The following is a 144,179-nucleotide window of genomic DNA, read 5'->3' as shown; positions in this document are numbered from 1 at the left end:
TCGCCCGCAGCCTACGGTCCATGCGGACAGCCTGGATCATAGCGTCATCCAAAGAATCCGGTGGAGGATGAAGGGCCAGGGCATCTTTAAAACGTTCGGACAGGCCTCTACAGAACAAACACTGGAGGGCAGCTTCATCCCAGGAGACCTCCGCTGCCCAGCATCTGAACTCAGAGCAGAACCACTCGGCCGAGTGTTTCCCCTGGCACACACTCCTCACCATATCCTCGGCTAGCCTCACACGATCAGGTTCATCATAGATGTACCAGAGTGCCTCGAAGAATGCATTCACTGGCATTCTCTCAGGGGAGGTAGGGGGAAGGGAAAAAGCCCAAGCCTGACGGGAGCCCCTTAACAAAGACATAATGACCCCAACCCTCTGACGCTCATCCCTAGAGGAGCATGGCCTTAACGAAAAGAAGAGTTTGCACCCCTCCTTAAAAACCTTAAATGTTTTTTTATCCCCAGAGAAAAAGTCAGGCAATTTAACAGGTGATTCAGGGGAAATTAAGGAAACATCTGTGGTACCCTCACCCCGGGCCCCAGAAGAAAAAGAACCATGCATGGCATCAGAAACCTCCCTCTGAATGTGTTGCTGCGACTGAGCAAGGGTTCGCTGCTCCACAGACAGGTTTTGCATCATTTGAGTGAGGCTATTCATTTGCTCAGAGAGAGCATGCAGCGGATCCATGATTCAAGGAAAAAAAAGTGCAAACCTCATTTAAATATTTTGGGTCAGGAACACCGCACTGCATTTGCTCACTGAGCCAGTGCGCATGTCCTGAGTACAAAACTGTGCACAAAGATACCTGTGGAGTGGGGCAGCAGTGGTGACAATGCATGCTCCAGGCTCACAGGACCTGAAGCATGTGACTGCTGAGGGCGTGGTCTAAACTCCAGAGAGCTTGGAGCTGAGGAAAACTCTTAGAAGGGGAACTACAGGACAATGTTACCAAGAGGCATAAACAGAGACAGAAACCAGATCAAGCCAGGGTCAAAGCACAAGATAGCACGACAGTACCAAAGGGTTTGACAGAATGGATAGTCAGGACGTAGCAGTAGATCAGAAAACCAGAGCGGGCAATAGACGGTACAATAGGGACAAACTGTAGTGGAGTAACGATAGCCAAGCCAGGAGGTCAGAACCGGAAAAGACAATAACACCAAAACGAGAGACGGAGTGCAGAGTGAGGGGAAAGACCAGGTCATACACGGGAAGCAAGCAAGCTATGCAGTATACAAACACACCAGGGGTCAGACACACAGCCAGAACAACAGTATAGCTGACAGAGAACCCTGGTAAAGAGTGAGTATAAATACCCCTCCCATATCCAGAAAGAGGCCACGTACACTTAACCCTGTGAGTGCAGGGCAAGAACACTGTCCAAACCATGACACCGCCTTTTTAAGTGGACTAATGTGGATAGCAGAAGGCAGGCTCTGATCCCCAAAAGAGTGGGGAAAATGGCATGGTGCGTGCTTTGTAGAAAGCAGTAAGAAATGTTTGGACAACTGCTTAGCATAGGGCACTTTTCCCTTTTTAAATGGACTAATGTGGCCAGTAGAAGCCAGTCACTGACCCCATAAAAAGCGGGGAAAATGACCTGGTGCGTGCTGGCCTGGTGCGTGCTTGGTAGCAGGCAGTAGGAAAAATTTGGACTACTTCTTTGCATAAGGCACTGACTATCTTTTTAAGTGGACTAATGTGTACAGCAGAAGGCAGCTTCTGAACCCAAAAAACAGCGGGGAAATTAGCTTGGTGCATGCTTGGTAGCAGACAGTAGGAAATGTTTAAATTACTGCTTTGCATAGGGCACTTAATGCCTTTTCAAGTGGACTAATGTGGAACAGCAGAATCCAGGCTCTGATGCCAAAAACAGTGGGGAAAATGGCTTGGTGTGTGCTGGCCTGGTGCGTGCTTGGTTGCATGCAGTGGGTAATGTTTTGACTATTGCTTTGCATAGCATTCTAACTGACTTTCTAAGTGGACTAATGTGAACAGCAGAAGGCAGGCTCTGACCCCAAAAACAGCGTGGAAAATGGCCGGGGGTCTGCTTGGTAGCTGACTGTAGGAAATGTTTGGACTACTGCTTTGCATGCGGCACTTAATGCCTGTTTAAGTGGACTAAAGTGGATAGCAGAAGGCAGTCTCTGACCCCAAAAACCACAGGGAAAATGGTATGGTGTGTGTTTGGTAGCAGGCAGTAGGAAATGTTTGGATTACTGCTTTGGGTAGGACACGTAACTCCTTTTCAAGTGGACTACTGTGGACAGCAGAAGCCAGGCTCTGATCCCAAAAAACAGCGGGGAAAATGGCCTGGTGCATGCTTGGTAGCCGCAGTAAGAAATGTTTGGATTACTGCTTTGCATAGGGCACTTAACCCCTTTTAAGTGGACTAATGTGGACAGCAGAAGCCAGGCTCTGACCCCAAAAACAGCAGGGAAAATAGACCGGTGCTTTTAGAAAAATGGCAGCACTAAATACTAGTACTGTGTGTGCTGGAAAAATATTGCTTTGCCTCTAGCAAGAGCTGATTTAAGATGGACATCTAATACACAATCTCTCCCTCCATGTACTCTGATTTTGTGGTGTGACTTCAGCTATGAGAAGAGCTATTTTTTGGTGGTATTATGGAGCTATTGACCTGCTCCTTTAAACTGTCCCTGCTCGAGTATCTCTCTCTCCCTACTCTACACTGACCTAGTATACACTGCAGGTAGCCCTGAAAAGGGCATTTTTGTTATCAAGAGGCCTAAAGACTCTCCCTAGGCTTGTAGAATGCAGGCTCTGGATGCAATGTGCGCAAAATAGCGGCAGGGCTTCAATAGACCCTATGACTCTGGGCATCCAGCCAATCACAGTAATGCCACAACCAAGATGTCTGCGGCATAACTGTGATTGGTTAAGAAGCCCAGCATGTTTAGTGGCTGCAAAGGAGGGGCCAAAATTGCTGTGCGGAACATCCAAATATAGCGAGGTGAGTGCACAAATACTCGCAATACTTGCAATGTAATGAATAACCCGTACTAGCCGTGCGAATAGCGAATAGTATCGAATACACTCGTTTATCACTAGCAATAGGTTTTCGAACATATTCACTCATTTCCAGTCTTGAGGACTGGAATTAAGAAACACTGCTTTGTACGGTTATGTTGATGGGAAAATAAATAAGTTTTGGCTCTTACAAGAAGGTAAATAAAGTACAAAAGTGGAAAATCATTATGTAAGCAAGGGGTTAAAAACTGGCCTATGAGACCCCTTTTTCAATAGAACTGGGAATAGTCTACTTGCTATGGGTTTCTTATTACAGAAGGAAGCAATAAGGAAACTGTATCTAGCCATATATTACCACTACAAACAAGTCAAGATCTTTTTTTGCTTCCCTTACCCATAGTGGGGGAACAAAGATGTTCTTCTGCTGTCCCAGAGGAGCATAAAATATTGTTGTTACTAAGGATATCAGAATATATTTGATAATTTCTTATTCCTATATTTTTCTTATAATTTTTCTCTAGAAAAATGATGTAGCTGTAATTTAGATAGACCGTGTAATATCTGACCCAACCATTGGTATCTTTTATGGGAATTTTTATAATCAGCATTTTGGAAATGCAGTGTTTTGCTGTTTGTACTAATTTATCTTGAACTCAATACCTTTTTTCTTCTCTTTTACATTCTTAGCTGTTTCACTTTTTGATTGAAACATAGTTGATATATCTTTCTTTGTGGATTCTGAAGACTTTGAACTTGACTTAGATTCTTTATTATTCTTTTCTGGTAAAAAAAAAAATATTGATTAGAATATACTAATATGATTTCAACGTTATTTTGGAGGACAATTTTTTCCTTTCCCTGGTGCAACTAAAATCTGAACTAAAAAACAATATAAGTAGTCTAGATTGAAATATACATTTATATTTTGTTGCTCATATAAATTTTTGCAATAAAAATAAAACCCGGACACAGAAGTACAGATATTTTTCAAGAAAAAAATAAACATATTGTTTGTGTAATCTAGCAACATTTTTGACTTCCAAGGTAAATTCATAAGGCTAACGTGCAAACCAGGAAGACGAATACCTAAACCTGACAGGTCCCTGCTCAGGCTAGGAAAAAGCCTTTCTCTGACCTTGGCCCGGCCCTGGCTGATTGAGGAGGTTGGCCTGCTAAGTTAACGCAATGGCACTCCCACTCAACGGCGGCTTACCCTGAATGTTCTTAGCAGCTCCTAGAATTGCTAGAATAGCAGTTCCCTAAGGCCGGCGTCACGCTAGAGAGGAATACGGACGAGTGAGAGGCGTTAAAAAAATGCATTGCACACGGACCAATGATTCTCTATGGGGTAGCTCCCATCAGCCGTATTTTTGTTTCGTATTTTATACGGTCCGTGCTGCGATTGTTAGTGTACTACGACCATAGTAAACCAATGCAAGTCTATGGGTGCGCAAAATTTATGCATTACACACAGACCACATGTGTGACTTGCGAGAAATACGCATGACTTTGGCAGGTGACAGGAAATGTTCCAAGCAATTATCAGGAAGCTTAGACATGCTAATTAGCTCAAAAAGTGCTCCAGACATCCAGGAAGTACGCCTCCACGGAGTACAGCATCATGGCACCCTATGAATATGAATGTGGAGATGCTAATTGTTCTTGTGCAGGATCGCCCGGAATTATGGGACCAACGGGATGCACATTATGCCAACCGGGCAAGAAAGGAGGCTGCATAGAGGCGCATATGTCACCAAATGTTCCCTGATTTTGGTGATCGGCCACATGAGGAGCAGCAGAACATAAGTAAGTGCCCCTAAATTATGTATGTCAAATTACCTGCCATCAAAAAATTATTTTACAAGTAGGCCCTCCACATCCTGTGCTTCTGATATTGGTCTCTTGTGGCTTGTATATTATTTTTGGACCCACTGATTGACCCTGAGAGAATTTTACCCTGTCCCCAAGCTCCTCATAATGCCTAGCAAAACAGTTTAAAGCGTTGCTACTTGCCACATGAGCTACTGTGACCCTGTGCATCTGGCCTGGTTGCACCAATGCTTTATGCCACTCTGGGTAGAACTCACACCCTAGTAGGCTACATGACTTTGATGCTAGTTCAAAAACTTGTTTTAGGCAAATTGTAATTTTTCATTCTTTTATGTCACATTGCAGTCGAAGATGTGATGAGATGCTGGCGCAGCATCCATGACCAGTATCGCCATGAGCACCAGCAGCGGGCAAGAGGTGGTTCTGCGGCCCCCACAAAGCGGAAATATAATTATTTCGACCGCCTCTCGTTCCTCGCTCCAATTATGGATCTCAGACTGTAAGTATACCAAAAACACCACATGACACAAATGCTTTATAGGGCCTGATCCAAATGTTCCTTTTTCTACATTTTATATTTAATCACAGAACTCAGTCTAACCTCACTGAAAGGGATACAGGGTCTGATTCAGAGGCCATCCTCGATCCTGTAGGTGGAGGGGTTGAGGTGTCTGGCCCATCTTGTGACCTTCCAAGGAGCCAGGCCCAAGTGACTTCTCCTGCTCGACCTGATCCTGCCCTAGAACCTGGCCCGCCACCAGAAACACCACCACCAGGAACAGAGCCACTACAAGGACCATCAGCTGCAGCCCCACCCGACATCCAGGATGAACAGGGCAACAGCAGCAGCCCAACTGTTCGGCTAGAGGGCTCCCCCCAGCCTGCTGTGCCAAACCGGCGAGGTAGACAAAGGTGCCATATCCCTGCCACTGATACCAGGACCAATGTGGATACAGGGGACCAAAATTATCTTACCAGAGTTGCCACTGATGATGGGGAGGAGCAGTACTCATGCAGCCTTGCCTATTATCTTCGTTCCCTTCCCCGTGAGGTGCAGCTACGTGTGCGAGGATCCATTCAGATCCTAATTGACGCAAGCACACCCCCCAATACCCCTTATGAGGTGTTTGAGTTTCTGGAGAGGTGGCAGCTTTCACCCAGGAATCTCATGCGTCTTAACCCACTCCCCCAAGTGCTTGCTCAATCTGGGTCTGAGGATCCTCTTACAGGTGGGCCTACACCTCACCCCCTTCCCCCCCTACCCAACATTGGCAATATCATTCCCAAATGTCAGGGTATAACCCAGCACACCAATATGGCCACTTGTTCACAGCCAATGTTGGAGGCCAGTCCCAATCTGGTTGGGGATGACATGGCCATTTTGGTGGTTTAGACTCACGGCCCTACCAGCTCCAACAGGAGAGTCGTCTACAATATCATAGTTCCCAGTATCCACCTCAAGCCCATGAGCCGGCCCACTACCTCCATCATGGGCAAGAGTATGCCCCCACACAGTCCGAGGGACAAGTTGGCTAAACTAGCCATCAGGCAACACAGGCTGGGCTGCCGCCTTATCCCCCTACATACTACAATTTATAAGTTTGTGTGTTTTTTTGTGGTTAATGCTGTATTGTAACATTTTATCTTTTTTTTGTTCTAAGGCCAATCATGGCCATTTTGCTAAATAACATATGGCTCGAATATGGTTTCACAAGGCCTTTAAAAAAAGGATACAGAAAAAGTTTCAACTTTCAATTTTTGTTGTCTTTATCAATGATGCACTTACATCATGACATGCTGCAATATGCTTACACAGTGATTTAGAAACAGAGAAAAGATATAAGGGGTTGTAATATATATAGTTTCCCAAAGGCCAAAAAGAAAAATTTACAACATAGACACAGCATGCTCTTGCCAAGAAGTTTCCCCCTCAGGTGACGTAAAGTAATTTGTGAAAATATCACGCACTTTGAGCCCAGAGAGCGGTCTACGTTGAGGGTTGATAGGTGGCTTCCCCCTACGTACATTGTCTGACCCATGCACAACACCAGCAGAGGAGGAGCAATCATGTATCCTGGTGAATTTATGAAGAACGCCACATGCTTTAATTACTTCATTTACATTTTGTTCACTCAGCTGAATGGCAGACTGTAGGACCCGCCATTTCGACCAAAGAATGTCAAAGGAACACTCCACCAGTCGCGAGCACGTGATAGGCGCAAGTTAAAAATTATTCGCCGGTGGTCCAGGTTGCGCCGGGGAAATGGCCTCATGACATTGTGCATTAACTGAAACGCCTCATCTACCACAAGAACATAAGGCACTGATTCTTGAGTGGAGCCTGATAGCTGGCGTGGTGGTGGTAGATCCAACTGGTTGGTGCATAGCCACCGACCCATAATGGAAGTATTGAAGACTAGTGTTGAGCGATACCACCCGATACTGAAAAATATCATATCGGAATGGATCGGCCGATCTAAAAAAAGTATCAGGTATCGCCGATTCCAATCCCGGAAGTCCCATTCAAGTCAATGGGACAGAAATATTGGAATTGAAAAAACCCCTCTCTTGCCTTGTACAGCCTGTTCGGGAGGGGGGAAGAGTGTGGGCGGTGCGTGGGCGGACACTGTGCGTGTCTGTGTGTGCGGGCGGGGTCTGTATGGGCCTCTCAGGGGCCTGTGCTGGCCTGTCGGGGGCCTGTGCGGCTGTCTGTACGGGCCTCTCGGGGGCCTGTGCCGCCTGCCGGGGGCCTGTGCCGGCTGCTGGTGGTCTGTGTGGACCACTTGGGGGCCTGTGCCGGCCTGTCGGGGGCCTGTGCGGCTGTCGGTGGTCTGTATGGGCCTCTCGGGGGCCTGTGCCGGCCTGCCGGGGGCATGTGCCAGCTGCCGGTGGTCTGTATGGGCCTCTCGGGGGCCTGTGCCGGCTGCCAGTGGTCTGTATGGGCCTCTCGGGGGCCTGTGCCGGCCTGCCGGGGGCCTGAGCCGGCTGCCGGTGGTTTGTATGGGCCTCTAGGGGGCCTGTGCCGGCTGTCGGTGGTCTGTAGGGGCCTGCCGGGGGTCTTGTGTGTGTGCAGGCATCGTCCGATGGGACTACAAGTCCCATCGGGCGATGCCTGCTACACTGACAGTGATTGACACATTAGCCAATGATGGGACAGTAGTAGTCCCATCATCCTGCTAATGTGTTGAATGTAAAAAAAAAAACATACTACATACATACTACATACATGCTACATATATACATACTACATACATACTGCATATATACATACTACATATATACATACTATATACATACTACATACATACTACATACATACTACATATATACTACATTCATACAACATACATATATACTACATACATACAACATACATACTACATATATACATACTACATACATGCTACATACATACTACATATATTCAACATTCATACAACATACATACATGCTACATATATACTACATTCATACAACATACATATATACTACATACTACATATATACTACATACATACATGCTACATACATGCTTCATATATACTACATTCATACAACATACATATATACTACATACATGCTACATATATACTACATTCATACAACATACATACATACTACATACATGCTTCATATATACTACATTCATACAACATACATACTACATACAACATACATACATACTACATTCATACAACATACATACTACATACATACTACATATATACTACATTCATACAACATACATATATACTACATACATACATACATACAACATGCTACAGACATACAACATACATACTACATACATACTACATACAATACATTCATACAATACATACATAGACATACAGTACATATAACATAGAGTACATACTCACCATCACTTGTCACTTTGATCCCCGAAGCCAGTGTCATCTAAGGAAAACTATGAAAATAACAAACCACAAAATACTCCCTGATCCGCAGAAATCCACGAGTGAGTGTCCCACGCCGATCTTCTGTGGAGAGCAGCAGCATCAGCTGATGCGACCGCTCTCTACGGGGCTCAAGAATCCAGTGTCGGGAGGTAGGTATCCTTCCACACTGTATTCCTCCGCCACTGTAAAAAAATAGTCCCTGGTCTCACTTTATGGCAAATGCTGGGTGGGAACTTTTTCACACAGCAATGCCAAAAGTGAGACTAGGGACTATTTTTTTACAGTGGCGGAGGAATACAGTGCGGAAGGATACCTACCTCCCGACACTGGATTCCTTGAGCCCCTAGAGAGCGGTCGCATCAGCTGATGCTGCTGCTCTCCACGGGAGATCGGCGTGGGACACGCGTGGATTTCTGCGGATCAGGGAGTATATGGCTTGTTTGTTATTTTCATATTTTTCCTTAGATGACACTGGCTTCGGGTAGCAATGTGACAAGAATTGGTGAGTATGTACTCTGTTATATGTACTGTATGTCTATGTATGTATTGTATGAATGTATTGTATGTAGTATGTATGTATTGTATGAATGTATGTATGCAGTATGTAGTATGTATGTATGTTGTATGTCTGTAGCATGTTGTATGTAGTATGTATGTAGCATGTATGTAGTATATATGTATGTTGTATGAATGTAGTATATGTGTAGCATGTATGTAGTATGTATGTATGTAGCATGTATGTAGTATGTATGTAGTATGTATATATGTAGCATGTATGTAGTATGTATATATGTAGTATGTATGTAGTGTATATATGTAGTATGTGTGTAGCATGTATGTAGTATGTATATATGTAGTATGTATGTATGTAGTATGTAGCATGTATGTAGTATGTATATATGTATATATGTAGCATGTATGTAGCAAGTATGTAGCATGTATATATGTGGTATATATGTAGTATGTATGTAGCATGTATGTAGTATCTATGTAGTATGTATGTAGTATGTATGTAGTATGTATGTAGCATGTATGCAGCATGTATGTAGTATGTATATATGTAGTATGTATATATGTAGTATGTATATATGTAGTATGTATGTATATATGTAGTATGTATGTAGTATATATGTAGCATGTATGTAGTATGTATGTAGTTTGTATGTATGTTGTATGAATGTAGTATATATGAAGCATGTATGTAGTATGTATGTTGTGTGAATGTAGTATATATGTAGCATGTATGTAGTATGTAGTATATATGTATGTTGTATGAATGTAGTATATATGAAGCATGTATGTAGTATGCAGTATGTATGTATGTTGTATGTAGTATATATGTAGTATGTAGTATATATGTATGTTGTATGAATGTAGTATATATGTAGCATGTATGTAGTATGTATGTACTATGTATGTATGTTGTATGCAGTATGTATGTTATATGAATGTAGTATATATGAAGCATGTATGTAGTATGTATGTATGTTGTATGTAGTATATATGTAGTATATATGTATGTTGTATGAATGTAGTATATATGTAGCATGTATGTAGTATGTATGTACTATGTATGTATGTTGTATGCAGTATGTATGTTATATGAATGTAGTATATATGAAGCATGTATGTATGTATGTTGTATGTAGTATATATGTAGTATGTAGTATATATGTATGTTGTATGAATGTAGTATATATGTAGCATGTATGTAGTATATATGTATGTTGTATATATGTAGCATGTATGTTGTATGAATGTTGTATATATGTAGTATGTATGTAGCATGTATGCAGTATGTATGCAGTATGAATGTAGTATATATGTATGTTGTATGAATGTAGTATGTATGTAGTATATATGTAGTATGTATGTAGTATGTATATAGTATGTTTATAGTATGTATGTAGTATGTATGCATGTAGTATGTTTTTTTTTTTTTTTTTACATTCAACACATTAGCCGAATGATGGGACTACTACTGTCCCATCATTGGCTAATGTGTCAATCACTGTCAGTGTAGCAGGCATCGCCCGATGGGACTTGTAGTCCCATCGGACGATGCCTGCACACACACAAGACTCCCGGCAGGCCCGCACAGACCACCGGCAGGCCCGTACAGACCCCCGGCAGCCGGCACAGGCACCCGGCAGGCCCGCACAGACCACCGGCAGCCGGCACAGGCACCCGGCAGGCCCGTACAGACCATCGGCAGCTGGCACAGGCCCCCGAGAGGCCCGTACAGACCACCGGCAGTCGGCAAAACCCCCCCCGCAGTCGGCACAGACCGCGCATCTTGATGCGCACAGACCGCGCATCATGATGACGTCATTTCAGCAGCCAATCACAGCCATGCCAATAGTTAACATGCCTAACAGGATGTGCCGACACTTCTGAGGATTCCCATTGGCTGAATCAAATCGAGCAGGCTGATAGCTTTATGGAAACTTCCGATTCCGGTATCCGATACGAAAAAAGTATCGGAAGTCAGTGTCGGAATTCCGATACAGCTAATATCGGCCGATACCCGATACTTGCGGTATCGGAAAGCTCAACACTATTGAAGACTCTAGAGTCTCCCGTCCTTCCATAGGCCCCAATGTCAACAATTATAAACTTGTATTGAGGGTCAGCCAGAGCCAACAATACAACAGAAAAGTATTGTTTATAATTGAAGAATTGGGAGCCAGAGTTCCGCAGCTTACGCACCCGGATGTTTGCCATCAAGGGCCCCAATACAATTAGGACACTGGCATTCCTCCTCAAAGTCCTTTGATATCCTCAACCAGTCTTCCATCCTGGGCTGGGGCATGACGAGTTGATGTAGTCTTGACCATATTTGACTTCATGTCGACCTGACTATGCCAGAAATGGTAGATCTTCCAATGAGAAACTCATGGTGGAGGGCGGCATAAGACAGGCCAGTGGACAGGAAGCTGAAGAACAACAGAAATGGAACATTTTAGAATGCACAAATTAACAAAACACCAGGTACATACATAGCAAACTTGTTAGTGATTCATATCTACTAACACACATATATTTGGTCGCACAATCACTACGTGATATTCAGTACATATTACACATAACATTCTGGTCTGTAAGTTTATTTATATCTGGAATAAGATGAGGGCATTAAACTTAGTAAAAAAAAAAAAAGCATACTTTGGGCAACACATCATGAACATAGAGAATGTGTTTGTGTAGTACATACCGTAATGTGAGTAGAAGTCGCTCCTCTGCAGATATAGCTTTGCGCATCCTTGTGTCCTGAAAGGTTATCCCAGGGCGCACAGTCTCCAAGAATAGATCAAATGTTGCAAGGCTCATGCGACAGTATTGGTAAAATTTTTCAGGATGATCCCGCAGAGAAGAATAGAGGCGGTGAAAATGACCTCTTGTGAGTCGTTGCCTCAAAAGTGGATGGACCCACATACGTCTCCTCCTCCTCGGATCCACAATCACTAGATGTGGCTGGCCAAAGCGGCGGGACAAAACCCAGTTGAAGAGAACATGGTCAGTTGGGGTGAACTGAAGTGTGTCTGACATGTTTGCTACCATCCACCAAGACACCAACACAAGCACAGCACCAAAATGGGCAGATTGGAGGCTGCCACCTGATGTTGAGGCAATAAATAGGGTTGGTGCTGATGATTTAAATTATGTGCAGGCCTCAAAACCGTTAAATGTCCATTTTGCAAGGTTGCGAGAAAAAAACCCTATACGGATCACAAACGGATTACATACAGATGCTTGCATGAGAAAAATACGCGGCCACACCCTGACAACGGATGACATATGGAGCACTATTTAGGGACCATTTATGCGTATTACGGACGTAAAATACGGCCCGTATTTTTCTACGTTGTGTGTGACTCCAGCCTAAGAAATAAAGGAATTAAACACAAAAAATAACTGCAAGTAACAAACTGCAGCTACATGAATGAATCCAATGAATAAAACCAAACCCAGAAACATTGGGTATAGGGGGCACAGCACCAACCCGAGGGTGCAATGGAACCACCACCCGGAAAAATTCACTCCATACATGCAGATGGAAAAACTGGAGAAAGAGGAGTAGCGAGTGATCAAAATGATTTTTAATGCGTGATTTAACAATGATACAGCTAATGGTAAAAAAGTACAAAAATAATATACAGTATGTGACAGCAAAGATAAACACAGTGAACAGTCAGAGAGCATTTCATGACCTGAGTAAATTTTGTACAGTATTTGCACAATAGTGTGCATGAGTAAACAAGAGGCATGTCAGCATAAAAGTGGATTGAAGGTGTAAGCCAAGTGATATTGCTAATGCATGGTAGTATGTGCACACTAGGAAAAATGCCTCTTCCAGGTGGTAGAAGGAAGACACAGGCTGGAGGAAGGCTGAGAGAGTAGGCCCCAAGGCACGTTTTGCTTGTTCAGTAAGTTGCTTTCTCAAGGGGATATGTAGGGATGACCTGAGAGGACCTTCATATAACCCTAGCAACAGGTCACATGTGTATCACATGTACCCACGGTAATTAATAGTGGCTATGTAATCGGCGCATGCACCCCACTTTCACTGCATCTGGCAAGGCAATCCCCGGCCATGAAGCCTAACCGTGCATGCGCAGGAGCGCAAGGAACTTGAGGTTCCCGTTTATGAGCGACACACATAAATTGTAAATTTCTGATTTTAGATTATGCCATCTCTAGTTTTTCCTAGTATGTACCACATTACTGGGATTCATCACAATCACTGGCAGCTACGTGCGCATGGGTGCCGTGCCACTTTCACCTGACTGGTGTCCCGACATTTCTATGCCTGCCATGCTTGACCGGGAGCCTCGAGCTCCTCACACTCCTGCGCATACAAGGTTAGGCTTGACGGACGGGGTACACCTTGCCGAGTAAATGAAAAATGCCTGTTACCCAAAACCAACAGAAAGAAAGATAACTAAAGAAACAAAGAGCATCATCGAAGTCAATGAAAAACTCAAGCATTTTTCAGGCAGACACTTCCAGGTGGTCTGAAGGGCATAAAAATTTCTGAAATGGATGAAGAAAGTGCTCAAATGGCATTGGAACAGCATTGAGAAGATGCTTGTATTCATCTCTGACTTCCACGGTGGATCGGGGAACAATGTTGTGAGAGTATTACGCCACTTTTATGGACTGGCAATAAAACATACAAACCCGAACCAAATATGTATTTTACAGGAAACAAAATGTTTGGAAACATTTTTTCTTGTATAATGACTTGATGAGCGAACATGCCTATCACTACTCGGTACTTGCCCGAGTATCACTGCGCTCGGTGTACTCGGCGAGCACCGAGTATTTTTGGGATTACTCGGCGGGAACTCGGGTCTCCACCCAGCATTTTTGGTGGACTTTAGAGACCCAATCACGGTGCAGGGATTGTCTTCCAGGCCATGAAATGCTGCAGCCATCTTTGTTGCAGTCGTGCAGTGATTGGCTGGCCGCACAGCATCATCAGGGGATTGAGATAGTGTAGGGACAGCTGCTGCCAATATAGGGTCAGAATTGGGGATTTATTAGTTAGTGCGAGGTCTACCATCCTAAACCACTCAAATCCAGCTAAACCAACAGTCCTTCTAAGGACTAATTCCAGAGTATATAGGTTCCAGTGTTAGGCAGGCAGGGTAGTGTACATCGCTGTATACAAATCAGTGCAAGGCATGCAGGCACTGTATGTGTGTATATAGATCATTGCATACATCAAGAGGGTCCATTCCCTTCCTGTGTTCTGGTGCTGTTGCTGCTACCTCTAGGATATATTAGCCGTATATAGCTAGCCCCAGGTGTAACTGGAATACAGGCCACACATTTTTTGGTGTGGCATCTCCGTGCAAGCTCATATCTGTACGTGCTCAAAGTTTTGCCAGTTTATGGTGTTTTTTTGTCCTGGCTGTCACTGTAGTTAAATACAGCAGTATTTATTCAGCAAAAAAAACATATATAGGCCACCCATTTGTCGTAGTGGTATCTCTGTGCTAGCTTATATCTGTGCGTGCTCAAAGTTTTGCCAGTTTACCTGGAGGTTGACTGAGTCCCTGACCCGGAGGACACGGCATGGATGCGGGCACCTGTTTGCATAACAGACTGTGAGTAAAGCTTTGGAACTACATGCCCTGGTGTCCTCCACTTATTCCCGCGCCAACACACTCAGCACTGCTACATCTCGGTGCCAAACACCACACAGCCTGCGCCTCTTCCCGATCTCTTCATCTACTCTACCCTGGGACTACAGCCCTGCCTGTGGAGGGCTACAACATCACAGCTGCACTACTCCATCAGTCCCAGAGGATCTGCATGCAGAGTCGGCCTAACATCTCCCTTGCCGAACACCACAGGTGGCGTCACGAATCATCAATAGACTTTATTCCCCTTTTACAATGGAGCCCCAGGTCACAGCTGCCGTGACATTCCCCATTGAAATCAATGGGCCCGGTACCGAGTACCTCACTGCCCTGGCGACTGAGGGCGCTCCATTTGCGTTAGACAATGGGTGGAACCTGATGGCTGCTCTTCAGCGAGGCGAGCTCACACACGTGCCATGCATGGCTCATGCACTGAACCAAATTGGTCAATGTTTTTGGAAAAGCGACATGGAGCTTGTAGATCTGCTGTTAAAAATGCAATTCTCTAAATACCCATTTTAGAAAGTCAGCTACAGCTTCATCTGCCCTTGCTGTGATTCTGCAGCGCTTGCTGCTTCTGGCTCACCGATTGGTGTGTGATACCCCCAAGCCTTGGAACTCTACACTGCATATGTAGGAAAGGATTTCTGAGCAGAAGAGGGCAGTTGGTGACTAATCTACCAGCATCAACAAGGTTGTTGGTATTAAGTCCTGTCTTCACACATAACATGTGAGGTGTGTACATGGATGTCTGACGTGTACCATTCTCCAAAACTTTGAGAAATCCACCAAGAGGGTGAGCGTCAATGACAACATAAGTAACATCTCCATCCTGCTTATCTGTGTTCTAATTGGAATTTTGAAGGTTATTACAGAGCAAAAACATATTTTCAGTTCACAACAGTCCTAAATAACAACGATAACAATAATCCAATAATTCAACCCAAATTAAACTACCCTGCTCATGACAGCTTACAATCTACACTAATTAACAACCATAACAATAATTTAACCCAAACAAAACAATCCTGCTCGTGACAACTTACAATCTAAAATGAGATGGGGGAGCTGAAAACTACAGGGGTGTATTTACAAGAAGGTATTTACAATGATGTTTGTACTATGATTTTACTGAGGTTCATTGTAAGTGTTGTAGGCATGAGGACAAGGAGGAGGAGGACAGCATGGTCAGTCGTCCTGTTGGTGAGGACACGGAAGTGTTGCCTGTTAGCAGTGTGGGAAGCAATGGGCTGACTTTATGTTGCGCTGCGTTTCCCGTGACACTCACATTATAAACATTGTCGGTGACACTCATTACTGGTTGGTGACACTATTTGACCCAAGCTAAAAGGAAAAATTTCAATCTCTTCTTCCAGAGGCAGAGAGGTGTACAAAAATGTTGCTGTACCAGAGGACCCTTGTAGCAAAATTACTGAAAAAATTCCCATGTGAGAACCCTGGCAGCAGACGTCAGAGTTTGTTGTACAACCAAGGAGTCCAAGCGACAGACAGAAGTACAATCCAGCTCAGGCAGGGGAACAATGGAGTTCTGGGCCACTTTTCACAGACCCTCCCAATCGTGCCGGCATAGAAGCAAGGGGTGCTGGCATAAGAAGAGCACTGTTTGGGAAGATGCTGAGGGAGTACCTTGCAGATCGTGCAAACGTCCTCCGGGATTCCTCTGTGCCTTTTAATTATTGGGTATCCAAAGGGGATCAAAGTGACAAGTAATGGTGAGAATGTACTCTATGTTATATGTACTGTATGTCTATATGTATGTATTGTATGAATGTATGAATGTATTGTATGTAGTATGCATGTTGTATGTCTGTTGTATGTCTGTAGCATGTTGTATGTATGTAGTAGGTATGTAGTATGTATGTATGAATGTAGTATATATGTAGTATGTATGTAGTATGTATGTATGTTGTATGAATGTAGTATGTATGTATGTTGTATGAATGTAGTATATATGAAGTATGTATGTAGTATGTAGTATGTATGTATGTTGTATGAATTTTGCATATATGTAGTATGTATGTAGTATGTATGTATGCTGTATGAATGTAGTATATATGTAGTATGTATGTATGCTGTATGAATGTAGTATATATGTAGTATGTATGTTGTATGAATGTAGTATATATGTAGTATGTATGTATGTATGCTGTATGAATGTAGTACAGTCATGGCCAAAAGTTTAGAGAATGACGCAAATATTATATTTTCACATGATCTGCTGCCCTCTGGTTTTTATGTGTGTTCGTCAGATGTTTTTATCACATACAGAAATATAATTGCAATCATATTATGAGTAACAAAAGGTTATATTGACAGTTAGAATGAGTTAATGCAGCAAGTCAATATTTGCAGTGTTGACCTTTCTTCTTCAGGACCTCAGCAATTCTCCCTGGCATGCTCTCAATCAACTTCTGGATCAAATCCTGACTGATAGCAGTCCATTCTTGCAAAATCAATGCTTTTATTTTGTCTGAATTTGAAGGTTTTTGTTTGTCCGCCCGTCTCTTGATGATTGACCACAAGTTCTCAATGGGATTAAGATCTGGGGAGTTTCCAGGCCATGGTCCCAAAATCTCTATGTTTTGTTCCCTGAGCCATTTAGTTATCACCTTTGCTTTATGGCAAGGTGCTCCATCATGTTGAAAAAGGCATTGTTGATCGCCAAACTGCTCTTGGACGGTTGGGACAAGTTGCTCTTGGAGGACATTCTGGTACCATTCTTTATTCATGGCTGTGTTTTTAGGCAAGACTGAGAGAGAGCCCATTCCCTTGGCTAAGAAGCCACCCCACACATGAATGGTTTCAGAATGCTTGACAGTTGGCATGAGACAAGACTGGTGGTAGCGCTCACCTGGTCTTCTCCGAATAAGCCGTTTGCCAGATGTCCCAAACAATCGAAAAGGGGATTCATCAGAGAAAATGACTTTACCCCAGTCCTCAGCAGTCCACTCCCTGTACCTCTTGCAGAATATCAGTGTGTCCATGATGTTTTTTCTGGAGAGAAGTGGCTTCTTTGCTGCCCTCCTTGAGACCAGGCCTTGCTCCAAGAGTCTCCGCCTCACAGTGCGTGCAGATGCACTCACACCTGCCTGCTGCCATTCCTGAGCAAGCTCTGCACTGCTGGTAGCCCGATCCCGCAGCTGAAACAATTTTAAGAGACGGTCCTGGCGCTTGCTGGTCTTTCTTGGGCGCCCTGGAGCCTTTTTGGCAACAAGGGAACCTCTCTCCTTGAAGTTCTTGATGATGCGATAGATTGTTGACTGAGGTGCAATCTTTCTAGCTGCGATACTCTTCCCTGTTAGGCCATTTTTGTGCAGTGCAATGATGACTGCACGTGTTTCTTTAGCGATAACCATGGTTAACAGAAGAGACACAATGATGCCAAGCACCAGCCTCCTTTTAAAGTGTCCAGTGGGGTCATTCTTAATCATGACAGATTGATCTCCAGCTCTGTCCTCATCAACACCCACACCTGTGTTAATGGAGCAATCACTGAAACGATGTTAGCTGGTCCTTTTAAGGCAGGGCTGCAATGATGTTGAATTGTGTTTTGGGGGATAAAGTTAATTTTCTAGGCAAATATTGACTTTGCAAGTAATTGCTGTTAAGCTGATCACTCTTTATAACATTCTGGAGTATATGCAAATTGCCATTAGAAAAAATGAAGCAGGGCGGGGTTTGCGTGCTGAAGATGGAGGGAGTGTGATTCCAGAGCTCCAGTGACTCCAGACTTACATCGGCTCATATCGGCATTCAGCGACTTCCTCGACCGCCATGCAGTGCACCGCCGGCTTCCTAACACCCCCGGGCACATGATGACCCGTGGTAGAACACAGAGAAAGGCTTCTCCTCCGCGCCTGCCTGACTTCTTTATGAGGACTCAGACTGCACATGCAGCAGGGAAAATGGCAGCAGCTTCCCCTCCCACAGGATCATCTCGTTCCTCCCACAGCTCCCAGGGCTCAGAGAGAGGTGAGACCTCAGCAGATACACATCACAGTAACTCTGCACCTATGACTAGGGGGGACATGAGGGATTTCCTGGCATCTATAGCACTTCTTTAAGGGAGGACATGCAGGACATGTTAAAGGAGATAAGAGGAGAAGTTAACTCTTTAGGAGCACGTACTGACCACTTAGAAAACAAGATGTCTGAGTATGTTTCTGTTATCAACGCTCTTGTGGATGAGAATCAAACCATGAAAGGTAGATTGGCAGGGGCATTTGATAAAATACACGATCTGGAGGACAGATCTAGAAGAAATAATCTTCGTATAAGAGGCATCCCAGAGACTATAGGAGATAAAGATCTGGCCCCCTTCCTCCAAAACTTTATGCAAGCTGTCCTGCCATCGCTCTCCCCAAGGGACCCGTTAGTTGACAGGGTCCACAGGACGCCCAAACCCAAGCACTTGGATTCGTCTCTCCCCAGGGACACTCTTGCAAGGATACACCTGTATACTACTAAAGAGACCTTTCTGAGACAAATAAGAAATCCTCCTGAGCTTCCTTCTTAGTTTCAGGCACTGCAAGTTTTCCCAGATCTGTCGGCTGCTACGCTGTCTAAGAGGCGGGAATATGCCCACGTCTGCAGAGCCTTAAGGGAGGTCTCCGTGAAATATCGGTGGGGTTTCAATCCTGTGAGGCTTTTCATTACTCATGACGGAAGTACAGTCGTCTGTTCCTCTCCTAAGCAAGCGGAGGAGAAGCTCACGAGCTGGAAGATCCTTTTTTCACCGAGACAAGCTGACACGGGTCTGAAGGTGGCTTCGGAGTGGTCTATGGCTTGACTGTACTGCATGGTATGAGTCTGGATAACTGGACTCTCCTGCTACGCTTCCTAGTGGGCCTTGGTTCGTGAACTTTTCACTTCCACCCCCCTCGTAGATCCTTGATCTGCGGATCGTCCAAACTGTTCTGGATGTTTATACGAGTGGCTCTCGTATATTTGACTATGTTTTGGTTTCTTATCTTTTTCTTTTTTACTTTTCCTTTCTTTTTTTGTCTGTTCTCTTTTTTATTTTCTTTTTGGCATCCTTTCGGGTCAATACTCTGGCCCGTCTGTAAGTATATCTGCTCGCATTTTTTCTTCCAGGTTTTTTCCTCCCAAATACCCAGGCATCTATGTGTTACAATGGACTCTCAGTGTATTTGTAGACGTGTTGGTTCTAGCATGCTATATGTGAATATATTAAGTGTGCAGTTCCATTCTGCCGGCAGCACTGTGAACTTCTCGTATCAGTATTATGAGTATACAAATCTTATCCTTGAATGTTAGGGGCCTAAATTCCCCTGAAAAACGCTCTATGATGTGGAGGGAGGTGGGGAGGTCACGGGCGGATGTTGTCTGCCTTCAAGAAACACTTCCCCCACATGTTTTTTTGCTAATGGTCAGACCAAAAAGGCTGGTGTGTGCATTATGGTGAAATGTACAATAGCATTTCAATTGTTATCACAATATGCTGACTCCGTAGGTAGATGCTTGACAGTCAATTGCCTGCTAAATGGAGAGGTGCACACGTTGACAAATGTATATGCTCCCAATGAAGGCCAACACAAATTTTTGAGAACTACCTTTAATGATATCTCTTTAAAAGCGAAGGGTAGCAATATCATATGTGGTGATTTCAATCTCCCCATGAATGCGGACCTTGACTGCTCTTCGGGAAGATAGAGAACTAGGAGGGGTTTGAACCTCCTATCCCATGAATTTCACTTACATGATTTTTGGAGATACTCACACGCATCGGAAAGAGATTATACTTTTTATTGTCCTAGGCACTCCACATACTCCCGTATCGACTATTTCTTAATAGATAGTGCGACCCTAAGCAGGTGTCTAAATGCCACTATTGGCCTAATCGCCTGGTCTGACCACGCTCCTGTCTCTCTGACCCTTGCTCTTGCCCACCAGGCTGACCATGCGTTCAGGTGGCGTCTTCATGACTCATTGCTGCTGAGGGGGGAGGTGGTTGATAAGGTTTCCTTGGAGCTGGAGGGCTACTTTCAAATAAACGATAATGGGGAGGTCTCTGATGAGACCCTTTGGTCTGCTCACAAAGTGGTGGTTAGGGGGTTTCTCCTACAACAAGCTTCATATTTAAAAAAGAAAAGAGAAGCCAGTAGAGAGGCTCTGCTCTCCCGTTTACATAATTAGATGCTATTAATAAGGCTGCACATACGCCCTCCGTCTCTGAGGAGATCTCCCAAATTAGATTTAAATTAAGGGAAAATTTCCTATACAAATATGCATACAATATGAGGAAACTTAAAACTAACTTATATGCTACCGGGGACAGGGCGGGAGCGCTTCTAGCTCGCAGAGTTCGTAAACGGGAGGTCATGTCACGAATTGACCACATATTGGATGAGCAAGGTAGAGCCCTTAGTAACCCACAGGACATAGTGCAAGCCTTTGCTCAATATTGCACTGCCCTCTATAATTTAAAAGATGATGCCTCCACCCCTCAACCTGACCAAACATCTATTGATGCATACTTAGATTCTGTTAATTTGCCATGTATTACCATTGACCAATTAAATTATTTAAACGCCCCCTTCGCAGCTGCAGAAATTCAGCAGGCGATTAAACAGACTAAACTTCATAAAGCCCCAGGCCCGGATGGCTTAACGAATGATTATTATAGGACCTTTTCTCAGCAATTAACACCATATCTACAGCGTCTGTTCACACACTGGAGAGACGCTGGTACTTTGATGGCCCCTAATTTAGAGGCCACTATTTCCACTATACCAAAACCGGGGAAATCACTCACACATCCCGGAGATTTCAGACCCATTGCTTTGTTAAATTCAGATGTCAAACTGTTTACTAAAATCATAGCATCTAGACTGAAACTAATTATACCGACTATAGTGTCACCAGATCAGGTGGGCTTTGTTGCAGGACGGGAGACGAAGGATGGCATACGACGTATGTTGAATTTGATTAAAATATCTGAGCTGTCTGGCCAACCCAGTGCATTCCTGTCACTTGATGCTGAAAAAGCTTTTGACAGGGTGCACTGGGGATATTTAAGAGCAGTCCTGAAGAAATTTGGACTGTCGGGCCCTATATTATCCGCAATCTGTGCCATGTACTCGACCCCCTGCGCCAGGGTTTTGACGTCTGGCTTCTTGTCCGGCCCGTTCCAGATCACGAACGGTACGAGACAGGGGTGCCCGCTCTCGCCTGTTATTTTTGCGCTGTGCATGGAGCCGCTTGCCGAGCGCATTAGAATGTCGGCGGGCATTTCTGGGATAAGGGTTGCACAGGTGGAGCACAAAGTCGGTCTATACGCCGATGATGTCATTCTATCCTGTGTTGATTTAGAATCTTCGTTTTCTGCGATTATTTGTGAACTTGGGGAATTTAGCAAGGTCTCATACTATAAACTGAACCCCACAAAATCCCTGTTGTTTCCGGTGTTGGTTCCTTGTGCGGCAAAGACAAGGCTGGAGGCCATTTTTCCGTTTAAGTGGATGAGAGAGGGTATTCCATATTTGGGCATTACACGGACGGGTTCTGAGCAGATTGTGGATAGGAACTTTACTAATTTGGAAATACAGCTTAAGAAACAATTGGAACAGCTTCATGCTGTCCAGACCTCCTGGATTGCAAGGATTAATGCCTTTAAGATGATTGTCCTACCTAAAATATTGTACCTACTCCGGTGCATACCAATGATAATCCCTAAAAAAAGAATTCTAAGATTACAAACTATGGCATATAGTTATATTTGGTCATATAAAAAGTCTAGGATCTCCAGGGCCCTAATGTATTTCCCGTATAAAAAAGGGGGACTGGGGGTACCAAACTTGTTAAAGTATCATAAAGCCGCCATAATGACGGGACTGAGAGACTGGTGGCAAGCGGACAGAGACCATAAATGGCTTCAAATAGAAAACTATTATGCTACCACCAGGTCTACCCGATATATTTTGGAGGCTGAAGCTATTAAAACTACTAAATATTCCCCACTTTTGCCAACTATGAAAGCTGCGCTACATCATTGGAGGACAGTGGTCCCATCTCTTATTAAACTATCACGCCACTCCATGTCGTTAAAGGCCCTTGAGATGCATATTCCATACCTTAATCTTCAGTCATGGGTTGCTGAGTCTGGGAGACCTGGTGGGGAATGGTGGGATAATCCCGTTTGACCAACTGGCTGCTGAATTTCCGGCCACCCGGAGGTGTTTTTACCAATACCTACAAATACGTCATATGTTGCATAATTCACTGGACTTGTTTTTTTTCAATTCACAACTAAATAAGACAGTTAACGGTTATTTTCTGCTGCCTGATTCTGGCCCGAGAGGTATCTCATTATTATATAGAGCCCTGAATGACCCGCCGGATAATACAAAACTGCCCTATATGATCAGGTGGGAGCGGGATCTGGGTTTTCTCTCCGAACCTGTTGACTGGGAGGAAGGATTGTGTGAAGTTGTACGGGTCTCTTCATGTGTGAACCATCTGGAGCAGTTGAAAAAGACGCACCTGAGATGGTACCAGTTCCCGGTCCGAACGGCACATTTTGGAGCTGGTGGGTCTGGTGAATGCTGGAGAGGGTGTGGGATGAGGGTTACTCTTGAGCATACTTAGTGGTCCTGTCCAGTGCTCCAGCCTTGGTGGAGGGGTGTTGATTTATTGATCTCACAAGTCTTGGGTATCCAGATGACTCTGACCCCAAGCCAGGCCATTTTACACATTGGCCTGAACGAAATTCCTCATATTCTTAGAGGTACGCTGTCACATATTTTGATAGCTGCTAGAGTGTTGACTGCGGCTAGATGGAAAGATCCCACCCCCCCAGAGGTTGCAGGACTAATTGATAGAATTAACACTCACTGCCAGCTTGAACTAGCACTAGCTCACTCGATGACCGCCATAATAAAAAGACAGAACATTTGGCACCCCTGGATACATAGTAGACACTCCACGGTTGCCCCGCTCCAGCCTGCTTAGCCGTATATAATTAAGATGCCGGATATTAGATATTGGATATTGGATGTTATTTGTTTTCTTTCCTTTTTGGAATATATTACTGTACTGCAGAACACTGAGACTTATTGTGTGTACTTGCTGTTACACATAGTTCTATCGATGCCACTAATGCCTGTTCCTCCCCTCACCCCTTCCCCTCCCCCCCCCCATCCTTTCCTGTTTTTCATTTGTCAGTCCCCACTTTCTGCTCCTTATTTTCTCCTCTCGTTCCCTTAGTTTCATATATATGGTGGTTGTAACTATGGTTGTCATTGTTTTGACTTGTTTTCTTGTTCAACCTCAATAAAAATAATTGAGAAAAAAAAAGAAAAAGAAAAAATGAAGCAGTAGACTTTGTAAAAATTAATATTTGTGTCATTCTCTAAACTTTTGGCCATGACTGTATATATGTAGTATGTATGTATGTTGTATGAATGTAGTATGTATGTATGTATGCTTTATGAATGTACAGTCATGGCCAAAAGTTTTGAGAATGACACAAATATTATATTTTCACATGATCTGCTGGCCTCTGATTTTTATGTGTGTTTGTCAGATGTTTTTATCACATACAGAAATATAATTGCAATCATATTATGAGTAGCAAAAGGTTATATTGACAGTTAGAATGAGTTAATGCAGCATGTCAATATTTGCAGTGTTGACCCTTCTTCTTCAGGACCTCAGCAATTCTCCCTGGAATGCTCTCAATCAACTTCTGGATCAAATCCTGACTGATAGCAGTCCATTCTTGCAAAATCAATGCTTTTATTTTGTCTGAATTTGAAGGTTTTTGTTTGTCCACCCGTCTCTTGATGATTGACCACAAGTTCTCAATGGGATTAAGATCTGGGGAGTTTCCAGGCCATGGTCCCAAAATCTATATGTTTTGTTCCCTGAGCCATTTAGTTATCACCTTTGCTTTATGGCAAGGTGCTCCATCATGTTGAAAAAGGCATTGTTGATCGCCAAACTGCTCTTGGACGGTTGGGAGAAGTTGCTCTTTGAGGACATTCTGGTACCATTCTTTATTCATGGCTGTGTTTTTAGGCAAGACTGAGAGAGAGCCCATTCCCTTGGCTGAGAAGCAACCCCACACATGAATGGTTTCAGGATGCTTGACAGTTGGCATGAGACAAGACTGGTGGTAGCGCTCACTTGGTCTTCTCCGAATAAGCCGTTTTCCAGATGTCCCAAACAATCGAAAAGGGGATTCATCAGAGAAAACGACTTTACCCCAGTCCTCGGAAGTCCACTCCCTGTACCTCTTGCAGAATATCAGTCTGTCCATGATGTTTTTCCTGGAGAGAAGTGGCTTCTTTGCTGCCCTCCTTGAGACCAGGCCTTGCTCCAAGAGTCTCCGCCTCACAGTGCGTGCAGATGCACTCACACCTGCCTGCTGCCATTCCTGAGCAAGCTCTGCACTGCTGGTAGCCCGATCCGCAGCTGAAACACTTTTAAGACACGGTCCTGGCGCTTGCTGGTCTTTCTTGGGCGCCCTGGAGCCTTTTTGGCAACAAGGGAACTTCTCTCCTTGAAGTTCTTGATGATGCGATAGATTGTTGACTGAGGTGCAATCTTTCTAGCTGCGATACTATTCCCTGTTAGGCCATTTTTGTGCAGTGCAATGATGACTGCACGTGTTTCTTTAGAGATAACCATGGTTAACAGAAGAGAAACAATGATGCCAAGCACCAGCCTCCTTTTAAAGTGTCCAGTGGTGTCATTCTTACTTAATCATGACAGATTGATCTCCAGCCCTGTCCTCATCAACACCCACATCTGTGTTAATGGAGCAATCACTGAAACGATGTTAGCTGGTCCTTTTAAGGCAGGGCAGGGCTGCAATGATGTTGAAATGTGTTTTGGGGGATAAAGTTCATTTTCTAGGCAAATATTGACTTTGCAAGCAATTGCTGTTAAGCTGATCACTCTTTATAACATTCTGGAGTATATGCAAATTGCCATTAGAAAAAATGAAGCAGTAGACTTTGTAAAAATTAATATTTGTGTCATTCTCAAAACTTTTGGCCATGACTGTAGTATATATGTAGTATGTATGTATGTTGTATGAATGTAGTATATATGTAGTATGTATGTATGTTGTATGAATGTAGTATATATGTAGTATGTAGTATGTATGTAGTATGTATGTATGTTGTATGAATGTAGTATATATGAAGTATGTATGTAGTATGTATGTTGTATGAATGTTGTATGTATGTATGTTGTATGTAGTATGTATGTTGTATGTATGTAGTATGTATGTAGTATGTGTAACGAGGTCTTCCAAGCTGGGGTACCTCTTTCAGTACCACCCCGTATTTTCGGAGGTCCGCTCTGCGTTGGCTGGAGTCTGAATGAATGACGCTGGCTGGAATTCCTCTGAGTGCATGGACGCATATAAAAGATCACTGCTTCTCCATGTATTTCCAGTCTGACAACACTTTACTCACAGGACACAGAATATATCACACAGATACAGAGGGCCGGCCAATAGACAAGCGTCAGGCCAGACATGCATTACAAAAGCCGCAGGTGGCCGGAGCCTGCGGATGTTTACTGTGGGAATTACAAAGGTGGGGGGAGGGCGGACACTGCTGATACATTAGGGACATGCATCTCACATGGAACCTATTACATATACATATTACTGCACAACATATTCTGGGTGCTGAGTGGTTCTGTAACACGGCTCCCCTTTTCAGCGACGCGATCGGCATACACAGTCTGATCCTCAACGGATCAGTTTGGGGATGACCGAAGTTTATGGGGTTGGTACAAGTTCCGTTTGTCGACTTAGTCCATCGGCGTTACCATTTTGTTTGCCGGGTCTGTAGTGGATGGTGAAGTCCAGAGGTTGTAGGGCTAAACTCCACCGCAGCAATCTGGTGTTGTCTCCGGAGACCCGATTAAGCCAGACTAGGGGATTATGGTCCGTTAGGAGGGAAAACTGTCGTCCATACAAATATGGTTGCAACTTTTTGAGTGCCCATACTACCGCCAGGGACTCCTTCTCGATGGCCGCATAGCTTACTTCACGTGGCAGTAGTTTCCGACTCAGATAAGCTACCGGGTGTTCTTGGCCATCTGGCCCGACTTGGCTTAGTACTGCCCCCAATCCAAACATAGAAGCGTCTGTGTAAACCAGGAAACGTTTAGTTGGATCGGGTGCAGCCAATACAGGGGTATTGGTGAGGGCGTCCTTTAGTTGGAGGAAGGCTTCCTCACACTCTGAGGTCCAGGTTACCTGGCGGGGTTGGTTCTTACGGGTCAAATCAGTGAGGGGCTTGGCTACGCTGCTGTAATTGGGAACGAATTTCCTGTAATACCCCGCTGTCCCTAGAAACGCCATGACCTGGGTTTTAGTGCGTGGGATGGGCCATTTGGCTATGGCCTCAATCTTGGCTGGTTCTGGTCGCTGTTTCCCACTTCCCACCCAATGCCCTAAATACTGAACCTCTGCTTTGCCCACGTGACACTTGTTTGGGTTCAGGGTGATTCCGGCCTGGTGGATCCTGTCCAATACTGTCTCTAGGTGATTTAGATGCTCTTCCCATGTCGCACTGTAGATGGCGATGTCGTCCAGGTAGGCACAAGCATAGTCCTGGAGACCATCCAGAAGCCGGTCAGCCAGTCTTTGGAAGGTCGCCGGGGCATTCTTCATCCCGAATGGCATAACTCGAAACTGGAATTAGCCGAACGGGGTGACAAATGCCGACTTGGGAATAGCGTCAGGACTAAGGGGAATCTGCCAGTAGCCTTTGCATAGATCGATAGTGGTCAAATACTTTGCCCCCACCAGCCGGTCTAACAACTCATCCACACGCGGCATGGGATATGCATCTGTCACTGTTTTCTCATTGAGCTTGCGATAGTCTACACAAAACCATGTAGTCCCATCCTTCTTGGGCACTAACACTACGGGGGATGCCCAGGGACTATCTGACTCTTCAATGACCCCTAAACACAACATCTCTTGTATCTCTTGTCGCATCCCCTCTCGTACAGACTCAGGGACACGGAAGGGGTTTTGCCGCAGGGGGGTCTGATCCTGGGTCTCAACCTTGTGTTGTGCCAGGCGAGTGTACCCCGGTCTCTCTGAAAACATACTCTGTTGCAGCCTCAACAACGCCTCTGCCTGCTGTCTCTCCCGGGGGCATCACCCAAGTGTACCTGGTCCCATGTTTTTGACTGAGTCCTTTCCCCTAAGACATCCAGCAAGGGAAGTCCAGCTAAATCCTCTGCCTCAGGTGCACAGATGGCCACTGCCTCTTCAGGGCGCTCCCGGTAGGGCTTCAGCATATTCACGTGGAACATGCGGATAACCCTGGGGTCGCCACAATCGGCGACATTATAGGTTGTGTCGGCTATTTTCCCCACTACCTGGTAGGGCCCCTGCCATGCAGCTTGGAACTTGTTCTGCTTAATGGGCTCTAACACCAGGACCTTCTGTCCTATTTCCAAGGTGCGCTCTCTGGCCCTCCGATCGTACCATACGCGCTGGCGCCGCTGGGTCACCTGCAGGTTCTCACGTACAACCTGGGTCAGCTCCTGTAGGCGGTCTGGAATTCCAGCACATAGGGTACAATAGGTATCCCTTCTATGAGGCCCTCCCCTTCCCAGTGTTCCAGCACTAAGTCTAGGGGTCCCCTTACCCGTCTCCCGTATACCAGCTCGAATGGGGAGAACCCCGTGGATTCTTGGGGCATCTCCCGATAGGCAAACAGGAGGTGTGGTAAAAATTTCTCCCAGTCCCTGTAGATCCTGGTAAAAGTCCCAATGAGCTGTTTTAATGTCCCATTAAAGCGTTCACACAACCCATTGGTTTGTGGGTGGTATGGGGCGCTTCTAATGGACTTTACGCCGCACAGCTTCCACAGTTGGTTGATCACCTCTGCTGTAAACTGGGTACCCTGGTCTGAGATAATCTCCCGGGGAAATCCAACCCGTGAGAAAACCTGGAGCAGGGCGGCCGCCACCGTCTCTACCAGTATGTTAGGTAACGCAACCGCCTCTGGATACCGTGTGGCATAATCTACCACTGTCAATATATACTTTTTCCCGGTCGGACTGGGTTTGGCTAACGGCCCTATCAGATCAACCGCTACTCGGCTAAATGGTTCTTCCACAATGGGGAGGGGGCGTAATTTGGCCTTGCATCGATCCCCCCTCTTGCCAATGCGCTGACAACTGTCACAGGTCTGGCAGTACTGACGAACATCATAGGTTACCCCCGGCCAAAAGAAGTTTTGTGTCAGACGATGCCTGGTGCGACTGACGCCGAAGTGCCCGGCCAAGGGTATATCATGAGAGATTCGCAGTAACTCCTGCCTATACTTCTTGGGAACTACCAGCTGTCGCTTTATAGTGGGGCTCGTCCCTGTGTGGTGCTGCTCTGTGATCCGGTAGAGGAGTCCCTGCTTCCATACAAACTGTTCCCCTTCTAGTACTCCTCTCCCCTCCTGTGCCTTCCCACGATATCCCTCCAATGAAGGGTCCTCAAGTAACTCCCTCTTAAATTCATCTGGGGTGGCCCAAGAAATGTGTCTGGCTATGGGAATACGTGCAGGGCTGGGATGTCTTACCTGGGCCTCCTCTGAGTGTGATTCTGCCTCCGCAGCTCGAGCTTGTCTCCGGGTGGTCACAGGATAGGTCTCAGCCAGAGGGGCCATCGAGAATGCAGACAACATGGTCCCCAAGTCATTTCCCAGCAAGACGTCTGCAGGCAAATCCTCCATCAAGCCGACCTCAACAAGGCCATCCCCGACTCCCCAGTTCAGGTGAATCCTGGCAGTGGGTAGTCGATGTATGGCTCCCCCTGCTACACGGACTGCCACTGTCCGGTCTGTCTTCTCTTGGTCCCGGACGAGATGAGGCTTCACAAGGGTCAAAGTTGCTCCGGAATCTCTTAGTCCCTGCATAAGTTTCCCATTAACCCACACGACCTGTCGATGCTGTTGTCGATTATCTGCCCGGGCTGCCTGCACGGGGTCTACTTCATGCAGCACTTCCTCCATCTCTTCCACCCCTTGGTTAGTCGTAGCCCCCAATGCCGGGTCAGCTTCGCCTTGGTAGCAGTGTACAGCAGCCCGGCTGAAGGTAGCTGTTCCCGCTTTTGGCCACTGGGTATGCTGAGTCCAGTTGGGGCATTGTCTTTGCAGGTGGCCCAGCTGACGGCAGGTGTGGCATAGCACCCCAGGGGGACTGTGGTAGGCCGGGTTTCTAGCTGATCCCCCTACAATCTTCGGTGGTTTGGGGCCCCTAGTGACCACCTTTGATCCGGAGAACTGCGGCCTCCTGGCATCATGATGTTCATCGGCCAGACGAGCGGCTTCCTCAAGAGACGTTGGCCGCCTGTCCCGAAGCCATTCCTGTGTCTCGGGGTTTAGTCCATTAAAGAATCGTTCTAACAGGAAGAGCTGGAGAACGTCCTCCTTAGTGGTTGCTTGGCTCCCTTGTACCCACTGTAGCAGTGACCGCCGTAATTTACAGGCCCATTCAGCGTGGGTATCGGTTACGCATTTTATAAGTCCGCGGAACTTTTGGCGATAGGCCTCTGGTGTCAGCGCATACCGGGCCAAGATCACTTCTTTGATCCGCTCATAGTCCATACAGTCCTCATCAGGTACCGTGCGATAGGCGTCCGCTGCCCGGCCTGTCAGCTTGCTGGCCAGAATCTGAACCCGTTCCTCTGGCTTTACTTGATGAAGGGCACACTGCCGCTCAAAGTCCTGCAGAAAGCCATCAATGTCTCCCTCTGCCTCCCCCAACTATTGGAAGGCATTGTACTGGATCTTTTTGTGGCTTACTGTTGAAGGTACCTGGTCGAAGGCCAGAGCTCCCCCTGCTCGTTGACTCTCCTCTCTCCACTCTGCCATCTCCATCTTGGCCAGCTCCACTTTGGTCCGCTCTGCCATCTCCATCTTGGCTAGCTCTATCCTGGTCCGCTCGGCCATCTTTTCCTTCAGATCAGTACGCACATCAGCCATCACCTCTCGTATGATCTCTACTGCAGGGTTTAGGCCATAGAACGCCAGTCTGCTCTTTATCTCCCTCTGGAATTCGGTCTCCTCCACATTCACATTGGGGGGCGCTGCACTGTCGTGTTCCATGATGGCTGCTATCAAATCCGCTTTTGTTTTGCTGCTGGCGATCAACCCTCGGGCTTCCACCAGATCTTTTAATGTAGTCCTCTTTAACTTCTGGTAGTTATTTTCCATTCATTCCTTTCCTCCTGTAGAAGGGGTATCAAATCCCGCTGGCTGCCACCAGTGTAACGAGGTCTTCCAAGCTGGGGTACCTCTTTCAGTACCACCCCGTATTTTCGGAGGTCCGCTCTGCGTTGGCTGGAGTCTGAATGAATGACGCTGGCTGGAATTCCTCTGAGTGCATGGGCGCATATAAAAGATCACTGCTTCTCCATGTATTTCCAGTCTGACAACACTTTACTCACAGGACACAGAATATATCACACAGATACAGAGGGCCGGCCAATAGACAAGCGTCAGGCCAGACATGCATTACAAAAGCCGCAGGTGGCCGGAGCCTGCGGATGTTTACTGTGGGAATTACAAAGGTGGGGGGAGGGCGGACACTGCTGATACATTAGGGACCTGCATCTCACATGGAACCTATTATATATACATATAACTGCACAACATATTCTGGGTGCTGAGTGGTTCTGTAACAGTATGTATGAATGTTATATAAATGTAGTATGTATGTATGAAGTATGTATGTTTTTTTTTTTTTTTACATTCAACACATTAGCCGGATGATGGGACTACTACTGTCCTATCATTGGCTAATGTGTCAATCACTGTCATTGTCATTGTAGTCCCATCGGACGATGCCTGCACACACACAAGACCCCCAGCAGGCCCGCACAGACCTCCGGCAGCCGGCACAAACCCCCGGCAGGCCCGTACAGACCCCCGGCAGCTGGCACAAGCCCCCGGCAGGCCCGTACAGACCCCCGGCAGCTGGCACAAGCCCCCGGCAGGCCCGTACAGACCCCCGGCAGCCGGCACAAGCCCCCGGCAGGCCCGTACAGACCCACGACAGCCAGCACAAGCCCCCGGCAGGCCCGTACAGACCCCCGGCAGCCGGCACAAGCCCCCGGCAGGCCCATACAGACACCCGGCAGCCAGCACAAGCCCCCGGCAGGCCCATACAGACCCCCGGCAGCCGGCACAAGCCCCCGGCAGGCCCGTACAGACCCCCGGCAGGCCCGCACATACCCCTCCCACACAGACACGCACAGTGTCCGCCCACGCACCAACCACACTCTTCCCCCCTCCCGAACTGGATGTGCAAGTAAAGACAGGGGTTTTTTTAATTCCGATATTTCTGTCCCATTGACTTGAATGGGACTTCCCGTATCGGAATCGGCGATACCCGATACTTTTTGGGTATCGGGCCGATCCAATCCGATCCGATATTTCTTAATATCGGATGGTATCGCTCAACACTAGTGATAAGTGATCACAGTCAGCGGGTGACTGGCCCCCTCCAAAAAGTGCCTCCACTCCTCAAACGCCAACTTGACCACAAGAAGCTCTCTATTGCCTACATCATAATTTCTTTCAGCAGCAGAGAACTTCCTGGAAAAGAAAGCACATGGCCTGAGGATGGTTAGAGTGGCAGACTGTTGTGAGTTCATTTTCCCCTTTGCTACTGAGGTCTGGTGAACTCCCTCTTCTGGTAAAGGAAGGTAGTGAGCCTGATTATCAAGCACCTGAGCCTAATGAGGATGACTGGCTGAGTGGAGTTACGGACAGGATATAAGGCTGCCGACGCCCTTCTGCCCTGCGGGTGATTTCTCTGAGGGATTCTTAGAGACCAGTCTGAAGTCCTGCTCCTCAAAAGCTAAGTTTTCTGCTCTTCTTTTGCATTTGTGTTTTGACCTTGTTTTACTTTGTTTTTCTGGATTTCTGCCATTCCCTGCTGGGTGAGCTGAATTCCTTTTGCTCTGTCTTCAGAAAATACCTGAGTGCTGATATAGTATTTTTGAAGCCTAGCGTCTTCAGGGTCTTTTTTCATATCAGTCTGTTGGCCATTGTCTTTGAAAGGGTTTTTGCAGATTGCAGACAGCAACCTTCCTTTCCTGTGTTATTTAGTTAGCTTGGGCCCCACCATTTGCTCAGTCTATCTTTCTACCTGTGTGAGTGTTTTTTCATCTTGCTTCACCGTCATTATTTGTTGGGGGCTGCCTATTTCTTTGGGGTCTGCTCTGGGGCAGTTTAGTTTTCCCTTTCTGTCTTTAGGCTATTTAGCTCTCCGGCTGTGATCGAGGGGTCTAGGGCACCGTAGGAACCCCCCACGGCTACTGCTAGTTGTGTTGATAGGTTCAGGGGTCTGCAATCTGATAGTGGCCAACATCTCTGGTTTTCTGGACGTAGCTACTATTTTTGTGTTTGCCTCCTACGGTGACTCTTTCATAACAGAATCACCTGCCATACCGCAGATCCTAGGGTACTCAATAGCAGGAAAGAATTGTAAAAAAAAAAAAAAAAAAGTGTGTATATTTTTTCCTCTATATCTCTGATGCCGTAGGGGGAATTTTTTTTCTCTCAATGGAGATAAAGCAATTGTCTGATCGTGTGGAGCAGCTCGCTGCGGAAGTGCGGGGAATTTCCGCCTACCTTGCTCATTCACATGCTGCTGAACCAAAGATCACTACACCTGATGTATTTTTTGGGGATCCGTCTAAATTTTTGAATTTCAAAAATAATTGTAAATTATTTTTTGCCTTGAAGCCTAACTCGTCAGGGAGCTCCGCGCAGCAGGTTAAAATTGTCATCTCTTTGCTGCGTGGCGATCCCCAGGATTGGGCGTTTTCTTTGAAACCAGATGATCCTGTTCTGACTGATGTGGACGCATTTTTTCAAGCCTTGGGGTTGTTGTATGACGAACCTAATGCTATTGATCAGGCTGAAAAGACCCTGCTGGCATTGAACCAAGGTCGAGATTCTGCAGAATTGTACTGTCAAAAATTCCGAAAGTGGGCGGTCCTTACTACCTGGAATGATAGTGCCTTGGCTGCTCTCTTTCGGAAGGGTTTGTCAGAAGCCGTAAAAGATACTATGGTGGGATTTCCTGTCCCCTCTGGTCTGGACGATTCTATGTCATTAGCCATTCAGGTTGATCGGCGTTTACGTGAACGTAAAATTATACGGGAAACGCTGCCACCTGTTGAACAAATGTCTGAACCTATGCAATGTGATAGAGTTCTGTCTAGGGAGCAGCGTCAGGAGTTCAGAAGGCGTAATAAGCTGTGTTTTTTCTGTGGAGATGCCTCGCATATTATTTCTGTCTGTCCTAAACGAGAGAAACGCTTTGCACACACGTTTTCTGTTGGTGGTGTTCAACCTAAGTTTCTTCTGGCTATTACTCTGATCTGCTCCCTGTCCACATTTTCCGCCAAGGCTTTTGTGGATTCGGGAGCAGCCCTAAACCTAATGGACTTGGATTTTGCTAAACGTTGTGGATTTCCGATGACACCTCTGCAGACGCCTATCCCTTTGAGGGGGATTGGTGGTACTCCTTTGGCGAAAAATAAACCTCAGTTTTGGACCCAGGTGGTAATGCGGGTCGCCCCAGACCATCAAGAAAATTGCAGATTTTTGGTGTTGCATAATCTGCATGATACCATTGTTCTGGGGTTTCCCTGGTTACAAATTCATAATCCAGTTTTGGATTGGAAATCTGTGTCTGTGGTGAGTTGGGGTTGTCGGTGTGCCTTTAGTGAGGCTCCGGTGTTTTCCACCTCTCCTCAGTCGCATGATGTTCCTGACTATTTGGCGGACTTTTATGATGTATTTAGTGAGAATGAGTCTGAGTCTTTGCCTCCTCATAGGAGTTATGACTGTGCAATTGAACTGAGCCCGGGGTGTAAATTTCCCAAGGGTCGGCTCTTCAATTTATCTGTACCCGAGCACGAGGCTATGCGATCCTATATTAAGGAGGCGTTGGAGAAGGGTCATATTAGACCATCCTCGTCACCCTTAGGTGCCGTTTTTTTTTTTGTGGCCAAAAAGGATGGATCATTAAGACCTTGTATTGATTATCGTGCCCTCAACAAAATTACTGTTAAATATCAGTATCCGCTACCCCTGAATTCGGATCTATTCTCTAGAGTTAAAGGTTCTTGCTGGTTTACCAAGCTTGACCTCAGGGGGCGTATAATCTTATCAGCATTAAGCATGGGGATGAATGGAAGACGGCGTTTTATACTCCGGACGGACATTTTGAGTACCTGGTGATGCCTTTTGGGCTCACTAATGCCCCTTCTGTCTTCCAGTGCTTCATGAACGATATTTTCCGAGACTTTGTCGATAAATTTTTGATTATCTATCTGGATGATATTTTGATCTTCTCCAAGGATTGGGATTGTCATGTGGAACATATTCGGACGGTGTTCCGGATCTTGAGGGAGAATCCCCTGTATGTCAAAAGATCTAAATGCCTTTTTGGAGTACAGAGGATTTCTTTTTTGGGATTTATTTTGTCTCCGTCAACTATTGAAATGTACCCGGCCAAGGTACAGGCCATTTACGATTGGGTTCAGCCCACTTCTTTGAAGGCCCTCCAGAAGTTTTTGGGTTTTGCTAATTTTTATTGGAAATTTATAGCAAAATTTTCTAGTATTGCCAAGCCATTGACTGATCTGACTAAGAAGGGTGCTGATGTGTTGAATTGGTCTCCGGAGGCTGTTTCTTCCTTTCAGGAGCTGAAGCGAAGATTCACCTCCGCCCCGGTTTTGCGGCAACCTGATGTCTCACTCCCGTTCCAGGTAGAGGTGGATGCTTCTGAGATTGGTGCAGGAGCTGTTTTGTCTCAAAAGGATCCTGTAACATCTAAAATGAATCCCTGTGCTTTCTTTTCCCGAAAGTTCTCTCCATCTGAACGTAACTATGATGTGGGGAATCGGGAACTGTTGGCCATGAAATGGGCATTTGAGGAGTGGAAACATTGGTTGGAGGGAGCTAAACATCAAGTCGTGGTCCTCACTGACCACAAGAATTTGATTTACCTAGAGTTGGCTAAGCGCATGAACCCTAGACAGGCTAGGTGGGCCTTGTTTTTTACACGTTTTGATTTTGTGGTCTCTTTTCTTCCTGGAACTAAGAATGTCAAGGCAGACGCCCTCTCTAGGAGCTTCTTTGCTGATTCTCCTGTGGTTACCAAACCTGCTACCATCTTAGGCGAAGGGGTAGTTCTTTCTGCCATCTCGCCCGATTTGAGACGTGCTCTGGAAGAGTTCCAGGAGGACAAACCTGAGCGTTGTCCCAGTGGAAAGTTGTATGTTCCTGACCAGTGGAAGAAGAGAGTGATGTCTGAAGTTCATTGCTCTGCATTGGCTGGTCATCCAGGTATTTTTGGTACTAGAGATCTGGTGAGTCGGTCTTTTTGGTGGCCCGCCTTGTCTCATGATGTCAGGAATTTTGTGCAGTCCTGTGGGACTTGCTCCCGGTCTAAATCTTGTTCTCGCTCTAGTGGGTTGTTGATGCCTTTGCCGGTCCCCAGGAGGCCATGGACCCATATTTCAATGGATTTCATCTCTGATATGCCTGTCTCTCAAAGAATGACTGTTATTTGGGTGATTTGTGATAGGTTCTCTAAGATGGTTCATCTTGTACCACTCCCTAAGTTACCGTCTTCCTCTGAGTTGGTACCCCTGTTTTTGCAACAGGTGGTTCGCTTGCACGGGATTCCTGAGAACATTGTATCTGACAGAGGAGTTCAGTTTGTGTCTAGATTTTGGAGGACTTTCTGTTCCAAGCTGGGAATTCAGTTTTCCTTCTCCTCTGCTTTTCACCCTCAAACCAATGGGCAGACAGAGAGAACAAACCAGACCTTGGAGTCGTATTTGAGATGTTTTATTTCCGCTGATCAGGATGATTTCGGTTTCATTTTTGCCCTTGTCCGAATTTGCTTTAAATAATAGAGCTAGTTCTGCCACTTTGATGTCACCTTTTTTTTGTAACTTTGGGTTTCATCCTCGATTTTCTTCAGGGCAGGTGGAGCCTTCTGCCTGCCCAGGTGTTGACACTGTGGTGGAGAGAATGCACCAGATCTGGGACCAAGTGGTGGATAAGTTATCTCTCTCCCAGGAAAAGGCCCAGCGGTTTTCCAACCGACATAGGACCATTGGTCCCCAGTTTAAGGTTAGTGATATGGTGTGGCTATCATCAAAAAATATTGCTATGAAGGTGGCTTCTCCTAAGTTTAAGCCTAGATTCATTGGACCTTACAAGATTTTGGAGATTATTAATCCGGTCTCTTTTCGTTTGGCTCTTCCTGTCACATTTAAAATCCATAATGTGCTCCATAAGTCCTTGTTGAAGAGGTTTGTTGAACCAGTTGTTCCGGGGGTGGCACCTCCAGACCCTGTATTGGTTGAAGGTAACATGGAAAATGAGGTAGAGAAAATACTGGATTCCCGTCTGGCTAGACGGAGACTCCAGTATTTGGTTAAGTGGAAGGGTTATGGTCAGGAGGATAATTCCTGGGTCTCTGCCTCTGATATTCATGCCAAAAGATTGGTGCGTGCCTTTCATCGGGCTCACCCTGATCGCCCTGGTGGTGTGGTTGAGGGTTCGGTGACCCCTCCTCAAGGGGGAGGTACTGTTGTGAGTTCATTTTCCCCTTTGCTACTGAGGTCTGGGAACTCCCTCTTCTGGTAAAGGAAGGTAGTGAGCCTGATTATCAAGCACCTGAGCCTAATGATGATGACTGGCTGAGTGGAGTTACGGACTGGATATAAGGCTGCCGACGCCCTTCTGCCCTGCGGGTGATTTCTCTGAGGGATTCTTAGAGACCAGTCTGAATTCCTGCTCCTCAAAAGCTAAGTTTTCTGCTCTTCTTTTGCATTTGTGTTTTGACCTTGTTTTACTTTGTTTTTCTGGATTTCTGCCATTCCCTGCTGGGTGAGCTGAATTCCTTTTGCTCTGTCTTCAGAAAATACCTGAGTGCTGATATAGTATTTTTGAAGCCTAGCGTCTTCAGGGTCTTTTTTCATATCAGTTTGTTGGCCATTGTCTTTGAAAGGGTTTTTGCAGATTGCAGACAGCAACCTTCCTTTCCTGTCCTATTTAGTTAGCTTGGGCCCCACCATTTGCTCAGTCTATCTTTCTACCTGTGTGAGTGTTTTTTCATCTTGCTTCACCGTCATTATTTGTTGGGGGCTGCCTATTTCTTTGGGGTCTGCTCTGGGGCAGTTTAGTTTTCCCTTTCTGTCTTTAGGCTATTTAGCTCTCCGGCTGTAATCGAGGGGTCTAGGGCACCGTAGGAACCCCCCACGGCTACTGCTAGTTGTGTTGATAGGTTCAGGGGTCTGCAATCTGATAGTGGCCAACATCTCTGGTTTTCTGGACGTAGCTACTATTTTTGTGTTTGCCTCCTACGGTGACTCTTTCATAACGCAGACCCTTGGGATAACACTGCCCCCACCCCCACCTCGGAGGCATCCACCTCCACCAGAAATGGTTTTTAAGGATCTGGCTGTACCAAGACAGGAGCAGACATAAAACATTTTTTCAGCGTCGCAAAGGCCTCTTTTGCGAGTGAGGACCAATTTCTCACATCCGCACCTTTGCATGTTAGATCCGTGAGAGGTTTGACCACTTGCGAAAACCCCCGGAAAAATTTGCGGTAATAATTGGAGAACCCCAAGAAGCGCTGAAGACCCTTAAGATCTCGGGGTTGCACCCAATCCGCAATGGCCTGCACCTTCTTGGGGTCCATGCGAAAACCCTCACCGGATACAATTAATCCCATAAAAGACAATTCTTGCAGACAGAATACACATTTCTCCAATTTGGCATTCAGATGATTTTCTCTCAGTCTTTGGAGAACAGTTCGTACATGTTCCAAATGAGAATGCTTGTCGGAGGAGTATATCAAAATATCATCTAAGTAGATAACGACAAAACGACCAATGAGATCCGAGAATACCACGCTGATGAAATTCTGAAATATGGCGGGGGCGTTGGTAAGACCAAATGGCATGACTAAATTTTCAAACAGTCCTTCGGTTGTGAGGACGCGGTTTTCCATTCATCCCCCTCTCGGACCCTTATCAAATTATATGCCCCCTGAAGATCCAGTTTAGAAAACCACTTTGCCCCTGATAGTTGGTTACATAAATCGGGAATCAACGGAAGGGGGTACGTATTCCGTACCGTAATCTGATTAAGCTCCCGAAAATCGAGACAGGGACGTGACCCGCCATCTTTTTTCTTTACAAAAAAGAAACCTACCGCCACAGGTGAGACTGAAGGACGTATGTGTCCTTTGCGCAGACTTTCAGCAATGTACTCCTTCATAGCCAAGCGCTCAGGATCGGACAAATTAAACAGACGGGCTTTAGGTAATTTAGCCCCCGGGACCAGCTCAATAGCGCAGTCAAAGGGTCTATGTGGCGGTAACGTCTCGGCCTCATTTCGGAGAATACATCTTCGAAGTTCCTTCAGGCATTCCGGAATACCTTCCAGCTCGACAGATTATACAGACACAGATTTAACAGGTTCAACCAGCAGTGCGGATTTATCACATTACTTAAAATCATTAAACCCCCTTTGGACAATCTCCCCCGTTTTCCAGTTAATAACTGGGTTATGACGTTGTAACCAGGGCATGCCCAACACCAACCCTGCAGGTAGATTGTCCAGAACAAAACAACTTAGGTTTTCCACATGAGTAGCGCCCACTCTGAGTGAAAACAAGTCAGACATAAAGAGAATTCCCTCCTTAGTGAGGGGAGAGGAGTCAATGGTCATCACCTTGATCGGGAACCTTGAGCCTAACTGTCCCTATCTTAGTGTGTGACCAATTGGGAGTCAATGAGGTTAATAGATGATCCGCAGTCCACGAAGGCTGTAGAGGAAAAAGGACTACCATCCACAAACAGTTCCACATGCAGTAACACTTTAGAAAACAAGGAAAAGTGTACCTGAGGGCCTGAGTAGTCTCCCCGTTGATTATCCACACCTAGTCGTTTCCCGCCGACCGGGTTGAAGACGGGCAATCAGGACACTCCCTTTTCCAATGTCCTGTTTTACCGCAGTAAAAACATAACTGCTTGTCCTTCCAGCTTTTCCTCTCTGTATCCTTCAGGGAGAGGGCGCCTGCATCCATGAGCTCAAGGGCAGTCTCTTTTCCACTGGGGAACAATGGAGTTTCCACCTGCATCACCCCTCTGGCCCACAGCCTGCGGTCCATCAGGACAGCCTGGGTCATGGCGTCCTCGAGAGAGTCAGGTGGGGGATGTAATGCCAAGGCATCCTGCAGCCGCTCGGACAAGCCTCTGCGAAAGAGTCCTCGGAGTGCGGCATGGATCCAAGAGACCTCTGCGGCCCAGCGGCGGAATTCAGTACAAAACCACTCAGCTGAGTGTTTCCCCTGACAGACGCTCAACACCATGTCCTCTGCCAATCGCACTCAGTCAGGCTCATCATAAATGTGCCCGAGGGCCTCAAAGAATGCATTCACAGACACTCTCTCAGGGGCAGTGGGAGGAAGGGAGAAAGCCCAAGCTTGTGGGGACCCTCTTAACAGAGACATAATGACCCCCACCCTCTGACTTTCGTCCCCAGAGGAACGTGGTCTCAAACTAAAAAAAAGTTTGCACCCCTCCATGAAGACCCTGAACTCCTTTTTGTTTCCGGAAAAAAAGTCAGGCAGTTTAACAGATGGTTCTGGGGACACCAAAACAACATCACTCATCCCAGCCCCCAGAGACCCAGCAGCTAGAGCTCCCCGCACTGTTTCAGAAACCTGCTGCTGAGAACGAGCCAGAGCTTGCTGCTCCAGGGATAAACCCTGAAACATCTGACTCAGACTTTTCATCTGGTCAGTCAGAGACTGTATGGGATCCATAACTCTCTGCATAAAACCCCCCAAAAAAACTTAATGGTCAGTTATAATGTCAGGGTCCTGACAGCGCCGGCGTATAGCCTCCGCTAAGCAGCGACACACCTGCACCGTAGGGACCCCTGGGGACAAGAACAGCCGGAAAATAAAGATGCACTGGACCTGAATGAAGAAGTTTAGCAAGCTGGCACAGGACCTACGGTCATGTGACCGGTCATGTGACTGCAAGGGGGCGTGGCTTAGTGTCCTGCTTTCAAACAAGGTAGAAAACTCAATGTCGGGCAAAGCAGGGGTCATGCACAGTAAGGCAAGCGAGGTACAGGAGGGAAAAACAGACGGGAGGTCAGACAAAGCCAAAGGTCATACACAAGATATCAGTAAAGTACCAGGGATGAGACAGAACAGATAGTCAGGGATCAAAACCAAACAGACGTAGAAGGTACCAAGCAGAATCCAAAGCAATATCCAGAGAACAGACCGAGTCATACACATAGAATCATGCAACCAGAACGCAGCACTAACACACTCAGGGGTCACCACACAATGCCAAGGGCGAAAGTATAACTGACGGGGGATGGGAGCTTCCTGAGGCTATAAGAAGCCTCCCCAGAACCAAAGAGAGGCCACCATAATAGGTCCCAGGAGTGCAGGTGAGAGTCTGCACTGAGGTCAGAACATTAACCCCAGCAGTGCCGGTCATCCAGCACTGGTATCATGACACCAAGAGAGAGCACCTAAAGAGGTGCAAACTATTTACAGTACAGTTCTGGACCACTCAGCGTCCATGATCTCCACAGTTCAGCAAGAAAAACGCTTCCAATAAAACTGGGCAACAGAAAACTGGAATCAAACAAAAAACATGATGAACAAAAGGCTCAACGGTGCAAATACCCTCATGGGTAACAGAGTTAGTTATTTTGGAGCTTTAATGAGGGTGGTCCCCTCCTGGGGTGTGGGAAGCGGGTTGCTTGGGCTGCTTCCAGGGGAGATCTTGTGGGCATCCTCTTCCTGCTTGAGGGTTGACGTAAGATAAGTTGGCAGTTGGTGAAGTCGCTGCCTGAGGTACAGCGGGTGTAACTACTTGTACCATGGGGTGGCTGACAGGGGTAGATGTAGCTTACCTGGTGTTGGTAGGTGTGATCACTACCGTAGGAGGTATTCCTGCCGGGGGCACATAAGCCTTCTCTTTCTTATAGGCTGCAATGAAATCCTCAGGGATTCTGCGTATATTCATGGCATACCAGCCACGTAGCCCTTCATTCCGGGTAAAGGTGACATACTCCACCGACTGCAGGTCACGAGCAGGGTGTCCCTTCCGGAGGTGCGACTCAACATCTCTCTGGTTGAAGAATAGGTCTAAGATCCACTTGGGGTCTGCGATGAAGTCGAACCCCCGCTCATGGTTTACATTGAGGACCTGTCCCCATCCGGCTGAATCCCGGGGATCAAAGTGACCGGCATGGACCTTCTCTTTCTGGTCCAGGTCAGGGCCCAGCACAGCCAGCCACCTCTATTCCCTTTCCCTCTGCTCGGCTGCCAGCTGGCAGATGGTTTCTTGACAACTGGCCCATGTCTCAACTTCCTCTTCCTGGGACCTGCTGCTATTACCCACGGTGGACAAGGGCACTACCGCTAGGGGTTCGAGTGTTTCCCCCCAGGGTTCAGAGTCCTGGTCCCAGACCAGGTCCAACACGATGCTGCCACGGGTGTACATCCCAGGGCCTTCCCAGGTGCAGGGACAACAGACGTACCTGGAACCTCCTGGAGGTATTCGGGCTCCGGTGCAGGCTTGAAACTGCAGGCAGCTGCAGGCAGCTGCAGGGGTATCCACAGGGATAGTCCGTCTGGATGTCAGCGGCGGTGGAGTGGATGGTGGCTCCAGGTCCACAGGGGTCTCTGGTGGGACCTGTGCAGCCGTGTCAGGTCCAGGCTGGAGCTCGGCTTCTTCCTCCACTTCAGCTCCCAGGCCCTCAGACAACTCCTCCGGACAGGCCTCACTCAGCGGCGATGACTGCGGGGAGGTGGTGATAGATGCTGCCGGTGGTATCGCAGCAGCCGCATGCTCTACAGGGTCTGCCTGGGAGAGATCCGGTGCAGCAGCGGCGGGTACCGGTGACTGGGGTACCGCGGGTGTAGGCCCCTCCAGGGCGTGCTGCCATTTCTTCATCCAGAGCGCCTCCTGCTTCAGCTGCAGTTCATGAGTCAGCCAGGCAATCTCATCCTCCAGCTGTTGATGGTCCATGTGGGAAGCCAGATCGGAGCCTTCAGCCATTGCGCCGGGGAGGTTCAGCTTTACCTCCCTTCGCTCTTTAGGCCTCCTCTCTCCTTCCATCATGGCGGACTCTCCTTCTTCTTCCTGTCTGGACTCTCTTCCCGCCACCGGTTCTCGCCCCTCCTTCTGAGGGCTTCTTCCTACTCCTCCATACCAGGCCAGTATACGAACCCCTTGGGGGTGGGCCATGTCGCTGTGGCATAGAAGTTCAGGCAGTGGAGGCCCAGGACAGTCCGCGCTCTTTTCTTAAGACCACCCATGTTGTCACGCCCTTCTTCTCCGTGCCGGTGGCCATTTTTAGAGTTCATTTTACAGTCTATCAAATTGGGTCTTTTGCATATCCTCAAAAGCGTTAAGTCCAATAAATCTTAGGCACACAGAACCCGGTGGCACCAGGCTTCGTCATCCTGTTCGTGACGCCAAAAATTGGAGCGCCCTCAGTCACCAGGGCAGTGGGGTACTCGGAACTGGGCCCATTGATTTCAATGGGAAATGTCACGGCCCTGGGGCTCCATTCTAAAAGGGGAATAAAGTCTATTGATGATTCGTGACACCACCTGTGGTGTTCGGCAAGGGAGATGTTAGGCCGACGCTGCATGCAGATCCTCTGGGACTGATGGTGTAGTGCAGCTGTGATGTTGTAGCCCTCCACAGGCAGGGCTGTAGTCCCAGGGCAGAGTAGATGAAGAGATCGGGAAGAGGCGCAGGCTGTGTGGTGTTTGGCACCGAGATGTAGCAGTGCTGAGTGTGTTGGCGCGGGAATAAGTGGAGGACACCAGGGCATGTAGTTCCAAAGCTTTACTCACAGTCTGTTGTGCAAACAGGTGCCCGCATCCGTGCCGTGTCCTCCGAGTCAGGGACTCAGTCATCCTCCAGGCAAGATGAAATACTCCTTTCCATCACTCCGCCAACATGTGCCTTTTCTGAACGCCTCCTCTTATAGCATCTATAAATGAAGTACTCCCAGTACTGAGTAACACTGGAGTTCCTCCTGTCAGATGTTCCTATGAACTCTACTTGTACGGCAGACAGCTGTAGCCTGCTTCGGGGACTCCTTGCTACTAAGTCTTGGCTCACTCCTCATAGTGTTGTGCCCCTAAGTCTTGTGTGGGAATAAAGCGGTGACTACTTCTATACCTCTGGTGTCTGCTGCAGGACCATTAGTATCCATACTAATGGATACTACTTGCGCCAAGAGCTTCTAGGAAGGGTTCTGTCCTAACCCTAGTCCTTAATTCCCTTTCACTCCTCACATTCCATACTAATCCTTCTTCCTTATGGAGAATCAAGTTTCCTTTCTCTGTCTCTTTCCTGTACCAGCAGACCCAGGTCACTGTGGCCTGCTGCAGCACTTCCTTCATCCATCCCTCTCCTGGGGATCTCTGTCTCACTCTCTGTCCTTCTGCATCCTCACTCACTGAATGACTGAATATTCAACTCTTCCTGCTCTTTTTGTGTGAACTAAACTCCACTCAACCTCCCAGCACGTTTCATGTTCCAAGCAGGGAGCCACCAAAGGGTGCTATGCTACACTCCAAGCAGGGAGCCGCCGAAGGTGCTTTGCCACACTACTTTGTGGTGTGGGGTGCAGGTGTTGGAGTGTGGTCAGGTGTCTCCACCTTACCTGGATGGTGGGGTACCACACCTCAGGAGGAGGTGCAATACCTCTGTGGCGACTGAACCCTCAGGGGCGCCACACAAACATGCCTCACTGTGGGTTCACCGGCCTCATCCATCGATAAGCCTGCTGTTTCATAGCTGTCCACAACTCTTCTGCATTTTGGCGTTTGCCACAGAAGCATATTAGCTTCAGCACAGCCTCTTCCTACTTTGATTAGGCAGTGCTGCAGTGCTTCCAGCTTGTGACTGATGCGCAACCTTTTTAAGCTGGAGGCTGAAGAGGAGGCGAAGGGGGCAGGGAACTATGCACCCGAAGCGCCCACACTGCAGTGAAATGCAGCAGACGGACCCGGTGACCTAGAGGCATGGGGCCAGCTTAAGATAAATCGAGCAAGACATCAAAGATTTTTGGCGTGGACAAGCAGCACATAGGAGGCTGACTAAGCGTGCTCCATCCTTACAGCAGTGGCACTGCAAAGGACAATTCCCATTGTCTATCGCAACTAAAAGAGGTACTGCCATTTATCAAGGCGCCGATTGGCCAGTAACCGCCAGAGAGCGAGGCGCCGTGCGCTCCTTGATCGTGAGAACAGCCTACATGCACAGTAGAGAAAAACAGTCATGCCACGTGTTAAGCGTGGATAACCCATAATAAGAAGGCACAGAGGAATGACTGAGGACGTTGGTACGGTCAGCAAGGTACTCCCTCAGCATTTTCAAAACCTTGCACTCCATGTGAGAGTCCCCTGCACCTCAGGGACAGGGCAATGGGAGGGTCTGACAAAACTCTGCCCGAACTTTGCCAGTGTTCCACTGCCTTTGCTAGATTGTAGCTGTCTCTCTCCTGTACTCCTTGTTTGGCCAATGAACTGTGACCTCTGCTGCCATCGTTTTCATATGGGAATATTTTTAATAATTCTGCAAGGAGGGCTCTCTGGTCCTCCAACACTTTAGTACACCTGTCTGCCTCTGGAATAAGAGATATAGAGTTCTGTTGTGAGCTCATTTTCGGGTTTGCCTCTGGCTTCTGGTGAGTGTTATGGAGCTGGCTGTGCTGACAGAGGAGTAGTGAGTTCTCTATCTGGACTCCCTCGGTGAAGGGAGGTAATGAAGCTGATCTAAATGGCAGAGATCGGCCACCTGAGGAAGAGGACTGCGATTGGACATCAGGAGTTTCTGATTGGATTTAAGGCAGCCGACTCCCTAGTTTCTTGCTGGTGATTTTTCCTGACTCTGGATCCTGGTTTCCAGTTTGGTTCCTGCCTTCCTAAAGCTAAGTTTTCTCTGCTATTGTTCATATGAGTTTTTGTCTGGTTTACTTATATAGTGATTTGAAGTCTAGCGACTTCAGGGCCTTTTTCTATCAGATGTGTTGGACATTCTTTTTGGCAGGGTTTTTTGCGTGATTGCAGACAGCAGCTTTTCTTTCCTGTCCTTTCTAGTTAGCGAGGGCCCCATCGTTTGCTCAGCCTATCTTTCTACCTGTGTCTGTGTTTTCATCTTGTTTCACCGACAATACATGTTGGGGGCTGTCTATTGCTTTGGGGTCTGCTCTGGGGCAGTTTAGATTTTCCCTTTCTTTCTTTAGGCTTATTTAGTTCTCTGGCCGTGATGAGGCGTCTAGGACCACCGTAGGCATGCTCCACGGCTACTGCTAGTTGTTGTGGATAGGATCAGGGGTCTGCAATCTGCTAGTTACCAACCTCTCCGGTTTTCTGGGCTTAGCTTGCTTTTTGTTTTTTCCTCCTCGGTGACTCATTCATAACAGAGTTCTCCTTGTAGCGTGGGTCTAGAAGTGTCACCAATCAGTATTGTCCGTCACCCAAAATTTTGAGAATGTGAGGGTGATGTGAAAGGCAGTGTAACATAAACTCAGCCATGCATGCAAGACTGCTAACAGTCAATACTTCTGTGTTCTCACCAAGAGGATGACTGACCATGCTCTCCTTCTACTCCTTGTCCTCAGGCCTCCACGACTTTCGACTAACTTCAGTAATAGCATTGTAAAAACATCATTGTTAATACATTATAGTATATACACCCCTGTTGTTTTTATCTCCCCCATCTCATTGTAGGTTGTAAGTTGTCACGAGCAGGATTGTTTTTTTGAGGTTAAATTATTGTTATCGTTGTTACTTAGTGTAGATAGTAAGCCGTCACAAGAAGGGTTGTTTTATTTTGGGTTAACTATTGTATTATTGTTATCGTTGATAGTTTGGACTGTTGTGTTTGAAAATGTTAAACTGAAAATTTGTTTGCGCTACATAAATAACTAAATATTTCTATTAGAACACAGAGAAGCAGGATGGAGATGTTAATTATGGCTTCATTGCCACTCACCATCTTGTTGTTTTATTTTGGTTTAATTATTGTATTATTGTTATTGTTGTTACTTAGTGTAGATTGTAAGCTGTCACGAGCAGGGTCGTTTTATTTTGGTTTAATTATTGTATTATTGTTATCATTGATAGTTTGGATTGTTGTGTTTGAGTGCTGCTGTCCTTGCTCTGCATGTTTTCCTGCCAGGTTGGGTCGTTACTATATTATTCACTACCTCATCTTCCACTTACGCACCCTGATCCTCCTCCCGACTTTCTGGCAATTGTATCTCACCTTCGTCCACTTCCTGTTACACGTTGCCATCATCGTCTTCGTGTGACCTTGGCTGCTCAAATATTTGGGCATCGCTACATGCTATCTCATCTTGACCCGCTTCAAGTGGACCGGTTGAGAGGCTCGAATCTATAAATGGAAAAGTGAACAGCTCTTCGGAGTGTCCATGTGTGAGATCAGTTGTCTCCGCGCATTGGGCATGGTGGGAGGAAGGAGGATCAGGGTGAGGAATATGAGGTCTAGACTCATAGCTACTCAGACTTGACCGTGTGGAAGACAGGGTTCTCATAGTGGTGGCAAAGTGACTGGAAGCATTATCCGCTATCCAACAAACAACCTTTTGACACCACTCTGCTAGTGGTGTTCAGCAATTCCCTAGTAATTTGGACAGAAAGGTCAGGCGAGAAGATGTGGGTGTTTTTTGTGGCACAATTTCAGCTTGCCCACGGCCTCAACCTCTGCATGCACCATCACATCCACTTCCCCGTCCCTTGCCACGCACCTTGCCCATTTTAAATGGACTACAATATTTTCCCCATTCACTACAAATGGCTGAATTTGGAGCAAACTTATATGTGATCCGTGTGCAGGAAAACCATAGTTTAAATTATCTGGCCTATAAGCAAACAGGCGACATTAACTAGGCTAAGACACAGCTAAAAAAATTCAATGGCGCCCTGAAATGGCACAATTTTGAGCGCACTGATATGTGAGGCCTGTGATGGAGATACCCCACTTTCAAATATCTGGCCTGTGTTTTTTTTTCAGCAAATGGGTGTCAATTTAAAATATCTGTCAGGACTGTAGATAACATTTTTTTTTTTTATCAAACAGTTAAATGGAGGCCTGAAATGCCACAATTTGTAGTCCACAGATAGATGAAGGGGCTGATGGATGTACCACACTGTTCAATATGTGTCCTGTGTTTTGCATTTTTCAATGCAAAATAGTGTATAGAACTAGGGTTCAGACAGCCAAAACAGTTGAATGGAGGTCTCAAACTCCACAATTGTAGACCACAGATAAATGAGACGTCTGACGGAGATACCACATTGTTCAATATATGGCCTGTATTTTTTTTAACGCAAAATAGTGTATAGAACTAGGGTAACACACAGCAAAAACAATTGAATGTTGGCCTGAAATGCCACAATTTGCAGCCCACAGATAGATGAGGTGTCTGACCAAAAAGCCGACTTTCAAATATCTGGCCTAGTATTTTTTTTTTTTGCCCAGCTAAACTGTGTCAATGAGTAGACACAACAAAAAAGATTCTATGGAGGCCTGAAATGGCCCAACTATTGCCCCACTTGCCACTGCTACAGCGCAAGCGAGAAGAACGAGGCTAAATGCCAGAATTGGTGCATGTTAGGGATGCACCTTTTCTGGGGTGGCTGAGAGTTGATGTTTTTAGCCAGGGGGGGGAAGTATCCATGGCCCCTTACTAGGCTATTGATATAAGCCCACAGCTGTCTGCATAGCCTTTGCTGGTTATTAATTATGAGGGGACCCCATGTCTTTTTTTGGGGTCCCCCATTTTAATAGCCAGTAAAGAATAAGTATACAGTTGTGAGCTGATATTAATAGCCTGGAAAGCTCCATGGGTATTACCCCCTTCCCAGGCTATAAACATCTGCCCTGTAATGTAGCAGTGTCCACGCTGTGCAGTGATAAGACAGTGACCTAAGCAAGTTCAAAACAAAACGTCTTTTTAATGTGTTGACTTGACAGCATTAAAGTCCAGTTCACACAAGTGCGTATCATTAAAGTCCAATTCACAGCAATACTTAATACACAGTATCCTCCGGATCACTGCCGGGCCTAAGACAGTCCCCTGACCAGTTACCTTGGCCGACTGCACTGCTGTGTATGCTGTGGGTGCCAGGTGTCTCAGCTTCCCCAGCTGCTTGGCTCCGTTTGCTTGTGTTCCTCACAAAGGAGCTCTGCAGAGTCGATTGCTCTGCCCTCTAACATACACCACACTGATACTGACTCTGACACCAGACCTGACACACCCATACTCTTTTCTGCAGGGCTTTTAACTAAAGAACCTGTGGCCTCCTGCCACATGGAAAGCCCGGACCGGAAAATAAATGGATTGCACCACTGACATACTGCAGTCAGTTTCAAAGCACCCATTCCAGAGCGGGTTTTCGACTTCATCCTCACACACAATTTTTTTGTGTTCAAGGAGTCCTTCTACCTACAGCTCCAGGGGACAGCTATGGGCGCAACCTTTGTGCCATTCTATGCCAATCTATTCTGGGGCTGTGGGAGAGGGATCTTTCTGTCAGACCATCAGGTGCCGATGGACTGCATCCCTTTTTGGACATGGTATATCGACAATATCTTTTTTGTCTGGAAGGGCACAGCTGTCGACCTCCAACAGTTCATCTCTACTCTGAACAACAATGATCTTAACATTCATCTTACCTTTGTGTGGGATGATGAGAAAATTGATACTCTAGATTAAAAGGGATCCCGCAGGGAATGTCCAGACAGATATCTTCAGTAAGGTGACAGCAACGAACATATTACTGCACGCCTCCTCTTGTCATCCCAAACATATGATTAAATCTATACTTGTTGGGCAGTTCCTCTGCTTATGCCGTGTTTGCTCAACTGATAATGACTTTGAGAAGCGGGCGGAGGAACTAGCACATGGATATAGCAGACATATAATTAAAAAAGCCTATCACAGGGCTAAATATTCATTGCGTAATGATCTGCTGTATAAGACCCAGTCGCATGCCAAACCCAGCAGTGATAGACAACTAAGGTTTATTACTAGAGTTGAGCGAAACGGGTCAAAAAATTTCAAAAGTGGCCGACTTTTGCCAAAGTCGGGTTTCATGAAACCCAACCCTAGGATGAGGTCGGCCACGAGGTCGGCGACTTAAGCGCCAAAGTCGCGTTTCAAAAGTTTGTTTTGCGCTCTTTTTCAGCCAATCAGGATCCACGGACACTGTGGGCAGCGTGATGACATAGGCAGGGGTCACCACCATCTTTCAGAAGGGCATGCAAGTGATTGGCTTGCTTTGGTGGGCGTCACAGGGGGTATAAAAGGGCGTGCACGCCGACCGCCATGTTCCTCATGCTGATCTCAGAATAGGGAGAGCTGCTGCTGCTGCTGATTCTGTAGGGAGAGCGTTAGGCAGGGAAGAAGACACCAAAAACTGCTTCTGCTGCTAGCGATTTTGCCTGTACAACACACCAGTCACTGTGTGTGCAGTGCAAGGGGAGGCTATATTTTGCTGGATCAGCGGTGTTGGTTGTTAGGCTGCCTTCTAAGGCTTCCTGACGGCTGCATTGCTGCTTACCCACTGCTCTGCAAACTGCTTTTTTAAAAGCAATCCCAATTTTTTTTTTTGTCCTGGTGAGGTACTGAGCGTGCATTTTTTCACACCATACAGCGGTGCACACTCCTCACACAGTACCGTGTAACGGCTGTTATCACAGCCACAGTGAAGCTATCTGTGTGTCACTCTAAGGATAAGTGGAGGACTTGTTCCGTTCTTACAGACCTACACTCTAGGGAGATTCCTATTCTGCCCAATTCTATATACACCTTGTAGTTTGTCATACACTAGCCAATTTCTGCCTGTGACATAGCGCTGTGATATTCACTGGGCCTCAAACAATCCAAAAGTGTCCAGTGTCTACAAGTGTGTGCAGAAATTCAAAATCTCCCCTGTCCTATAGACACCTTGTACCTTGTTTTACATTACTATATAGTTTGTTGGATTTTGTCTACATTTCTACCAAAAATGAGGAAGACTGGTGGAAGAGACCGTGGAATTGGGCAGGGGTTGGCAGCTGGTAATGATGGTGTTGGTGGTGGATCTGATGGTAGTGGCAAAAGCAAAATAGGACCGAATGCAGGAGGTGTTGACTGCCGACTTTTATTCCCCATTGACTTACATTGGGTTTCGTGTTTCGGGATGACCCCGACTTTTCGCTATAGTCGGCCGATCTTGCTCGACCCGACTTTTGGAAAAGTCGGGTTTCATGAAACGAAACTCGACCCTAAAAACCAAAAGTCGCTCAACTCTATTTATTACTACTTATCATCCACACTCCAAAAGGGTATGGTTCGCATTGGAGAAGTTTTACAGTTTGATCCAATTATCAAAAAATTTCTACCTAATAGGTTGTCTATTAACTTTAGACGCTCAAGGAATTTACGTGATTATTTGACTCATAGCCACTATACAGGGCAACATATGACAACATTTTTGGATGAATTTTCATGTGAGGGTGGTTGTGTTCCATGTTGTCGTTGCTGTCACGATCCAGTCCAGAGTTTGTTTTCTGCTGTCTTCTCTCTGGACTGGTCATGCCGGGGTTAAGCCCCTCTGCTTTGTTTTGGAGCTGGCTGGGCTATTTCAGTCCTCTGCAGCCTGCAGGCCAGTGTTAGCTATAGTTCAAGCTTCCAGGCTAGAGCCGCTGACCGGTATTCCCTAATGATCCATCAGCCTCTGACTTCCTGTACTCGTGTATGACTCGGCCTGGACTCCGCCTCTTGTTTTCCATCTCTGATACCATGCTCACCGACTAGCTTTGACTCTGGCTTATTCCCCGACTATGTCTTTCATCTCACATTTTAGATACCACATCCTCTGTAGGCTCTGACTTCTGGCTTGTCTGACCACTCTTTCATTACCTGTGACACCTGTGCTGCTGCTCTGGTGGAGGTTGTGCTATACTACATTGCAGCATATCACATTATAGCTGACCCACACATTTAAAGGGGATTTTGCTTTTTTTTCTCTGGTCATGGATTCGTTTTCTAACTTGGCGGATCAATTGTCCAGGTTGACACAGAAGATGCAGGTTTTTTTCGGTGGAACATCGGGTCCTTGTGACGAGGTTGTGCTATACTGTATTGCAGCAGCATATCACAGCTGCATTGAGTGTCCCAACGTAGATAGATGTGATTCATTTTCAAATTCTAGTGGTACAAAAAATTATAAGATTAAAAAAGGGATAACTTGTACCACTAGATACATTATTTACTATGCCTCCTGTCCATTTGGACTTATTTATGTTGGCCTTACGACACAACTACTCAAGGTCCGCATAAGAGAACATGTGTTTGGGTTTCAGCCTGCTGCGACTCACACGGACACTTCCACCCTCTAAACAATACAGCGTCATTTTAAGGCCTTCAAGCAATGTGATAGTGCCTTTTTGAGAGTGCGTGGTATTGATGCTTTGAACATCAATATCAGGGGTGGTAAATTGTCTAAATGTTTGGGACAGATGGATACACGATGGATTTGGACCCTCCATATGCCTCAACCCCTAGGTTTAAATGAGAATCTCAGCGTTGTGACAATTCTCTGACCGCTGGGTTGTTGTACAATTTGGTGTATTTTCCGCATCTTCTTGATTTTATTTGGTTTTAACTATTTTTTTATTTTGTATAGGATGGTTAAGTGATTCAACCCGGTTTTTTGAACAGTGTAAGAATACGTTGGGTTGGACCACACTATCTATGGAATATTCCTTTTTGGAGCAAGCAACATATATGGAAAACACATGATTTGTCATGTTATGTATTTTGGGCATCTCGTGTTATTAAATAATTTGTATTTATTCTTCTATTGGATGTATTGATAGACAATATATTTTACAATTGTTGTGCTCTAATCCTTTAAGTGCTGTTGCATCATCTTTATGAATGGATTCATTCATATGGTCATGTGTTGTGAGTTCATTTTCCCCTTCACCACTGAGGCCCGATGAACTCCCTCTTCTGGTAAAGAAAGGTAGTGAGCTTGATTATCAAGCACCTGAGCCTAATGATGATGACTGGCTGAGTGGAGTTACTGACTGGATATAAGGCCGCCAACGCCCTTCTGCCCTGCGGGTGATTTCTCTGAGGGATTCTTGGAGACCAGTCTGAATTCCTGCTCTTCTAAAGCTAAGTTTTCTGCTCTGCTTTTTGCATTTGTGCTTTGACTTTGTTTTGCTTTGTTTTTCTGGATTTCTGCCATTCCCTGCTGGGGTGAGCTGAATTCCTTTAGCTCTGTCTTCAGAAAATACCTGAGTGCTGATATAGTTTTTGAAGCCTAGCTGCTTCAGGGTCTTTTTCCATATTGGCCTGTTGGCTTATGTCTTTGATAGGGTTTTGGCAGATTGCAGACAGCAACCTTCCTTTCCTGTCCTGTTTAGTTAGCTTGGGCCCCATCGTTTGCTCAGCCTATCTTTCTATCTGTGTGAGTGTTTTTTCACCTTGCTTCACCGTCATTATATGTTGGGGGCTGCCTTTTACTTTGGGGTCTGCTCTGGGGCAGTTTAGATTTCCTTTTCTGTCTTTAGGCTATTTAGCTCTCTGGCTGTGATCGAAGGGTCTAGGGCACTGTAGGAAACCCCCACGGCTACTGCTAGTTGTGTTGATAGGTTCAGGGGTCTGCAATCTGATAGTTGCCAACTTCTCTGGTTTTCTGGACGTAGCTTCTATTTTTGTGTCTGCCTCCTACGGTGACTCTTTCATAACAGAATCACCCGCCATACCGCAGATCCTAGGGTACTCAATAGCAGGAAAGAATTGTAAAGAAAAAAAAAAAGGTGTGTATATTTTTTCCCCTATATCTCTGAGGCCGTAGGGGGAATTTTTTTTTCTCAATGGAGATAAAGCAATTGTCTGATCGTGTAGAGCAGAACGCTGCGGAAGTGCAGGGAATTTCCGCCTACCTTGCTCATTCACATGCTGCTGAACCAAAGATTCCTACACCTGATGTATTTTTTGGGGATCGGTCTAAATTTTTGAATTTCAAAAATAATTGTAAATTATTTTTTGCCTTGAAGCCTAACTCGTCAGGGAGCTCCATGCAGCAGGTTAAAATTGTCATCTCTTTGCTGCGTGGCGATCCCCAGGATTGGGCGTTTTCTTTGAAACCAGATGATCCTATTCTGACTAATGAGAACGCATTTTTTCAAGCCTTGGGGTTGTTGTATGACGAACCTAATGCTATTGATCAGGCTGAAAAGACCCTGCTGGCATTGAACCAGGGTCGAGATTCTGCAGAATTGTACTGTCAAAAATTCCGAAAGTGGGCGGTACTTACTACCTGGAATGATAATGCCTTGGCTGCTCTCTTTCGGAAGGGTTTGTCAGAAGCCGTAAAAGATACTATGGTGGGATTTCCTGTTCCCTCTGGTCTGGACCATTCTATGTCATTAGCCATTCAGGTTGATCGGCGTTTGCGTGAACGCAGATTTGCACGAGAGGTGTTGCCACCAGTTGAACAGGTGTCTGAACCTATGCAATGTGATAGAGTTTTGTCCAGAGAGCAGCGTCAGGAGTTCAGAAGGCGTAATAAGTTGTGTTTTTTCTGTGGAGATGCCTCGCATATTATTTCTGTCTGTCCTAAATGAGAGAAACGCTTTGCACACACGTTTTCTGTTGGTGGTGTTCAACCTAAGTTTCTTCTGGCTATTACTCTGATCTGCTCCCTGTCCACATTTTCCGCCAAGGCTTTTGTGGATTCGGGAGCAGCCCTAAACCTAATGGACTTGGATTTTGCTAAACGTTGTGGATTTCCGATGACACCTCTGCAGACGCCTATCCCTTTGAGGGGGATTGATGGTACTCCTTTGGCAAAAAATAAACCTCAGTTTTGGACCCAGGTGGTAATGCGGGTCGTCCCAGACCATCAAGAAAATTGCAGATTTTTGGTGTTGCATAATCTGCATGATACCATTGTTCTGGGGTTTCCCTGGTTACAAATTCATAATCCAGTTTTGGATTGGAAATCTGTGTCTGTGGTGAGTTGGGGTTGTCGATGTGCCTTTAGTGAGGCTCCGGTGTTTTCCACCTCTCCTCAGTCTCATGATGTTCCTGACTATTTGGCGGACTTTTATGATGTATTTAGTGAGAATGAGTCTGCGTCTCTGCCTCCTCATAGGAGTTATGACTGTGCAATTGAACTGAGCCCGGGGTGTAAATTTCCCAAGGGTCGGCTCTTCAATTTGTCTGTGCCCAAGCACAAGGCTATGCGATCCTATATTAAGGAGGCGTTGGAGAAGGGTCATATTAGACCATCCTCGTCACCCTTAGGTGCCGGTTTTTTTTTTGTTGCCAAAAAGGATGGATCATTAAGACCTTGTATTGATTATCGTGCCCTCAACAAAATTACTGTTAAATATCAGTATACGTTACCCCTGATTTCGGATCTATTCTCTAGAGTTAAAGGTGCTTGCTGGTTTACCAAGCTTGACCTCAGGGGGGCGTATAATCTTATTCGCATTAAGCATGGGGATGAATGGAAGACGGCGTTTAATACTCCGGAGGGACATTTTGAGTACCTGGTGATGCCTTTTGGGCTCAATAATGCCCCTTCTGTCTTCCAGTGCTTCATGAACGATATTTTCCGAGATTTTGTCGATACATTTTTGATTATCTATCTGGATGATATTTTGATCTTCTCCAAGGATTGGGATTCTCATGTGGAACATATTCGGACTGTGTTCCGGATCTTGAGGGAGAATTCCCTGTATGTCAAAGGATCTAAATGCCTTTTTGGAGTACAGAGGATTTCTTTTTTGGGATTTATTTTGTCTCCGTCAACTATTGAAATGGACCCGGCCAAGGTACAGGCCATTTACGATTGGGTTCAGCCCACTTCTTTGAAGGCCCTCCAGAAGTTTTTGGGTTTTGCAAATTTTTAACGGAAATTTATAGCAAAATTTTCTAGTATTGCCAAGCCATTGACTGATTTGACTAAGAAGGGTGCTGATGTGTTAAATTGGTCTCCGGAGGCTGTTTCTTCCTTTCAGGAGCTGAAGCGAAGATTCACCTCCGCCCCGGTTTTGCGGCAACCTGATGTCTCACTTCCGTTCCAGGTAGAGGTGGATGCTTCTGAGATTGATGCAGGAGCTGTTTTGTCCCAAAAGGATCCTGTAACATCTAAAATGAATCCCTGTGCTTTCTTTTCCCAAAAGTTCTCTCCATCTGAACGTAACTATGATGTGGGGAATCGGGAACTGTTGGCCATGAAATGGGCATTTGAGGAGTGGAGACATTGGTTGGAGGGAGCTAAACATCAAGTCGTGGTCCTCACTGACCACAAGAATTTGATTTACCTAGAGTCGGCTAAGCGCTTGAACCCTAGACAGGCTAGGTGGGCCTTGTTTTTTACACGTTTTGATTTTGTGGTTTCTTTTCTTCCTGGAACTAAGAATGTCAAGGCAGACGCCCTCTCTAGGAGCTTCTTTGCTGATTCTCCTGTGGTGACCAAGCCTGCTACCATCTTAGGCGAAGGGGTAGTTCTTTCTGCCATCTCGCCCGATTTGAGACGTGCTCTGGAAGAGTTCCAGGAGGACAAACCTGAGCGTTGTCCCAGTGGAAAGTTGTATGTTCCTGACCAGTGGAAGAAGAGAGTGATGTCTGAAGTTCATTGCTCTGCTTTGGCTGGTCATCCAGGTATTTTTGGTACTAGAGATCTGGTGAGTCGGTCTTTTTGGTGGCCCTCCTTGTCTCGTGATGTCAGGAATTTTGTGCAGTCCTGTGGGACTTGCTCCCAGTCTAAATCGTGTTCTCGCTCTAGTGGGTTGTTGATGCCTTTGCCTGTCCCCAAGAGGCCATGGACCCATATTTCAATGGATTTCATCTCTGATATGCCTGTCTCTCAAAGGATGACTGTTATTTGGGTGATTTGTGATAGGTTCTCTAAGATGGTTCATCTTGTACCACTCCCTAAGTTGCCGTCTTCCTCTGAGTTGGTACCCCTGTTTTTGCAACAGGTGGTTCGCTTGCACGGGATTCCTGAGAACATTGTATCTGACAGAGGAGTTCAGTTTGTGTCTAGATTTTGGAGAACTTTCTGTTCCAAGCTGGGAATTCAGTTGTCCTTCTCCTCTGCTTTTCACCCTCTGACCAATGGGCAGACAGAGAGAACAAACCAGACCTTGGAGTCGTATTTGAGATGTTTTATTTCCGCTGATCAGGATGATTTCGGTTTCATTTTTGCCCTTGGCCGAATTTGCTTTAAATAATAGAGCTAGTTCTGCCACTTTGATGTCACCTTTTTTTTGTAACTTTGGGTTTCATCCTCGATTTTCTTCCGGGCAGGTGGAGCCCTCTGCCTGCCCAGGTGTTGACACTGTGGTGGAGAGAATGCACCAGATCTGGGACCAAGTGGTGGATAAGTTATCTCTCTCCTAGGAAAAGGCCCAGCGGTTTTCCAACCGACATAGCACCATTGGTCCCCAGTTTAAGGTTGGTGATATGGTGTGGTTATCATCAAAAAATATTGCTATGAAGGTGGCTTCTCCTAAGTTTAAGCCTAGATTTATTGGACCTTACAAGATTTTGGAGATTATTAATCCGGTCTCTTTTCGTTTGGCTCTTCCTGTCACATTTAAAATCCATAATGTGTCTTTGTTGAAGAGGTTTGTTGAACCTGTTGTTCCGGGGGTGGCACCTCCAGACCCTGTATTGGTTGAAGGTAACATGGAATATGAGGTAGAGAAAGTACTGGATTCCCGTCTGGCTAGACGGAGACTCCAGTATTTGGTTAAGTGGAAGGGTTATGGTCAGGAGGATAATTCCTGGGTCTCTGCCTCTGATATTCATGCCAAAAGATTGGTGCGTGCCTTTCATCGGGCTCACCCTGATCACCCTGGTGGCGTGGTTGAGGGTTCGGTGACCCCTCCTCAAGGGGGAGGTACTGTTCTGAGTTCATTTTCCCCTTCACCACTGAGACCCGATGAACTCCCTCTTCTGGTAAAGAAAGGTAGTGAGCCTGATTATCAAGCACCTGAGCCTAATTTTGATGACTGGCTGAGTGGAGTTACTGACTGGATATAAGGCCGCCAACGCCCTTCTGCCCTGCGGGTGATTTCTCTGAGGGATTCTTGGAGACCAGTCTGAATTCCTGCTCTTCTAAAGCTAAGTTTTCTGCTCTGCTTTTTGCATTTGTGCTTTGACTTTGTTTTGCTTTGTTTTTCTGGATTGCTGCCATTCCCTGCTGGGGTGAGCTGAATTCCTTTAGCTCTGTCTTCAGAAAATACCTGAGTGCTGATATAGTTTTTGAAGCCTAGCTGCTTCAGGGTCTTTTTCCATATCGACCTGTTGGCTTATGTCTTTGATAGGGTTTTGGCAGATTGCAGACAACAACCTTCCTTTCCTGTCCTGTTTAGTTAGCTTGGGCCCCATCGTTTGCTCAGCCTATCTTTCTATCTGTGTGAGTGTTTTTTCATCTTGCTTCACCGTCATTATATGTTGGGGGCTGCCTTTTACTTTGGGGTCTGCTCTGGGGCAGTTTAGATTTCCTTTTCTGTCTTTAGGCTATTTAGCTCTCCGGCTGTGATCGAGGGGTCTAGGGCACCGTAGGAACCCCCCACAGCTACTGCTAGTTGTGTTGATAGGTTCAGGGGTCTGCAATCTGATAGTTTCCAACTTCTCTGGTTTTCTGGACGTAGCTTCTATTTTTGTGTCTGCTTCCTACGGTGACTCTTTCATAACAGTCATGATTATGTGATGGAGCTATTTATCTTTAATGTTTTTCTTATATATGGGATAAATTAGAATATTTTTATTATTATTATATACTCCCATTAACCCTTATGACTACCGGTATACTTTTTACAGCAATGTGCATGTGCTGTTGTTCCATCTGCACTCGCTGGCTTGCTGGCTTTTGCTCCAGCTATGCACCTGACTCCATATCACGTGAGGCCCCACATGTTTCCGGTCACGGCTGCTATGTAGAGTGCGACCCAACAAGCGTGGGAGTAACTATGACAATGCGGCACCTCGTTCCCCTGTTCAATTTCCGGTTCAAGTGTATTAATTACTGTGTTTTTGAAACATGCTGTATGTCCCCTGAGGAAGGTATTACATCCAAAATGCGCGTCGGGGTGGGCAGGTACGCCACAGGAGATCCTGGTATTTCAGTGCTCTCTATTATCTATATACATGCTGGGATTTTTTGCATATGTGGATCTTATTTACTTTTTTGTCTATGTACGTATATTTCTATTACTATCTGTGACCTACCTGCCTTAGGGCATTATGTGGATGAGGTATTATCATCTCTTTTTACCATCTTTTTAGCCCCATTTGTTCCCTGTCCTTTGTTCATTTGATTTAATAAAGATTGGTATTTGGTTATTTCGAATGGGCATGAAGGATTGCCAGAGTCTGGAGTCTTCGCATTATCAGTTGCAGGGTCAGATAAATAACTTGATGAAGATCTCCCATAGCCCCCCACTGCCGGCAGTGGCTGTGACATCACTACCCTCTGATGTACAGTTGGTCTCTCCTGAACCTGTTATATCCTTCCCTGATAAATTTTCGAGAGAGAAAGACCAGTTTAGGGTATTCAGGGAAAGCTGTAAGTTATTTTTTACCTTGCACCCCTGGTCATCAGGGCAGGAGTTCCAGTGGGTGGGAATAATCATGTCCTTACTGTGAGGGAGTCCTAAGACCTGAGCATTTTCTCTATCCCCACAAGCCCCAGAAAGGTTTTCCGTTGATGCCTTTTTTGACAGTTTAGGTGTGATATATGATGAACCCGACAGAATCCAGGTCGCGGAGGCTAAGATCATGAACCTGGCACGGGGGGGGGGGGGTCACACAGCTGAGGACTACTGTGCTGACTTCTGGCAGTGGGCCACAGAATTTCTATGGAACAATGCTGCTCTCAGGTGCCAGTTCCAAAGAGGCCTTTCCAAGACACTCAAGGATGCTCTGGTCCTCCATGACATCCCTTGTTCTCTGATGGAGGCCATGACTCAGGCCATACAAACGGACTGCAGAATCCATGAGAAACATGGTGAACAGTACGCTGCATGTACTACTCCTTTGGAGCAGGTCCATTTATAGAGTTGCCATTCTTCGAGTTGTGGAGAGAAGACAGAATCTTGGACTTCGTCTATACTGTGGTCTCTCTGGACATTTTCTTAAGAATTGCCCAACTCGTCCTCAAGCTATCAAACCATCAGGAGAATGTCTGAGTTTTGGAGATGGCCGAGGAAGTCACACAGACTCCCAGATACCTTTTTCTTCCTCTGATAAGGTACTGATAAATTTGATGTTTTCCTTCAAGAACCAGGTGTAATCAACATTGGAGTTCATTGACTGTGGGTCTGCTGCAACTTTATTGATTTGGGATTGGTTCTGAAGTTAGGCTTAGGGACAGTTACATTGGAAAGACCCATTCAAGTCATCTCCCTTGACAAGACACCATTAGCTCACAATGTGGTCGAGAGAGCAACAGAGGATTTCACTCTCCAAGTGGGAGCTCTCCACTCTAAATCCATCTCCTGTTTTGTGTTGGATAATTTACCTGCTGGATTGGTACTGTGGTTTCCATGGCTGCAGATTCACAATCCAGATATTGATTGGTGTCAGGAGGAGATTGTGAAATGGAGCCCCAAGTGTTACAAAAAAATGTCTAAAAAGTGTACAAATATGCAAGTCTGGAGGGACTTCTCGGGTATCTGAAGGACTTCAGAGATGTGTTCACAGAAAAAGAGGTGGAGATACTACCTCCCCATGGTCTTTATGTTTGTCCTATTAATCTTATTCCTAGCACCAAGTTACCAAAAGCTCACCTTTACAATTTGTCGGGGTCTGAATCAGGGGCATATCTGGGGGGGGCAGCCGGGGCAGTTGCCCCGGGTGCAGCCGGCAGGGGGCGCAGTCCGGGCCGCCTAATGCAGCGGTCCGCAGTGTCCTCCCTGGCGGCTGCGTTCTGCCGCCCCCCCTGGCCTGAGAGTCGGCGGTTCTTTGTGTCAGCTATCAAGCTGACAGCTGGCGCAGAGAAGGTGCGCGTGCCGGCTCCCAGGGAATTGCAGCTCTGACCGCCGGGCCAGAGCGACGTCAGCAGCGTGACATGACATGTGATCACGCTGCTTGACGTCACTCCCCGAGCTGAAGAAACCACCGAAGATGGGGGTTAATGAGTGGCGATGGGGTTAATGCGTGGGGGGGTTAATGAGTGGAGCTGAGGTTAATGTGGGGATTAATGTGTGGGGGGGTTAAAGAGTGGAGATGAGGTTAATGTGTGGGGGGTTAATGAGTGGGGATGGGGGTTAATGTGTGGGGGGTTAATGAGTGGGGATAAGGGTTAATGTGTGGCGGGTTAATGAGTGGGGATGGGGGTTATTGAGTGGGGGGTTAATGAGTGGGGATGGAATTAATTTGTGGAGGGTTAATGAGTGGGGATGGGGGTTAATGTGTGGGGGATTTGGAGTGGGGGGTACATAATGTGTTGGAGGATTTGGGAGTATGGACGGGGGGGTTAATGAGTGGGGATGGAATCAATGAGTGGGGATGGGGGTTATTTGGGGGGGTTAATTTGTAGGGATGGGGTTAATATGTGGGGGATTTGGAGTGGGGGGTACATAATGTGTGGGGGGATTTGGGAGTGGGGATGGGGTTTATTTAATGTGTGGGGGATTTGGAGTGGGGAAGGGGGTTAATGTGTGGGGGATTTGGAGTGGGGGGTACATAATGTATGAGGATGATTTGGGAGTGGGGATGGGGGGTTATTTAATGTGTGTGAGGGATTTGGAGTGTGGATTGGGGGTTACTTAATGTGTGTGAGGTATTTGGAGTGTGGATGGGGGGGTATTTAATGTGTCTGAGGGATTTGGAGTGGGGATGGGGGATTATTTAATGTGTGTGAGGGATTTGGAGTGTGGATGGGGGTTACTTAATGTGTGTGAGGGATTTGGAGTGTGGATGGGGGGGTATTTAATGTGTCTGAGGGATTTGGAGTGGGGATGGGGGGTTTATTTAATGTGTGTGAGGGATTTGGAGTGTGGATGGGGGGTTATTTAATGTGTGTGAGGGATTTGGAGTGGGGATGGGGGGATTTAAGGACACAGAGTATGTATGAGGAAACAGTATGGGGGTTGGGTGCAGACAGTATGGGGAGCGAACGGGTTAATGTATGTGGACACAGTATGGGGAGTCAGGGGTATGTGTGAGCAGACAGTATAGAGAGTGACGGGGTAAATATATGATGAGACAGTATGGTGAAGAGGGATGTTAGAGGAGGGAGGGGAATAGTGTGAGGAGACAGTATATTGCAGATATTTGTATTTAGGGGCATTATAATGACACTTCTATCTTTAAGGGCATAGTGTGGAGATTTGCTGCAGAAGACCGGAGAAGATGGAAGTCTGCAGAGGCCGCTGTGGATGAGTAAACTCATCATGGGGTCTGGACAAGAAGAAGAAAAGGAGAACGACTCCAGAGTCGTCATCTATAAGGTACCTGGATGTAAATGTTATTTGTGCTACTGACTTATTCTCATGTTTTTATTTGTTAGGAACATTAAAGGGGTTGTCCAGGTTTGTACGGAGTCTGCAGTCATTCTATGTGACTGCAGACTTCTGAATTCTCACAGTGCTCACTGAACGCTGTCAGGATTCTCTCGTGCCGGTAATTTACATACATGCGGTCACATGCTGACTAGACATGTGTGGCCTCACTCAATGAAAATGAACGGAGCGAGGCCGGGCACGTCTAGTCGGAATGTGACCAGAAGTATATAGATCACATACTTGTGCTGACATGACTGTACATCGGCAAGGGAGAATCCTAAAAGTATGCAGTGCATTCGTTGTGAGAATTCAGAAGCTGCAATGTCAGGATTCAGCTCTGCAGGTTCCAGTGTCATCACATGGACACTTCACTAATGCAATTTTCATACTTGACAAAGAGCTCCTCTTCCTGCTTTCAGTTTTTTACTGAACTTTGAGAGCATTAGGGAAAGCGGCTCGTGGGTACATGGCTAAGTGTGCAAGTCGCATATGTACTTGGGGGGGGCGCCGAACCAAATTCTTGCCCCGGGTGCCAGGAAGCCTAGATACGCCTCTGGTCTGAATGAGCCACCATGTTATCTTAACAAAAGTTTATGGAAGGGTCATATCCGTCCTTCCTCCTCCCCGTTGCTGCTGAATTTTTCTTTGTTAAAAAGAAAGATGTGGGTCTCCATCCTTGCCTAAAATACTTACCCACTTCCACTCATCCCCGACCTATACAATCAGCTTCTGGGGGCCATGGTGTTTTCTAAACTTGATCTTAGAGGGGCTTACAATTTGATACGCATCCGGAAGGGTGATGAGTGGAAGAAGATGTTTTTAATGTCTGAGGGTCTTTTTGAAAACCTTGTCATGCCTTTTGGATTATCTAATGCAGATGCTGTGTTTCAAAATTTTATGAATGATATTTTCTCTGATGGCATTGGAAGATTTGTTTACCTCAATGACATTTTAATTTTCTCTCCAGACTTGGACATTCAGCAGGTTCATGTGTGTGTTGTGTTTCAGAGGCTAAGGGAGAAGTCTCTGTTTGCTAAATAAGAGAAATGTGATTTTTCAGTGCTAGAAATCTATTTCATGGGGTTTATCTTGTCAGCAAAAGGGTTTGAGATGGACCCTGGGAAGGTGCAGTGTTGTGAGTTCATTTTTCCCTTCACCGTTGAGGTCTGATGAACTCCCTACTCTGGTGAAGGAAGGTAGTGAGGCTGATTACCAAACACCTGGGCAGCTAGATGATGACTGGGTGGCCGGAATTGAGGACTGGATATAAGGCAGCCAACGCCCTTCAGCCTTGCTGGTGATCCTGCTGGATTCTTGGAGACCAGTCTGATTCCTGCGTCTCAAAGCTAAGTTTTTCTGCTCTGCTTTGTACACTTCAGTTTTGTTTTTGTTTTGCCTTGTTTTTTGGGAGTTCTGCCATCCCCGGCCGGGGGTGAGCTGAATTCCATTTTTGTCTCTGATCTGTTGATCTTTTGCTCTGTCTTCAGAATATACCTGAGTGCTGATATAGTCTTTTGAAGCCTAGCGACTTCAGGGCCTGTTTTTCCTATCAGTCGGTTGGCACATTTTGGATAGGGTTTTTGCGGATGGCAGACAGCGGCTTTCCTATCCTATCCTATTTAGTTAGCTTGGGCCCCATCATTTGCTCAACCTATCTTTCTATCTGTGTTAGTGCTTTCATCTTGCTTCACCGTCATTATATGTTGGGGGCTGCCTATTGCTTTGGGGTCTGCTCTGGGGCAGTTTAGTTTTTCCCCTTTCTGTCTTTAGGCTATGTAGTTCTCCGGCTGTGATCGAGGGGTCTAGGGCACCGTAGGAACCCCCCACGGCTACTGCTAGTTGTTGTGGATAGGTTCAGGGGTCTGCAATCCGATAGCTGCCAACCTCTCTGGTTTTTCTGGACTTAGCTAGTATTTTGTTTTTTCCTCCTTCAGTGACTCATCATAACAGTGCAGGCCATAACTGATTGAATTCAACCTTGTGATCTTAAGCTTTTGCAGCGTTTTCTGGGATTCGCCAACTATTACAGAAAATTTGTCAAGGGGTTTTCACAGATTGCTTAACCACTTACTGATCTTACACGTAAGGGGCAAATCTCAAGGTTTGGTCTCCGGGTGCTATCAGGGCTTTTGAAAGATTAAAAGAGTGTTTTATGTCAGCACCCATTCTGATCCAGCCTGATCTGCAAGAACCGTTCTTTGTAGAGGTGGATGCTTCAGAGATCGGGGCCCAAAACTCTGACTAACCTGTGTTCATGTGCTTTTCTATCTAAAAAAATCTTACCGGAAGAGAGAAATTATGATGTGGGTAATCAGGTGTTACTTGCTGTCAAATTGGCCTTTGAAGAATGGAGGCATTTTTTGGAGGGGGCAGTTTTTCCAGTTACGATGATCACGGATCACAAGAATTTAGCTTACATTGAATTGGCTAAAAGGTTAACTCTTAGGTAGGCCAGATGGTCCTTGTTTTTCTCTCAATTTAATTTTTCTATTACATTCAGGCCTGGGACTAAGAATGTGAAAGCTGATGCTTTATCTCATAGTCTAGATTCTATTTCTCATCCAGAACCCCAATCTTCCATTATTCCTCAGGGTATTATGGTGTCTATGGTAACATCTGAATTGGAAGAGTTGATTCGTAAAGTCCAGTCATTAGCTCATTCCACTTCCCAGGAGTCCAAATTATTTGTGCCTGTGTGCCTAAGATTGCGGTTATTACAGGAATTTCATGATTCTGTTTTAAGTGGTTATCCTGGGGTTACTGCCACAAGGAAAGCTGTTGCTAGACTTTTTTGGTGGCCATCCATGCATAATGATATTAAATATTTTGCATCTGCTTGTGAAGTCTGTGCACACGCCAAAGTCAGTCATAGCTGGCTGGCTGGGGAATTTGTCCCATTGTCTATTCCTGAAAAACCATGGACTCATGTGTCCCATGGATTGCATTACAGATTTGCCTCTGTCTGATGGGAAAACTGCTTTTTGGGTGGTAGCTGACCGATTCAGCAAACAAACTCATTTTGTTCCTTTGTCAGGATTACCTAATGCAGATACACTCTCCAGGTAGTTTACTTCTCATGTTGTAAGGCTACATGGGATCCCTCTGAACATTGTGTCTGATAGGGGAGTACAATTTGTCTCTAAATTTTGGAGAGCTTATTACAGTAAATTAGGGATTGACTTGTGATTTTCATCTTCTTATCACCCTGAAACCAATGGTCAGACTGAGAAGACAAATCAATCGTTGGAACAAATTTTAAGGTGCTTTGTGACAGCGTGACAGGGTGATTGATCTCCGCTTTTACCTCTAGCTGAGTTTGCTTTTAACAGTCGAGTAAATCAATCTACCGGAACCTCACCATTCTTCTGTAATTATGGTTTTCATCCCCATTTTGGTGAATTTTCTAGGATCAGTTCTGAATGCCCTGGGGTGGAGGTCAACGTACAGAGACTTGAGGATGTCTAGAGGGAGGTTCAGAACTATATTGGGACTGCTCAGATTCACCAAAAACGAAAGGTCGATAAACATTCGGTGGGTCCTGTTTTAAAGATTGGGGATAAGGTTTGGTTGTCATCTAGGAACATTAAACTTAAAGTGCCCTCAGCAAATTTGGGTCGAAAGTTTATTGGTCCATATGAGATCCTAAAGGTGGTCAATCCTGTGGCATTTAGATTAAAGCTTCCTCCATCCCTTTGCATCCCTAATGTATTCCATAAATCCCTATTAAAGGAGTATGTCCCTTTTGCATAGTCTCCTTCATCCCCGCCTCCTCTACTTTCAGTAGACGGTGGCCTGGTTCAGAGAGTTGTGGATTCTCGGAGGGTCCGTAATCCCCTCCAGTACCTCATCCACTGGAGGGGATATGGACCAGAGGAGAGATCATGGGTCCCTGCTTGAGATGTGAAGGCCGATTGGTTAGTCAGGGCCTTCCATCTAAAATTTCCTGGGAAGCCTGGGGGTCCGGTGACCCTAAATTTCTATTTAATTTCTATTTATTAACTTCTATTTATTAACTTAGAACTTATTATTTATTAATTTCTATTTCTATTTCATTTCTATTTAATTTCTATTTAAGGGGTACTTTCACGGTTCCACACCTCAGGGTGTCTTGGATGCAGTTACTGACAGCTCGGCTGTCCCATCTGGTACAGGGATGTGCTGAAGCTGTCAGTACTTTGATGGACAGCATGGCCATCCAATCTGGTACAGGGGCATGCTGAGCTGTCAGAGTGTTGATTGACAGCTCGACTAGGCAATATGTGACTGGTTGGCATCCGCTGTCTCAGACGGTCACTATCCTGGGTAATTGCAATGCCTACTTAACTGAGCAGCTTCTCCCAGACCACTGCCAGACGCACATTTGGAGCGCCCACCAGGACAGTGGGGCACTCGTTACCAGGCCGCTTCTTAAAGGGTGGTGACTCTATCCGTGTCCCTGGGCGTCCAATAAAAGGGATGTATTTTACAAGGGAATGGAAAATAAAGAGTTTTTGTGGTAAGAGTTCGTGACGCCACTTGTGGCATCCTATCAATAGGGACCAGCGCTAAGGCGAACGGTAAGAACTTCCTACAGTTCTCCTGCTTTAAACCTAAGCTCCACCCACCTCCCAACACTATTCATAAGCCAAGCAGCGGCCATAAAGGGTGCCCTGCTGTTCTACGTGTGTGTTGGGTGCAGGTGTGTGAGTGTGGTCAGGTGACTCCATCTTACCTGGATAGTGGGAAACTACACCTCAGGATGAGGTGCAGTACCTCTGTGGCGACTGAACCCTCAGGGGCACCACACATTCATCTTGTGATATTTGTGTTCTGTGCTCTCCTGTGCCTTGCGTTCTGTTCACTTGATCTGTTGCCTGAAATTGGACTTCATTCTGACTGATATAGAAGGGTTAATGTTTTGCCTTTAATTGCTGGAATTTGCTAGAATTTGTTCTTATGATGCAGTAGTCTTGCAGTCTCCGACCCTGGGTAACGGGGGGGGGGCAACATGAGCTACATTGAGTTACATTGCTGTAAATGGTATAAAATACTGCCTCGTGTTTCATTATATCAGATAAAGTGATTTGCTCACAACCTGTGTGCATTTCCTTTTCTCCAAGTGCGCTTGTCAATGAAGAGCGTAACCTCCTAATTTGGCCACACTGGTGATCTGGTGTCACAGCTACTCTATCTCCTCCTCAATACGTTTTTTACATATTGTATTCAATAATGATGCATTTCCAAAAAATGTCCTGCGACGCCTGAGAGGGATTTTTTATTTTTTATGTTTGAAGAAGGTATAGAACCCGCAACATGTTCAGCCAGCCTAGATTTAAATCTACGACAGGTTGATCCAACATATTGTAGCTTACAGCTATCACAGGTTAAAACATAAACTACAAACTTGGTGTTACAGTTTAAAAATGTGAGAATGTTATATTTTTGGATGAAGAAAAGACCAGTGATTTCTTAACAAATTTGCAGACATTACATTTAGGTAAGACGCATTTATAACAGCCTTGTGCATCCAACCAAGTATGTTTATCTCTAGAAGATGGGAGGCGCCGGACCGGACCGTGACACCCATCGGACTAGATCGGGTCCCCGGGCGAGTATAATCTAACTCGTTTTTCTTATCTTTCAGGTTACATCGGGGGCTTATCTACAGCATTACAGAATGCTGTAGATAAGCCCCTGATGGCGGTGGCCACAGCTCATAGGCCAAAAATGGGGTGACAGATTCCCTTTAAATGTACTAGGGGAAAATTAATTGAATAGTGTCATTGATTTCCTAGCTACAAATCTAACTCCTCAACTCAACAAAGATGCCAGTTTTTTATCCTGTTGTAATAATGGAAGATTATGTTTTACTATGGCCACAATGTTGTTGAAATCTGTAGAGTATGGGGTATAAAAAACAATTGATAAAGGGGAATTATTCGGAGTAGTTTTCTTAAAAAGGCAATCATTGCGGGACTTCTCATTACAAATGGATTCAGCACGCTTTATCACATTTTTTGAATAACCCCTTTGTTTCGTGTTGTTGGTCTACTAGGCATTGCTCCCACCTAGCCAGAATCCTACTCCATACTGATGAGGGGCAACACCCCGAAACAGCTGTCTATGGATGGATACCTGGCCTTGGTATTTCCCTTGTCATATCTGTAAACTCGTAAAGAGCTGGATATTGACTTAAAGGGCCACTTAATATGGTGGTAATGGTGTTTTCCGAAAGGAGCCACCCCTTGGCTGGGTCCTTCCCTGGAGGAAGATCTGGCTAGTCCTGTGTTTGAGACTCTTAAATGAGGCTCCATGGACTTTATTTGCATATTCGTATTTCCCAGGGAGCATTGCACCTCGGATTTGACTGATTGAGCGCCTTTGCCGGCTGCCGCAGTGTTTTCTTTGACTGGTCTCCCTGAGGTCAGTGATTGTTTCGTGATGTTGGTCTACTTTTCATTGCTCCCACCTAGCCAGAATCCTACTCCATACTGATGAGGGGCAACACCCCAAAACAGCTGTCTGTGGATGGATACCTGGCCTTGGTATTTCCCTTGTCATATCTGTAAACTCGTAAAGAGCTGGATATTGACTTAAAGGGCCACTTAATATGGTGGTAATAGTGCTTTCCGAAAGGAGCCACCCCTTCGCTGGGTCCTTCCAAGGAGGAAGATCTGGCTAGTCCCGTGTTTGAGACTCTTAAATGAGGCTCCACGGACTTTATTTGCATATTCGTATTTCCCAGGGAGCATTGCACCTAGGATTTCACTGATTGAGCGCCTTTGCCGGCTGCCGCAATGTTTTCTTTGACTGGTCTCCCTGAGGTCAGTGATTGTTTCGTGACATTCAGATTTGAAAGATTCCTTTGTAGAGCAAGCTCTTTTGGCTCTAAAAAATTCCCCTACTGGAAGATTTTTAATTAAATATGTTGGTGTGAACTTGAAGCATGCAGAAGAGTGTTACCTGCACCCAGTTTCCTACAGAGTTTAGTGTCAATTTTTCCAGTAGTTTTATTAACTATAAGATGAATATCCAGTAAAGAGGTGATGTTATTTTTCTTCTCTGAAATAAACCTTAAATTGTGATCGTTATTATTCAAGTACGTGAAAAAAGCATCACAGTTTATTTTAGTTTTTTTGCACAATATAACGACCCATCCAAGTTATAGCACCTGAGAAAGGATTTTCCACTGAAAAAAAGAAAATCCTTCTCCCATGAAGCAATATAAATGTTTGCCAGTGCAGGTGAACACTTACCTCCCATAGAGCAACATTGGATCTGTAAAAAAAACTGCCCATTGAACATAAAATAGTTGTGGGATAGTAAGAATGAAATAGAAGAAGCAATAAATTCAGTCACCATACCTCTCAATTTGCTGTACATACTTATATATCTAATGGTTGCCTGAATAGTCGATTCGTGTGGCATATATGAATACAGAGATTTTACATCACTTGTTATCCATTTATAGTCATCAGACCATTTTATACCATCAATTACACACAAATTTCCCCTTATGAGTTTTAGGTAAGCCGTGAAAAATTGGAATAACAGGATCCTGTATGAAGATGTATTCTGACTCTTTAACCGACATAATATTCAATGCAACAGCTTCATTAAATAGGTCTTTTTGTTCCAATTGGAACTTTTTTGTAGGATCACTATTAGTGATGGGCGAGCATAAAATGCCCGGGTGCTCGTTTCTCAGGTTGAACATTTTTTAATGCTCGTGAAAGGTGGATGAAGGATTATGTTCCCTTTTTGCTTTTCCTTCTTAATAGGTCCTGATACTGCCTGTTAATTTGTGATGTATATACAGTATATGTTATTATATAATGGTATTGCTACATGATTGCATGTATTACCGCCCACTTATAATGGTACTGCTACACTCTTAGTGTATTATCGTTTCTTGTAAATTTTTATTTGCACAAGGGAAAGTGTAGTTCACCTATTGGCCATTAGATGGGGGGACATATTAGTGCACATAGCTCCTTGATAGAACACCAAGTAAGCACATGGTTAATTGTAGGAGGGGTTGCTATGTGCTAAGGTAATAGTGATAGAACATGTCAGAGGGCTAAGGACGCCCGAACCATCCACACGGACTATAAGCCCAGGTCATTGCAGCAGTCACGCAACTAGAAGAAAAGGGAACCTCAGCCATCCACAGTTACGGTACAGAAAAGCAGCAGGCTAGAACAGTTTGGAAGATACAGTATGTGGCAACTCATTGTCTGGCAGAAACCCTTAGAACCGGGGGTGAAAAGGTCAAGGGACCCCACAGAAGCAGTGAGCATATACAGTAAAGACATGGTGCAAAGGCAGAAGGCAGAACAGAAGGGCAGTGCTCTCTTCCAGTGGCTATATGCTCCAGAGATTAATGTTCTTGAGTCTGGGGTAAAACAGACCGAGGGAAGCATACCCGTAGTAGAGCTGCGCAGAGAAAATGCTGAGGGCCAATCAGAGACAGTCCTACCCGGGCCCGCGTTTTGTGATCACCAGAGTTACGCAGGGAAAAAAAATGAACATTGATTTCTAAAGCCCGTTATAAAGAATGTGAAGTCTTTGGATGTGCTGTGTAATGGAACCAGTAAAGATGTTATTGTTGAAGTTGATTTCGACTTTGTCTCAATTAATGTAAATTCGGCTGGAGGAGGGCCCCCATGACATAGGGAAGATCTGGAATGAGTCGGACCTGGAGCCACATGTATGCTGACCAGTGGACATTACTTTTCTGTGAGAGGAGGCCAGGACACTAAAGCTCAAGTGTCCTCGGCTACGACTACGGTCCTGGCCGACCCATACACTCGACCCGAGCAATGAGCCCAATGTAAGTCTATGGAAAACTAGAGAATTATTGCCGCGACCCCCCTGGAGGTCTTTAGAGGGTCCAAAAACAGCGGAAATCATTGGGAACATTGCTCAAATGACATGGGAACATCATGGAGAAGACCCCTGGAGGAATTTCTGACTCCCAGGTCACACCTGTGAACAATGTTGTCAGAGTCTTCTGCCACTTTTACATACTCACTAAAACACATACAAAAACGAAACCAAAATGGATTTCCAGGGTAATGACTTGCATATAAGGCAAAATAAATAACCAAGAACAAAAATGCTCCTCCACACCTTGGGCTATGTTCACAAATGTCATTTTAACAATTTACAACCTTATCTGGCCATGTGGTGTGTGACACATCCTGTTTCATTTATGAAGGAGGGACTCAAAGTCACAAAGTCTATTTTTACATGGCCATAATGCGGACTGTAATATTCTTAAAAGGGACAGCTGTTGGTCCTCACTATTTTTAGAGAGCCATCAGCCGGCTATGCTTTGTTGTTATCATTATTAAACAGTGGGTCTCCTATCATGTTATTGCATATGCAGTGAGTGGCACGGCTGCCCAGAATTTGGACACACCCCATTATCCTTTTGAAGAGACGTACAGAAGGGCTTCCTGAAAACAATGTTCCCATTAATAGGAAGTGGTCTCCCATTTTGTTTGCCTATGCAGTGAATGCAAGGCCTGCCCCAAATTTAAATGCCCCCATATACCCCTTTAGAATAGCCACCCCAACACCCCTTAGAACAGCTACCTCAATACCCCTTTGAAGACCCATACAAAATGGCCACCTGAAAGCAATGTTCCCTTTATTATGAAGTTGGTACTCCCATACTGTTTGCTCATGCATTGCATGCAAGGCCTGCCTTGCATCAAATTTAGACATACCCCAATATCCTTCTGAAGAGCTGTTCAGGATGGTCACCTGAAAGCAATGTTCCCATTATTAGAAATTTGGTACTCCCATACTATTTGCCTATGCATTTAGTGCAAGGCCTGCCCTGCTCCAAAGTTACACGCACCCCAAAAACCCTTTGGAATGACAAATTGGATGGCCACATGAAACCAAAGTTCCCATAATTATTAATTTTGTACTCCCATACTGTTTGCCCATGAAGTGAATGCAAGGCCTGCCCCAAATTTAGTTGCACCACAATATCACTTAGAAGAGCTACCACAATACCCCTTTGAAGAGCCGTACAAAATGGCCACCTGAAAGCATTGTTCCCATTATTAGAAATTTGGTACTCCCATACTGTTTGCCTATGCATTTAATGCAAGGCCTGTCCTGCCCCAAAGTTACATGAACTCCAAAAACCCTTTGAACCGACGTACTGGATGTCCACTTAAAACCAAAGTTCCCATTATTATTACATTTATACTCCCATTGTGTTTGCTCATGAAGTGAATGCAATGCCTGCTCCAAATTGGATGCACCCCAGTAACCCTTTGAACAGACATCCTGAATGGCCACCTGAAAGCATTGCTCCCATTATTAGTAATTTGGTACTCCCATACTTTTTGTTTATGGATTGCATACAAGACCTGCCCTGCATGAAATTTAACGAAATACTGCTGGAGAGATCAGGACAAAATAGTGTCTTATCCGGTGCAGATAGATTTAATAAAGTCAGATACTACTCACCAGATGAAGCTAAAAACAAAGCATTTAAAAATATCAGCTGCAGCAGATCCACGGGTCATCAAGTGACCTTGCCGTAGATAGATGAAAGGGATAATGTGGATATGGTCCGTGCTGCCGAATAATTGAATACCATTAATGTGGTATTTCCTGATGAAGAAGTCGTTCAGACTTTGAAACATGTTGATTAAAAAACCTTTCTTTATGTGAAACACTTTGGACCTTCAATTATTCGGCAGTGCGGACCATATCCACATTATCCCTTTCATCTATCTACTGCATGAAATTTAGACGCACCCCAATACCCCTTTGAAATCACATACAGGTTGGCCACCTGAAAACAATGTTCCCAGTATTAGTAATTTTGTACTCTCATACTGTTTGCCTATGCATTGAATGCAAGGCCTGCCCTGCCCCAAAGTTACACTCACCCCATTAAGCCTTTGAACAGATCAGGTTGAATCAGTACAGGGGCAGACATAAAACATTCATTTAAAGAAGAAAATGCCGCTAAAGCTGAAACTGACCAGTTTTTGATATCAGCCCCCTTGCAAGTTAAATCAGTGAGGGGATTAACTACCCCTTGATGAATTTTCTATAGTAATTGGCAAAACCCAAAAATCTCTGAAGACCAATGAGATTTTTGGGTTGTACTCTATCAACAATAGCCTGTACCTTTCTAGGGTCCATGCAAAACCCCTCAACAGACAAAATAAACCCCAGAAAGGACAATTCTTGCACAAAAAATGAACACTTCTCCAGTTTAGCGAAGTGAGAGTTCTCCCTGAGCACGGAGATGACCCATATGGACAGCACGGAGATGACCCATATGCTTCATTTTATCAGCAGAATATACATCTCTGGCAAAAATTAAGAGACCACTTCCAAATGTTGTTTGTCTTCTTTTTCTCTTATAGGTATATTTTTGATTAAAATGTAAATTGTTCTTTTAGTCTGCAAACTTCTGACAACATGTCTCCGAATTTCCAAGCAATAAATTTTGCTTTTCTTTTCTGAAAAGGAGAAATGGTCAAAATTAAAAACCCTAGTGCTTTCAGACCTCAAATAATGCAAATAAAACAAGCTCATATTCATTTAGAAACAATAATACTAATGTTTTAACCCAGGAAGAGGTCTGAAATTAATATTTTGTGGAATAACCATGATTTTTAATAACAGCTTTCATGCATCTTGGCATGCTTTCCACCAGTTATTCACACTGCTTCTGGCGCAAAAATTTAAGCAGTTCTTCTTTGTTTGATCTCTTGTGACTATCCATCTTCCTCTTGATTACATTCCAGAGGTTTTTAATGGGGTTCAGGTCTGCATAATGGGCTGCCCATAACAGGTGATATGGTGGTCTCTTAATTTTTGCCAGAGCTGTATAATGATATCATCCTGATACACCATCACGAAGCACCCAATGAAATCTGAAAAAACATGATTAATGAAATTCTGAAATACTGCTGGCATATTAGTCAGACCAAAGGGCATAACCAGGTTCTCAAACAAACCCTCGGAGGTGAGGAAAGCCATTTTCCTCTCATCCCCCTCCCGTATGCAGATGGGATAATATGCTCCCCTGTGGTCCAACTTAGAGAACCACCTGGCCCCAGACAGTTGATTGTAGAAATGAGGAATAAGTGGGAGGGGGTAAGTATTCCTCATGGTGATCTTATTTAATTCTCGAAAATCGAGGCATGGGCATAAACCACCAACTTTTTTTCTTCACAAAAAAGAATCCCGCCGTCGCTGGAGAAACAGAGGGGCGAATGTGCCTTTTACAAAGACTATCGGAGATATACTCCTTCATAGCCACCCCCTCAGGGCCGGAGAGAATGTATAAACGGGCCTTGGGCGGTTTTGCACCAGGGACGAGATTAACAGCACAATCAAATGGGCTCCTCAAAATTCTTCAGGTACTCTGGAATACCCTCCAGACTGACGGATGACACAGACACATTAACAAGGCAACCTTTAGAACAGTTAGGACCCCAATTAACAATACCTCGAGATTTCCAATCAATGATCAGGCTATGTAACAGTAGCTAGGGAAACTCCAACACCAGTCTCGAATGTAAATTGCCCATAATAAAACATGTAATACGCTCTTGATGACAGGACAGGGGTGTTTTAACAATGGCCACGATATTAATTTGAGTTTCAAACCTGACTGTCCCTAACTTACATTTGGCCACCAAATCAGAGTCAATCAAGTTCAAAGATGAGCCACAATCCACAAAAGCTGAAGTGGAGGTTCAACCATTCTTGACCAAAGTTCTACTTCCTATAGTAGTTTAAGAGATGAGGAAAAAGATACCTGAGATTCTGGGCAACCTCCTCGACAGTTACTCAGACTTAGGCGCTTCCCGACACCTTGGGAGTAGGAGGACAGGAGGGACTGTTCTTTTTCCAGTGTTCCGGACTACCACAGTAGAAGCAGAGTCTCCCAATCATGTTGTTGTGTCCTCTCCCTTTCCTTGATGGTGGTGACCCCCAAATCCATGGGTTCGGACTGAGGCATCAGGGTTACTTGGAAGCAAAGGATCTTCTCGCTGCATGACACCCCTCTCCCTTAGTCTTAGATCCATCCGGATGGCCTGAGTCATAGCCTCCTCCAAAGAACTAGATGGAGGATGGAGAGCCAGCACATCCTTCAAATTGTCAGACAGTCCCCTCCGGAACTGGTACCTGAGTGCAGAGTCATTCCATGAGACCTCTGGGGACCATCATCTAAACTCCGAGCAATACCACTTGGCTGAGAGCTTTCCCTGAGCAAGACCCATGATAGTATACTGTCCTGCCCACTATGTCCGCCATGTCTGTTATGCCGCAAGATGCCTGGAGCAGTGTGCACACTGTCATGCCCGCCATGTCTGCCATGTCCGCAATGTCTGTTATGCCGCAAGATGCCCGAAGAAGTGTGCGTGCGCGCCTTACCTCATGGCTGCACGCTGTTGCTGGGTAACCATCCATCTCTGTCTGACTCTGCAATCTGCTGTATTCCTGAACCCCTGATCATGTGACCTTTCCTATGCTCCAGCCCTGCTCTGTCTCTACAATCTGCTGTATTCCTGGACTCCTGATCATGTGACTTTCTCTATGGTTCTACCCAGGCTGTTCTAGTGATGCACTCTATGATCCTGAAGGATCTGAACCCAAGGTCACTCCCTGGTCCTGACCCGAAAGTACTGGTGCTATAGTGCTATATCAGACTGCCCCTCCCTATGGTCAGGGCCTGAGCATTGTGTTGCTTCCCTGCATGGCTGCTTGGTCTGCGGGGTCGCTCCCTCTATTCTGTGCCCTTGCACTCTGCCCTGTCGTGCGTCTCTGCACACGCTCCGTGCTCGTACTCCATCTTTTGTCCCGTGCTTTGTCTTATGTTTGTCCATTGTGCCATGTTTTGTCCGTGTCATGCTTGGACTTGTAGTCCTGTTTCTGCCATGTCTTGCCTTCGCTATGCTCTTCCTTGTGTTCCTTCCTGCAGGGTACAAATCAGATTATCTAAAGCTGACAATGAATTGAGGCTTGCAAGAGATGTCAAAAGCAGTAATAAAGGATTTTGAGGCTATGTCAAAAGTAAAAGAAAAGTCAAAGATGCTATAGGATTTTTACAGGATGAAAATGATGAAATGGTAAAACAGGATGTTGAGAAGGCCGAACTTTTAAATTCCTATTTTGCATCTGTTTTCCCTCAGAAAGGAAATGTAACATCAACTGTTCTTCACTGTCCTATTAAGGGAATAGAAGAATCCAGGATATCTATAAACAGAAAGATAGTGAGGAAACACTTAGCTAACCTAAATGAATTCAGGTCTCCAGGTCCAGATGAATTACACTCCAGAGTACTGAAGGAGATAGCAGAATAAATTTTTGAACCCATCTCCATAATCTTTGAAAATTCTTGGAGAACAGGAGAAGTCCCAGAAGACTGGAGAAGAGCAAATGTTGTTCCTATCTTCAAAAAGGGGAAGAAGGTGGACCCAGGCAACTATATGCCGGTGAGTCTGACTTCTATACCAGGAAAGATCTTTGAACAAATTATTAAACAACATGTATGTCAGTACCTGGATAAGAATGAAGTGATTAAACAGAGTCAGCATGGGTTTGTAACTAATAAGTCATGTCAGACTAACTTAACTTCCTTCTATGACGGAATCACTGATTGGGTGGATCAAGGAAATGCTGTAGATATAGTATATCTTGACTTCAGCAAAGCATTTGACAAAGTATCTCACACAATCCTTATTGAAAAAATGACTAAGTATGGAATGGACAAGGCAACTGTTAGGTGGATTCATAACTGGCTTAGTGATCGGACCCAAAGAGTGGTTGTAAATGGCTGCACATCCAGTTGGAAGAATGTCTCAAGTGGGGTACCACAGGGCTCTGTCCTGGGCCCTGTATTGTTCAACATCTTTATCAACGATTTAGATGAAGGAATTGAGAGTAAACTGATTAAATTTGCAGATGACACAAAGCTAGGAGGGATAGCTAATACTAAAGAAGAGAGAGAGGATTCAAAAAGATATAAATAAACTGGAGCAGTGGGCAGCAACTAACAGAATGTTTTTTAACAGGAAAAATGCAAAGTACTACATCTGGGCAATAAAAATGAAAAAAGCATATACAGAATGGGAGGAATAGGGCTAAGCAATAGCACATGTGAAAAAGACTTGGGTATACTAATAGATCACAGACTGAATATGAGTCAACAGTGTGATGCAGCAGCAAAAAAGGCAAATGCAATTTTAGGATGTATTAACAGAAGCATACAGTCTAGATCACGTGAAGTCATTATTGCCCTCTACTCCTCTTTGGTCAGACCTCATCTGGAATATTGTGTCCAGTTTTGGGCACCACATTTTAAAAAAGACATCAACAAACTGGAGCAAGTTCAGAAAAGAGCGACCAGAATGGTGACCGGTCTGCAAACCCTGTCTTATGAGGAAAGGTTGCAGGATTTGGGAATGTTTAGTTTGCAAAAGAGAAGACTGAGAGGAGACTTAATAGCTGTCTACAAATATCTAAATGGCTGTCACATTGTAGAAGGATCATCTTTATTCTCATTTGCACAAGGAAAGACTAGAAGCAATGGGATGAAACTGAATGGGAGGAGACACAGATTAGATATTAGAAAAAACTTTTTACAGTTAGAGTGATCAATGAGTGGAACAGGCTGCCACGAGAAGTGGTGAGTTCTCCTTCAATGGAAGTCTTCAAACAGAGGCTGGACAGACATCTGACTGGGATGATTTAGCGAATCCTGCTTTGAGCAGGGGGTTGGACCAGATGGCCCAGGAGGTCCCTTCCAACTCTACGATTTTATGATTCTATGATTCTATGATTCCTATGTTCTCGGTCTTTGCCTGTTCTGCCTCGCTCTCTTCCTATGGTGCTCTGTAGTGCCTCCTGGCACACGCACCATTCCTCCTCTCTTACCTTTTGTGCTCTCTTGCACACTTCTATGTCTAGTCCCAAGGCTCTGCCTTGGCCCGGCTCTGGGCTTCGGCCTACGCTCCGCTGCTAGCTCCGTTCTCTCTCTGATCTGACCTTGTGTTTCTGCCTAAGTTTCCGCTCCGTGTTCCGTACCTGCCTAGCTCTGCCTTGTTTTTTGTCTTGCTTTTCTTTGTTGCTTCGTGTGCCCTTTGCATGCGCCTGGCCTTCCTAGCCTTCTGCTTGTGCCTCAGCCGTGCTCATCGGTCAGTGACAGCTGTGTCGCCTGCTATGCCTCAGCCGGGTTCGCTGGAGTCTTTCCCGCCTGTCAGTGCTGCAGTCCGATCAGCTAGCCAGTGCCCCAGCCGTGCTCTCTGTGCTTCCTTGCACTTCACGCTGCTTCTGCACTGTGCTCTCTGTGCTTCTGTAAAGTACACGCAGGCTTTGCCATGTACCCTGTCGTGCCCTCTTGCACGTACAGGTCCTAACCCTGTTCTCGTACCCTGTCCCTGGCGTGCCCTCTGCACGTGCAGGCCTCCGTCCTTGTACCTGTCTCTGGCGTGCCCTCTACTTGTGCAGGCCTCAGTCCTTGAACCTGTCCCTGGCGTCCTTGAATGAACCCTGGCATGTCTCCAAGCACGCACCCTGCCTTGAGCCCTGGCATGGCTCCAAGCATGCACCCTGCCTTGAACCCTGGCTTGCCTGATGGATTCCCAAAACCTGCCGACCACTGCCAGAGGTCCAGAACCAGATGACTGCGGCCTGATGTCCGGTGCTGATTTCCGCAGCCTGATGCCTGGATCCTGTCAGTTGTTGCCAGTAGTCCGGAGTCCGATGCTATCGCACCCTGCCTTGGACCCTGGCGTGTCTCCTTGCACGCACCTTGTCTTGGACTCTGGCGTGTCCTAGCACGCATCCTTTCTAGGAACTCTTGTGTGATCCCTAACATGTACCCTGCCCTGGACTCCGGTATGTTTTTGCACGTGTTATGATTGGAACATTTGGCATGCTCTTGCATGCATCTTGCCGTGTTTTACCCTGCACCTTATTCCCTGTTTTTGCTTCTACCTGATTAAAGTGTGTAACCACGTTTGCTGAAGACACTCTGTGACTTCGCCTTATGTTTGTTATCCTGTTCGTCCTGTTGCCAGACACTCAATAGTGTCCCCAAAGCCGGCCGTCTGGTCCAGCTGCCGTGGTGGCTCACCCCCTTGGTCTTGCCCCTGACACTCCCTGTACAGGGGGTGGGTTCTCACTAGGTACGCTCGCCCTAGGTGGGTGGGTGCCACGCCCCAGAGGGTCCACTCAAAAAAGTAAGCTGACGCTCGTCACATATCCTATGCCACCCTGATATGGTCTGGTCCATCATAGATAAGTCCTAGGGCCTCAAAAAACCTATCCACCGACATCAGTTCAGGGGCAGTAGGGGACAGCGAGAAAGCCCAAGATTGGGGACCTTCTCTGAGTAAGGAAATAATTTCACACCCACTGACTCTCATCTCCAGAAGATCGAGGTCTAAGTGAAAACAACAATTTGCAACCCTCCCTGAATGTACGAAAATTATCCTTCTCACCAGCAAAGGTGTCAGGGAGCTTGACCAAGGATTCAGGAGAGTGCAAGGTGACATCTATCGAATCGCCAGACCTGCTGACAACATGGGGGGTGGCACCCTGCACCGTTTTAACCGTCTCCATCAACTCTTTCTGTAATTGAGTATGGGATGTGGCCAGTGCTCTATGTTCCACCGACACTTCCCGCATCATCTGCGTCAAACTGGACACCTGGTCAGCCAGATTGCACAGCGGATAGATAGCCAGGGGAAAAAAATGAATAAAACCCCCTAAATATAAGGTCAGTTATAATGTAATTCCTGCTGCAGTGCAGTAGCACACAACCTTCACCAGGGGGTGCAGGTGAAGGAAAACAGGTACACTCACAGTCAAACCACAGAGCTGCAGGCAGGACCCACTAGGTGGTGAAAGAGTAGTCAGAAAAGCAGGGTCAGCAACAGAGAGGGAACGAAGTACCAGAGGTCACAGCAATACACGTGGTCAGAAACAAGCCAAAGAAGTCAGAGCCAGTCGGGAGCAGGAAAGCCAGAGACAGAAGACAGTCAAACAGGTCATAGGACAAGCTGAGTCAATTACCAAGAGGTGACACCACAGAGAGCAAATGCTATGATGGGCGAAGTCACAGGATAAAACAGGAACGGGACCTAGTTAAATGGGCAGAGGACAAACCAGGGAGAGAATAATCAGAAACAAACTCCGGATGGATCATGACATTTGTCAAATAGGAACATTAAGATGAAGGTTTTGTCTCAGAAACTGTGGCCCAGATTTATCGGTCCTTATAAGATCATGGCCATCATCAATCCCCTAGCATTTTACCTTGCCTTTGCACCTACCTTTAGGATCCATAATGTATTTCATTGCTCTATCCTCAAGAAATGTGTTGCATCTTCTGTACCATGACCTTTACCACCATCTCCTGTCATTATCGATGGTAATTTAGAGTTTCAGATTGCGAAAATTTTTGACTCTCGTCTTGTTCGGTCGCTTCAGTATCTGGTACATTGGAGGGAGTATGGTCCTGAGGAGAGTATGTAGGTACCAGCATCTGATGTTCATGCGGCCACGCTGGTCAGGGCTTTTCACGTGGCACACACTGATATGCCTGGTCCTGATGTTCCGGAGGTCCCTCGTAGACGATGTTTCATGGGGTTACCACGACAGTGTGGAACCAGAAGACTGCAGCGTAAGATTGCTCCTACTCTGGCGCTGAGAAGAAGCACTTCTCTTTCATTTTAAATGTGTTTACTTCTTCTGGCAGAACAGGGGTTAATCAGCCAAGTGGGAGATTCCTGTGCTCACAGCTGTGCTTGGTTAGCCACTTTTCCCTTTATAATCTGGGCTCTGTTACTAATCCTCATTAGAGCTAGCATTTTGCTTCATGGCTATCTGTGGGAGACAGTACATATGAGAAGGTGAGTTGAAAGAGTTATTAGTGACTGTTGCTTGGTTTATATGCGTGGTAACTCCTTATCCTTCTCTGTTTTTGTTTCTTCTCCTACCTTCACACCCAGGTGCATTCCTCTGTTACATGTGAGTGAATATTTCGTATGCATGGAGTCTTTTGTTAAACCTTGTCCGTGTTGCCTTGTTTGTCAGGTTGTACTCCACTCCTCAGTTGCACCCGCTCTGCCCTCTAAGGCATGGGCAGAGGCCCCAGCATCTTCGCGACATGAAGTATCCTGGGGAGCAGGGCGAGCTAGGGACAGGGTCACCCTGTGCTGTCACTGTGCACTATTGTACTGAGTACACAGTGACAATACTCCCTCTTGCTGTCTCTGATCAGAAGTGATGTCACTTGTTAGGGCATGTCTGGTCTCTGCTCGCTTGTTCTCTCCTTATATCTACTTGTGCTCTGACCATACACTCATAATAACTTCTTATCAGAGTCGGCGAGAGAACACATTGTCACTGTGTACGGAGAAAAAAATTGCACAGTGACAAGAATCTACTGAGCATCCATCGGAATTGACAACCAGCCCATGGTTAGCACAGCAGGGACATATCCAGCCCCTGAAACAGATGAAACAGAAGTCACTGATGATATTACTTTTGAAAGAAGGGACAGAGGCTTCAGCACAGATTACAGCCTCTGTCCCATAATGATGTTTTGTTTCAGTATCCCAGCATGCACTGGGGATTCTCAAATGAAGTGCCATCAAAGAGGAAGTGGTAGAAAAAAAATAAAGCAGTAGATAGAGTAAATAGTGAAGATTAGGAAATTTTTAATTCAAGTATATTATAAAACAGACTAGCTTGGCACATTGGTCGTCAGGGGCCCAGGCAATTTCAGAAAAAGCAAGCTGGTCAAATGTAAATGTATTTCATGAGCTGATGAACACAGACAGGTATTTACACAGGTAGTTTGGTAATATAATAAATTGGTTTGATAAGTAGGGGCCAAAAAATGTTTTCCAGTTAAGTTGCCACCTGCAGGTCATTGTGTCTTTCTGCAGGTTTATCAAAATGAATGTTTAAACTGTATTTAGTGATAAAATCATGAATGTGTGGTTTGTTTCACTGTTTTTTTGCTGAAGGGAGCAAGTTTATCTTTCAAATGGTGTATCGTGTGTGTGTGTGGGGCAAAGTAATCAGCGAAAAAGCAGTGCATGTTTACAAATGTGTTTCCATATGTGACTCACTATTTGTGTGTGTGTGGGTTGAAGTAATCACCGAAAAAGCAGTGCATGTATACTAATGTGTTTGCATATGTGACTTACCTGCAGTGAAGTGTGCAATCCTCCAATGTGCCTGAAATAGGCTGGGCAAGCATTTGAGCAAACTGGAAAGACCCCAAGGCAAATGTTTGGATTTGTTTGTGATGTCTGTAAGCAGCTTTGTGGTAGTGTGCTTTGGGGTAGTGTGCTGACACCTGCATGTAATTTGACGTTTCAAATGGTGTATCATTTGTTTGTGTGGGTGGAGTATGAACGGAGCAAGTGTGCAATTCAATAGGCAGTGCATGTTTACAAATGTGTTTGCATATGAACCTCACCTGCAGTGAAGTGTGCAATCCTCCAATTTGGCTATAATAGGCTAGGCAAGCAGTTCGGCAAGCTGGAAAGCCCCCAAGGCAAATGTTTGGATTTGTTTGTGATGTCTGTAAACAGCTTTGTCGTAATGTGCTTTGGGGTACTGTGGTGCCACCTGCAGGTCATTTTTCCTTACTGCAGGTTTATGAAAATTAATGTTTAAGTACTTTGTGATCAAATCGTTGATGTGTGGTTTGTGGCTCTTTTCTTGCTGAAGGGGGCAAGTTTTCCTTTCAAATGGTGTATCATTTGTGTGTGTGGGTGCAGTATGAACGGAGATACAAAGGAATCACCGAAAAACAGTGTTACGAAATAATGTAACATATTAGATTACAACAGTAAATAGAATTTAGGATGAAAATATAATTTAGTTTTGGACCACTCCTTTAAACAATGTCCTCTGAGTGATCTGTCCCATATAATATAGCATCCCCTTATATTATATACAGTGCTATCCCTTATTACATAGCATTCCCTTTTGTTATGTATAGTGTCTCCCCTTTTTATATAGCGTCCTATTTATATGTAAAGTGGCGTTTCTTATTGCATAGTATCCTTTGCTATCAATAGTGCTATGTGACTTATGACATCATAACAAGCACTTATATGCTGCTGCCTGTTCATGATTTGTCAGCATCATAGAATAAGAAGTACACATCCCCAGTGAAAACTATCTAATAACATTCACTTTATCTCATCAAGTGCAAGTATTTGATTTCTAATATCTCCAGAAAAGAGACAACATTAATAATAATAATAAAAAAATTCTGCTCTACAACCACTATTACATCATGCATCCAGTTTCAAATGAAAAATTTGTTGATATCTCTTCTTAAACTTCGGGTTCTGAACACTTACAATCAACAGTCAATATTTTTACATGTGAGAAAAATCAGACATTTGAACGAAGACTAAGGCTGTGTTTGAGTTAAAGAGCTTAATAGGGGTTAAACACACTCACAGGTAAAGCACCACTTCAGCATTTTATTTTTTTATTTCAGTGCTGGAGTAGGGCCACTAATGCAGTGTCCCTGACTCTAGTGTTGTACTTATCAGTTGCCATCTTCAGCTCTTCCCAGTGCCGCATCTGTCCTGATACGCCATCTTGTGATCACTTCACAACTTCTGACTGACTGGAAGTCAGGGGTAACAGTCACAAGCTCCCAATGTAAGTCTATAAGAGCCTCATTCTGCCTCTCATATATTTACATTGAGTATGGACTTCTTCCTCACCCAGCAAATACCAGAGCCAATCGGCAGATGGCAGTCTGTGAGGAGATGATCAGAGTGGCGCCAGTAACATGAAGACGGTGGCTCGTAATTATATTATTAGAGGCAGTGAAAAAATATAAGCTGGCGTGGTACATTAAACAGTTATTTTCAAGGCAATTAGAGGCTTTGCAGTACTTGCAATTTGTGTCCAATTCGACTTTGCTACAAACATATTTTTTTTAAACAATTTAGCTAGGCTAGCAAATTGAAATTCTAAAAGATTTTCTCATATCTAATGAGTAGTAAAAATAGCACATTTTAAAATTTGTTGATCCTCCTTTAACCCCTTCATGACCAAGCTTATTTTGACCTTAAAGACCAGGCCATTTTTTGCAATTCTGACCAGTGTCCCTTTATGAGGTAATAACTCTGGAGCGCTTCAGCACATCGTAGCGATTCTGATAATTTTTTTTTGTGACAGATTGTGCTTCATGTTAGTGGTAAACTTAGGTTGATAATTTTTGCGTTTATCTGTAAAAAAATGGAAATTTGGCAAAAATTTTGAAATTTTCCAATTTTGGAAATTTGAATTTTTATTCTGTTAAACCAGAGAGTTATGTGACACAAAATAGTTAATAGAAACAATTTCCCTCATGTCTACTTTACATCAGCACAATTTTGGAAACAAATTTTTTTTGTTAGGAAGTTATAAGGCTTAAAAGTTGACCAGCGATTTCTAATTTTTACAATAAAATTTACAAAACCATTTTTTTTAGGGACCACCTCACATTTGAAGTCACTTTGAGGGGTCTGTATGGCAGAAAATACCAATATGTGACACCATTCTAAAAACTGCACCCCTCAAGCTACTCAAAACTACATTCAAGAAGATTATTAACCCTTCAGTGCTTCACAGGAACTAAAGCAACGTGGAAGGAAAAAATGGACATTTTAATTATTCCAACAAAAATTTTCTTTTAGCATCAATTTTTTCATTTTCACATGGGCAACAGGATAAAATGGATCTTAAAATTTGTTGGGCAATTTCTCCTGAGTACACTGATACCTCATATGTGGTCTAAACCACTGTTTGGTTGCATGGCAGGGCTCAGAAGGGAAGGAGCGCCATTTGACTTTTTTAATTGAAAATATGCTGGAATATTTAGCGGTTACCATGTCGCATTTGGAGAGTCCCTGTGTGCCTAAACATTGGAGCTCCCCCACAAGTGACCACATTTTGGAAACTAGACCCTCCAAGGAACTTATCTAGATGCATAATGAGCACTTTGAACCCCCAGGTGCTTCACAAATTGATCCTTAAAAAAAGGACTTTTTTCACAAAAATTTTCTTTTAGCCTCAGTTTTTTCATTTTCACATGGGCAACATGATAAAAAGGATCCTAAAATTTGTTGGGCAATTTCTTCTGAGTACACCGATACCTCATATGTGGTCATAAACCACTGTTTGGGCGCATGGCAGGGCCCGGAAGGAAAGGAGCACCATTTGACTTTTTGAATGGAAAATTAGCTCCAATCGTTAGCAGACACCATGTCGCATTTGGAGAGCGCCTGTGTGCCTAAACATTGGAGCTCACCCACAAGTGACCCCATTTTGGAAACTAGACCCCCCAAGAACTTATCTAGATGGGTGTTGAGCACTTTGAACCCCCAAGTGCTTCACAGAAGTTTATAACGCAGAGCAGTGAAAATAAAAAAAATCATTTTCTTTCCTCAAAAATGATTTTTTTAGCCTGCTATTTTTTATTTTCACAAGGCTAACAGGAGAAATTGGACCACAAAAGTTGTTGTGCAATTTTTCCTGAGTACACCAATACCCCATATATGGGGGAACCACTGTTTGGGCGCATGGGAGAGCTCAGAAGGGAACGAGCGCCATTTTGGAATGCAGACTTTTATGGAATGTTCTGTGGGCGTCATGTTGCATTTGCAGAGCCCCTGATGTGCCTAAACAGTAGAAAACCCCCACAAGAGACCCCATTTTGGAAACTAGATCCCCCAAGGAGCTTATCTAGATGTGTAATAAGCACTTTGAACCCACAAGTGCTTCACAGAAGTTTATAAACGCAGAGCCATGAAAATAAAAAAATCATTTTTTTCCTCAAAAATTATATTTTAGCCTGCTATTTTTTATTTTCCCAAGGGTAACAGGATAAATTGGACCCCAAAAGTTGTTGTCCAGTTTGTCCTGAGTGCGCTGGTACCCCATATGTGGGGGGAACCACTGTTTGGATGGACGGCAGGGCTCAGAAGGGAAGGAGCGCCATTTGACTTTTTGAATGGAAAATTTGCTCCGATCGTTAGCGGACACCATGTCGTGTTTGGAGAGCCCCTGTGTGCCTAAACTTGGGAGCTCCCCCACAAATTACCCCATTTTGGAAACTAGACTACCTAAAGAACTCATCTAGATGCATAATGAGCACTTTGAACACCCAGGTGCTTCACAGAAGTTTATAACGCAGAGCCGTGAAAATAAATTTTTTTTCCTCAAAAAATGATTTTTTTTATCCCTCTATTTTTTATTTTCACAATGGTAACAGGAGAAATTGGACCCAAAAGATGTTGTACAGTTTGTCCTGAGTACGCTGGTACCCCATATGTGGGGGGACCCACTGTTCGGGCATGCGTCGGAGCTTGGAAGGGAAGTAGTGACGTTTTGAAATGCCGACTTGATGGAATGGTCTGCGGGCATCAAGTTACTTTGCAGAGCCCTTGATGTGCCTAAACAGTAGAAACACCCCACAATTGACCCCATTTTGGAAACTAGACACCTCAAGGAACTTATCTAGGTGTGTGGTGAGCACTTTGAACCCCCAAGTGCTTCACAGAAGTTTATAACGCAGAGCCGTGAAAATAAATTTTTTTTCCTCAAAAAATGATTTTTTAGCCCGCAATTTTTTATTTTCACAAGGGTAACAGGAGAAATTGGACCCCAAAAGTTGTTGTACAGTTTGTCCTGAGTACGCTGGTTCCCCATATGTGGGGAGGAACCACTGTTCGGGCATACGTCAGGGCTCGGTAGGGAAGTAGTGATGTTTTGAAATGTCGACTTTGATGGAATGGTCTGCTGGCATCATGTAGGTTTGCAGAGCCCCTGATGTGCCTAAACAGTAGAAACTCCGTGTTACACCCGGTCCCTGTCCTGGCGCCCAGGTCTGCCACTGTTACACCTGGTCCCCGCCCTGGCGCTGCATCCAGGTCCGCCGCTGCCCCCCTGTTCTGGGCACTCACCTCGAGCCTCGCACACTGTCCTCAGGCAGCAGCCGGCCTCCTCTTTTCCTTAAAAGATTCTACGCAGGCTTGGAGAAGAGGGGGTGTAAAGAGGGGGATACTGTTACTCTCGGTCCCTGTCCTGGCTCGGCACCCAGGTCTGCCACTGTTACACCTGGTCCCTATCCTGGCGCTGCGTCCAGGTCTGCCGCTGCCCCCTGTTCTGGGCACTCACCTCTAGCCTCACACGCTGTCCTCAGGCAGCAGCCTGCCTCCTCTGTGTCTCATGCTGCTGCTCAGCATTCAGGTCTCTCTCCTGCCTCCACCTCCTGGCATCCTGTCGGCAGATCTGTAACTAAAGCTATTAGGGCATGCTCGCCCCTGCTCTTCTGCCTTCTTAAAGGGACAGTGTGCATTTTTCAAAACGTGCAATTAACCAATGGCAGCGCACTGGCTGCTATTTCTGGCCTCCCCTCCATAGGGAGAGCGACGGAGCAACGAGTATCAATCATTGCTACACCCGATTCTCTTGCTAACCTGTCTGCGCTGTATCTGCAGTCTCTGTGCATTCTCTAATGCTATCTGTCTCCACAGAGTATCAGTATCCTGTGCTTCCTGGCTATATCTGCAACCATCTGGGCGAAAGCAATCCTGTTCCGCCAACAGCCATCCGAGTCCGAGGATAGTGTGAAGGTCACTGGAACCAACTACTTACCAACTACCCGGATCCAGGACCCATCTCATTACGGACTCTGCTGAAACTACTGTTATCCCTTTTGGTCCCCCTGGGACAGCTGCCACGTGTCCGGGGTCTAACTGGAGGTAGCACCTGTGTCCTCCGGGTATTCCAGTCTGGCCCTGTCTGAGGGGCTTTACTACAGGTACCCGGGGCTCACTAGTCACGCCCCCTTCGGAGCCCCCCGGACTGTGGTCCCAAGGTTCCCCTTTAAAAATAAAAGCGAATGTGAACGTCACCATTTCTGCCTCTGCTTCCATTCGTTACAGATTGCTCTGGCCATGAAATCTGCTGGACCCCAGAGGCCTCCGACTATGGAACTGTGCCAAGAGGTGACCCGCTTAAAAGATCAACGGGACAAGATCATATCTTATTTACGTAACCTGTCCACCCGCATGGATTCTCTGCTGAACCCGGCTTCTCCTGATTCACCTAGCAGCACTCAGGTACCTTCTGTCATGGCAAGCAAGGGTCCTCGCCTGGCGGCTCCTCCCCGCTTCCATGGTGATCCCACTCAGTGTCGGGGTTTTCTCAATCAGTGTACCCTACACTTCGAAATCTTGGGGCACATGTTTGCTTCTGACCGTGCCAAAGAGGGCTTCATTATATCACATCTAGCAGGAGATGCTCTCGCCTGGCTAAACCCGTTATGGGAGAGAGGAGACCTGCTGGTTAATGATCTTCAATCATTCCTAGAGACTTTTTGCAGGACCTTCGATGAACCTGGCCGGGACACGTCGACCGCTTCTACCCTTCTTCGCTTACACCAAGGAACCCTCACTGTGGCTCAATATGCTGTTCAGTTCCGCACTCTCTCGTCTGAGTTATCCTGGAAAAATGAGGCCTTGCTGGCTACCTTCTGGGAGGGCCTATCTGGAAAAATTAAGGATAAGCTGGCGGGATGGGACATGCCTACCATCTTGGATGACCTGATTTCCTTGGTGACCTGGATTGACATGCGTTTTCAGGAGCATTACATGGAGATTACGCGAGGCAAGAGGTCCTACCACCTGGACTCTAGTTCTCCCAAGATGGCTACCTCATCTTCTTCTCCCAAAGCCATGGAGGTAGATGGAGTAAGTCTGGCCTGCCGCTGAAAGGAGGCGCGTCGCAAGGACAGAAACTGTCTATATTATGGTAGTTCTGAACATCTGATCCACTTCTGTCCAAAGAAGTCGGGAAATTCCTGTACCTAGGCTCCGTAGGAGAGGCCACCCTAGGTAGAGAACATTCCACTCCTTCGTTGCAGATCTCAGTCTCCGTGACCTGAAGAGCAATTACATTTTCTGGACTCTGTCTGTTGGATTCTAGAGCCGCCGGGAGTTTTATCCAGCAGACGCTTGTGGATCGTTACCACTTACCAGTTCAGGCTCTTCCCAATCCGTTGTGGGTGACCGCTGTCGATGGCCAGCCACTGACCGAACCAGTCCAGTTCCAGACTGAGCCAGTGGAACTCCGGGTAGGTCTTTATCAATCTGACATTCTGAAAGAATCCGTTTTTATGTGTGCCCTGGTTTTTCTCACCCCTTGCTTTTAGGTTTGCCTTGGTTTCAGAAACACGAACCAGTCCTTAATTGGAGAACAGGTGAAATTCTGCATTGGGGAGATTCCAGCTCGGACCGTTGCTTAACCCGGATTGAACCAGTTTCACCCCCGGTCCAACCTGCTACCCTGCCTGGATTACCATCCGCTTACTGGTCCTTCTCGAATGTCTTCGGGAAAAAGGAAGCTGAAAAACTTCCCCCCGACAGGTCGTATGACAGTCCAATAGATCTTCTTCCTGGATCATCTCCTCCCCGTGGGAGAGTTTACCCTCTTTCCCAGGCAGAGACTCAGGCTATGTCGGACTACATCCAGGAGAATTTGGCCAGAGGGTTTATCCGAAAATCATCATCACCGGCAGGAGCAGGCTTCTTCGTGAAGAAAAAGGACAGATCCTTGTGGCCTTGTATCGACTACCGGGGACTGAACCAGATCACGGTAAAAAACAGGTACCCTTTGCCTCTAATTTCAGAACTGTTTGACCCTCTCCGAGGGGCCAAGATCTTCAGCAAGCTGGATCTCAGAGGTGCCTACAACTTGATCTGAATCAGGGATGGAGACAAATGGAAAACAGCCTTCAACACTAGAGTTGAGCGACTTTGCCTTTTTTTGGGTCGAGTCGGGTTTCATGAAACCCGACTTTCGCAAAAGTCGGGTCGAACGAAATTGGCCAATTTTTGTGAAAAGTCGAAGGCCGACTGAAACACGAAACCCAATGCAAGTCAATGGGGAAGCAAAGTCGGCAGGGAGTGGAGGCCTGGAAACACACCTACAGTGCCCTTTTGAATGCCAAAAACATTAAATCTTTTTACTGAAGCTTTTCAACCTTAATTTACTTCATAATACTAGTTACGCACTGAAAAATGGGGGTTATTTGGCTAAATTTGTGGGGGGGTAGGGCTGGCTCCAGGTTTTCATGTACCCTGGGCCAAAGAGCGCCCCTTTAACACATAACACAACTCATGATGCTCTGATACGGCAGAGAAATAGCGGTATAGTACAATGAAAAATACTTCACTTTTTACATGTCATGACTGATATCCATTTTAAATTCTCCAATAGCTCCAAAAACGGACAGTATCTTACTCCATACAGTGTTATGGCCACCGCACAGTGCGCTATACAGAGTAATGAGGCCCATATATTTCACCATACAGAATCATTGGTCCCATATAATGTTTGAAACAGTATATGATGAGTTCCACATAATGCTACAGTATATGTTGGTCCCCATGGATGAAGCTGCACTGTCTGATGGGCCCAAATAGTGCTCCATATATAATGGGCCCCATTTCTAATGCTCTAGTGTATAATGGGCCCTGTAAATGCTGCTCCAGTGTCTGATGTCCACCTTTGGAATGCTCCAGTGTATGTTGGGCCCCATATATCATTCTCCATAGTATAGTGCTCCCCAAAAATTGCTGTCCCAACATTGAAAACAATTAAATAAGTCTCCTCAAATAAGTCTCTTCGCTAGGGAATCCCTGTACTAGTCTGGGTGTACAGACGTGATGTCATTGCGCTCTCTGATCAGAATATCACTGTCAGGAAACGCGGAAGACGTCATGGCGGTGGAGCAGGGAGAGGTAAGTATTTCAACTTTGCAAGTGCTGTGATCCAGAGCAAGCAGGGGGGCCCACTTGTTGGCTACGGCACTGGCATAGGGCCCCTCATAGTACGGCGGTGTGTCTGACGGCGGGTGGGCCGAACCTGCACTTTCAGCTGCACCTTCCTTTTTGTCACCGTGTAAGGTGGTACAGTATATGGGAAGGGTAACCTGACTTTCATCTGGGTCACATTCAGGCTGTGTAGAGTGCGAGGGGGATGTAGTGGTCTGGGTCAAGGTACCAGCAGAATCATCTAGCAGTGGCTGGGCCTCAGTGCACTTGTGGCACCCCCAGGGAGTACGGTCGCCACAGTGGCATTACCTTCCTCCTAAGGAGTGTGATGTCATGCTTGGGAGCAACGAAGGATCTCTCTATCAGTTAAACCAACACACAACACATTTCCCACTCCAGGCCAGCAGGGAGACCTCTGAACCTGACTGCTGAGGAGCTGCTGTCTGTGGTCGGGAGGAGGGAAGTTAGGGCAGTCTGTGAAGGGAAGGGGAAGTGTGTGGATGTGAAAAGGGGAGCTGGAGGATGAGCAGAGTTAAGGCTCACTCCTAGCTTGAGCGCACGGTCCGGATTCCGGTCTCCGAGATTGTAGGGACACTGACGTTCCTGCAGCAGAAACCGGAGGAAGTAGCAGCTGTAAATGCTCTGTACCCAACTAAGGCTCGGAGGCCCCAGCAGCGACGTGTGGGAGCCAGAAGGAAAAGGCTATGGCTGCCTGCCATACGAGAAAGTTCCAAGAGAGAGTCAACAGGGGGAACATCATTGAACTCAGCACTGCGAGTACCTCAGATAAGCGCTAGAACGGAGGCCACACTACCTATCTTCAGAGAGAGAATTCCAAATTGGCTTCCAGGCTGACCAACTCCTTCTCCATCTGTACTCTGGGTCCTGGACGGCACTTACCAAGTACAGGTAAAGGAACTGCACAACTGTCTGTCCTCTTTCTCCTGCGCCTGGCGCACGGCTCTGCTACATCCTGCACTGCACACCATCTACCAACTCTTTCATGTGCCCTGCGACAATGGCCATACCTGTGCAGGGCTTCTACATCTTAGCTGCACCACAACTTCTGTCCCAGAGAAGCGCCACTGCAGCGCTGGTCAATCTACTCAGAAACCACAGGTGGCGTCACGTATCATTCACCTATAAACGTAATTCACCCCCTTGCATGGACGCCCAGGGCCACCGAACGGGTCACCACCACTGTGACACATCCCAGGGAGACACCATCCCGGTACCGATTAACCCCACTGCCCTGCCTGGCCACCCACACTCCATGTCAGGTTCATCTTGGACTGGGGAATTCACGATTTGACTTGATAACCCATGCATGGTATGATATTAAGAGCTACATGGACTAATGTGAAGTGTGGCCTGCTGCATCATTCACTTTGGGTGGGGGTGCAGGAGACAAGGAAAGGGGTTCTTCCTGACCAGGAGCCAGCACTTGACGACTCAGTCCTTCCATTTTTTGAAACTTCAGAAGAGGAGGGCATATTTGCTGGAGTCTGTTTCGGCAATGTAAGCCCAAACCAGTTCCTCATGCTCCGGCTTTAAAAACGGTTAACCTACTCCCAGAAAAGGTGGCCTTCCAGGCGTTCCGTAGACAGACCATGACGCAGGCTCAACACCTCCTGCCTTAACTGCTATTGTGCTTTTGCCACTACCAGCATATGCACCACCACCATCAGCACCAGCTGGTCCCCCACGCCCACGTCCGCAGCCTCTTCCACCAAACTTCCAAATTTGACACAAAATAACATCACATATATGGTACTGTATCAGAAGCGTACAGCTCTATTCAGTCAAAGGATAATTGTCAATCTCCATATATATTCCAACAGTCACACAGAGACACTCCCAGGCTCAGTATGGATTAGACAAGAATAAAAAAAGTAGACAAAGTGTACAGTATCATCAGATAGCAGGTATATATAGCATAGTTTAAACATTAACAATGTACGTCTATATATCATGAGTAGTGTTGAGCCACCCCACTAGTGTTTTGGTTCATCGCACAGGAGGCAAGTTTGTCGAATGTTCGTCGAACCACACTGAAAACAATGGCAGGCAAACACAAACACATACTAACACATACAAAACAATTACAAAACACCTTAAAAGGTGTCCCAAAGCCGACAAAATGCTCAGAAGCCAAAAATAACATGGAAAATGGCAACTACATTTACAAAAGAGGTGGAGGAGTAAAAGGAGGAGGTGGAGGAGACACAGATCAAGGCTTGTCATGCCCTTATGAAGTCAAGAAAGTCTGGACTAAAAATTTAAAAACCAAACCCAAAAAACAAAATCTGAAAACGAACACGATCATATACCGTCGTACTTCCCACCAATAAATTATGGCAACTGGCGATCAGGCGGCGTTATTCCCATGAACCTCCAAACAGCGTCCATGAAGCCAAAGTGTTTGCTTTCCGGGGGCAGTATGATTGCAAAGCTGAACCTTAAGGCTGTGTGCCCACGATGCGATTTTTAAGCGTTTTTGCCGTGATTTTCGGCGCGAAAACGCTGCGAAAACGTTTAAAAATCGTGTACAGAATGCCCCCCATGCATTCCTATGGCATTCCGCACTGTCCTCCAGTCCTCCAGGCCCTGGGTACCATACCCCTTTTTAAAAAAAGAATAAAAAATAAAAAATCGGGGTATATTTAGATTCCGACGTCCCGCACTGCATTCCCGGGCCACAGCGTTCCCAGTAATGCCTTGCGGCAAGGTCCTGTGATGACGTGGTCTCGCGAGATCGCTATAGTTGCGCGAGACCAACGTCATCACAGGTCTCGCAAGGCATTACTGGGAACGCTGAGGCCCGGGATGGCAGCACAGGACATCGGAAGGAAAATATACCCCGATTTTTTATTTTTTTTTATCATTTTTAACATTTTATCTTTTACTATTGATGCCGCATAGGCGGCCTCAATAGTAAAAATCTGCTCACACTTGTCAAACACTACGTTTGATGAGTGTGACCAACCTGTCAATCACTTTCCAAGCGATGCTTCAAATCGCTTGGAAAGTGCTTGAGAAAATCGCGGCAAAATCGCGAACAGAATCGCGGTAAAATCGCGGTGAAATCGCGCGGAAAAAAATGCGCAATTTCTGGGAAGGAGTCCGGTTTTCAGTGTGCGTTTTAACACACAACGTGGGCACATAGCCTAAAGGAATGTCCAAAAGGGCACCACCAGGAGTGGAGCCTGCGGCTTAATTGGGCCCCACCCGGGAAACCACAACCATGCCACCTCAAAAAAAGATGCACACATTGAAAGCTTTGTCGATTGTGTGTGTGTGGTGTGGTATGTCCGTTTGTAGTTGTGCTAGCGATTTGTCAGCTTTATTCCGTTAATGAACGAGACTCCGGCATGCCCCTGCGGTACGCGTAAAGCTTACTAGAGGGATACGCGAGGCTCTGGCATGCGCGATCGAGCAATAACAGGGCTATCATGGCCTTCCATGTCCGGGGCTATATGCGCGCTACACTGAAAGGACCATCTTTTGTCGCTTACAGGTGCAGATAACCCGCTGAACACCGTTAGTGATGGGGATCTGGGATTCCAATAATTCGCCATGAACGATGATTTCCCAGTAAGTGCAGGTGAACAGCAATTCCTGATTTCGGCCTAACCGCCATTCCAGAAAAAATGCAAAACATTACGTGTCCAAACCACAGGTGCTGTAGCTTGCTTAACAGCTCTGCAGCCGTTCTCAGGCCCAGTATGGATTCTACAAGATTCGAGAAAGTTGATAAAGGGTACAGTTTCACCAGATAACACGTATATATGTTGCATAGTTTACACATTAAAAACCTATGTGTATCGATCAGGAGGCAGGCTCAGACGGTCTCAGGCCCAGTATGGATTAGACCAGATTGTACAAAGTTGAGATAGGGTACATTATCACTGGATAGCAGGTATATAGAGCATAGTTTAAACATTTAAAATCTCCGTGTTCTCTGCATGGATTACACAACAATCTAAAAACTAGAAAAAAGGAAATGTATTTCAAGCGTACACCATGATACACTTTTGGTGGTATTTTTAAATCTTCATTTATATTTCTGTCTCAGTAAGACAGCCCAGACTCTCTGCAATAGGAAATTAGATGCATACAATTATTTACCTAAAGTCTAGTGATTGCAGAAATCTATGAATTACTATTCACGGGAACAACTTCCGCCACAATTCTCAGAGGCGATGCTGACCCTCAATTAATTAGTGTGTGGATACAGCAAAAACCTTTCTTTGTGAAGAAAGTGTTGCTGTATCGCAGTACCGTTGATCCCATCGCCGTTAGTCATATCCATCCAATTTTGATCACAGGGAGAGATGTAAACATGGTGCTCACTGCCTATCATGATCAGTCACGTAACTTTGGAGTGCAAAGCACAGAAGCCACAGGCCGTAAGCGATTCAATTGGATTGGCATGAGAGGGAGGGCACATTTAAAAATGTGCGCTGGAATGTCACACGTCTGTGGGTAGGAAAATTGTTAAAGCTGATGAGAAACCACCACTGCATCTCATTGTGAGTCAACGTCCATAAGAAATGGAAGCCATTGATCATCTGAAGCTGGATCCCAGCCAGCGGGACAGGGCATAGCTACGTCTTAACCATCATCTTCTATCAGTTCACCAAATTTGAAGTGCCAGTCCCAGTGATGGATTTGACAGCCCAGACTACACAGCAGAGGAGCAGGGAGAGGTAAACATTGCAAATGCTGGGGCCCTGCCCAAGCAAGGGGGGCCCACTCGTGGGCATCAACACTGGCACTGGGTCCCTCATAGTACGGCGGTGTGTCTGACGGCGGGTGTGCACCACCACCGTCAGAGACACTTGATTGCACTATGAGGGACTCTGTGCCAGTGCCCGCGCCCACGAGTCGGCCCACCCACCTGTCCAGGGAAATGGCACTTGCATGGTTGCGTGTGCTCGGTGGTGACCCCGGCCATTGGGGGGAGGAGGCTGCCCAGTTAGGGAGGTTTACAAAATGGCATATGTTGATGTGGGACATTCACCTGCTGCTAAAGGCAAAATTGGTCAAGTCCCAGGAACAGGCGGACCAAAGAAAACAATTTTTCTGGCAACCTATGTGTCATCAGGGTAAGGTGGGACAAAATCCTTGGAAACCCATGCATGGTTCATTTTAATGAAGGTTAGATCATCCACATTTTGGGTCGACAGATGGGTCCTTTTTTCTGTCAGTATTGATCCAGCAGCACTCAAGACTCTTTCCAATAGCACACTTGCAGCTGGGCATGCAAGCTCCTGTAAGGCATACTGTGCCAATTCAGGCCAGGTGTCCAGTTTAGCTGCCCAATAGTCAAATGGGAATGACTTGTGAGGGAGAACATCGATATGGGAGGAAAAGTAGTTTGTAACCATACTTGCCAAGTGCTGTCTCCTGTCACTTTCAATTGATGCAGTATTACCAGTCGTGTGAGCGGGACTTGAAAAATCAGTCCACAACATGGTCATGAAACCCCTGTCTCCAACGCCACTTCTGATGTGTCCACCACCAACACCGCTTCCAAGTTGCCCCCGGCCCCTACGGCTCGTGTGAGAACCATCACCGCTGCTGTGTGCTGGGAATGCCTCAACCAACCGGTTTACCAGAGTAGCTTGTTTGTTAGCCAATAGTGTTGAGCGATACCGTTCGATACCCAAAAATATTGTATCGGATGGTATCGCCCAATACGAAAAAAATATCGGGTATCGCCGATTCCGATACCGGAAGTCCCATTCAAGTCAATGGGACTTCCGATATCGGAATTAAAAAAAGCCCTTTATTTCCTTGTTGGCTAATTCTACATAATTGAAAACAAATAAGAATCATGTAGAATGTATTGTGGGAGGTGGAGGAGACATTAAAAGCATAGTGGTTTATTCAAATCACATGGCATAGCATTAATTCCAATTTTTTTTTCAGTACGTTCGGAGTTAAAAAGATATTGACTATGTTAACCTTTTTTATGTTTTGTCAGATATGTATGTTTCACAACTTCCATGCTCTTCACGTTCTTTTGTACTTCTCCCACACTTTCTCCTTCATGATCCGCAGCAGTAGCATTTTTTTCATCAACTTTTTCTTCACCTTATTCATCTTCTTCTTCTTCATCTTCTTCCCATTAATTTTTTTTTCCATTCTTCATATTCTTCTTATTCAGCTATTATCAATTTTAAAATGCTATTTCTTCATCTTCTTCCTATTTTTCTTTGTCTTCATTTTCTTATGGTGACAGGCATTCCTGTAGTACTTATCTATAAAAGTTCTAAGATTACACCATACGTTCTGCCTGTCACTAAAGATTTACAACAGGATTTGTCCACGTTCAGTTTGGCCTGCAGCAGCAGGCATTTTCCAGGGGCACCACGAGGAGGAACGGACTCACCCCCATTTACTGCTTAGTCTTCTTCTGCTTATAATTTTGATTTCTTCTATGCTGATTTTTAGTCTTATGCTTAATGTTCTTCTGCTTTCTGTTCTTCTGCTTTTGCTTCTTCTGCTTCTTGTTCTTCTGTCTTTTGTTCTGTATCTTGGTGGTTGTCTTCATGTTCTTTGTCCTCTTGGTCTTATTATTTAGGGTCATATTTCTGGTCTTCTTTGGTGTGGTCTTCAGGGTCGTCGTCATCAGGGTCGTCGTCATGGAGATCAATAAGGATTACCAAAGACAATTTCAAAAAGCTTGATCTTGGAAATGTAGCAGAAGGTACAAGAAGGCTGAGAAACTGGCGAGAACCAGCAGACAGTGCTGGCACCCGGATGGGTAGCAGAAGGAACAAGAGCCAATGGCACTACCGAGGACCAACTGACGGTGCTGGACCACGGTTACTAAGCAGAAGGTACCTGTGCTAAAAAGCACTACCAAGGACCAGCTGACGGTGCTGGACCTCGGATACCGAGATGGAGGCACCTAGGCCAAAGGCTGTGGCGAGAACCAGCAGACAGTGCTGGCACCCGGATGGGTAGCAGAAGGAACAAGAGCCAATGGCACTTCTGAGGACCAATTGACGGTGCTGGACCACGGTTACTAAGCAGAAGGTACCTGTGCTAAAAAGCACTACCAAGGACCAGCTGACGGTGCTGGACCTCAGATACCGAGATGGAGGCACCTAGGCCAAAGGCTGTGGCGAGAACCAGGAGACAGTGCTGGCACCCGGATGGGTAGCAGAAGGAACAAGAGCCAATGGCACTACCGAGGACCAACTGACGGTGCTGGACCACGGTTACTAAGCAGAAGGTACCTGTGCTAAAAAGCACTACCAAGGACCAGCTGATGGTGCTGGACCTCGGATACCGAGATGGAGGCACCTAGGCCAAAGGCTGTGGCGAGAACCAGCAGACAGTGCTGGCACCCGGATGGGTAGCAGAAGGAACAAGAGCCAATGGCACTTCTGAGGACCAACTGACGGTGCTGGACCACGGTTACTAAGCAGAAGGTACCTGTGCTAAAAAGCACTAACAAGGACCAGCTGACGGTGCTGGACTTCGGATACCGAGATGGAGGCACCTAGGCCAAAGGCTGTGGCGAGAACCAGGAGACAGTGCTGGCACCCGGATGGGTAGCAGAAGGAACAAGAGCCAATGGCACTACCGAGGACCAACTGACGGTGCTGGACCACGGTTACTAAGCAGAAGGTACCTGTGCTAAAAAGCACTACCAAGGACCAGCTGACGGTGCTGGACCTCGGATACCGAGATGGAGGCACCTAGGCCAAAGGCTGTGGCGAGAACCAGGAGACAGTGCTGGCACCCGGATGGGTAGCAGAAGGAACAAGAGCCAATGGCACTTCTGAGGACCAACTGACGGTGCTGGACCACGGTTACTAAGCAGAAGGTACCTGTGCTAAAAAGCACTACCAAGGACCAGCTGACGGTGCTGGACCTCGGATACCAAGATGGAGGCACCTAGGCCAAAGGCTGTGGCGAGAACCAGCAGACAGTGCTGGAACCCGTGTGGGTAGCAGAAGGTACCCATTCAAAGCAAAGTAGCCAGGCCGCAAGCCGGCCGCAGTTACCGAAACCCACAGTCCTACAGGGGGTCCATGTCCCATTGGCACTATGGATCCAGCCTTCAGTGCCAGTTTCCGCAGCCCACATAGGAGTCACCTAAACTGCAGGCACCGTAGAGTCGGCTAACCCGGCCGCAAGACGACAGGACAACGGATTGGTGGCATAGTGACCTTGACACTACCCGGAAACAGCAGGCGTGCTGGAACCAGGCTGGGCAACAGGGAGTACCCATGCCAAAGACACTGCCGAGCACCAACTGGCGTTGTTGGAGCCCAGGGACAATCATGGTGTAGGCCGAGGCCTACTTGGTGGTAGTTTTAGATTGTTTGTAGGCTACAACAGACTGTCAACGTGCTCCAATTAGGCATCTGTCTCCACTCTGTTTCCAGGATTTCACGTGACCACCAACATCGCCAGTTTATGCGTACAGTAGCCGTCTGCCCAATCCACACGTGTTCCTGTGTTACTGGGATTCTGTAATGTCAGCAGATCCCCTGATGTGTGTCTGCCACTGTCTCCTGCTCTGTCCACATTCCCACCGCTTGCAGTGGGAAGGTGGACAGCGCAGGAGACAGTGGCGGACACACATTGGGGGATCTGCTGACGTTACAGAACCCCAGTAACACAGGAACACGTGTGGAATGCGTGGACGGCAACTGTGAGCAGGAACTGGCGGTGTTGGAGGTCAGGGGAAATACTAGAGACAGAGTGGAGACAGAGGCCAAATCAGAGAATGTTTAAATCTGAAGTAGTTACAATTTGGAGGCAGCAGCAGTTTGCCCTCCACACAGCAGGGGATCAGCTGACGTTACCGAACCCCACTTTCACATGAACGAGTGTTTTTCTGTGTGGACAGCACTTCCGAGCACCAACTGGCGTTGTTGGAGCCCAGGGACAATCATGGTGCAGGCCGAGGCCTACTAGGAGCCAGGTGTAAAGCTGAGGTATTTTGACTTTGGAGGGAGCAGGACACTTTGCCCTCCACACAGCAGGGGATCAGCTGACGTTACCGAACCCCACTTTCACATGAACGAGTGTGTTTTTCTGTGTGGACAGCACTTCCGAGCAACAACTGACGATGTTGGAGCCCAGGGATAGTCATTTTGTAGGCTGAGGCCTACTTGGAGGCAGTTTAAGATAAGACGTTGTTTGAATTTGGAGGCAGCAGCAGTTTAACCTCCACACAGCAGGGGATCAGCTGACATTACTGACCCCCACTTTCACATGAACGAGTGTGTTTTTCTGTGTGGACAGCACTTCCGAGCACCAACTAGCGTTGTTGGAGCCCAGGGAGAACCAGGGTGCAGGCCGAGGCCTACTTGGTGGCAGTTTTAGATTGTTTGTAGGCTACAACAGACTGTCAACGTGCTCCAATTAGGCATCTGTCTCCACTCTGTTTCCAGGATTTCACGTGACCACCAACATCGCCAGTTTATGCGTACAGCAGCCGTCTGCCCAATCCACACGTGTTCCTGTGTTACTGGGATTCTGTAATGTCAGCAGATCCCCTGATGTGTGTCTGCCACTGTCTCCTGCTCTGTCCACATTCCCACCGCTTGCAGTGGGAAGGTGGACAGCGCAGGAGACAGTGGCGGACACACATTGGGGGATCTGCTGACGTTACAGAACCCCAGTAACACAGGAACACGTGTGGAATGCGTGGACGGCAACTTTGAGCAGGAACTGGCGGTGTTGGAGGTCAGGGGAAATACTAGAGACAGAGTGGAGACAGAGGCCAAATCAGAGAATGTTTAAATCTGAAGTAGTTACAATTTGGAGGCAGCAGCAGTTTGCCCTCCACACAGCAGGGGATCAGCTGACGTTACCGAACCCCACTTTCACATGAACGAGTGTGTTTTTCTGTGTGGACAGCACTTCCGAGCACCAACTGGCGGTGTCGGAGCCCAGGGAAAATCAGGTAGTAGGCCGAGGCCTACTAGGAGCCAGGTGTAAATCTGAGGTTGTTTGACTGTGGAGGGAGCAGGACACTTTGCCATACACACAGCAGGGGATCAGCTGACGTTACCGAACCCCACTTACACATGAGCGAGTGTTTTGTCTGTGCGGACAGCACTTCTGAGCACCAACTGGCGGTGTCGGAGCCCAGGGAAAATCAGGTAGTAGGCCGAGGCCTACTTGGAGCCAGGTGTAAATCTGAGGTTGTTTGACTGTGGAGGGAGCAGGACACTTTGCCATACACACAGCAGGGGATCAGCTGACGTTACCGAACCCCACTTACACATGAGCGAGTGTTTTGTCTGTGCGGACAGCACTTCTGAGCACCAACTGGCGGTGTCGGAGCCCAGGGAAAATCAGGTACTAGGCCGAGGCCTACTTGGTGGCAGTTTGTGATTGTTTCTAGACTACTACTAACTGTCAACGTACTCCAATTAGGCCTCTGTCTTCACTCTGTTTCGAGTATTTCCTCTGGCTTCCAACCACGCCAGTTGCTGCTCTGAAATGCCGTCTGCACAACCCACACTTGTTCCTGTGTTACTGGGGTTCTGTAACAGCAGCTTCTCCCTAGAGGTGAGTCAGGCAATGTCTCCTGCTCTGTCCACATTTCCACTACAAGTAGTGGGAATGTAGACAAAGCAGGAGACATTGCCGTGCTCAACTCTGGAGATGAGCAGATGTTACAGGACCCAGGTACCACAGGAACAAGTGTGGATTGTGCAGACGGCACTTGAGAGCAGAAACAGGCAGTGTTGTAGGCCGGAGGAAATACTCAAAACAGAGTGGAGACAGAGGGCAAATCAGAGAACATATTAAATCAGAGGTAGTCAGAAGTTTTAGGCAGCAGGAGAGTTTGCCGTACACACAGCAGGGGATCAGCTGACGTTACCGAACCCCACTTACACATGAGCGAGTGTTTTGTCTGTGTGGACAGCACTTCTGAGCAACAATGGGCGTTGCTGTAGCCCAGGAAATAAAGTTCAGGTCATAGAAACATGAACACAACAGGAGACCTGGATCCTGTTGCCAGCCAATTATTTATTCTGGAAGAGGACTGGCAAATTCAGGTGAGATCCAGGCCTTGTTCATTTTCACAAAAGTAAGCCGGTCAACATTATCGGTGGATAGTCGCGTGCGACGGTCTGTTACCACACCACCTGCAGCACTAAAGACAAGTTCCGATAATACACTGGCAGCAGGGCAAGCCAGCACCTCCAATGCATACTGGCTAAACTCTGGCCATGTATCCAGCTTAGAGACCCAATACTTGAACGGGGAAGAGCCGTCTGGGAGAACACTAACAGGGCACGACAAGTAGTCTGTCACCATCTGATGGAAACGTTGCCTTCTGCTGACTGGAGCCGTCTGTGATGGTGTAGCCGTTTGTGGCGGTCCCACAAAACTTTTCCACATTTGGGCCATACTGGCCTTGCCTTGTCCTGCGGCACTGCCTCTGCTACCTCTTTGTGCAGAGCTTCCTCCACTGCCTCTACCCACATGGCTGCTTTGAAAAGCACTACCAGCAACACTTGTGGGGGGAATGGAGAACATGATGGCCTGCACAAGTGTTTCTTGGTACTCCCGCATTTTTCGCTCCCGGTTCAACTGTGGTATGAGGCTTTGTAAGTTGTCCCGGTAGCGAGGATCTAGGAGGTTTTACACCCAATAATCAGCCGTGTGGAGAATGTTGGCGATGCGGCGGTCATTTAACAAGCACTGCAGCATGAAATCAACCATGTGCTGCAGACTGCCAACTGGACCGGAAACGTTGTCCCCAGCTTGAGGCAGCATCTCTGCCTGCTCAGCATCACCCCACCCTCGCTGTACACACTGACTACTAGAGCCTTGTGTACCTCCCTCCTCTGGAGAGATGTGTTCCTCCTCCTCCATTGACTCCTCGTCATCCTCCTCACTAAGTGTCCCCTGCCTGGGCCTTTGTGTGGAAGCACGTTGCGCAGACTTGCCAGAAGCAGATGGCATTTCTGACTGCTCATCCTCAACCTCTTCAAAAACCTCCTCACTTAGTGCTTGTAAGGTTTTTTGAAGCAGACAGATGAGGGGGACAGTCATGCTGATTAGTGCATCATCTGCACTGGCCATCCGCGTGGAGTCATCGAAGGCACGCAAAACTTGGCAGATGTCCCTCATAGTGGCCCACTCAGTGGTGGTGAAGTGTGTCCGGCGCACAGTGCGACTTGTTTGCGCCTGATGCAGGTGGTACTCCATTACTGCTGCCTGCTGCTCCCACAACCTCTCCAACATATGTAACATTGAATTCCACCTGGTGGGGAGGTCACATATGATGCGATGTTCTGGCAGGCGGAATCGGCGTTGCAGAGATGCAATGCGCGATCTTGCCATGCTGGAACGCCGCAAGTGAGCACACTCTAGGCGAACCTTGTGCAGCAGTGCATCAAGATCCGGATAGTCCCTCAGAAAGCTCTGCACGACCAAATTGAGCACGTGTGCCAGACATGGTATGTGAGTGAGGTTGCCTAGGCCCAGAGCTGCCACTAGATTTCGGCTATTGTCACTCACTACCAAACTGGCTGGAGATTCGCTGGCACAAACTACACATCGCTCTCCTGCTTGATGGCATTCCAGAGCTCCTGTGCTGTGTGGCTCCGATTCCCCAAAGAAATTAATTTAAGGAAGGCCTGTTGACGTTTGGCCACACCAGTGCTCATATCTGGCCTAACAGGCTCACGCAGTGCTGATTCCGAGGAACTAGAGTAGGAGGAGGACTCAATATGTACAGACTGTATTCCTGCAATCCTTGGAGTTGGCAGAATACGTACAGAGCCACTCTCCAGATCTGTACCCGGCTCCACAACATTGACCCAATGGGCAGTGAGGGAAAGGTATTGTCCCTGTCCATGGCTACTGGTCCACGCATCGGTGGTCAGGTGGACCTTGCTACTGACGGCATTTAGTAGCGCATTTTTAATTTTTCCCTCCACATGCTTTTGCAGGGCAGGGACAGCTTGCCTGCTGAAATAAAAGCGGCTGGGCACATTGTATTGTGGTACTGCCAATGACATAAAGTTCCGGAAGGTGTCAGTCTCCACCAGCCTGAATGACAGCATCTCAAGGGCAAGTACTTTGGCAATGCCGGCATTCAGAGCCAGTGCTCGGGGATGGCTTGCCGAGTATGGCCGCTTTTTCTCCCATGCCTGTGCTACCGATTGCTGGTGAGTGGCCTGGGAGTGTGCTGATGACTGCGAACGTGGTTCAGTGGGTGGAATTTCACTGGGTCTCTGGACAACAGTGGCAGTGGTTCTTCCATGGCTTTCCAGTGAGGAAGCCGAACCAGCTGTGTGTGAGCTGGAGGAAGAGGCTGGGGTTGCTGAAGGTTGGCCTACATCTTCAGTGTGTCTGTGTAACTCCACCTCATGCTTGGTACGCACATGATTCCACATATTTGTGGTATTGAGGTTGGTCACATTTTTCCCTCGTTTCACTTTCTGATGACACAGCATGCATTTGACAAAGCAAATGTCATCTGCAACTGTGTCAAAAAAAGACCACGCACTGCAAGTCCTGGGAGCGCCCGTTTTGTGTTTTGGAAGAGGATTGCTCCTCACGGGTGCCAAAGTGGAGGCTACAGGCAACCAAGTCTGCCCCCGCCCTCTCCCTCCTCTTTTGGCCGTTCGGGGAATCTCTTCCTCAGAGCTGCTCCCACCACCTTCCTGTGGCTGACGCCATGATGGGTCAAGGACCTCATCATCTCCACTCCCCTCTTCAAGCACCGGCTGGTCCTGGGTTGTCTCGCCAGCACCGTACGCACCAGAAATTGGCAACTGAGTCTCATCATCATCAGATGAGCACTGAGGTGTGCTGACAATAGGCACTGGCCCACCCGCCTCTTCAGATTCAGAGGGACAAAGCAGTTGCGCATCACTGCATACTCCCTCTTCTTCACGCTCTAGAATGCTGCTTGGCTGGCCACCTCTTTCCAAGCCAACAGATTCTGAGAACAGAAGTAAAGATTGAGATGGCTCCTGTCCAGGGCTCTCAGACTGCTCTCAATTTGGCAGGTGGTGAAGAGACAGATGGTTGCTCTTCAGTGCTCTGGCCTTGGGAGGATGCGGAAGTCATTGAAGTGGATGCGTTAGCTGCCATCCATTAGACAACGGCTTCAATTTGTTCGTCACGCAGCAGTGGGGTACGGCGAGGTCCTACAAAGCTGCGCATGAATGACTGTTGCCTGGTAAAAGTGGGGGATGCCGGGTCACTGGTGGCCGCAGCAGACACCGAATCCCCACGTCCTCTCCCTGCTGAATCCCTCCGTCCTCTCCCTGCTGAAACTCCACGGCCACGACCACGTGCCTTACTCCCTGCCTTCTTCATCTTGGTAGACTGATAAAGATAGGCAGAAAAGTAAAAAAGGGGTGGCTTAGTGTTCTTATTCCTGAACACCTGCTAACCAGTATAAGAAACACTAATTTGGCTAAGAGTGTGTGTACTACACTTTAATATGATCTAATGTGGCCTAGACAACTGTAAAGTGGAGTGTTTGGTGAACTTTATTTCCTTTTTTTTGGGTGGGGGGAAAGGAAAGGATGTGACCAAAGTTTGAAAGCTATAGTATCACAAACTTTTTGGAGCGATTACAATGCAGGAAGCTAACCTACAATGCAATTGATGAGGCTCCAAAAAATAGGGTGATACTAGCCTGGCTGGCCCTGAAGGGCACAAGCCAGCAAAAAGGCTCCTCTATCTAATCCTATATAGTGTTTGCAACCAACCAATGACAATGGATGCGGTTGGAAGCACACTAATATAGGAGCAAAAATCTGGCTAAATTAGCTGCATAAAAAGGACTATGTATGAGGCAGTGACGCACGCTGAGCGGACTACAGCTAGCGGTGGCTGTAGAACACACTGCAACGTGAGCTGCACTCACACACAGAGAGACCTATCAGACAGCCAAAAACAGTGCAGAGAAATGGGCTATAGCACTGAAAGGCTGCTGAAAGTCTCCGCTGTCCACTCCTTTAGTGTTTGCAACCAACGTATATGGATACGTATGGAAGCACACTATACAGGAGAAAAAAAAAGCAGCAATAAAAGAAAAATGTGTATGAGGCAGAGACACACGCTGGCCGGCCTACAAGCAGACATGCCTGCAGGACACACTACACAGCGTGGGTCTGCACTCACACAGCCCATGCAGACAGCTGTGAAAACAGCGTTGCTAGGGAAAAGCAAGCTACAGTGGTGGTTTATGTAGCCTGGGTTAAGCACTATATGTTTTGTGGAATCGCTATTTCTAACTGTCCCTCACAGTCTTCAACAGCAGCCTGTCCCTAACTGAATTCACAGCAGAGTGACCAGAAATGGCGGCTGCAGCACTTTTTATAGTGCATCATGACATCATTTCAGCAGCCAATCACAGCCATGCATGTAGTTAACATGCCTACATGCCTAACAAGATGTGCCCACACTTCTGAGGATCCCCATTGGCTGAATCAAATCGAGCGGGCTCCTAGCATTATGGGAACTTCCGATTCCGGTATTCGATATGAAAAAAGTATCGGAACTAAGTATCGGAATTCCGATACAGCTAATATCGGCCGATACCCGATACTTGCGGTATCGGAATGCTCAACACTATTAGCCAATATTATGTCAAGGTTCTCCTGTGGCATGATGTTTTGGAATTTGCCTTTATAGCGTGGATCCAGGATGCTGGCCAACCAGTAGTCATCATCATTCATCATTTTGGCAATGCGGGGGTCCCTTTTTAGGATCTGCAAGGCATAATCTGACATGTGGGCCAATGTTCCCGGTGTCAATGATGCACTGCGAGTGCTGGGTGGAGGAGCACTTTCTGGCAAATCCACATCCCTCAAGTCACGCACAAACCCGGTACCAGACCTTGCAAAGCCAACCTTTTCTCTTGCCCCACGAGAAGCATCCTCCTCCCCTAAATAATCATCGCCATCATCATCCTCCTCCTCTTCCTCTTTTTCCTCCACCTCGTCCACGACAGTTCTCTGACCAGACAATGGCTGACTGTCATCAAGACTTCCCTCCTCCTCTTCCTCCTCATCAACCTCCGCTGCAGATGCCTGCTCCTTAATGTGCGTCAAAGTTTGCATGAGCAGACGCAAAAGTGGGATGCTCATGCTTATGATGGCGTCGTCAGCGCTTACCAGCCGTGTGCATTCCTCAAAACACTGAAGGACTTTACAGAGGTCTTTCAGCTTCGACCACTGCACACCTGTCAACTCCATGTTTGCCCTCAAAGTGGCTGCCAGTCTATCCTCCCACAAATGCATTATGGCCTGCCTTTGTTCGCACAGCCACTCAACCATGTGCAGGGTGGAGTTCCACCTTGTTGCAACGTCGATAATTAGGCGGTGCTTGGGAAGGTGGAGCAATCGCTGCAGCTTCTGCATACGACTGGAGTGTACCGGCGACCGGTGGATTTGCGAGCACAGTCTTCGAACCTTAAGGAGCAGGCCTGTTAAATCCGGATAATTAGTGAGGAAGCACTGCACCGCCAGGTTCAAGGTGTGAGCCAAGCACGGTAAGTGTCTGAGTTTTGAAAGGGCTATGGCTGCCACAAAATTCCGGCCGTTATCACTAACTACCTTGCCTGCCTCAAGATGTAGACTGCCCAGCCATGAGTCAGTTTGTCACTGAAAATAGTCGGCCAGTACCTCTGCAGTGTGTCTGTTGCCCTAACACATCATCTGCAACACAGCCTGCTGACGCTTTCCACTAGCTGATCAATAGGGGGAAACTTCGTTTGCAACACTGTCAACTGCGAATGCAGTGCTCGTGCGACTGCGCTCTGTGGACCAGCTTTCACTTCTGGAGGAGGAGGAGGGTCGAACGCCTACAGCCAACTGTTTCCTATACAGCCCACAGTGCGCGTACACTGGCTTTGAACACCCACATTGCCAAACTAATCTCATTAAAGATGATGCCCTATCGGTTGGTTGAAAGCGCAGCTTTCCGCGAACTAATGGCCTACGCAGTTTCACGCTATGAACTACCCAGTCGCCACTTCTTTTTCCCAAGGCAGCACTGTGCCACAACCGCTGTCCCCTGTGGACCCTGCATCCACCACATTAACCCAGTGCGCAGTGATGGACACGTTACGGCCCTGGCCATGCCGACTGGACCATGCATCAGTTGTGAGGTGCACCTTTCCACTCACTGACAGCTTGAGTTCATGGACAATGCGGTCTTTCTCATGAAGGTGGAGGGCTGGGATGGCTTTGCGAGAAAAGAAGTGGCGACTGGGTAGTTCATAGCGTGGAACTGCGTAGGCCATTAGTTCGCGGAAAGCTGCGCTTTCAACCAACCGATAGGGCATCATCTTTAATGAGATTAGTTTGGCAATGTGGGTGTTCAAAGCCAGTGTACGCGGATGAGAGGATGAGTACTTTTTTGTCCTACTCATAGTCTCTGGTAGGGTGAGCTGGACTTGAGAGCTGGATATGGTGGAAGTAGCGGTGGACATGGCGGACTGAGAGAGGGTTGATGATGTTGATGGAGTTGGTGTTCTTTCTGATGGCCTAGATTCAGTCTTTCGTTGCAATAACAGTGTGATTCCCTGAATGATTTGCCCTTGCGACTACAACTCAACATTTGCTGCTGGTGGTGTGCTAACCGGTGGACTTAAAGTGGGGGAAACAATGTTGCGTTGCTGACTACCTTCTTTGGGAGCAGTAGCACATGTGGTCCGTGAGTTTTGGTAGTCCATCCACGCTTGCAAGTGCATGGTGGTTAAATGTCTTAGCATGCAACTGGTATTCAAATTTCTCAGATTTTTCCCTCGGCTAAAGGTCTTTGCGCGCTTCTTACAGATTACCGTTGCCTGATCATTAGGATTTTGTTCAAAAAAGTGCCACACTGCACTCTTCCTACTAGGGAAGACAGTTTGAGGCCTTGCATGCTGTGCTTTTTTGACCATCTGGCCAAGTTGTCCTGCAATTTTTGGGGTTTTTGAAACCCGTTTTTGGACTGCTCCGGGCCTGCCAGATAAAAACTGTTGCGATGTCGATGCCCGCTGTGGATGCTCCTCCTCCTCTTCTGAGCTATTGGCAGTGGCACACTCTACCCCCAATGGATGCCAATCTGGGTCAACAACTGGGTCATCCATTACCTCCTCTTCAATGTCATGTGCACCTTCCTCTGTGTCACCGTGTATGGTGGTATAGTATGCGGGAGGGGGCAACTGAGTTTCATCAGGGTCAGATTCTGGCTCAGTACACTGCGAGGACAATGTAGTGCTCTGAGTGAATGTACCAGCAGATAAATCTAGCAGTGGCTGTGCATCAGTGCACTCTATGTCAGATTCATCTTGGCCTGGGTAATTCACGATTTGACTTGATAACCCAGGCATGGTATGTGAAAACAGCTCCATGGAGTAATCAGTAGTGTGGCCTACCGCATCCTTCAATTTTGGTAGGGGTGTAGGACACAAGGAAAGGTGTGGTTCATGACCAAGAGCCTCCAATGACGACTCAGTGCTTTTATTTTTTAAAACTTAAGAAGAGGAGGCGATAGAGCTGGAGGCTGAGTCAGCAATGTAAGCCAAAACTTGTTCTTGAAGCTCCGGCTTTAGAAGCGGTTTACCTACTCCCAGAAAAGGGAGCCTTTGAGGCCTTGTGGAGCCAGATGATGACGCAGCCTCAACACCTCCAGTATTAGGTGCTATTTTGCTTTTGACACTACCAGCAGATCCACCACCAACACCATCACTACCAGCTGCCAACCCCCACCCACTTCCACGGACTCTTCCACCACACTTCCTAATTTTTTGGAAAAATTTACCCAAATTTACACCAACTCTCTGGTACTGTAAAACAAGGTACAAGGTGTATATAGTACTGGGGAGAATTGGAATGTCTCTACACTTCAGGAGACTGTGGGATTCAGTCAGGCCCTGTTTATTTAACACCGCAATATGATAGGCAGATTCTCTATGCTGTTAGAAGGGTGTATAGAGGAATGTGTAGAATTGGAATGTCTCTACACTTCAGGACACTGTGGGATTCAGTCAGGCCCTGTTTATTTAACACCGCAATATGACAGGCAGATTCTCTATGCCGTTAGAAGGGTGTATAGAGGACTGTGGAGAATTGGAATGTCTCTACACTTCAGGAGACTGTGGGATTCAGTCAAGCACTGTTTATTTAACACCGCAATATGACAGGCAGTTTCTCTATGCTGTTAAAAGGGTGTATAGAGGACTGTGTAGAATTGGAATGTCTCTACACTTCAGGACACTGTGGGATTCAGTCAGGCCCTGTTTATTTAACACCGCAATGTGACCGGCAGAAATTGCCAAGTGTATGATAAACTACAAGGTGTATATAGAATTAGGCAGAACTGGAATCTTCCTACAGTGTAGGTCTGTAAGAACGGAACTGACACACACTGTCTCTCTATAGTTTTGAATGTAATCAAACAGCAAATATGATAAACTGTTTGAAAACCAGACAAAACTATAAGGTGGAGGTCTGAAAGAACGGAACAACTCCTCGACTTATCCTTACAGAGTCACACACAGATAGCTTCACTGTGGCTGTGATAACAGCCGTTACACGCTACTGAGAGAGGAGCGTGCATGTACACCGCTGTCCAGTGTATGTTAAATTGTCAAGCTCCGTGTTCTAGTATACGGACTGACACACACTGTCTCTCTATAGTTTTGAATGTAATCAAACAGCAAATATACTAAACTGTTTGAAGACCAGACAAAACTATAAGGTGGAGGTCTGTAAGAACGGATCAACTCCTCGACTTATCCTTACAGAGTCACACACAGATAGCTTCACTGTGGCTGTGATAACAGCCGTTACACGGTACTGAGAGAGGAGCGTGAACGTACACCACTGTCCAGTGTATGTAAAATTGTCAAGCTCCGTGTTTTAGTATACGGACTGACACACACTGTCTCTCTATAGTTTTGAATGTAATCAAACAGCAAATATGCTAAACTGTTTGAAAACCAGACAAAACTATAAGGTGGAGGTCTGAAAGAACGGAACAACTCCTCGACTTATCCTTACAGAGTCACACACAGATAGCTTCACTGTGGCTGTGATAACTGCCGTTACACGGTACTGAGAGAGGAGCGTGCACGTACACCGCTGTCCAGTGTATGTAAAATTGTCAAGCTCTGTGTTTTAGTATACGGACTGACACACGCTGTCTCTCTATAGTTTTGAATGTAATCAAACAGCAAATATACTAAACTGTTTGAAAACCAGACAAAACTATAAGGCGGAGGTCTGTAAGAATGGAACAACTCCTCGACTTATCCTTACAGAGTCACACACAGATAGCTTCACAGTGGCCGTGATAACAGCCGTTACACGGTACTGAGAGAGGAGTGTGCATGTACACCGCTGTCCAGTGTATGTTAAATTGTCAAGCTCCGTGTTCTAGTATACGGACTGACACACACTGTCTCTCTATAGTTTTGAATGTAATCAAACAGCAAATATACTAAACTGTTTGAAAACCAGACAAAACTATAAGGTGGAGGTCTGTAAGAACGGATCAACTCCTCGTCTTATCCTTACAGAGTCACACACAGATAGCTTCACTGTGGCCGTGATAACAGCTGTTACACGGTACTGAGAGAGGAGCATACACCGCTGTACGGTGTGTGAAAAATGAACGCTCAGTAACTCACAAGGACAAAACAATAAAATCTGGATTGCTTTGAAAAAAGCAGTTTGCTCAGCAGTGGGCATACAGCAGTGCAGCTACTAGGTAGCCTTAAAAGGCAGCCTAATAACCAACAGAGCTGATGAACCAAAATATAGCCTCCCCTTGCACTGCACAGTGACTGGTGTGTTGTACAGGCAAAATCACTAGCAGCAGAATCAGTTTTTGGTATCTTCTTCCCTGCCTAACACTCTCCCTACAGAATCAGCAGCAGCTCTCCCTATTCTGAGATCAGCATGAGTAACATGGGGGTCGGCATCCCCGCCCTTTTATACCCCCTGTGACGCCCCACAAAGCAAGCCAATCACTTGCATGCCTTTCTCCAAGATGGTGGTGACCGCTGCCTATGTCATCACGTTGCCCACAGTGTCCGTTCTTCCTGATTGGATGCAAAAAGGGCGCTCAAGCATCTTTTGAAACGTGACTTTGGCGCTAAAGTCGCCGACCTCGTGGCCGACCTCACGCTAAGGTCGAGTTTCGTTTCATGAAACCCGACTTTGGCGAAAGTCGGCGACTTTTCAATTTTTTCGACCCGCTTCGCTCAACTCTATTCAACACCCATGATGGTCACTGCGAGTACCTGGTAATGCCGTTTGGTCTAAGCAATGCACCCACTGTTTTCCAAGAGTTCATCAATGACATTTTCAGGGATCTGCTTTACACCTGTGTTGTTGTCTATCTGGACGACATTCTGATTTTTTCCACTGACTTGGTCTCGCATTGGAGGCAAGTACGCCTAGTCTTACAGAGGCTCAGGGAGAACAGACTGTATGCCAAGTTTGAAAAGTGCCCCTTTGAACAATCCTCTTTGCCTTTCCTCGATTACATTGTTTCCTCCATAGAATTAAAAATGGATTCAGAGAAGTTATCGGCTATACTCAAATGGCCTTGTCCGTCTGGGCTGAAGGCCATACAGCGATTTCTGGGCTTTGCCAACTACTACAGACAATTCATTCCTAACTTCTCCACCCGAGTGGCGCCCATCTTAGCTCTGACCCGGAAAGGTACAAATCCCAAGGACTGGCCTCCTGATGCTGAGGAGGCTTTTGTTTCTCTCAAAAAGGCCATTGCTGTTGCACCTGTTCTTCATCGCCCTAACTCCAATTAACAATTTTTTCTTGAGGTCAATGACTCTTCTGTAGTTGCGGGAGCCGTAATAACCCAGAAATCGTCCACCGGGCGAATGCTCTCCTGTGGTTTTTTTTCAAAGGTTTTTCCCCCGCAGCGAGGAATTATTCCGTTGGAGATTGGGAATTGTTGGCTATCAAATTGGCTCTGCAGGAGTGGAGGCATCTTCTAGAAGGAGCTCTTCATCATGTAGTCATATACACCGATCACAAAAACCTTGCTTACCTCCAAACTGCGCAAAGGCTGAATCCTCATCAAGCCCCCTGAGCTTTGTTTTTTGCTTGTTTTAATTTTGTTCTTCGTTTTCGCCCAGCTGACAAAAATGTCAAAGCAGATGCACTTTCCAGAGCCTTTCTACCTCGTGATCAAGAAGAAGAACCGCAGCACATCATTGAACCCTCAAGGTTAGTCGCTGTCGCTTCTGCTGATCTTACCTGGCTTCCCCCTGGGAAAACTTTCGTGTCAGCTTCTGAACGTACTCGTGTCCTTCGGTGGGGTCACTCATCTAAGTTGGCTGGTCACGCCGGTCAGAGAAAGACTCTGCAACTCATCTCCCAGTACTACTGGTGGCCTGCTATGGCTAAGGACATTCAGGAGTACGTCACAGCCTGTCCTTCCTGTGCCCGTAACCAGACGGCCAAGCACCTACCCGCAGGTAGGCTTCAGCCTCTTCCAATTCCGTCCGCTCCCTGGCAACACATCGCGATGGACTTCATCACAGATCTTCCAATCTCATCTGGCTGTTCTGTGGTAAGGGTAGTGGTGGACCGCATCTCTAAAATGGCTAATTTAATTCCGCTACCCGGTCTTCCAACTGCTCCTGAGTTGGCGGATCAGTTCATCCGGCACATCTTCCGTCTCCATGGTTTCCCTCTCCACATCGAGTCTGACAGAGGAGTCCAGTTCACCTCAAGATTCTGGAGAGCAGTTTGGAAACTGGTAATAATTGAACTGGGCTTTTCCTCAGCATACTATCCCCAGTCCAATGGACAAGTGGAGAGGACAAATAAAATCCTGGCTGGATTCCTGCATCACTTTGTCAATGCGCATCATGATGACCGGGTAGACTTACTGTCCTGGGCCGAATTTTCCTACAACAACCAAGTAAGTGAATCTTCTGGAAAGTCTCCCTTTCAGATTGTCTTCGGACTGCAACCCGGAATACCTCTTCCCATCTCCGGATCATCTGGCATTCCGGCTGCCGATACTTTCTCCGAAGATTTTTCTAAGGTCTGGAGGGACACCAAAACTGCTATGGAGAAAGCCTCCCAGCATATGAAAAGGCATGCGGACAAGAGGCGTTTGGATGCTCCTATCTTTCGCCCCGGAGACAAGGTATGGCTCTCTTCAAAGTATATCCGTTTAAAGATGCCATCCTACAAATTGGGTCCCTGGTTCATCGGACCATTTGAGATCTTGAGACAAATCAATCCAGTCTCTTACAAGCTGAAATTGCCTACTTCCCTACTTGTGCCTAACTCCTTTCATGTTTCTCTCCTCAAAAAAGTAGTTTTGAACCCCTTCTTTAAGGATCCGGGTAACCACTTCTGACCCTGTCTAGGAGGGTGATGTTTTTGAGGTAAAACATATCCTGGCCGTAAAAAAAGTAAGGGGTAAGACCTACTACCTGGTGGACTGGAAGGGTTTTGGTCCTGAGGAGAGATTTTGGGAGCCTAGAGAGAACATCCAGGCACCTCTTTTCCTTAAAAGATTCTACGCAGGCTTGAAGAACAGGGGGCGTAAAGAGGGGGATACTGTTACTCTTGGTCCCTGTCCTGGCGCGGCGCCCAGGTCTGCCACTGTTACACCTGGTCCCCATCCTGGCGCTGTGTCCAGGTCTGCCGCTGCCCCCTGTTCTGGGCACTCACCTCGAGCTTCACACGCTGTCCTCAGGCAGCAGCTGGCCTCCTCTGTGTCTCACCCTGCTGCTCAGCATTCAGGTCTCTCTCCTGCCTCCACCTCCTGGTGTCCTGTGGGCAGATCTGTAACTAAAGCTATTAGGGCATGCCCGCCCACTGTCCTGCCTGCTTAAAGGGACAGCGTGCATTTTACAAAAAGTGCAATTAACTAATGGCTGCACACTGGCTGCTATTTCTGGCCTCTCCTCCATAGGGAGAGCGCCGGAGCAATGAGTTTCAATCATTGCCACATCCAGTTCTCTTGCTAACCTGTATGCGCTGCGTCTGCAGTCTCTGTGCATTCTCTAATGCTATCTGTCTCCACAGAGTATCAGTATCCTTTGCTTCCTGGTTATATCTGCAACCATCTGGGCGAAAGCCATCCCGTTCCAAGGACTGTGTGAAGGTCACTGGAACCAACTACTTACCAACTACCCAGATCCAGGACCAGTCTCATTACGGACTCTGCTGAAACTACTGTTTTCCCTTTTGGTCCCCCTGGGACAGCTGCCACGTGTCCAGGGTCTGACAGGAGGTAGCACCTGTGTCCTCCGGGTATTCCATTCTGGCCGCGTCTGAGGGGCTTTACTACGAGTACCCGGGGCTCACTAGTTACGCCCCCTTTGGAGCCCCCCGGACCGTTGTCCCGAGATTCCACTTTAAAAATAAAAACAAATGTGAACTTCACCATCTCTGCCTTTGCACAAGTGACCCCATTTTGGAAACTAGACCCCACAAGGAACTTATCTAGATGTGTGGTGAGCACTGAACCCCCAAGTGCTTCACAGAAGTTTATAACGCAGAGCCGTGAAAATAAAAAATCATTTTTTTCCTCAAAAAATGATTTTTAGCCCACAATTTTTTATTTTCACAAGGGCAACAGGATAAATTGTACCCCAAAAGTTGTTGTCCAGTTTGTCCTGAGTACGCTGGTACCCCATATGTGGGGGGACCACTGTTTGGGCACACGTCGGGGCTCGGAAGGGAAGTAGTGACGTTTTGAAATGCCGACTTGATAGATTGGTCTGCGGTCATCATGTTACGCTTGCAGAGCCTCTGATGTGCCTAAACAGTGGAAACCCCCACAAGTGGCACCATTTTGGAAAATAGACCACCCAAGGAGCTTATCTAGATGTGTGGTGAGCACTTTGAACCCCCAAGTACTTCACAGAAGTTTATAACGCAGAGCCGTGAAAATAAAAAATCATTTTTTTTCCACAAAAATCATTTTTTTGGCCCCCAATTTTTTATTTTTCCAAGGGTAAAAGGAGAAATTAGACCCCCAAAGTTGTTGTGCAATTTTTCCTGAGTACGCTGATACCCCATATGTGAGTATAAACCATTGTTTGGGCACACGTCGGGGCTCAGAATGGAAGGAGCTTTTTGAACACAGAATTGGCTGGAATAAATGGTGGCACCATATCGCGTTTGGAGACCCCGTGATGTGCCTAAACAGTGGAAACCCCTCAATTCTATCTCCAACCCTAAACCCAACACACCCCTAACCCTAATCCCAACCCCAATCATAACCCTAACCACAACCCTAATCCCTACTTTAACCCTAACCACAAGCCTAACCATAATCCCAACACCAACCCACCCCTAACCCTAATCTTAACCCTAATTCCAACCCTAACCCTAATCCCAACCCTAATTCTAACCCTAGAGGTAAGCTATAGACTGGACCATGGTGAGTCATTGGATGTGGTATATCTTGATTTTTCCAAAGCGTTTGATACCGTGCCACACAAGAGGTTGGTACACAAAATGAGAATTCTGGGTCTGGGGGAAAATGTGTGTAAATGGGTAAGTAACTGGCTTAGTGATATAAAGCAGAGGGTGGTTATAAATGGTATATTCTCTAACTGGGTCACTGTGACCAGTGGGGTACCGCAGGGGTCGCTGTTGGGACCTATTCTCTTCAACATATTTATTAACGATCTGGTAGAAGGTTTGCACAGTAAAATATCGATATTTGCAGATGATGCAAAACTATGTAAAGCAGTCAATACAAGAGAAGATAGTATTCTGCTACAGATGGATCTGGATAAGTTGGGAACTTGGGCCGAAAGGTGGCAGATGCAGTTTAACAATGATAAATGTAAGGTTATACACATGGGAAGAAGGAATCAATATCACCATTACACACTGAATGGTAAACCACTGGGTAAAATTGACATGGAGAAGGACTTGGGGATCCTAGTTAATGATAAACTTACCTGGAGCAGCCAGTGCCAGGCAGCGGCTGCCAAGGCAAACAGGATCATGGGATGCATTAAAAAAAGTCTGGATACACATGATGAGAGCATTATACTGCCTCTGTACAAATCTCTGGTTAGACCACACATGGAGTACTGTGTACAGTTTTGGGCACCGGTGCTCAGGAAGGATATAATGGAACTAGAGCGGGTACAAAGGAGGGCAACAAAATTTATAAAGGGGATGGGGGAACTTCAATACCCAGAGAGATTAGCAAAATTAGGATTAGTTAGTCTAGAAAAAAGACGACTGAGGGGCGATCTAATAACCATGTATAAGTATATAAGGGGACAACACAAATATCTCTCCAAGGATCTGTTTATACCAAGGAAGGTGACGGTCACAAAGGGGCATTCTCTGCGTCTGGAGGAGAAAAGGTTTTTCCACCAACATAGAAGAGGATTCTTTACTGTTAGGGCAGTGAGAATCTGGAATTCCCTGCCTGAGGAGGTGGTGATGGCGAGCTCAGTCGAAGGGTTCAAGAGAGGCCTGGATGTCTTCCTGGAGTGTAACAATATTGTATCTTACAGTTATTTTTAGGTTCTTTAGAAGGATGTAGATCTGGGGATTTATTCTGACACAATTTTATACGCTGAACTGGATGGACTAATGTCTTTTTTCGGCCTTACTAACTATGTTACTATGTTACTATGTAACCCTAATTCGCACAATTACTCTAATTTCAACCCTAGCCCTAATTCCACCCCTAACCCTAGGGGTTTATCACAGTGATCAAAATGAAAAAATGAATCTGCAGCGTGACGGGCGCACTGCGTATGTGCCCGCCATTTTCCAAGATGGCGGCGCCCATTATCCAGGACGGCGGGACACCGGCACGGCCAGAGGGACATAGAAGGTACAAGGGGCGTGAGGGGAGATCGGAAGGTGGGGGGAGAGGAGGGAAGGGGGAGGAGAGAAAATGATGATGACAGCGGTGGCTGATCTGCACCGTCAGTAAGTGTGGGGGGGGTGGGATCTCGGTCTCCAGCCATGGCAGATGCTATTGCAGCATCGGCCATGACTGGATTGTAATATTTCACCAAATTTCATTGGTGAAATATTACAAATCACTCTGATTGGCTGTTAAAAGTGAAAATAAGTTTTGTGTTTTGGAAGAGGATTGCTCCTCACGGGTGCCAAAGTGGAGGCTACAGGCAACCAAGTCTGCCCCCGCCCTCTCCCTCCTCTTTTGGCCGTTCGGGGAATCTCTTCCTCAGAGCTGCTCCCACCACCTTCCTGTGGCTGACGCCATGATGGGTCAAGGACCTCATCATCTCCACTCCCCTCTTCAAGCACCGGCTGGTCCTGGGTTGTCTCGCCAGCACCGTACGCACCAGAAATTGGCAACTGAGTCTCATCATCATCAGATGAGCACTGAGGTGTGCTGACAATAGGCACTGGCCCACCCGCCTCTTCAGATTCAGAGGGACAAAGCAGTTGCGCATCACTGCATACTCCCTCTTCTTCACGCTCTAGAATGCTGCTTGGCTGGCCACCTCTTTCCAAGCCAACAGATTCTGAGAACAGAAGTAAAGATTGAGATGGCTCCTGTCCAGGGCTCTCAGACTGCCTGGGCAATTTGGCAGGTGGTGAAGAGACAGATGGTTGCTCTTCAGTGCTCTGGCCTTGGGAGGATGCGGAAGTCATTGAAGTGGATGCGTTAGCTGCCATCCATTAGACAACGGCTTCAATTTGTTCGTCACGCAGCAGTGGGGTACGGCGAGGTCCTACAAAGCTGCGCATGAAGGACTGTTGCCTGGTAAAAGTGGGGGATGCCGGGTCACTGGTGGCCGCAGCAGACACCGAATCCCCACGTCCTCTCCCTGCTGAATCCCTCCGTCCTCTCCCTGCTGAAACTCCACGGCCACGACCACGTGCCTTACTCCCTGCCTTCTTCATCTTGGTAGACTGATAAAGATAGGCAGAAAAGTAAAAAAGGGGTGGCTTAGTGTTCTTATTCCTGAACACCTGCTAACCAGTATAAGAAACACTAATTTGGCTAAGAGTGTGTGTACTACACTTTAATATGATCTAATGTGGCCTAGACAACTGTAAAGTGGAGTGTTTGGTGAACTTTATTTCCTTTTTTTTTGGGTGGGGGGAAAGGAAAGGATGTGACCAAAGTTTGAAAGCTATAGTATCACAAAATTTTTGGAGCGATTACAATGCAGGAAGCTAACCTACAATGCAATTGATGAGGCTCCAAAAAATAGGGTGATACTAGCCTGGCTGGCCCTGAAGGGCACAAGCCAGCAAAAAGGCTCCTCTATCTAATCCTATATAGTGTTTGCAACCAACCAATGACAATGGATGCGGTTGGAAGCACACTAATATAGGAGCAAAAATCTGGCTAAATTAGCTGCAAAAAAAGGACTATGTATGAGGCAGTGACGCACGCTGAGCGGACTACAGCTAGCGGTGGCTGTAGAACACACTGCAACGTGAGCTGCACTCACACAAAGAGAGACCTATCAGACAGCCAAAAACAGTGCAGAGAAATGGGCTATAGCACTGAAAGGCTGCTGAAAGGCTCCGCTGTCCACTCCTTTAGTGTTTGCAACCAACGTATATGGTATATGGATACGTATGGAAGCACACTATACAGGAGAAAAAAAAAACAGCAATAAAAGAAAAATGTGTATGAGGCAGAGACACACGCTGGCCGGCCTACAAGCAGACGTGCCTGCAGGACACACTACACAGCATGGGTCTGCACTCACACAGCCCTTGCAGACAGCTGTGAAAACAGCGTTGCTAGGGAAAAGCAAGCTACAGTGGTGGTTTATGTAGCCTGGGTTAAGCACTATATGTTTTGTGGAATCACTATTTCTAACTGTCCCTCACAGTCTTCAACAGCAGCCTGTCCCTAACTGAATTCACAGCAGAGTGACCAGAAATGGCGGCTGCAGCACTTTTTATAGTGCATCATGACATCATTTCAGCAGCCAATCACAGCCATGCATGTAGTTAACATGCCTACATGCCTAACAGGATGTGCCCACACTTCTGAGGATCCCCATTGGCTGAATCAAATCGAGCGGGCTCCTAGCATTATGGGAACTTCCGATTCCGGTATTCGATATGAAAAAAGTATCGGAACTAAGTATCGGAATTCCGATACAGCTAATATCGGCCGATACCCGATACTTGCGGTATCGGAATGCTCAACACTATTAGCCAATATTATGTCAAGGTTCTCCTGTGGCATGATGTTTTGGAATTTGCCTTTATAGCGTGGATCCAGGATGCTGGCCAACCAGTAGTCATCATCATTCATCATTTTGGCAATGCGGGGGTCCCTTTTTAGGATCTGCAAGGCATAATCTGACATGTGGGCCAATGTTCCCGGTGTCAATGATGCACTGCGAGTGCTGGGTGGAGGAGCACTTTCTGGCAAATCCACATCCCTCAAGTCACGCACAAACCCGGTACCAGACCTTGCAAAGCCAACCTTTTCTCTTGCCCCACGAGAAGCATCCTCCTCCCCTAAATAATCATCGCCATCATCATCCTCCTCCTCTTCCTCTTTTTCCTCCACCTCGTCCACGACAGTTCTCTGACCAGACAATGGCTGACTGTCATCAAGACTTCCCTCCTCCTCTTCCTCCTCATCAACCTCGGCTGCAGATGCCTGCTCCTTAATGTGCGTCAAAGTTTGCATGAGCAGACGCAAAAGTGGGATGCTCATGCTTATGATGGCGTCGTCAGCGCTTACCAGCCGTGTGCATTCCTCAAAACACTGAAGGACTTTACAGAGGTCTTTCAGCTTCGACCACTGCACACCTGTCAACTCCATGTTTGCCCTCAAAGTGGCTGCCAGTCTATCCTCCCACAAATGCATTATGGCCTGCCTTTGTTCGCACAGCCACTCAACCATGTGCAGGGTGGAGTTCCACCTTGTTGCAACGTCGATAATTAGGCGGTGCTTGGGAAGGTGGAGCAATCGCTGCAGCTTCTGCATACGACTGGAGTGTACCGGCGACCGGTGGATTTGCGAGCACAGTCTTCGAACTTTAAGGAGCAGGCCTGTTAAATCCGGATAATTAGTGAGGAAGCACTGCACCGCCAGGTTCAAGGTGTGAGCCAAGCAAGGTAAGTGTCTGAGTTTTGAAAGGGCTATGGCTGCCACAAAATTCTGGCCGTTATCACTAACTACCTTGCCTGCCTCAAGATGTAGACTGCCCAGCCATGAGTCAGTTTGTCACTGAAAATAGTCGGCCAGTACCTCTGCAGTGTGTCTCTCTCCCAAACACATCATCTGCAACACAGCCTGCTGACGCTTTCCACTAGCTGATCGATAGTGGGAAACCACGTTTGCAACACTGTCAACTGCGAATGCAGTGCTCGTGCGACTGCGCTCTGTGGACCAGCTTTCACTTCTGGAGGAGGAGGAGGGTCGAACGCCTACAGCCAACTGTTTCCTATACAGCCCACAGTGCGCGTACACTGGCTTTGAAAACCCACATTGCCAAACTAATCTCATTAAAGATGATGCCCTATCGGTTGGTTGAAAGCGCAGCTTTCCGCGAACTAATGGCCTATGCAGTTTCACGCTATGAACTACCCAGTCACCACTTCTTTTTCCCAAGGCAGCACTGTGCCACAACCGCTGTCCCCTGTGGACCCTGCATCCACCACATTAACCCAGTGCGCAGTGATGGACACGTAACGGCCCTGGCCATGCCGACTGGACCATGCATCAGTTGTGAGGTGCACCTTTCCACTCACTGACAGCTTGAGTTCATGGACAATGCGGTCTTTCTCATGAAGGTGGAGGGCTGGGATGGCTTTGCGAGAAAAGAAGTGGCGACTGGGTAGTTCATAGCGTGGAACTGCGTAGGCCATTAGTTCGCGGAAAGCTGCGCTTTCAACCAACCGATAGGGCATCATCTTTAATGAGATTAGTTTGGCAATGTGGGTGTTCAAAGCCAGTGTACGCGGATGAGAGGATGAGTACTTTTTTGTCCTACTCATAGTCTCTGGTAGGGTGAGCTGGACTTGAGAGCTGGATATGGTGGAAGTAGCGGTGGACATGGCGGACTGAGAGAGGGTTGATGATGTTGATGGAGTTGGTGTTCTTTCTGATGGCCTAGATTCAGTCTTTCGTTGCAATAACAGTGTGATTCCCTGAATGATTTGCCCTTGCGACGACAACTCAACATTTGCTGCTGGTGGTGTGCTAACCGGTGGACTTAAAGTGGGGGAAACAATGTTGCGTTGCTGACTACCTTCTTTGGGAGCAGTAGCACATGTGGTCCGTGAGTTTTGGTAGTCCATCCACGCTTGCAAGTGCATGGTGGTTAAATGTCTTAGCATGCAACTGGTATTCAAATTTCTCAGATTTTTCCCTCGGCTAAAGGTCTTTGCGCGCTTCTTACAGATTACCGTTGCCTGATCATTAGGATTTTGTTCAAAAAAGTGCCACACTGCACTCTTCCTACTAGGGAAGACAGTTTGAGGCCTTGCATGCTGTGCTTTTTTGACCATCTGGCCAAGTTGTCCTGCAATTTTTGGGGTTTTTGAAACCCGTTTTTGGACTGCTCCGGGCCTGCCAGATAAAAACTGTTGCGATGTCGATGCCCGCTGTGGATGCTCCTCCTCCTCTTCTGAGCTATTGGCAGTGGCACACTCTACCCCCAATGGATGCCAATCTGGGTCAACAACTGGGTCATCCATTACCTCCTCTTCAATGTCATGTGCACCTTCCTCTGTGTCACCGTGTATGGTGGTATAGTATGCGGGAGGGGGCAACTGAGTTTCATCAGGGTCAGATTCTGGCTCAGTACACTGCGAGGACAATGTAGTGCTCTGAGTGAATGTACCAGCAGATAAATCTAGCAGTGGCTGTGCATCAGTGCACTCTATGTCAGATTCATCTTGGCCTGGGTAATTCACAATTTGACTTGATAACCCAGGCATGGTATGTGAAAACAGCTCCATGGAGTAATCAGTAGTGTGGCCTACCGCATCCTTCAATTTTGGTAGGGGTGAAGGACACAAGGAAAGGTGTGGTTCATGACCATGAGCCTCCAATGACGACTCAGTGCTTTTATTTTTTAAAACTTAAGAAGAGGAGGCGATAGAGCTGGAGGCTGAGTCAGCAATGTAAGCCAAAACTTGTTCTTGAAGCTCCGGCTTTAGAAGCGGTTTACCTACTCCCAGAAAAGGGAGCCTTTGAGGCCTTGTGGAGCCAGACGATGACGCAGCCTCAACACCTCCAGTATTAGGTGCTATTTTGCTTTTGACACTACCAGCAGATCCACCACCAACACCAACACCATCACTACCAGCTGCCAACCCCCACCCACTTCCACGGACTCTTCCACCACACTTCCTAATTTTTTGGAAAAATTTACCCAAATTTACACCAACTCTCTGGTACTGTAAAACAAGGTACAAGGTGTATATAGTACTGGGGAGAATTGGAATGTCTCTACACTTCAGGAGACTGTGGGATTCAGTCAGGCCCTGTTTATTTAACACCGCAATATGACAGGCAGATTCTCTATGCTGTTAGAAGGGTGTATAGAGGACTGTGGAGAATTGGAATGTCTCTACACTTAAGGAGACTGTGGGATTCAGTCAGGCCCTGTTTATTTAACACCGCAATATGACAGGCAGTTTCTCTATGCTGTTAAAAGGGTGTATAGAGGACTGTGTAGAATTGGAATGTCTCTACACTTCAGGACACTGTGGGATTCAGTCAGGCCCTGTTTATTTAACACCGCAATGTGACCGGCAGAAATTGCCTAGTGTATGATAAACTACAAGGTGTATATAGAATTTGGCAGAACTGGAATCTTCCTACAGTGTAGGTCTGTAAGAACGGAACAACTCTTCGACTTATCCTTACAGAGTCACACACAGATAGCTTCTCCGTGGCCGTGATAACAGCCGTTACATGGTACTGAGAGAGGAGCGTGCACGTACACCGCTGTCCAATGTATGTAAAATTGTCAAGCTCCGTGTTTTAGTATACGGACTGACACACGCTTTCTCTCTATAGTTTTGAATGTAATCAAACAGCAAATATACTAAACTGTTTGAAAACCAGACAAAACTATAAGGTGGAGGTCTGTAAGAACGGAACAACTCCTCGACTTATCCTTACAGAGTCACACACAGATAGCTTCACTGTGGGCGTGATAACAGCCGTTACACGGCACTGAGAGAGGAGCGTGAACGTACACCACTGTCCAATGTATGTAAAATTGTCAAGCTCCGTGTTTTAGTATACGGACTGACACACGCTGTCTCTCTATAGTTTTGAATATAATCAAACAGCAAATATGCTAAACTGTTTGAAAACCAGACAAAACTATAAGGTGGAGGTCTGAAAGAACGGAACAACTCCTCGACTTATCCTTACAGAGTCACACACAGATAGCTTCACTGTGGCTGTTATAACAGCCGTTACACGGTACTGAGAGAGGAGCGTGCACGTACACCGCTGTCCAGTGTATGTAAAATTGTCAAGCTCTGTGTTTTAGTATACGGACTGACACACGCTGTCTCTCTATAGTTTTGAATGTAATCAAACAGCAAATATACTAAACTGTTTGAAAACCAGACAAAACTATAAGGCGGAGGTCTGTAAGAATGGAACAACTCCTCGACTTATCCTTACAGAGTCACACACAGCTTCACAGTGGCCGTGATAACAGCCGTTACACGGTACTGAGAGAGGAGCGTGCATGTACACCGCTGTCCAGTGTATGTTAAATTGTCAAGCTCCGTGTTTTAGTATACGGACTGACACACACTGTCTCTCTATAGTTTTGAATGTAATCAAACAGCAAATATACTAAACTGTTTGAAAACCAGACAAAACTATAAGGTGGAGGTCTGTAAGAACGAATCAACTCCGCGACTTATCCTTACAGAGTCACACACAGATAGCTTCACTGTGGCCGTGATAACAGCCGTTACACGGTACTGAGAGAGGAGCATACACCGCTGTACGGTGTGTGAAAAATGAACGCTCAGTAACTCACAAGGACAAAACAATAAAATCTGGATTGCTTTGAAAAAAGCAGTTTGCTCAGCAGTGGGCATACAGCAGTGCAGCTACTAGGTAGCCTTAAAAGGCAGCCTAATAACCAACAGAGCTGATGAACCAAAATATAGCCTCCCCTTGCACTGCACAGTGACTGGTGTGTTGTACAGGCAAAATCGCTAGCAGCAGAATCAGTTTTTGGTATCTTCTTCCCTGCCTAACACTCTCCCTACAGAATCAGCAGCAGCTCTCCCTATTCTGAGATCAGCATGAGTAACATGGGGGTCGGCATCCCCGCCCTTTTATACCCCCTGTGACGCCCCACAAAGCAAGCCAATCACTTGCATGCCCTTCTCCAAGATGGTGGTGACCGCTGCCTATGTCATCACGTTGCCCACAGTGTCCGTTCTTCCTGATTGGCTGCAAAAAGGGCGCTCAAGCATCTTTTGAAACGTGACTTTGGCGCTAAAGTCGCCGACCTCGTGGCCGACCTCACGCTAAGGTCGAGTTTCGTTTCATGAAACCCGACTTTGGCGAAAGTCGGCGACTTTTCAATTTTTTCGACCCGCTTCGCTCAACTCTATTCAACACCCATGATGGTCACTGCGAGTACCTGGTAATGCCGTTTGGACTAAGCAATGCACCCACTGTTTTCCAAGAGTTCATCAATGACATTTTCAGGGATCTGCTTTACACCTGTGTTGTTGTCTATCTGGACGACATTCTGATTTTTTCCACTGACTTGGTCTCGCATTGGAGGCAAGTACGCCTAGTCTTACAGAGGCTCAGGGAGAACAGACTGTATGCCAAGTTTGAAAAGTGCCCCTTTGAACAATCCTCTTTGCCTTTCCTCGATTACATTGTTTCCTCCATAGAATTAAAAATGGATTCAGAGAAGTTATCGGCTATACTCAAATGGCCTTGTCCGTCTGGGCTGAAGGCCATACAGCGATTTCTGGGCTTTGCCAACTACTACAGACAATTCATTCCTAACTTCTCCACCCGAGTGGCGCCCATCTTAGCTCTGACCCGGAAAGGTACAAATCCCAAGGACTGGCCTCCTGATGCTGAGGAGGCTTTTGTTTCTCTCAAAAAGGCCATTGCTGTTGCACCTGTTCTTCATCGCCCTAACTCCAATTAACAATTTTTTCTTGAGGTCAATGACTCTTCTGTAGTTGCGGGAGCCGTAATAACCCAGAAATCGTCCACCGGGCGAATGCTCTCCTGTGGTTTTTTTTCAAAGGTCTTTTCCCCGCAGCGAGGAATTATTCCGTTGGAGATTGGGAATTGTTGGCTATCAAATTGGCTCTGCAGGAGTGGAGGCATCTTCTAGAAGGAGCTCTTCATCATGTAGTCATATACACCGATCACAAAAACCTTGCTTACCTCCAAACTGCGCAAAGGCTGAATCCTCATCAAGCCCCCTGAGCTTTGTTTTTTGCTTGTTTTAATTTTGTTCTTCGTTTTCGCCCAGCTGACAAAAATGTCAAAGCAGATGCACTTTCCAGAGCCTTTCTACCTCGTGATCAAGAAGAAGAACCGCAGCACATCATTGAACCCTCAAGGTTAGTCGCTGTCGCTTCTGCTGATCTTACCTGGCTTCCCCCTGGGAAAACTTTCGTGTCAGCTTCTGAACGTACTCGTGTCCTTCGGTGGGGTCACTCATCTAAGTTGGCTGGTCACGCCGGTCAGAGAAAGACTCTGCAACTCATCTCCCAGTACTACTGGTGGCCTGCTATGGCTAAGGACATTCAGGAGTACGTCACAGCCTGTCCTTCCTGTGCCCGTAACCAGACGGCCAAGCACCTACCCGCAGGTAGGCTTCAGCCTCTTCCAATTCCATCCGCTCCCTGGCAACACATCGCGATGGACTTCATCACAGATCTTCCAATCTCATCTGGCTGTTCTGTGGTAAGGGTAGTGGTGGACCGCATCTCTAAAATGGCTAATTTAATTCCGCTACCCGGTCTTCCAACTGCTCCTGAGTTGGCGGATCGGTTCATCCGGCACATCTTCCGTCTCCATGGTTTCCCTCTCCACATCGAGTCTGACAGAGGAGTCCAGTTCACCTCAAGATTCTGGAGAGCAGTTTGGAAACTGGTAATAATTGAACTGGGCTTTTCCTCAGCATGCTATCCCCAGTCCAATGGACAAGTGGAGAGGACAAATAAAATCCTGGCTGGATTCCTGCATCACTTTGTCAATGCGCATCATGATGACCGGGTAGACTTACTGTCCTGGGCTGAATTTTCCTACAACAACCAAGTAAGTGAATCTTCTGGAAAGTCTCCCTTTCAGATTGTCTTCGGACTGCGACCCGGAATACCTCTTCCCATCTCCGGATCATCTGGCATTCCGGCTGCCGATACTTTCTCCGAAGATTTTTCTAAGGTCTGGAGGGACACCAAAACTGCTATGGAGAAAGCCTCCCAGCATATGAAAAGGCATGTGGACAAGAGGCGTTTGGATGCTCCTATCTTTCGCCCCGGAGACAAGGTATGGCTCTTTTCAAAGTATATCCGTTTAAAGATGCCATCCTACAAATTGGGTCCCCGGTTCATCGGACCATTTGAGATCTTGAGACAAATCAATCCAGTCTCTTACAAGCTGAAATTGCCTACTTCCCTACTTGTGCCTAACTCCTTTCATGTTTCTCTCCTCAAAAAAGTAGTTTTGAACCCCTTCTTTAAGGATCCGGGTAACCACTTCTGACCCTGTCTAGGAGGGTGATGTTTTTGAGGTAAAACATATCCTGGCCGTAAAAAAAGTAAGGGGTAAGACCTACTACCTGGTGGACTGGAAGGGTTTTGGTCCTGAGGAGAGATTTTGGGAGCCTAGAGAGAACATCCAGGCACCTCTTTTCCTTAAAAGATTCTACGCAGGCTTGAAGAACAGGGGGCGTAAAGAGGGGGATACTGTTACTCTCGGTCCCTGTCCTGGCGCGGCGCCCAGGTCTGCCGCTGCCCCCTGTTCTGGGCACTCACCTCGAGCTTCACACGCTGTCCTCAGGCAGCAGCTGGCCTCCTCTGTGTCTCACCCTGCTGCTCAGCATTCAGGTCTCTCTCCTGCCTCCACCTCCTGGTGTCCTGTGGGCAGATCTGTAACTAAAGCTATTAGGGCATGCCCGCCCACTGTCCTGCCTGCTTAAAGGGACAGCGTGCATTTTACAAAAAGTGCAATTAACTAATGGCTGCACACTGGCTGCTATTTCTGGCCTCTCCTCCATAGGGAGAGCGCCGGAGCAACGAGTTTCAATCATTGCCACATCCAGTTCTCTTGCTAACCTGTATGCGCTGCGTCTGCAGTCTCTGTGCATTCTCTAATGCTATCTGTCTCCACAGAGTATCAGTATCCTTTGCTTCCTGGTTATATCTGCAACCATCTGGGCAAAAGCCATCCTGTTCCAAGGACTGTGTGAAGGTCACTGGAACCAACTACTTACCAACTACCCAGATCCAGGACCCGTCTCATTACGGACTCTGCTGAAACTACTGTTTTCCCTTTTGGTCCCCCTGGGACAGCTGCCACGTGTCCAGGGTCTGACAGGAGGTAGCACCTGTGTCCTCCGGGTATTCCATTCTGGCCGCGTCTGAGGGGCTTTACTACGAGTACCCGGGGCTCACTAGTTACGCCCCCTTTGGAGCCCCCCGGACCATTGTCCCGAGATTCCACTTTAAAAATAAAAACAAATGTGAACTTCACCATCTCTGCCTTTGCACAAGTGACCCCATTTTGGAAATTAGACCCCACAAGGAACTTATCTAGATGTGTGGTGAGCACTGAACCCCCAAGTGCTTCACAGAAGTTTATAACGCAGAGCCGTGAAAATAAAAAATCATTTTTTTCCTCAAAAAATGATTTTTAGCCCACAATTTTTTATTTTCACAAGGGCAACAGGATAAATTGTACCCCAAAAGTTGTTGTCCAGTTTGTCCTGAGTACGCTGGTACCCCATATGTGGGGGGACCACTGTTTGGGCACACGTCGGGGCTCGGAAGGGAAGTAGTGACGTTTTGAAATGCCGACTTGATGGATTGGTCTGCGGTCATCATGTTACGCTTGCAGAGCCTCTGATGTGCCTAAACAGTGGAAACCCCCACAAGTGGCACCATTTTGGAAAACAGACCACCCAAGGAGCTTATCTAGATGTGTGGTGAGCACTTTGAAGCCCCAAGTACTTCACAGAAGTTTATAACGCAGAGCCTTGAAAATAAAAAATCATTTTTTTTCCACAAAAATCATTTTTTTGGCCCCCAATTTTTTATTTTTCCAAGGGTAAAAGGAGAAATTAGACCCCCAAAGTTGTTGTGCAATTTTTCCTGAGTACGCTGATACCCCATATGTGAGTATAAACCATTGTTTGGGCACACATCGGGGCTCAGAATGGAAGGAGCTTTTTGAACGCAGAATTGGCTGGAATAAATGGTGGCACCATATCGCGTTTGGAGACCCGTGATGTGCCTAAACAGTGGAAACCCCTCAATTCTATCTCCAACCCTAACCCCAACACACCCCTAACCCTAATCCCAACCCCAATCATAACCCTAACCACAACCCTAATCCCTACTTTAACCCTAACCACAAGCCTAACCATAATCCCAACACCAACCCACCCCTAACCCTAATCTTAACCCTAATTCCAACCCTAACCCTAATCCCAACCCTAATTCTAACCCTAGAGGTAAGCTATAGACTGGACCATGGTGAGTCATTGGATGTGGTATATCTTGATTTTTCCAAAGCGTTTGATACCGTGCCACACAAGAGGTTGGTACACAAAATGAGAATTCTGGGTCTGGGGGAAAATGTGTGTAAATGGGTAAGTAACTGGCTTAGTGATATAAAGCAGAGGGTGGTTATAAATGGTATATTCTCTAACTGGGTCACTGTGACCAGTGGGGTACCGCAGGGGTCGCTGTTGGGACCTATTCTCTTCAACATATTTATTAACGATCTGGTAGAAGGTTTGCACAGTAAAATATCGATATTTGCAGATGATGCAAAACTATGTAAAGCAGTCAATACAAGAGAAGATAGTATTCTGCTACAGATGGATCTGGATAAGTTGGGAACTTGGGCCGAAAGGTGGCAGATGCAGTTTAACAATGATAAATGTAAGGTTATACACATGGGAAGAAGGAATCAATATCACCATTACACACTGAATGGTAAACCACTGGGTAAAATTGACATGGAGAAGGACTTGGGGATCCTAGTTAATGATAAACTTACCTGGAGCAGCTAGTGCCAGGCAGCGGCTGCCAAGGCAAACAGGATCATGGGATGCATTAAAAAAAGTCTGGATACACATGATGAGTAGAGATGAGCGACTTTTGGTTTTTTAGGGTCGCGTTTCGTTTCGTGAAACCCGACTTTTCCAAAAGTCGGGTCGAGCAAGATTGTCCGATTATAGGGAAAAGTCGGGGTCGTCCCGAAACACGAAACCCAATGTAAGTCAATGGGGAATAAAAGTCGGCAGTGAGAGGAGGACAGGAAACACACCTACAGTGCCCATTTGAATGCCAAAAGCATCAATTCTTCTTACTTAAGCTTGTCAACCATAATTAACTTCATAATACAAGTTACGCACTGAAAAATGGGGGTTATTTGGCTAAAGTTGTGGGGGGGGGAGGGCTGACTGCAGGTTTTCATGTGCCCTGGGCAAAAGAGCGCCCCTTTAACACATACCACAACTCATCATGCTCCGATACGGCAGATAAATAGCGGTATAGTACAATGAAAAATACCTCACTTTTTACATCTCATGACGAGGCCCATCTATTTCTCCATACAGAATCATTGGTCCCATATAATGTTTGAAACAGTATATGATGAGCTCCACATAATGCTACAGTATATGTTGGTCCCAATGAATGAAGCTCCACTGTCTTATGGGCCCAAATAATGCTCCAAACATAATGGGCCCCATTTCTAATGCTCTAGTGTATAATGGGCCCTGTAAATGCTGCTCCAGTGTCTGATGTCCACCTTTGGAATGTTCCAGTGTATGGTGGGCCCCATCTATCATTCTCCAGAGTATAGTGCTCCCCAAAAATTGCTGTCCCAACATTGAAAACAATCAAATAAGTCTCCTCGCTAGGGAATCCCTGTACTTGTCTGGACAGGTGCTGTAGCTTGCTTAACAGCTCGCCAGCCGTTCTCACGCCCAGTATGGATTGCACGTGATTGCACAAAGGTTAGAAAGGGTACCGTATCCCTGGATAACATGTATGGATAGCGTACACATTCAAAATATATGTCTATACAGCATGAGGCAGGCTCAGACGGTGTTAGGCCCAGTATGGATTGCACGTGATTGCACAAAGGTTAGAAAGGGTACCGTATCCCTGGATAACATGTATGGATAGCGTACACATTCAAAATATATGTCTCAGGAGGCAGGCTCAGACGGTGTTAGGCCCAGTATGGATTGCACGTGATTGCACAAAGGTTAGAAAGGGTACCGTATACCCCGGATAACATGTATGGATAGCGTACACATTCAAAATATATGTATCAGGAGGCAGGCTCAGACGGTGTTAGGCCCAGTATGGATTGCACGTGATTGCACAAAGGTTAGAAAGGGTACCGTATCCCCGGATAACATGTATGGATAGCGTACACATTCAAAATATATGTCTCAGGAGGCAGGCTCAGACGGTGTTAGGCCCAGTATGGATTATACGTGATTGCACAAAGGTTAGAAAGGGTACCGTATCCCTGGATAACATGTATGGATAGCGTACACATTCAAAATATATGTCTCAGGAGGCAGGCTCAGACAGTGTTAGGCCCAGTATGGATTGCACGTGATTGCACAAAGGTTAGAAAGGGTACCGTATCCCTGGATAACATGTATGGATAGCGTACACATTCAAAATATATGTCTCAGGAGGCAGGCTCAGACGGTGTCAGGCCCAGTATGGATTGCACGTGATTGCACAAAGGTTAGAAAGGGTACCGTATCCCTGGATAACATGTATGGATAGCGTACACATTCAAAATATATGTCTCAGGAGGCAGGCTCAGACGGTGTCAGGCACAGTATGGATTGCACGTGATTGCACAAAGGTTAGAAAGGGTACCGTATCCCCGGATAACATGTATGGATAGCGTACACATTCAAAATATATGTCTCAGGAGGCAGGCTCAGATGGTGTCAGGCACAGTATGGATTTGACGGCCCAGATTACACAGCGGAGGAGCAGGGAGAGGTAAAGATTGCAAATGCTGGGGCCCTGCCCAAGCAAGGGGGGCCCACTCGTGGGCGTCGGTACTGGCACTGGGCCCCTCATAGTACAGCGGTGTGTCTGACGGCGGGTGTGCACCACCACCGTCAGAGACACTTGATTGCACTATGAGGGACCCTGTGCCAGTGCCCGCGCTCAAGAGTCGGCCTACCCACCTGTCCAGGGCAACGGCACTCGCACGTTGTCGTGCGGTAGGTGTCGACCCCGGCCATGGGGGGGAGGCAGCACAGTTAGGGAGTTTTAGAAAGTGGCATATGTTGATGTTGGACATTCAGCTGATGCAAAAGGCGAAATAGGTGAAGTACCAGGAAGAGGTGGACCAAAGCAAGCCATTTTTCTGGCACCCTATGTGTCATCAGGGGAAGGTGGGACAAAATCCTTGGAAACCCATGCGTGGTTTATTTTAATGAAGGTTAGATCATCCACATTTTGGGTTGACAGACGGGTCCTTTTTTCTGTCAGGATTGATCCAGCTGCACTGAAGACTCTTTCCGATAGCACACTTGCAGCTGGGCAAGCGAGCTCCTGTAAGGCATATTGGGCCAATTCAGGCCAGGTGTCCAGTTTAGCGGCCCAATAGTCAAAGGGGAATGACCTGTGTGGGAGAACATCGATATGGGAGGAAAAGTAGTTTGTAACCATAGTTGACAACTGCTGTCTCCTGTCACTTTCCATCGATGCAGTATTACCAGTTGTGTGAGCGGTATTTGAAAAATCAGTCCATAACATTGTCATGAAACCCCTGTCTCCAACGCCACTTCTGCTGTGTGCACCACAAACATTTCTGCCAAGCTGCCCCCGGCCCGTACGGCTCGTGTGAGAACCATCACCGCTGCTGTGTGCTGGGAATGCCTCAAGCAACCGATTTACCAGAGTTGCTTGTTTATTAGCCAGTATTAGGTCAAGGTTCTCCTGTGGCATGATGTTTTGTAATTTGCCTTTATAGCGTGGATCCAGGATGCTGGCCAACCAGTAGTCGTCATCGTTCATCATTTTGGCAATGCGGGGGTCCCTTTTTAGGATCCGCAAGGCATAATCTGACATGTGGGCCAATGTTCCCGGTGTCAATGATGCACTGCGAGTGCTGGGTGGAGGAGCACTTTCTGGCAAATCCACATCCCTCCAGTCACGCACAAACCCTGTACCAGACCTTGCCACGCCAACATTTTCACTTGCCCCACGAGATGCATCCTCCTCCCCTAAGTAATCATCCCCATCATCCTCCTCCTCCTCCTCTTCTTCCTCCACCTCGTCCAGGAGAGGTCCCTGAGCAGACAATGGCTGAATGTCATCAAGGATTCCCTCCTCCTCTTCCTCCTCATCAACATTGGCTGCAGACGCCTGCTCCTTAGGGTGCGTCAAAGTTTGCATGAGCAGACGCATAAGTGGGATGCTCATGCTTAGGATGGCGTCGTCTGCGCTTACCAGTCGTGTACATTCCTCAAAACACTGAAGGACTTTACAAAGGTCTTTCAGCTTCGACCACTGCACGCCTGTCAACTCCATGTCTGCTCTCAAAGTGCCTGGCCGTTTCTCCTCCCACAAATGCATTATGGCCTGCCTCTGCTCGCACAGCCGCTCCACCATGTGCAGGGTGGAGTTCCACCTTGTTGCAATGTCGATAATGAGGCGGTGGTTGGGAAGGTGGAGCAATCGCTGCAGCTTCTGCATACGAACGGAGTGTACAGGCGACCGGCGGATGTGCGCGCACAGTCTTCGCACCTTCTGGAGCAGGGCTGTTAACTCCGGATAATTTTTGAGGAAGCACTGCACCACCAGGTTCAAGGTGTGAGCCAAGCAAGGTATGTGGCTGAGTTTTGAAAGGGCTATGGCTGCCACAAAATTACGGCCGTTATCACTAACTACCTTGCCTGCCTCAAGATGTACACTGCCCAGCCATGACTCAGTTTGTCGCTTCAAGTACTCGGCCAGCACCTCGGCGGTGTGTCTGTCGCCCAAACACATCATCTGCAACACAGCCTGCTGACGCTTTCCACTAGCTGCTCGATAGGGGGACACATCGTGTGCAACAGTGGCAGCTGCAGATGGAGTGCTCGTACGACTGCGCTCTGTGGACGAGCTTTCGCTTCTGGAGGAGGAGGAGGAGGAGGGTCGAACGCCTACAGCCAACTGTTTCCTATACCGTGGGCTAGGCAGCACTGTCCCACCACCGCTGTCCCCTGTGGACCCTGCATCCACCACATTAACCCAGTGCACAGTGATGGACACGTAATGGCCCTGGCCATGCCGACTGGACCATGCATCAGTTGTGAGGTGCACCTTTCCGCTCACTGACTGCTTGAGTGCATGGACAATGCGGTCTTTCACATGATGGTGGAGGGCTGGGATGGCTTTGCGAGAGAAGAAGTGGCGACTGGGTAGGTCATAGCGTGGTACTGCATAGGCCATGAGTTCGCGGAAAGCTGTGCTTTCCACCAACCGAAAGGGCATCATCTCAAACGAGATTAGTTTGGCAGTGTGGGCGTTCAAACCCAGTGTACGCGGATGAGAGACTGAGTACTTTCTTGACCTACTCATAGTGTCTGGGAGGGTGAGCTGGACTTGAGAGCTGCATATGGTGGAAGTAGCGGTGAACAGGGCGGACTGAGAGAGGGTTTATGATGGTGATGGAGTTGGTGTTCTTTCTGATGGCCTAGAATCAGTCTTTCGTTGATATAACAGTGGGATTCCCTGACTGCTGTGGTCTTGCAACGACACCTCAACATTTGCTGCTGTGCTAACCGGTGGGCTTACAGTGGGGGAAACAATGTAGCGTTGCTGACTACCTTCGTTGTGATCAGTTGCACATGTGGCACTTGAGGTTTGGTGTTGTGTCCACGCTTGCAAGTGCATGGTGGTTAAATGTCTAAGCATGCAACTGGTATTCAAATTTTTCAGATTTTTCCCTCGGCTAAAGGTCTTTGCGCACTTCTTACAGATAACCTTGGCCTGATCATGAGGATTTTGTTAAAAAAAGTGCCACACTGCACTCTTCCTACTTTGGCAGACATTTTGCGGCCTAGCACGCTGTGATCTTTTGACCCTCTGGACAAGCTGTCCAGCAACTCTTTTGATGTTTGGAACCTGTCTTTGGAGTGCTCCGGGCCTGCCAGATAACAGCTGTTGCGATGTCGATGTCTGCTGTGGATGCTCCTCATCTGAGCTATAGGAAGCAGCACCCTCTTCCCCCAATGGATGACAATCTGGGTCAACAACTGGGTCATCCATCACCTCCTCTTCTATGTCATGTGCACCTTTCTCTGTGTCACCGTGTATGGTGGTATAGTGTGCGGGAAGGGGCACCTGAGTCTCATCAGGGTCAAAATCTGGCTCTGTACACTGCGAGGACAATGTAGTGCTCTGAGTGAATGTACCAGCAGAATCATCCATCAGCGGCTGTGCATCAGTGCACTCCATGTCAGATGCATCTTGGCCTGGGTAATTCACCATTTCACTTGATAATCCAGGCATGGTATGTGAAAACAGCTCCATGGAGTAATCAGTAGTATGGCCTGCGTCATCCTTCAATCTTGGTTGGGGTGAAGGACACAAGGAAAGGTGTGGTTCATGAACATGAGCCTCCAATGACGACTCAGTGCTTTTACTTTTTACAACTGAAGAAGAGGAGGCGATAGAGCTGGAGGCTGAGTCAGCAATGTAAGACAAAACTTTTTCCTGATGCTCTGCCTTTAAAAGCGGTTTGCCAACTCCTAGAAAACTAAGCGTTCGAGGCCTTATGTAGCCAGACGATGACGCAGGGTCAGCACCTCCTGCATTCGGTCCTATTTTGCTCTTGCCACTACCATCAGATCCACCACCAACACCATCATTACCAGCTGCCAACCCCCGCCCAATTCCACGGCCTCTTCCACCAGCCTTCCTCATTTTTGGTAGAAATGTAGACAAAATCCAACAAACTATATAGTAATGTAAAACAAGGTACAAGGTGTCTATAGGACAGGGGAGATTTAGAATTTCTGCACACACTTGTGGACAGTGGACACTTTTGGATTGTGTGAGGCCCACTGATATCTGAGCGCTATGTGACAGGCTCGATGGCACAGCTGCCTGTGACCAAAGTGACGAGAGGATAATGGAGATTTTGAATCTCTGCGCACACTTTTGGACACTGGACACTTGTGGATTGTGTGAGGCCCACTGATATCTGAGCGCTATGTGACAGGCTCGATGGCACAGCTGTGACAAAAGTGACTAGAGGATAAGGGAGATTGGATTGCTTTTAAAAAAGCAGTTTGCGGAGCAGTGGGTAAACAGCAATGCCAGCGTGTCAGGAAGCCTTAAAAGGCAGCCCAACAACCAACACCACTGATACACCACAATATAGCCTCCCCTTGCACTGCACACACAGTGACTTGTGTGTTGTGCAGGCCAAATCGCTAGCAGCAGAAGCAGTTTTTTTGTCTTCTTCCCTGCCTAACGCTCTCCCTACAGAATCAGCAGCAACCTCTCCCTATACTAAGATCGGCAGAAGTAAGATGGCGGTCGGCGTGCACGCCCTTTTATACCCCCTGTGACGCCCACCAAAGCAAGCCAATCACTTGCATGCCATTCTGAAAGATGGTGGTGACCCGTGCCTAGGTCATCACGTTGCCCACAGTGTCCGTGGATCCTGATTGGCTGAAAAAGAGCGCAAAACAAACTTTTGAAACGCGACTTTGGCGCGTAAGTCGCCGACCTCGTGGCCGACCTCATCCTAGGGTCTGGTTTCGTTTCATGAAACCCAACTTTGCCAAAAGTCAGCGACTTTTGAATTTTTTCGACCCGTTTCGCTCAACTCTAATGATGAGAGCATTATACTGCCTCTGTACAAATCTCTGGTTAGACCACACATGGAGTACTGTGTACAGTTTTGGGCACCGGTGCTCAGGAAGGATATAATGGAACTAGAGCGGGTACAAAGGAGGGCAACAAAATTTATAAAGGGGATGGGGGAACTTCAATACCCAGAGAGATTAGCAAAATTAGGATTAGTTAGTCTAGAAAAAAGACGACTGAGGGGCGATCTAATAACCATGTATAAGTATATAAGGGGACAACACAAATATCTCTCCGAGGATCTGTTTATACCAAGGAAGGTGACGGTCACAAAGGGGCATTCTCTGCGTCTGGAGGAGAAAAGGTTTTTCCACCAACATAGAAGAGGATTCTTTACTGTTAGGGCAGTGAGAATCTGGAATTCCCTGCTTGAGGAGGTGGTGATGGCGAGCTCAGTCGAAGGGTTCAAGAGAGGCCTGGATGTCTTCCTGGAGTGTAACAATATTGTATCTTACAGTTATTTTTAGGTTCTTTAGAAGGATGTAGATCTGGGGATTTATTCTGACACAATTTTATACGCTGAACTGGATGGACTAATGTCTTTTTTCGGCCTTACTAACTATGTTACTATGTTACTATGTAACCCTAATTCGCACCCTTACTCTAATTTCAACCCTAGCCCTAATTCCACCCCTAACCCTAGGGGTTCATCACAGTGATCAAAATGAAAAAATGAATCTGCAGCGTGACGGGCGCACTGCGTATGCGCCCGCCATTTTCCAAGATGGCGGCGCCCATTATCCGGGACGGCGGGACACCGGTACGGCCAGAGGGACATAGAAGGTACAAGGGGCGTGAGGGGAGATCGGAAGGTGGGGGAGAGGAGGGAAGGGGGAGGAGAGAAAATGATGACGACAGCGGTGGCTGATCTGCACCGTCAGTAAGTGTGGGGGGGTGGGATCTCGGTCTTCAGCCATGGCAGATGCTATTGCAGCATCGGCCATGGCTGGATTGTAATATTTCACCAAATTTCATTGGTGAAATATTACAAATCACTCTGATTGGCTGTTAAAAGTGAAACAGCCAATCAGAGCGATCGCAGGCACGTGGGGGCTAAGCCACCCCCTCGGGTGAACTACAAAGTGTCCTCTGTGTGAGGATAGGGTGACCATTCAGTGACCCCGGTCACCCGACCCACAGGAGGGCAATCAATTTGTGACACCACATAGGCATCATTGGTTGGATTGGCACCGACTTTCATGACGCCTACGTGGCGTCATTGGTCAGGATTAACCCCTTTTCTGATGTTGGGTGTAATAATACGCCCATGTTGGAATCCCTCCCTTTGATGTGGGCTCTGGCATTGAGCCCACATCTTTCCCAGAACATTTCAGCTGTTTTGAACAGCTGACATGTGCCTTTAACAGCTGGGAATGGAATCTCGATCCACCCGCGGTTGTTAACCTGTTAAATGCCACTGTCAATCTCTGACAGCAGCATTTAACTCGCGATGGAAATCACGCCCATCAGTCACCCCGTCACATGATCGCGGGTCACCGATGGGTTGACATGACAACCAGAGGTCTCCAATAACAGATAGAAGGAAATGTGGATATTATCCACGCTGCTGTAACAATAACGATCCAGGCTTGTAGATAAAAAAGAAAGGTATTTTATTCACAAATCTCTCAACCCGTTTCGAAGTACATATGACTTCTTCCTCAGGAGTGCCTAAGTCGACTTATGCATCTCCTGAGGAAGAAATCATATTTACTTCGAAACGCATTGAGAGATTAGAGAATAAAATACCATTTTTTTTTATCTACAAGCCTGGTGTCATGGTCACGTGTGTCTGGTCGCAGATGATGCCGCAAACCCATAACACACGTGACCCTGGATACACCGCCTCCAGTGGGGCGAATTTAAATAATAAAGCGTGCAGGTGGATACGCCGCCTCCACCTGGCGAATTTAGGTATTACACGTTATAAATATATTTCTGGAAACACCGCCTCCAGTAAGGCGCATTTAAATAATAAAGGGGGGAACCTGGGAAACTTTAACAATGGTGGGCCCTGCGATAGGGAATGGGGAAATGGAGACCTCCTGCACTCCCCTGAGCCAGTGTCCCTACACTCCTCACATTCCCTAAACAGGCTCCGCACCTGTCGCCGCACGCGTACCTTAATGCCCTTGCTTGCCCTGAGCCTAAACCCTCACTAGGGAATAGGTCGGTGCAGAGACTAATCCCACCACTGCACTAACAACACACATGAGGAAAGAGACAATACAGGGGAAACACCACTTATCTTTGCTCTGTTGCGTGCGCTCCTAGCAACAGAGCCCACCACCTGTGTGCATCTTCTCCTCCACCCTGATCCATCACCATAACTGGATCCATCACCATCGTGCAGCCTGGGAGCAGAGTCCATCACCACTTGCAGCAGTCCAGTACACAGAGTCCCAAGATGAGTCCAGCCTCTGCCAAGAATCCAAGCATGCTCGAGTCCAGTTCTCAGCAACCAAGTAGAGCATGCTGAGTGCAACTCTCTTCCTAGTCGCCACTCCTCTAAGCCATGCCCGCACTTCCTGCCGACACCATAAACTGCGACTCCACCAAGCCATGCCAGTCCTTCCTGCAGACACCATTAGCTGGCACTCATTCTCTCTGGCTGACTGCGCAGGACTCCTATCCAGCTCCATCCTTCCACCAGGCTCTCCAACAACTCAGCAAGAAATATCACCAGTAGTGAGTGAACACCCTAAGCACACCTTTATAGGGAGTCACACCTGATCCCTAATTAAGTGAACATTAACCTAAACCTAAGGTGCGATACCGCTAACCACCACCGGGGACAGTCAAAACACCTTTGAACTTAACCAAAGTAAAAAAAGTTCACTTTGTGCTTTTAATACCGCCAGATCCAACACTGGATCATGACACCTGGATCGTTATTTTTACAGCAGCGCGGGTAATATTCACATTTGTTTCTATCTGTTATTGTTAATCGGTCAATGGTTTGACCTGTGGATCTGCAGCAGTTGTTGGCTCTGATGAGTCCGTTATGCCTTTACATTGTGGAATAATTGAGTGCAAGCTAAAATTGTTTCTAAAAATTATCACCAGATAAGACCCTATTGGCACTTTTCTCTCCTACAGTGTTTCTGAGTAACCAGAGGTTTACAGCAGACCTCTCTGGTTGTCATATCTGGATTGCTATGTGTGCCGCCCAGTGGATGGTACTCACAGCAAATGAGAATTTCTGCTACATACAGGCGATCTGATCATTGCCTGTAAGTAGCAGAGCCAATCGGACAACTGCAGTTTCTAGTCTCCCATGGAGAGTATTGAAGCATGCAGAAAGTAAAACATTTTTTAAAAAAAATATATAAAAGTTCAAATAACCTCCCTTTGGCCCCATGAAAAAGAAAACAATAAAAAAAAATCAAACATGCACATATTTGGTATCACCACATTCAGAATTGCCTGATCTATTAATTTAAAAAAGAATAAACCCGATTGGTAAGTGGCATAACGAGAAAAGAATTCAGAACGCCAGAATGCAATAACGGGCGATCAAAAGATTGTATCTATACCAAAATGGTATCAATGAAAACATCAGCTCCGCCTGAATTAGCTTTCACCAAGCCCCAAATCACGAAAAATGGAGACGCTACAGTTCTTGTAAAATGGCGCCTTTTTTTTTTTTTTTACCAAAGTTTGGATTTTATTTCACCATATATATAAAAAAGAACCTAGACATGTTTGGTGACTGTGGACTGGTAATGACCTGGAGAATCATAATGGCAGGTCAGTTTTAGCATTTAGTGAACATGGTAAAGAAAAAAAAAACAACTGTGGAATTGCACTTTCTTTTGCAATTTCACTGCACTTGGAATTTTTTTCACCATTTTACAGTGAATGATATGTTAAAACCAATTGTGTCGATCAAAAGTACAACTTGTTCTGCAAAAATTAAGCCCTCATATGGCCATTTTTACCAAAAAATAGAAAAGCTAAGGCTCTGGGAAGAAGTGGAGCAAAAAACAAAAACACAAAAATAAAAAATGGTCCTGTAATTTAGCGGCTAATTGTTATTATGTATATATTTGTTTATGAAATGATGAACAATTGTAAACATTTTGTAAACTGATCAACAATTATCATAAAAATAAAAATGTAAAAACACTTGCCAAATGCTAATGAAATTATTTTTGTTACATGACCCCATTGGTGAACAACGATGTGTAGTACTCTGTAGTCACTGTACTTATATAAGCATTTATAAAAGGATAAGGACATTTTAGGATTTTGCAGCTATCTTTATTGCTTTCAATTGTTATTATTACTATATTTTATTATGCAAAATTACCAACCTTTATGTTTTTTCTCTACATTAGCAGAGTCTGCCTTATTTGTTTTCTTCTTTTTCAGCTTTTTTGTGGTCTTGCCATCATCTGAACCCTTTTTTACTCCTAAACAGAATTTAAAACAAGAGAAAATAACTATGACTTTAAATTTAAAATACAAAATACGGTATATATGTAGTGTGTTTGGTATTGTTATTATTTCGGACTCACCAATAACTGAAAAACTACTACAATAATCAATTTTTAATTGTCCACGATTTTATGAAAGTTGCCAAACATTGGGTACTGCTTTCAAATAATAAATAACTCTCCTGCCACTCCAGTTATTTTAATGTTGTCCCCACTGGCTCTGCAGTGATGACATGACTTACATCTTTTACATTATAAGCATAATCTAGTATGTTAAAAGGGTACCATAAAAGACAGGAAGTGAAGGAAGACAAAAAAGGTGTGATTAAAAATTAAATTTTTATTTGTTAGCAATTTAAAATAATTGATATAAAAAGACAGGGCAAAAAGGGACCTCCAATAGGAAGGGGAGGATAACCAGCAAATATATAACAATGATGTTAATAATTAATGGAATAAATAAATAATATTGTATAAATAAATAGATAATAAAGTGCACATAAAATTATATTCCCAAAAAGATGGAATATTAATGTCCCAAAGGTATATCCAATCATCTAAATATAGGCTGATAGATGAAATCTCAGCAATGGCAAATTGTATTGCTTGATGTGCTGAGAAGTGAAAAAAAATACTATTTGAGCATCAGATGAATGCAGCCAAATAAAGGGGAGGGGAAGGTTTGGAGGAACACAATTCAAAGAGGTGAAATGGTGAAACTATATAGGGAACAACTATATATTTCAGATGTAAAGGAGCCTAACTTTATATGGCTGCAAGGTAAAGCCAGGTACACGCCCCCATAAGAAGCTATTGTAACTATTGAATTAGGACAAAGTAGGTTCCGTCCACACATACTTGGATAATGTCAGTCAAAAGTCCAATTTGATATTTTTGACATAAAAATAGTGTATTTTCTGGGTTGTTCATTCCATGATAAACATCTAAACATGTACTCTATTAAAATTAAAGAAACATAGTAACATAGTTATTAAGGTTGAAGGAAGACTTTAAGTCCATCTAAATCAACCCATATCCTATACTAACTTGCCCTAATATGTTGATCCAGAGGAAGGCAAAAAACCCCATGTGGCAAACAGTAAGCTTCACATTGGGGAAAAAAATTCCTTCCCAACTCCACATACGGCAATCAGACTAGTTCCCTGGATCAACGCAATATTAAGGAAACTAGTGTATATACCCTGTAATATTATACTTTTCAAGAAAGGCATCCAGTCCCTTCTTAAATTTTAGTAGGGAATCACTCATTACAACATCATATGGCAGAGAGTTCCATAGTCTCACTGCTCTTACAGTAAAGAATCCACATCTGTGATTATGCTTAAACCTTCTTTCCTCCAGACGTAGAGGATGCCCCCTTGTCCCCGTCACAGGTCTAAGAGTAAAAAGATCATTAGAAAGGTCTTTGTACTGTCCCTGCATATATTTATACATTGTAATAAGATCACCTGTTGTGAGTTCATCTGTTCATTCATCTTTTGTGTCCGAGGATCTCCCTCTTCTGGTGAAGGAAGGTAGTGAGGCTGAATTAGATGAAAGAAACCAAACACCTGATCAGGTGGATGGTGACTGGGTAACATGAACTTCAGACTGGATATAAGGCAGCCGACGCCTTTCTGAGTCGCTGGTGATTTCTCTGCTGGATTGTTGGAGACCAGTCTGATTCCTGCTTCCCAAAGAAAAGTTTTTGCTCTGCTATTGAACTTATTAGTTTTGGTTTTGTTTACTTTGTTTTTTGGAGTTCAGCCATCCCCGGCCGGGGGTGTGCTGGATTCTTTTTCCTTGATCAGTGTTCTCTTTTGCTCTGCTTCCAGAATATTCTGAGTGCTGATATAGGGTTTGAAGTCTAGTGACTTCAGGGTCCTTTTTGCTTATCAGTTGTGTTGGTAATATTTTTAGCAGGGTTTTCTCGGATTGCAGACAGCAGCTTTTCTGTCCTGTCCTTTTTAGTTAGCTTGGGCCCCATTGTTTGCTCAACCTATCTTTCTATCTGTGTTAGTGTTTTCATCTTGCTTCACCGTCATTATATGTTGAGAGCTGCCTATTGCTTAGGGGTCTGCTCTGGGGCAGTCAGTTTTTCCCTTTTCTCTCTTTAGGCTTATGTAGATCTCCAGCTGTGACGAGGTGTCTAGGATCACTGTAGGAACACTCCACGGCTACTGCTAGTTGTGTGATAGGATTAGGGGTCTGCAATCCGCTAGTTTCCAACCTCTCTGATTTTCTGGGCTGAGCTTGTGTTTTGTTTTTTCCTCCTCGGTGACTCA

Source organism: Dendrobates tinctorius, unplaced genomic scaffold (assembly GCF_039654945.1).
Source record: "Dendrobates tinctorius isolate UK_male_01 unplaced genomic scaffold, ASM3965494v1 ptg000045l, whole genome shotgun sequence".
Taxonomy (NCBI): Eukaryota; Metazoa; Chordata; class Amphibia; order Anura; family Dendrobatidae; genus Dendrobates; species Dendrobates tinctorius.
This window is presented reverse-complemented; position numbering follows the sequence as displayed.